This window comes from Helianthus annuus, chromosome 15 (genome assembly GCF_002127325.2).
Source record: "Helianthus annuus cultivar XRQ/B chromosome 15, HanXRQr2.0-SUNRISE, whole genome shotgun sequence".
NCBI lineage: Eukaryota > Viridiplantae > Streptophyta > Magnoliopsida > Asterales > Asteraceae > Helianthus > Helianthus annuus.
In genome coordinates this window covers 4,741,027-4,885,205 of record NC_035447.2, presented here as the reverse complement: position 1 = coordinate 4,885,205, position 144,179 = coordinate 4,741,027, and the positions used below count along the sequence as shown (strand labels likewise).

Below are 144,179 nucleotides of genomic sequence, written 5' to 3'. Positions count from 1 at the left end.
TGCCATATGTTATGTTGGTCAAATAGGAGGTGTAAAATTCCTCCCTCCCTGACCCACCTTATCTCAACTCAAATTGAAAAATAGATCATGTTTCAATAAAATTGCATCCACATCTCCAATTTTCTTCTCTTGATACATGCGATCCTTGTAGCACACCAAAAAAATTTAAGGGTTCTACTCTTTTCACATCCTTAAAATCTTATTTTCATACTACTACGTATATACGACTTGTATAGAGTTATACGAGACGTATAACTGTTTGTTGCGCAAAAAATGTTGGAGAATGTTTTTTTCTTCATGTATACGAGCCGTATAACATTATACTATCTGTATAGAATGTTATACGACCCAAACCTCCTATAATGTTATATGACCAAAACCTCATATAATGTTATACGACATAATACTCTCCATCTATACAAGTTGTATAACATTATACGAGTCGTATAACATTATATTATGTAATCCACTATTTGTCATGTCAGATTATCCTATACCGTCGTATAACGTTATACGACCCGTATACATTGTGTGAAATTGAAATTTTGGGATATACCTTTATTAGGACTCAATTATAATACCAAACAATCACATCACATAATATGCTAATGAGTTATTTGTTTATTGATATCAGGTGTTTACCTTTGTCAAAGCGGTGTGAGTTTGAGTCTACAAAATAAACAATAAATAAATTTTAGGTCTAAATTTTAGGAAGGGTGTGTGGTTAAAAAAATCATTTTAAATAGAACTAGTGTTAAAGACCCGCGTGTTACAGCGGGCCTGTAGTTATATACGTAATTTTGATAAGCACACTGACCAAAGTAATGAAATAATACCCACTTTATAGCATTGTAAGCCCGCTCATTGTGGCGCTAGAAACAACTCAATTTAAAATAAAATTTATGTTGGAACGCAGAAAACTTTTGAATCAACATAAAAATAATATGTATCAAATGTTATTAAAGAACAATAAAACTTAATTTAAAAAATAGAAAGAAAAAAATGTGTATTACACGAGTTATCAGTTGCACAAATTTAATAGAAACAAATTTAAAAAGTAAATAATCAAAATTTCACCTTTTTTACCATTGAAAAAATCACTTACATTTAAAGTAGACCAATTTTAAGACCCATGTGCAAGATGATTATTTTTAGTGTAATTTTGTTAGTGCTTGAACCAGTAATTTTACATGAACTTAATCACTTTAATGAATAACAAAAGAAATAGGAAATTGAATTGTGCTTTATTTAGTTGTACATAAGGCTATGCTAACTTGTAAAAAATTGAACAGTAAAATACACTCGCTACACCTTTTTATAAAATAATATAGGGAAAATACATTTTAGGTCTAAACCAACCTTAAAAATATAATAGCGACTTGCAAAGTGTATTTAAGACTCGTTTACTTAAAAAATTACTAGAGACTTCTGAAGTGCAATTACGACTCGTTGCATCCACTCTCTCAAAACACACATGCAAGCTCAATTTAATAGACCTCATGTGAATATTTAAACATCATCATGTAATTATTCTTATTCTTAATAAATAGTAATAAATTTAAATAATACTAAAATAAATTTAATAAATAATCATAATATATAAACCCACATAATATTATAGGCTCCTAACATCTTAGGATAAAATAAGGCTTATGGACCATTAGATTTTGAGTTTGATTCTCACAAAATAGTTTTCTTAGATCTATAGGGTTTTTTTTTTTTTTTCTGAATTAGTGTACATGCATTTTAGCCTAGATGGATGTGATCGGATGGTCACATGTGATACGATGGTACTACAGGTGTTCGTCAATAATCTAAATTTTCCGTTCAAATAAAATAATAATAAATATAAATAATACTAAAATAAATCAAAGAAAATAATAATCACACATGACGTGGCGCAACTATAATTCATGTGTCTTCCAACGTCTAATCCTTTTTTTTTTAATTTTTAGCCACCAATGTATAGCCTGCTTCAACTATAGTCCATACAAAAAGTCAAAGCCACCCTCGTCACCGGAATCTTTCTAGTTTCTAGTTTCTACTCCAGATACCCCATGCTTCACCACTAGTACATCCCGCATCACCACTTGTACATTCCACTTCTCCGATGACCACCGTCCTCCACCACCTTATCCTCATCCTCTATCTCCTCACACTTTCTATCTCCACCAGCCACCACCACCGGTCTCTCCTCCAAAACGACACCGTTTCATGTCCTCTAGACTTTAACTTACTCCGCCGTCTCGTCGGCTCCGACCGCCCGTCCATCACCCCCGAAACCGCCTGCCGGTACGCTCAACAAGCTCTCCGGCTAGTCGAATCCGATTACCTCCTCCGTACATCCTCCTTCGTGCCGCCGTCGAACACCGCCGAGTCGTGCTGGCAGTCATACCAAACCGTCTCCGACTACTTTTACCCTAATTTCGACCTCCGGCGGAACTGCGGCTTCGAATCGAGCTGGCTCGTGGCTCCTGGATGTATGAACATCACTAACCGTCAACAGTTCGAAAGCAAAATATCTATATCGACGTTAAACGCCGTCGTTTCAGCGTGTAATCAGTCACTCGCCGGTTCTGCGTGTCCGTCGTGCACGGTGGCGCTTTCTAACCTACAGGCGTCGTATTTGAACGGAGAATCCATCGGAAACCTAACTAACTGCCGCGATTATCCGTTCATCTACGCCGCCGCGTTCATCAACCGATTCGGGCCTACCGATAGAGATACGGCGGTTTGCTTATTCTCTCTAGATATCGAAATCACAAAATCAAAAAGCAAAAACAAAACTGTAATCATCGTAATCGTTGTGATAACCGTTACGATCGGTTTATTTGGATCTGTAACCGGATTTTGGTGTTATCGGAGGAAAAAACTACGGAAATTGAATCGGAAACGTACCGGAAAACGTGAGATGAATGCGGTTTCTGCTCTGGATTCGATTACTGGAAGCACGACGTTGATCAGATACTCCATTGATGATGTGAAAGAAGCTACTAGAAATTTCTCGCGAGATAATATGATAGGTAAAGGCGGTTATGGAAATGTATATAAAGGAGTGTTGCCTGATGGATCTGATGTGGCGTTGAAGCGGTTTAAAAACTGTTCTGCGGCTGGGGACGCGAGTTTCACGCACGAAGTTGAGGTGATCGCGAGTGTTCGCCACGTGAATTTGGTGGCGTTGCGAGGGTATTGTACCGCCACGACAGTGTACGAAGGTTACCAACGAATTATTGTGACGGATTTGGTTAAAAATGGGAGCCTTCATGACCATTTGTTTGAGAATTGTTCAGCACGGGCTAACCTGAGTTGGCCCTTGCGGAGGAATATCGCGTTAGGTATGGCTCGCGGGCTGGCTTATTTGCACTATGGTGCCCAACCCGCGATTATTCATAGAGATATTAAGGCTAGTAATATTCTTTTGGATGAGAATTTTGAGGCTAAAGTGGCGGATTTTGGGCTGGCTAAGTTTGCGCCCGAGGGTGCGACGCATGTTAGCACTCGGGTGGCGGGTACAATGGGTTATGTTGCCCCAGAGTACGCGTTATACGGCCAGTTAACAGAAAGGAGTGATGTTTATAGCTTTGGCGTTGTGCTTTTAGAGCTTTTAAGTGGGAGAAAGGCTCTTTTATCGGTTGATGATGGTCAACCGGTTCTTTTAGCCGATTGGGCTTGGTCAATGGTGAGGAACAATACGCCTTTAGAAGTTATCGATGATGGTATGGCGGATTGTGGCCCACCCGAGATCATGGAGAAGTATGTGTTAGTTGCGGTTCTTTGTTCTCACCCGCAATTATATGCTCGGCCTACAATGGATCAAGTTTTGAAAATGTTAGATATGGATTTACCGGTCCCTTCGATACCCGAAAGGCCGATACCACTTATAGCCGGAATTGAGGATATCGAGAGGTCCGTTAGTAGTACCGGATCAGGTCAATTGTCAACTCCTAGAGGATATCAATCGTATACAATTGAGATGGATGCACGGTCCGCCTCCAAGGAGGCGATCGAGGTGGAGGAAGAGAAGGAAGAAGATGACGATGAAAAAGCTTGTTTATCCAGCGAAAGATAACATTAGACACGACTCGAGTTCTTCACTTGTATAACTTAAAATTTTGATTTCGATCTTACACACATATTATTAGGTAAATTAGGATTTCCAGGATGTCGTTCTCTTATAGTAAATTTCCACTTTGATTTGTTAATTGATTGTAAAGTTAAAAGAGAGTGAAATGGGTTTTTCATGTAGCAAAAGTAAAGTGTATGGAATGTTTTGCTTTGGCACATTGTTAATGGAGAAAATTTAGTGAATGATTCTCGAGTAAATTGCAAGTTTTGTCCTTTATGTTTACACTAAATTGCAGGCGCTGTCCTTTAGCGCAAAAGTTGACAAGTTTTGTACTTAATGTTCTAAAATCTTGCACGTTATGTCCTTTAGGCTAAACTCAGTTAATTTTTTTGGTTAAATATGGTCATGTGTCTTGCACATGAGGACACTCTTGTCATTTCAACTTCCAAGGGGCAATTGTGTAAAGAAATTTTATTTAGGGACTAATTTGTGCAAAATTAAAAATAAAAAGGTTATACTTATATAAACCCCTGTCTCTCTTCTCTCTCTCTCTCTAACACATTCAAACCCTAGCTTATTTATCCAAGAATTATAAGCGAATCTGATTCTGATATAACAAATTCATATAGGGCTTTTGATCTATAAAACAAGGCGAAAGATTGCATATGAAAACGGTTGTGGATGGTGATGGTGAAGACGGTGGGTGGCGGTTGCAGGTGGGTGACGGGTGTAGGTGGTGGGTGGGTTGTGTGGGTGGTTTTGGTGTAGTTGCAACGGTGGTGGCTGGATGGTGATGGTGGGATTGCACAGATGCAGCGGTGGAGGTGTGTTATGCGGGGTGATGGTGGTGGTCATTGGATATATGGATGCTATTCTCTGTTTTATGATTTTGTGAGGTTTATTATCACTTTTGGTGTAAAATTTTCCAAATCATGATGCATTGGATATATGGATGTGTTCGTGTACACACGAATGAATGAAGTTAAGTAAAAGGATTGTGTTCCAGCAATCTGTTGTATAGATGTTCCGTTCTATAAGCTAATTAGTTGCTGTACTCCTCATACATCATGGGGTAATTATGCATAAACATTGAGGTTGGTGAAAGGCAGCTTTGAGTGTGGTTTTATTCTGATTAGAGCTGGTCGGTGGTTTTATTGTTGCCATATCACTGTAGCACCGATGGTGGTGGTGTGTTGATTGAGGTGGTGGGTGAAGAGAGTGACAGAATCGATGGTGGTGGTGGGTTAATGGTGGTGGTGTTAATTTTTTAAAATATTTTGTTTTAGTTTTTTAAATTATATTATATAAATGGGTAAAAAGACTAAAATACCCCTGTGTAACTTGATTTAACTAAAAAAATGTAACTGGGTTTAGCCTAAAGGACATAACGTGTAAGATTTTAGAACATTAAGTACAAAACTTGTTAACTTTTGTGTTAAAGAACAGCGCCTGCAATTTGGTGTAAACATAAAGGACAAAACTTGTAATTTACTCATGATTCTTTATTTGTATTTATAATAATTTAATAATGTATACACCTAATTAAACTTTACGAAATATTTTTAAATACATGAGTTAAATGCTTGGTTGGTCCCTGTGGTTTGTAAAAATTTCAGACTTGGTCCTAGTGGTTTACTAATTACACGCGTGGTCCCAAAACTTGTCAAAAATGAACTCGGTTGGTCCCCAACCCTAACATTAGTTAAATATCTCTGTTAACTATCTGTGAAATGACTAAATTGTCCCTGAATAATTAAAAAAAAAAAACAAAACAAGATGGGCCATCTTCTCCCCATCTCTTTCTCTATAACCCACCATCGCCACCACCACCACCACCACCTCCACCTTCAACCCACCATCACTACCACCTCCTCCACCTCCACCTCCACTGTCAATAGGCGTGCAATTGAAGAACAATGTCTGTGTATTTAAGCGAATCCTACTCAAAGAAAATTGAAGAAAATAAAATATTACTGTATCTTTTCAATATCCCTCAATTCACCAGAATCTAATTCAGAAATCATAAGGTTGATGATCACATTTGCAAATAACAGAGTAACAGAGCATTAAAATCATCAATCACCTAAATTCATTATTATATAGATTTCCACTAATTACAATCAAAATCACCAATCACCTAAAGATAAAGGTGTAACAAGATGGAACGGTCCCCTTACAGGCAATTTATAGATGGAACGGTCTTCCAGATCCAACCGATCGGTGCAGTTGAAGCCTTGTTACGAAAGGTCCCCTGCTAACCTTCTTCAACCTCTTTCTCTCTAAAATATAATTACAAAACAAAACTATCAATTAAACATTTGAACAAACCTCAGCCATGCTTTCACACACCATCAAAAAATTCCCCAAATTCTTCAACTTTTCCTCGGCAAAACCAAGTTCACACACAAAACTCACAAAACCGTCACAAGATCCATCCGAATCATCAACCAAACCACTCTAAACCACTGAATCACAACTCGATCCAACAAAAAACCGCTCAAATAGCCTCTCAATTTCCAAATTTCTGACTTTAACGAAAAAACATAGCTCCGAACGAAATTTATCCGGCGTCAAAACGGTTTCCGGTGACCTAAACACTACCGGCGTACAACACCGGTGAACAATCGGCAAACAACTGGAGGGGGTGGTGGAGTTTTTTTAGAGAGAGAGGGGTTGAAGAACATCATCAGTAGCAGGTTTTATATAGGGGTTGAAGAACATCATCAGTAGCAGCAGGTTTTATATATTCTTTTTTATTTCAAGGACAATTTAGTCATTTCATAGATAGTTAACAGAGATATTTGACTGATGTTAGGGTTGGGGACCAACCGAGTTCATTTTTGACAAGTTTTGGGACCACGCGTGTGATTAATAAACCACTGTGACTAAATCTGAAATTTTTGCAAACCACAGGGACCAACCAAGCATTTAACTCTAAATACATCAACAAACTTGATTTCGTCTGAGTCTATTATAAAATTAATTAATACTTCCAAATGTCAATATCATAAGTTAATAATTCCTAGTTCAAAGTTAAAACTTCTCAAAGTCTGAGATTATAAAATTAGGGTAAAGTTCTTGTACAAATAATCTTAACATACTAAACATACAAATTGAAGGAAAACTCAAAAAGACAAGGTGACATTTTTGTAATTATCAATAACTATCAAAGTTACTCTACAAATACCTCTAAAAAAACCTAACCACTCCCTCCACCCCAAAAAAAACCTAAACACCCCCCCCCCAAAAAAAAAAACCTAAAAAAAACCTAACCCCCCCCCCCCAACCCAAGCTAAAATGCTAAAAACTAAACCCCCAAAAAAACCTAAAAAAAATCTAACCCCCCCCCCACCCCCAAAAACCTAAAAAAACCTAACCCCCCCCCCCACCCCCAAAAACCTAAAAAAAATCTAACCCCCCCCCCCACCCAAGCTAAAATGCTAAAAACTAAACCCTCAAAAAACCTAAAAAATCTAAAAAAATAAAAAAAAACACACAAATTATTTTATTTTATTTTTTAACATTTTTTATTAAAAAATCGCTACTTTTAGTAGCAGCAAAAAAATTTTTTTTTTTTTTTTTTTTTTTTGCTAACGAAATGTAGCGATTTTTTAATAAAAAATGTTAAAAAAAATTGTGTTTTTTTAGGTATTTTTGGTTGTAACTTTGATAGTTGGTGGTAATTACAAAAATGTCACCTTGTCTTTTTGGGTTTTCCTTCAATTTGTATGTTTAGTATGTTAAAATTATTTGTATTTGATCTTTTGCCTATAAAATTAATACTTCCAGATGCTAGATCATAAAGAATATTCAAATTAATAATCAAAATCATGACTTATGAAATAGTTTATATGATTCACAAATCACCCGTATTTATGATAACCTACTAAGGTGTTAGGAGTGATTAAACACTTAAAAGTGGGAAACTAAAAAATCAACCAATCAGAGTGCGCCACGTCAATCAGTGAAAATGTTTAAACTTTGGTGAAAAGTGTTAGTAATTGTTTAGACATTTGGTGAAGTGGTAAATTATTTTTTTTTTAAAAAAGGAAAAAGATGTGATTGGTTGAGATTGGAATGGACCCCACCCCACACCCCACACCCCACACCCTCTCCCTCTCTCCTTCCTCCCTTCCCCGCGTCGACATGCACCCACCGAATCTCCTCCCATTTCGTCAAACACCCACACGGCAAAGGTGTTGGCATTGGTTTGCCGTGGGTCTGCCGATCGGTGAATTGGGTTTGCCGACTCCCACTCCTAACACCCTAAGGCTAAAGGGTGTGAGGGCATGATTGGGCCATCAATAGCCATGTAAGACCATTAATGAATTGTTACACCATCTCATTGACTCATCCACCATGGTTGGCATCAGGGGCGGAGACAGCTAAAACCCAGCCATAGCACGGGCTACGGCTCAAAGTCGTGTTCGTAGTGTTAATTTTTTGTTTTTTTTTCGATTTTATATAAAGGATACCCCTAAAACATCGTCCCGATTCGTCCCTAAAGCCTTGAACTCGAACCTGCGTTTCGTTGATTAGATTTGTCCCTACGTTTCGTTGTGAGTTTTTTTTTTGTTGGGTTCAGGCCCCTCTCAAATGCCCTCACAACACACACTCACGGATATATGTAAAATTTGCAGACTGCAGAGAATGGAAAAGCTTGTTGTATATTTTGAATGAATGGTTTAATATCTCATGAACAAACCAGGCTTTATATAGTCTTTACATGCATACGTAAATAGTAAAAAGAAAACAATAAAATCCTACATTCTAGTTTCTATCCTAAAGAACCGTTACAACACACTGTACATCTCAACTTAATGTCTTCCACTCCAACAGTAACACTCTTGCAGCCCGTGCATTCAACCCGTGTGAACCATTCATGTGAAACCTGGTAACCGGCTTGACCCGTACTCGGTCCGAACATGACTCGTAAATAACCCGCATCCTTTGCAAACCCGTATCCGTGGACCGGCGACCCGGTAACGTGCCGACCCGTGACCCGTATACGAACCGATAACCCAACATTTTTTTGGGATACCCCTGGTTTTAAGGTCTAGCTCCGCCACTGGTTGGCATGGATTAAACCATGACAATCATGAGCCTCCTTTCATTTTTTCACAAAAATAAATTAAGATAATAGAATAGTGGTTTGGGTCATGACCACACCCCTAGGATACTGGTTTTGATTGATTGATTAAAAGTGAATGACATGGCGCTAATGTGGAGGGTCATGGAGACCATAAATATTATGACCACACCCTATAGCCTAACATTTTTTATATTTATCACATAATCTTGCTTCCCAATCATGTAATGTAGACCTAGTTCACACAATCTTGCTTCCATATTGTCTTCACTGTTTGTGTAGGAGGTGAACTATATTTTGGTTGGATTTTGTTTCTAAATCTTGCCGACGTGCTTGTTGGAGATAGAGTGGCGATGTGGAAGCAAACAACACACACAATATGACAATAGCATAAAAATAAAATAAAAAAAAACACGAGAGTTTATGTGATTCGGTCAAGGTGACCTACGTCCACGGGTTACAACTAGGATTTATTTTTTGTTATGTGCTCAAAGAATATAATTATAGCATTATATATACCGTGGCAGAGCAACGAAAAATCGGTGGGTGGGGGTCGGGTCTCTTAAAAATCCATTGTTTTACTCTACAAAAAAAATCAGAAAATTTCGATAAAATTACACTATGAAGCGAAAAAACAGAGAGGGGGGTGGGTCGCCAATGGATGATATATAAGACCAAAAATTAGGGTTTGTAACTTGTTCACAAAGAACCTAAACAAAACCACATTAACAGAAAACATTAAATTAGCCCGGCTCAATAGTCTTTTAAGTGGTGGTGCACAAAAAACCCGAAACCGGACCCGGACCCGGAAAAAAAAACCCAGAACCGGGTATTATAAAACCCGGGTTTTTTATACCCGAACCCGACCCTACCCGTAGGGTAGTGACCGGGTATGCTTAGCGAATCTAAAACCCAGACCCAGAACCAAGTTTTTTTATACCTGGTTTATGCTCGGTTTTTCGAAGGACCCGGTTTAATAAATACCCGGAACCAATTTTTATAAATGCCTGGTTTTATAAAGGTCCGGTTTTATACAAATAGCAGCGAGTAGGGACAAAAGGGCCTGCACAGGCGTTGCAAAAAGGCAGATTCTTTGTTGATTCTGTTTAATTTTCATATGCTCATTGGACCCCTCTTGGGCTTTGAAAGGATAGCAAGTCCAATTGTCAATTGTCAAAAGTTTAAAGTAAAACCAAAAATTTGGAATGCTTAAAAAAATTTAATTATATGTGAGAAAAACAATTCTTTCGAACAATTACATGGGACCTCCACGTATCTTTATATTATAGTTTTGAATCTAAGTTTAACAAATTTACCATGATTATGTTGAATACTCGGTGCGGATTTTTTTCCAACCTGATGCATACTCGAACCTGAAAATAGGGTATTATACCCGGGTTTTAGAAAATCTGACCTGGACCCTACCCGAACCCGGGTATATAGGGTATACATTTTTGGTTTAAAACCCGACCCCGGACCCGACCCGGTTTTCGAAAAACCCGATCCTACCCGAACCCGGTTCCATACCCGAAACCATTTTTTCAAAAAAAAACCCGATTTATGCACACTACTTTTAAGTCGCCATCCGTGAGCCCAAACACTTGAGCCTAAAGTGTAACACTCCTCTTTTTTCGTAACTTTCCATAATTAGAAAACACGTCTTGTATTTATTTATTTATTATTTCTTTTTGAAACTTGTAATTCTCGTTATCGTATTTCGTTCCGTATCATTGTAATCCAAGACTTTCATCATAATAAAATTAATTATCTCATATGAATTATACTTCGTTTATCTTTTACATGCTTAAACATTTTATATATTTGACACATACTCATGCCTTATAGTCAATACGTGATTCTAGATATCCTATACATGCAAGCACTTAATTTTACATTCATGGTACATAACCTATACTTTATTTCATAACAAACTTATTTAATTTCATGTTTTATGTATAAACTTAAACACTAATATATATATTATTAATTAATAAATAAATTTTAGTGATACATAAAATACTCTAAAAAAAGGGCAACATAACAAATGGCTTTGTGGCCATTCGAATATCACAGCCCAAAGTCACGGGCATTTGTTTTTGGTGGTTTCATATTGATCCACTAATTATTATTATTATTACTATAATAAATTAACTAGGTTACAACCCCGTGTAATACACGGGTTGAATAAACGTAATTTTGTATATCAAATAATAAAAAAAAATATTTTTGAAACCTCATTTATTACACAGGTTGAATAAATGTAATTTTACATACCAAATAATAAAAAATATATATTTAAAAATCTCATTTATTACATGGGTTGAATAAATGTAATTTTATATATTAAATAATAAAAAGTTATATCTTTAAGAACTATGTGTATTGTACGGGTTGAGTAAATTTTATTTTATATATTAATAATGAAAAAAGTTACATTTTTAAGAACCTCATGTATTGTATGGGTTGAGTACATGTAATTTTATATATCAATCAATAAAAGGTTGTATCTTATTATATATTTATAAACCCTATGTATTATAAAACTTTTGGACTAAACTGACAAAATGACCCAAACCACAGGGACTAAAATGACATTTAACTCTTTACATTATATTAACTAGGTTAAAACCCCGTGTATTACACGGGTTTATTAAATGTAATTTTATATATTAAATAATTAAAAAAATATATTTTTAAAATTGTGTGGGCTGAATAAATATAATTTTATACACAAAAAAATAAAAAAAATTATATGTATAAAAACCATTTATTGCACGAGTTTAATAAATATAATTTTGTATTATAAATAATGTAAAAGTTATATATGTTTAAATCGCACATTAATTTCTTTTATTATATGATATAGATAGATATAGATATGCTAATAAAGTAGTGGTGTAGTGATTGGGGAAAGAATTGGTGTTCCTTGTGACCCATGTTCGATTCTCACTCTCCTCATTATTTTCTACGGCATCTAGGTGAAGAGCGAATACGGGTGGCACCGGTTCGACTTGGATGGGAGGTTTTACCGATTATTCCACTATCGTGCATTCAGGCGGATGGAGGTCGGGTTTCCGCACATCTAGGAAGAGCCAAGGGGATGGCGGTGGTCGAGTAGTCGACCTTGGCCACAGCACCCGATATCACGGTGATTGACACGTCATTCCATGCCGTTCAAAAAAAAAGATAGATAGATATTACACATTAAGTTAAGTGAATTATATAAACGAAAAATAATAGGTAACCATATAATTGATAGAGAATACATCATTTTTATATAGATTAATAATTTGAATAGATATAATAATTGTATTGTTATATTTATTAAATAAAATTAAGTTTTACGACTTTGTATTTTTTTCTAATGAAGGAAATAATCATTTCAATATCAAATAAAGGGGACTGCATAGACGATATATTAGCTTTATATTAATTATTATTATTATTATTATTATTATTATTATTATTATTATTATTATTATTATTAATTTTAATCAATTAAATGAGAGAATGACAAGTGTCTCAAAAATGGTTTCTTTTATTATATAGTATAGATTTATATTTAGTGTACGTCTTTTGTTAATGTCAAGATAAACAATTTTGAAATCTAATAAATATTTTGAAAGATTATATTGTTTAAATTTAATTTTATAATATCTTTTAATTAATATTAATTATCTATAATTAAGTATGAGATAAAGATGAGAAAACTAAAAAATAGATGGCTCTTTTAATTTTAATTAATATTAATTATCAATAATTAAGTAGGAGATAAAGATGAGAAAACTAAAAAATAGATGACTCCAATGAATGACATGTGTCACAAAGTTGGTTTCTTTTATTATATAGTATAGATTACCGACCCATTTTTTCTAATGTGTAAATAAAAATCTTAGTGACTTATGACTAATAAAAGAAAAGGGTGATAGCTGAAAATGGTCAACAAATGGCGCCAATAAACTCAACAGCCGAGAAGGCTGATCAGCTTGGCTTATTGTCTTTTTTCTGTTGCTTGTTTTTAATATGTATCTTCCAACTAATCATATTTATTGCCAACCACCTTAACCCTAATTCATCTCCTATATAACACAAGCCTCCTCCAAAAAATTTTCACTTTCTAAACACTCTCTAATCACTCCCAAATACTCTAAAAACGTAGCTGATTACCAGAACAAGACAGATTCATCGAGCTTTACGAAAATGGGCATAACTTCTTCATTTCTCATCCGTTTTAGCTCATTCTTTTTCCAGAACGCTTGGCTTGACCTTATCTTCGATTCCAAGGGTGTTTCTCAATGAATAAACCCCTGGAACTTTGACAAATAGGTTTCAAAGTCCACTGTTCAAATTTGTTTTCATTAATCATTATCAATACTTACTTAAACTTGAGTTTAACTCACTCAAACATATGTCTTAATGCTTACAACCTATCTTATGGTTGGTTAGGCTTAAAAACAAGGTTGAGACATGTGAAATCAGAGGTGTAAACCTCACATACTTTCTGTTTTGTTTGGGTTTTAACCCACAAGTAATGAACAAGCCTAATGCTTGATGTTTGTGTGATTATAGGACTAGCTTGGGCTATCCTACTTGTAAATCCACACATTACTTGATGTTTTCCTTAGAATAGTTGTATTTATTCATTCTTTATTGTACGTTCATGACCCTCCTTGGTTGTTTTTACATTAAGTGTAGTGGTGAACACTTAGAGGTACCTAAGTGGAAGCTTGTTCTTCCTACCTCCTACATGATTTCCATGATATTTAGAGGTACCTAAATGAAGATTTTCTCTTCTACCTCATGCATGACTAATGGACTAAATATTACCTATAATACTTATACTTATACATATATATACTATTCGAACCCTTGATGATGGACTTGTGTTCATTCGTCAAGATATTAGAATAACATCATCTAAGACATAAGACTTGTTACGATTCTAATGAGTATATTACTCATGAAAACATTAACCCTTGAGGTATCATAGTGTCAAGAACAAGTACTTGGTGTTAAAGGATGATTACTTTCGAATACCTATATTCTTGTGTTTTAACTTCCTAAATCCCTACGCGAACATATTCAACTTTCTAACCTCATCAACTTCGTCACATTGGATAATCGGAAAGCATATGCAAATTTTGTGAGTATACTCGCAACCCCCTTTTTATGTTTACCACTTTTTGGGGTGTAACATGTTTTACTATTAAACTACACTTAAACTTATTCTTTATGAAATGCACAAAACAATCCTTATACATGAATACTATGTTATGATACTTGATGCTTACGTGGACCATACTTATGTGATATGTTTTAGTCATTAGCTCTCACGAGCGTCTCTTTGACATGTATAGCGCTAAAGGAGTAACGCACCGCCCCCCTTAAACTTGGGTCATGTTGAATTACTTAAACTTTCTTGCGTAAACAGAGGTTGGCTAGAAATATTGCATGCCACGTTAGGTTGATCTCGTATAAACTAAGTTGCCATGTGGATTCGTTTTAAACTTTTGTACTTATACTTATACTTATGCTTATGCTTAAACTTGTATACTCATCTTTGCTGTTGCATTGAACTTTATTTTAAACATGTTACAGGTTGAGGATGATGATGCTATGAAATGAAGTAGCGTTGATACCTAGATACACATATAGACGTTTAGGTTTAATCGTTGTATCAATTTTGATTATGTTGTATTGTATTTCCTTTGAACTTGACGTTATTTGATTTCTTTGTAATGTTGACGAATGAATTATGAAATGAAATCGGTTTATTAAATATTGTCACAAATAGCGTTATGATTTCTCTAGCAATCTTCACACTACGTCTCATCCCGATGTTTCCGCCATTGGTTGGGGTGTGACATAAAGCCTTCACAAATGAACCCAACAATGCTAGCCTCGTAGGCTCGTATTATTGTGATTATTCTTTTATTTACATTAATTAACATAATGTCTCCTATACATAATTATTGTGATTATTCTTTTATCTACATTAATATAATGTCTACTATACATATCTGAGACACTAGACTAATTTAATGTCATGCACCCACATAATAAAATACCGGATCACAAACAATGTCCGAAATAACATATTTACAAGGCAAATTAAGAGTCGATTTGTATAGCATTAAAATCACTTTATACACCATCAAACTCATATTTATTTTAGTCTATTTATAAAATAACTTTGATGATAATGTTCAAATCACCCAACTAATTTGGAATAAGGATAACCAACATAAATTAGGTGGTACACTACTGATAGTGCAAAAAAAAAATACTAAAACCAACTTGATAGCGAAACTGAAAACCCTAAAAACGAATACATGAGCTATTTGTTTGGTTTAATTCCATGTAGGAGGCAAATCCCTTCATTTGGAAATGGAATAGTTGAATTATGTAGACAGTAAACATGTTCATGTGGAAAGCGGGGAAAGACCAAATCCCTACGACGGTGGCATTGAAGAGAAGGAATGTTAGTGTGAACTCGGTTTTATGCCAGCTTTGCAGGGATGCATACGAGAATATCGACCATTTATTTACATCGTGCCAAGTGGTTACGGTGATTTGGCAGTTTTTAAGTGGGTATTGTGTGATCCCGAACATTTATGCCTTCTCGGTTAGAGATTTAATCAATGTTCATCACTGCTCTAATCTGTATAAAAGAAAGAAAAAGGTTGTGCAAGACATCATCTTTATCGCGACATGGTGCATTTGAAGAACAAAAAATGATGTGGTTTTCTCAAAGAAATCAACTTGCATCAATAAGCTTGGGGGGGGGGTCAAATCGCTATGATTTCTTTGGATCAAGAATATATCTACATATAGGAGGATAGTTTGGGAATTTTAGTGTAAATTGTTGTTGTAAATTGTAAAATTATGTTTGTTTGTTGTTGTTGGAATGTTGGGCTCTAGCCTCTTACTAGTAGTTGTTTTTAGAGTAAAGTTCATTTTCAGTGAAGTTTAGTCATTTTAACTACTCTAGTTTAAAACTCAAACCTGGATTGATATGAGTCTCGGTGGTTTCTAATCTTAGCTTCTTGAGTTTAAGGGTGTGTTCCCGAGTTAAAAATCCCTCCCCATCCCTCCCCTCCCCTCCATGTCTTTCCAAATTGGAAAGACTATTATCAGGCAATAAAAACCCCATTTCCCCTCCCCTCCCCCTGTTAAGTGGATCTCTGGAACACAGCATAAAAGACAAACTCTGTTAGATTTTCTCAGTTAAGTTTATAAAATTACCAACTACCCTTAACAATAACTTGACCCGCCTATACACTCACCTTCACACCGACTACTGGTAGGAAAAGAGAAAGTAGAGAGAAACAGTCAGAGAGACATGGTAAGTAAGAGAAGCGGGCAACCGGACGGCTGATTCCGCCAACGAAGAAATGAAGCAGAGATGCCAGTAATGGAGGTTGGGTGTGATATAGATGACAACGATATACGATGGTGTTGTTGGGGTTGTAAACGACTATGGTGGGTATTCGGGAAAGAAGAAGATGACGGCGACGGTGGTTGGGGTAACAACAGTGATGGTGGTGACAGTTGAAGGCGTTAACTGGGGTACCTAAGGTGAACGATGATGGGGATGATATCGATGGTGTTGAAGGTGGTGGTTGACGCTGTGTGCTGCGGGTTGTGCTATACAATATCAGGGGTGGGTTTGGTTATAAGGTAGCGATGGTAACAGTCAGGACCAAAAACAAAGGTTGTTCCGGTGGTGATGGTGGTGAGAAACTCGGGTGATCAAAAGCATAAATGGATGATGATGATTGTGATGTTTCTTGTGGGTGTACGATGGATATGGTGGTTCTGGCAGTGAAGGTCGAAGTAACAGAGTGGTTACCAATATTGGTGTTGTTAAGTAGGTTAAACCAAGATGAAGATAGATGTGGCTATGAATGGTGACTCTTAGGCCACATGGGGTGGAATCGTTAATTACCGTGATACAATTGTATCACTCGTGGAACACCGCCGCCTCCCCTAATATAACGAGTGATGAAGTATTAGTCGTTATATATATAACGCGTTGAACATGCAAGTGAATCAATGTGTATCTTGTACATTGTGCATTAATACTTGTACATTAGAATCCCATCACTAGTGATACCACCCCTACATTTCTATCACTAGTGATATAAATTTGGTTGATGACATGACATGATTTTATTGGACAATGAGAGTGATAGAATCTATTATTAGTGAACCACCCCTCCTCCCCTTATGAGTTTGGCCGTGATTGTAGATGATAGTTCATGGTGACGTTGATGGTGGGGTTATATGGTAGGTGGTAAGGGTATATGCATATTTATATATTTTGTTTTTATTTTCGGTGATTAGTGTATTTTGGTAATTTATAAAAATCTAACTTAAAAAATCTAAAGGAACTAGCCCTATTTATTTAACGACTAATTGACGGGATTGCAAGTCACGAGATGGTGCATGGTTTCGGACACGTCCCTTTTGATTTAACGGATTAAAATGGGGCTGATGTTAATTATTTGAAAGTGTAATAAAAATACTTAAAAGAATTCACTACTGAATAGGGCTGTAAACGAGCCGAGTCGAACCGAGCTCGACCTGGCTCGAGCTCGGCTCGAACTCAATTCGAGCTGGCTCGGCTCGGGCTCGAATTTCAAATCGAGCTGAGATTTGAGGCTCGAGCTCGACTCGATTAAAATTCGAGCTAGCTCGGCTCGGCTCGATGTAGCTCGAATTAACAAAAAACCGCAAAATTTACTACTTAAAAAACCCTAAAAATGAATATTTTCATAGACTAAGGGCCATAATTGCAATTATATTTAACCAAATGGCTAAATATGCAAGTATAAATACTTAAATCTATTTGTACATTTTCCTTACCTTCTTTTATAGGGGAAATACTCCCTTAATTTTTGTCTTCTGAGCGATGTGGGACAAAAATATGAAGGATGTAAACCTTATCGAGCTGGCTCACGAGCTCACGAGCCGAGCCAGGCCAAGCTCGAGCTCGACTCGCTTACAAATCGAGCCGAGCCGAGCTGGCTCGTTTACAACCGAGCCAATTTCGAGCCGAGCTCTTTTCGAACTTTTTTCGAGCGAGTTTCGAGCGAGCTGCGAGCCACGAGTTTTTTGAACACCCCTACTACTGAATGAAACTTTTATCGAAATGTTGATAAAAATAAAGGTGTCGTACAATATACTCGGAATTTATAAACCAAACATTATATTATTAAAATAAAAAAAAGATCAAATGACATCTATATGTAACGCAAACGATTAAATAATATGTGCTTTGTTAAGATGTAATACAAATATGGTTTTTAAAAACTTACTTAAATGCCCTAAAGTACTATTTATAAAGTTTGTAAATTAATAAAGGCATTACTTAAATGCCCTAAAGTGCTATTCATAAAGTTTGTAAATTAATAATAGGATAATAATAGGATAATGTGTCTTTTGGACTAAAAAAGTTAACATTAGAATCCATTGAGACTCAAATCAAGACAAGCTTGATGTTTGGAGTAAGTAGTTAAAATGACAAATCCATGCGGATTCAAAAAAGGACTTTACTATTGTGTTTTTAATAAAGAGGAAGTGGCATGTAATAATAAGTAGACGTCATTGGACATTGCCAGTCTCACCTTTGAACATTCCTCATGTCAGTCCCACATTTCACCTATTTTTCCTCCACCGTTCCTCAGTTAAAAACTTAACGGAGTTAAGTTTTTCCGAATTACAAACTGACGTATTAGGGCTTTCGATCAGAACGAGAATACGAGTCTATTGATGTAAAACTTACCTCGAACGGTGCTCCAAACGACTTGAATTTTGTTCGAGAATACGAGTCTATTGATGTAAAACTTACCTCGAACGGTGCTCCAAACGACTTGATTTTTGTTAATTGGAAGTTTAAACACCCGAATTGAAACACCTTTTTCATCGTTTCGAGCACAATTTCAAGGTAAGTTTACATCATTCGACTCGTATCCTCGTTCTGATCAAAAGTCCTAAAACATCAACTTGTAATTCAGAAAAAACTTAACTCCGTTAAGTTTTTTTAACTGAGTACCGGTGAAGGAAAAATAAGTGAAAGACGGAACTGACATGAGCAACATTCAAAATTCAAAAGTGAGACTAGCCAATGACGTCTGGTTGGGATTATTAGAAAGTTATTTCCCCTCTCTAATAAAAGTAGCCTTATCAACAAAAAGAGTTAATTACTGTTTTCGTCCCTTTGGTTTGTCAAAAATCACTATTTCAGTCCATTAGTTTAAAAATTGCGATTTTAGTCCCTGTGGTTTCACTTTCGTAACCATTTCAGTCCACCTCGTAACCATTTCAGTCCCTGTACTAACAGAATAAAAGGATTGAAATGGTTACGAAAGTGAAACCACAGGGACTGAAATGGTTACGAAAGTGAAACCATAGGGACTGAAATCGTAATTTTTAAACTAATGGACTAAAGTAGTGATTTTTGACAAACCACAGGGACGAAAACAGTAATTAACTCCAACAAAAATAAATTTTTTTTTGGTACCAATGGTCTAATTCTAAGACTATCTCCAATGCATATTTAACACCCTTGTTTTTAGAAGTCCTTACATGTCCTTACCATTGGAGCAATGGTGCCATTTGAATCCTTTAACAATGAAGTCCTTAATTATGGATACATGTTTGTATTGGTTTTGGTGATAAGGTGGACCCATACTAAAAAAAATAAAAACTTTTATTTAAGGATTGTGTGTAGTGAGTAGGTGATGAGGTGGAAATTTAGAAGAGTAAGGATATTTGTTGGGTTGGAGATGAAATGAAGGTTTTTAAGGATTTGTAAGGATATGATGTGGCAGATGATGTGGCAGCTAAGGATGCTTAAGGACACCCGTGGCGTTGGAGATAGTCTAATAAAAGCAACATCCGGACGACCCGATGTGGAAAACGAGTACGACTCCTGTACGGCTTGAGCAAGAGAGCGTGATCGGCGAAAATGGAGAAAGGATCTGCAGCAACCAAGTCGCCGGCAACGACGAAGAAGACTCCGAACGCAACCTCTCCTTCGGTAACTTAAGCCTCCATCATTTCACTACCTTCCTTACTATATCCTATTTTCCTTCAGCTGATAACATAAAACACCACTGAAATGCATGCTCAACAGTGTTCAAGAAATTTTAACCTAATGTTGTGCTTTTAACGAGCTGAATGCGTAACTGAACGTTGAGATGATGATATATTGTTAGTTTTCTATAAAGTTGAACCTGTAATGCTGTAATCATGGGCGTGTAAGTGATTAGGGCTTTAAACGAGCTGAATGTGTAGTTGATCGTTGAGATAATGATATGTTGCTAGCTGTTTCGTAAATTTGAAGTAATAATACTGTAATCGAAGTGATTAGGGCTTTAAACGAGTTGAATGCTGTTGCTGACCGTTGAGATAATGATATGTTGCTAGTTGTTTTGTATATTTGAAGTAATAATACTGTAATCGAAGTGATTAGGGCTTTAAACGAGTTGAATGCCGTTGCTGATCGTTGAGATAATGATATGTTGCTAGTTGTTTCGTAAATTTGAAGTAATAATACTGTAATCGAAGTGATTAGGGCTTGAAGGGGTATGGTCCCAAAAAGTCGCGCAAACCTCATAACAGGTTGCACGTGAGACCATACTCCTTAGCATAACAACTTGATAATAACAGCCTCGCGCAACTTACGTCACATTATGACTTAGCCCCGCGCGAGGAAGAGCACATAATGAAGACAGATAGCAACACTTAGCATGAAAACAATGGTATAAGTGAACACACTAGCCCCGCGCGGGTTAGTCGCCACCAAGCAAAGTCATCTTCATAAGAAGACGCGTTGTTACCTACAGAGGTACACAGGGTACGAGTGGCAGGAAAAAGAGCCAATGAACGTCCAGCAGGCTCTGTTCAATCGTGCGCCACGATCTTCTGACGATAAGTACACAAGGACGCCTACACGGCACCAATCAAGAGACGGGGACAACTGTCCCACGATCTCCACTTGTCTGCTGATGACAGAAGGGACAACAAGGCCGACAACAATGACACGTGGCTCCAATCAAGGTGCGCCAACACCGACGAGCATCTAGAAGCCACTAAGCAGTCGAGGCCAGCGAGGCAAAGAGCATATTCGTTGTCCGTTTCTGGCCCAAGGCCCATCAGCCCACAACCTCTTACACCACTCTGGCTATAAATAGAGAACTCCATCCCTCAGGTTATTCATTCTATTCTCTCGGCTCTCACTCTTTACTACTTAATTACTCTCAAAGCAATCGCTTATTCTCACGCCGGAGCCCGGTTAAGAGGGAAACCCCCACATTCCCCTCTTAACGAGAAACGGTGTTCTGTTTTGCAGGTTGAGTAACCAGTCGGAGCTCAAATACCTAAAAGAAGATTAACCTCCATGAAAGGAACATAAACCCATCTAATTAATACCTTAATTAGATCTCTGTTTCTTCATTGGCGCCCACCGATTTTCTCTATAACCACCCTCATCTTCTTTATTTGAGCCTTTGACATCTTTTCATCCTTCGACTATGACTGGTCAAGGAATCTTTCCAGAGTTCGGCTTCGGAGCCAACTCCAACACGGCCTTGGGTGAAGGAGTCCAAAACCTCCAAGCCCAAATCGAAGAGATAGGTGAAGTTGAGATCACCAACACGGGGGGTCAGCGTGGGAGCGTTACCCGTATCACACAAATGGCTACCCCAGGTAACAACGGCGAAGGACCGTCCAACCCGGTACCACCTCAAAATGTATCTGCATTACTTGGCTTACCAGAGGGCGAAACCCCAGCCTCGTGGTATGCCAAGAACATCGCCACTATCAATGCAGCATACCAATCGCTCATCGCGCAGCAAGCAGTGTTGACGGCAGAACCGTCCTTGGTCACTCCTCCTAGTCAGGGGGTGCGCCAAATGCCACCACCAGCCAATCTTCAAGGCAGAACCAACAGGCCTCCCCCTACAAGACGTGTAAGCGTACAAGATACGCGCGATACAAGAGGGGAAACGGATAGTCACTATGAATATCCGTCGAACCTTCAACGAGGCCCTGTTCACAGCCGGCTCACGCCGCGCAACATGAACAATGAATGGGAAGAAACCGACCCATATGATCCTACATGGGAAGGTGATGAAGAGTCGTCAGTCTTCAATCGTTTACCAAAAAACCACAAGTACTATAAGCCAAGACAACACATTGGCTATACAGAAGAGGCTGAAAGAGATTTCCGCCTGGCTTACAGGCCAGCGGAAGCTGCGGAACACTCCAAGTTTATCCCGAAAATCGCACTCGCACCACTCTCACGAGAGAAGCTACCCCCAACCGTTGGGAAATTCAATGGGTTGACTGACCCAGACGACCACGTCAGAACATTCACGAGTGTGGGCTGCATGGGAGGTTGGAACATGCCCATGTGGTGCCACCTGTTCATTCAAACGCTGACCGGAGCGGCTCGCGCCTGGTTTGACAGCCTTCCGCCCGGAAAAATTAAGTCATGGACAGACTTCAAGACACAATTCTTAAGCTATTTTAGCCAACAACGTCGCTATCAGCGTGATACGGCAGAAGTAGAAGACATATGGCGAAGGGATGGTGAAGGTCTGGAGGACTTCATCACGCGTTTCAACAAAGAATGTTTAGAGATTGGCGGCGTCAGTGAGCAACTCATGCGCTGCCACTTCAAGAAGGCTATACGCTGTGATAGCCTCATTAGAACCATCACAGGCAAAGATGGGATGCCAAAAGAGTGGGATAAACTGATGGAAGCAGCAAAGATCGTCGCGCAAACCGAGGAGTCCCTTGCTGGTGGAAAGGGTTATTACTCCGAAGATCGATTTTCAAGAGCAAACGAGAGGCCGCGCGACAACAACAACAACAAGCGCAACAAGTACAAGAGTCATGACTGGAAGTCTGAGAGACCCAGAGGCCGCGACGACAGGCCACGTTACAGAGAAGATGCGCGAGATACGATTGACCGAATCGGTTACAAGAAAGCAGTCAGAGACGACAACCGCGACAAACACTGGACTCCGCTCACAAAAACTCCAAAAGAGGTGTTGATGACGGAGAATGTCGATTTCAAGGCGCCAAGGCCGATGACAAACAAGAAAGGGCAAGACCCTAACTTATACTGCGATTTTCACAAAGATTCGGGGCATTTGACCGATGACTGCTACAGTTTGCGCCAGGAAATCGAAAGAGCGCTCAAAAGCGGCAAGCTAAGCCATTTAGTGAAGAATGCGCGCAAGGACACCCGTCAACTCCAGCGTCATGATGAAGGCAGCCACAAAAAGGTGAGACGGCTAGAGACTCACATGGTCAACGGACCAAGATACACCGCGAGAGAAAAAGGCAAACGGCCCTACGAGCCTTCTTGGCAAGAACAGCAAGTCATATTCCCAGTAGTGCGCGGCGGTCCTCGCGCTACACGACCCGTCGTCATTACTGGTATAATTGGTCACTATGAAACAGAGTACATCTTCATCGACCCAGGAAGCACAGCCGACATCATCTACGAACAATGTTTCAATCAATTCGATGAAGAAGACAAAGCGAGACTCGAGCCAGTCGATTATCCTTTGTCCGGCTTTTGCAACGAAATGGTCTTCCCTCTCGGCCAAATCAGTTTCCCCGTCACGCTCTCTGACGGGAAACACTCAAGAACAACAACCGTAAACTTCATGGTAATGCCAGTGAAGTCAAGACACGACGTACTCATCGGAAGGGAAACACAAGGCGAACTAAACATGGTGACTTCAACACCTCATTCTGCAATAGGTTTCCCTACCAAGACAGGCGTAGCAATCATATACGCCAAGAAAGAAGTGATGTCAACTGAAGAGCTGCGCCCAACAAAAGCGGCGAAGGTCTCTACGACCGAGCCAGAAAAATGGGTCTTAAACCGCAAGTACCCAGAACAGACAGTGACAATTGGCCACGCCATTTCGTCAGACATCAGAAAACGTTTAAAGCAACTGCTGTTCCGCAACATGGATATATTTGCCTGGACCCCGTCAGACATGACCGGCGTCCCGCGCAACATAACTGAGCATTGCCTAAACACGTACCCTTCTGTAGAACCAAAAGTCCAGCGAAGGCGCAGCCTAGGCGCGGATAAGACAAAAGCGATGAATGAGCAAGTATGCGAGTTGCTCAAGGCGGGAATCCTGAGAGAGGTAAGATACCAAAGCTGGGTCGCGAACCCAGTAATGGTGGAAAAGTCAAATGGCGGATGGCGCATGTGTGTAGATTACACCGATCTCAACAAAGCATGCCCAAAGGATTGCTATTCCTTGCCAGAAATCGATAAAAAGATTGACTCCCTCGCGCCTTACCGATGGAAGTGTTTCTTGGATTGCTATAAAGGATACCATCAAGTGCAGATGAAGCTAGAAGATGAAGACAAGACAGCCTTCAGGACTGATCTTGGAATATTCTGCTACACCAAAACGCCTTTTGGTTTAAAGAATGCAGGCGCGACTTATCAACGCTTGATGGACAAAACCTTCGCAGGTGACATCGGAAAACACATTGAGGTTTATATCGATGATCTAGTGGTGAAAAGTCCCGAGGAGGACCAAATGATAAAAGACATCGAAAAAACGTTCAACTCATTGCGCAGCGTAAATATGAAGCTAAACCCAGCCAAGTGTTCCTTTGGCATGGAAGAAGGGAAGTTTCTGGGCTTCATTGTCACAAACGGCGGTTTCAAGGTGAATCCAGAGAAGGTACAAGCTATAGAACGAATGCCGTCACCAAGAAACATCAAGGAAATGCAACGACTAGCCGGCCGGCTGGCCGCGCTAAATCGTTTTCTCTCCAATCACGCCGCAAAGTCGTATCCCTTCATTAGCACGTTGCGCAATTGCGTAAAGAAGCAAGAGTTCAAATGGACCCCGGAAGCCGAAACAGCTTTTCAACAAATGAAAGCGTGTCTGATCGAACTCCCTACGCTGACGGCACCGTTTGAAAAAGAGCCCCTTGTGCTGTACTTGTCCTCCTCGGATAAGGCAGTAGGGTCAGTATTGTTGGTAGACAGGAACGGCGTGCAAACCCCGATCTATTACGTCAGCAGGGTACTCACAGACCCAGAAACAAGATATTCCACAATGGAAAAGCTGGTTCTTGCGCTACTACACGCCTCCCGAAGATTGCGCCGATACTTCACAGGCCATGTGATAACTGTGCTTACCAACTTCCACATTGGCACTATACTTCAGAAGCCTGAGACATCAGGCAGGTTGGCAAAGTGGGCCATTGAACTGGGCGGCCATAACATCTTGTATAGGCCGCGCCCAGCCATTAAGGGGCAGGTCCTCGCCGACTTCATCACAGAAGTGCCGGCCGATAAAATCAAGGAGTGCGAGATGATAGAGACTCCCAAGGAAAACACAACAGAGGAGATCTGGATGCTTTACACTGACGGGGCATCAAATGAAGATGGCGCGGGAGCAGGTTTACGTCTAGTGAGCCCAGAAAAGCACGAGTTTACTTACGCCATTAAGCTCGACTTCAAAAACACCAACAATGAAGCTGAGTATGAGGCTTTTCTGGCAGGCTTACGCCTCGCCATCAAGATGGGAGCAAAAAACTTGCGCGCACATGTGGATTCACTCCTGATAGCCAGTCAAGTAAATGGCATATACGACGCGAAGGGTGAAGTCATGGCTTTATATCTGGAACAAGCGAAAGAATTGCTCCAACAATTCAAAACCCACGAAGTCATACATATCAATCGCTCAGAAAACAAGCCCGCAGATGCCCTGAGCAAGCTCGCCTCGACCTCCTTTCAACATCTAGCCAAGGATGTAAGGATAGAGGTACTCAAGAACCCATCGGTTTTACTGCGCCAAGTTAACGTAATCGAAACAGGGCAGACATCATGGATGACCCCTATCATCCAATACTTGCGAGAGGGGGTGCTTCCTGAGAACAAAGCGGAAGCAAGAAAGCTCCAAAACAAAGCCCTACAGTACGAAATGAACAACGGTATCTTGTACCGAAAATCCTTCTTGGGACCACTACTGCGCTGTGTGGACCCCCAGGACGCGAATTATTTGATAAGGGAAATCCACGAAGGGATTTGCGGCATCCACTCCGGACCAAGGATGGTCGTCGCGAAGATCATGAGCGCCGGTTACTACTGGCCGGGTATGCATGTTGACGCAATGAAGGAGATCCGCAAGTGTGACTCTTGCCAGAGGCACGCTCCAAAAACGTTGCGGCCTAAAAATGATCTTATCCCCGTGTCCACCGCATGGCCCTTTCAGCAATGGGGAATTGACATGGTAGGACCCTTCCCGGATGCCCCCGGCGCCGTAAAGTTCATCATAGTAGCTGTCGACTACTTCACGAAGTGGGTAGAAGCCAAAGCCCTTGCATCCACCACAGCCATGATTGTGCGCAAGTTCATATGGGAGCACATCATATGCAGATTCGGCCTCCCGCTCAAGATCGTGACAGACAACGGCACCAACTTCGCGTCAGACGATCTTAAGAACTGGATGAAGGAGATGAACATTGAACACACTTTCACCTCCGTTGCGCACCCACAAGGCAACGGACAAGTGGAAAGTGTGAACAAATGCATCGTCGAAGGGATAAAGGCCAGATTAGGAACAAGGCGGCGCGGATGGGTCGATGAGCTCCCAAGCATTTTATGGGCTCATCGGACCATGCCAAAGACAAGTACCGGCGAGACCCCTTTCAGCCTAGTCTATGGCTCAGAGGCGGTAATCCCGGCAGAGATTGGCTTGCCCTCGCCGCGAATGACCACGGTCAACACGGTTGACAATGAAGCAGAAAGGCGTCTAGACTTAGACTTGTTAGAAGAACGGCGCGAAATCGCAAGAATCAGAGAGGCCAAATACAAAACCCAGCTGGAAAGGTACTACAACACAAGGGTTCGCATTTGTACCTTCAATCCAGGGGAGTACGTCTTTCGCGACAACGAAGCGTCAAATGCGGAACGCCCAGGGAAATTGGCACCTAAATGGGAAGGCCCATATCTGATTCATGAGGTCCTAGGCAAAGGGGCCTACAAATTGCGCACCTTAGATGGCCACATCTTACCAAGAACTTGGAATGCGCAACAATTGCGCAAATGCTATATGTAACCTTTTCGGCCTTGCGCCATTTTTCAGTTTCGCCACGCCGGCTACGAGCCATTGGCAAATATGTATGAAGGCCTAAGGGCCAACTTCTGATTTGAATGAAAACATACGACATGTTCTATTACATTGTTTTTTCGTTACAAATGCATGTTAAACTTCTGATTAGCGCGAAAACACTCCAGCATTTTGAGATGGTTCAAAACCACCTCCAAGGTCCTCCGCAAACAAAGCGCGAGACCGGGTGGCCACCTTATACTTAGATAACGCTTCCATTTATTCGAGCTAATTTAACCTAAGTTTTTACAGCAATGCAATAATTGCAACAGAAAAAACGAAGACATTTCATTGTCATTAAAACTGCGCAAAAGCGCATCACTTACAATCAAGTCAGAAACAAAGGCACAAACGCCTATCAACAAACTAACAACCTACTCTATTTGTCTTCTTTCTTCTCACCATCATCATCTTCGTTCCCTTCACCATCGTCGCCATCGTCATCACCTCCGCCATCATCACCAGCTGCTTCCTCATCAGATGATTCAACAGTAATCGGTGGATCAAGGATCGCCTTGAGGCGCTGACACCAATCATCCTTTTTTAAGGCACTAACAACCAAGTCCATGATGGGCAAGGAGAGGTTGTCATATGAGTTCTCAGCACTGGCCAGCGCAGCATCAGCTTGTTCCGTCACTGAGCAATGACTTGTATCGAATTCTTGTCCCAGCATTCGCTCAACGTGATCAGCACACTCCAGGTAACCTCCTCGATGACCAACTGCACGCGCCGCATCCGTAAGAGCAGCAACAGCGCGATCTAGCTCGCCGGCGTTCAGGATGGAGTTGGCAACCTTCATCAAAAGAGGAGCATTAAGAATAAACTCTTCAACATGTTAAAAGAAAAAGGTAAGGCAAAAGGGACTTACCAGCACTATTCCCCGAGTGCGCATCCATTCTGCTTCAGAAACAAGCGTGTCCACAATGCCTTGGGCCTCAGAATAATTTGTCTGAGCCACGTTAAGCGCCGCAGTGCTGACAGCACGCGCCTCCTCGGCATCGGTGGCCTTGACCTTCTCAGCCTCAAGGTCAATCTCCAAAGACTCGCATCTGTCGATTTGCTCATTCAAGCGACGCTTGAGTTCCGCTATCTCAACGTCCTTGGCATGGAGATCCTTGTCCTTGTTAGACAATTGCACCTTGGCTTCAGTCAGCTCAACCTAAAAATTGACAAACACCTTGAGAATTGACTTAGAGAAATCTCGTAAACAAAAAGGAAGAGCGGGAATCAGTAGAACTAACCTCCATCTGCTGCTTGGCAGTTTTTTCACCCTGCGCTTCCTCCACCTTTGAGGTCAAGTCCGCAACTGTAGCCTCAAGACCAACGATCTTCTGGCGAAGAGCATAAGTACGCTCGTTGTCTTGAGCGCATATACGCTTGAACTCGGCCTTCTCCTTGGCCAGTTGCTCTTCCACATTATGAAGTTTCTTTTGCAGGCCCTCGCGACCCCACTCTTCAGCTTTCCTATCAGCCTCAAACTTGGCTCTCTCCTCATCAAATGTGGCCTTAGCCTTCTCAAATTCACCAACACGTTTTAGCACACGTTCTCGGTAAGCCTCCCAGTCGGCGCGCTCTCTGACCATTGTTCGCCATTCACGAACTATCTGATGGTTAGCAGATCGAGCGTTAGCCTCGGCAAGAATGTAAGTGCGATACAACATTTCATGCGGCTTCGCCTTTTGACGGTTAACTTCGCCAGGAGTGAATTGGTTCAAGTACCAATCGCGAGAAGGACCAAATTCAACAAATGTATCCTTCTGCCTTAAGCTCCAAGGGGCTTGATGAGGAGCATCACCACGTTCCTCTTCAGTATAAGTTTTATAATATATGTCCCCGACGGTATCCTTCGCACCTATCACATTGGGGTTATAGCCCCCAGCTCCTCCAGAGCTTGCACCACTAGACACATAGCGCCCTAACCCCTTAGAGGTAACAATCGGCGCAGCAGGGGGAGGTTTTGGGACACCAGACTGCCCTTGAACAGAAGACTGATCGGCAGCTCTTTCTTTCCTCGCCTCTTCCGCCTTCCTCTGCCTATCCGCCTCCTCCCTCAGCTTTCTCTCCTCTTCCGCTTTCCTCTTCCTCTCCGCCTCCAGCTTTCTCTCCTCCTCCTCCTTCCTCTTTTTCTCTTCCTCTTCTTTGCGCTTTCGCTCTTCAGCGTTCTTCTGCGCAGCAATCCTACTCTCTTCTTTCCTCCGATCCTCTTCTGCCTTTCGCTGCGCTTCAGCAGTTTTCGCAGCATCACGCGCAGCAGAATCGGAAGGTTCAGTGGCAACCTTAGGTCTTTTCGTGCTGGGTTCAACAAACTTAACCCCCTTTTCAGGGGTCTTCTTCTTGATCTCTACAAAAATAAAGCAAACGCACTTGAGCAAAAGGAGGTTAAATTATAAAGAAGGGAGATAAGAGCATACCAGGAGAAAACTGGTATAACGAGCGCAACTTGCTTTTCTTCCCAACAACGGGAATAACAACTGAAACAGGCGCAGAGGCCATACCAGTTGTCGCCTCGCTTCTACCCCTCTTTCTTCCAATCAACGGGGCAGTCTCTTCTTCCTCTTCTTCTTCATCCTCAGGTTGAGATGGAGTTGCGTCAGCATCCGGGTTACGAGAACCCGCGCTCCCAGAGCCCTTTGACCCACCAGCGCCAGTCTTTCCCATAGCTGCATATGATAAACCTTCATAAGAGTCACTGATTATCACGTAATCGTCTAAGTCACGTTGCCGGAGGCGAAGCGTACCTTTGACAGCAGCAGTAGTTGCGCGACTGGCGCCAGGACCCTTGCTGGTCACTTCAACATCCGCCTTCTTTTTCTTCTTCGAAGGTTTCTTCTTCTTCTCCTCTGGGTCAACCCCCAGATCGCGCAACACACCTGCAAAGATTTTAGGCAACGAACTTAACTCGCCATTCGAAGACCCTACTGACTCCTCGCTGGAAAGATAGAAAGTCTCTTTCCCAGCAGAAGTCACAGAGCGCAACGGACGAGGTTTAGGATATTGCGCACCTTCAGTTGCATCCGGCGGCGAGGCGAAGGCGTCAGCAGGAGGAAACATGAAGTTCCCTTTTATCTGGTCATACCAGCCTTCCTCATCATCGCGCAGAGGGCGAACGCCCATGGAGCCACCAAAGGCTGGGAAGGCAGCCTGATAGAGTTGCGTCTCTACACAACAAAAACAAAGTATAAGAAACCAGTTAAGTGAATGTACTCGGAAGCAAAACAAAAAGGGGGAAAGTATCTAACCTTGATCCCCGATCTTCAAGACCGGGAGTTCCCTGCTACTAGGTGACCACTGGTCACTCATCTTGGCAGCAACCAGAACATTCTCCCCAAATACCCGGTTAGGGGTTGCGGTAAGCTGCTGATACCACTGAGCAGACTTCGGTATAGGAAGGTCCTCCTTTGGTATAACCTCGGTCCATTCCCTAAACGGCATAGCTATTGGCAAGACTTCCTCCCGGATGAAGAAGAACTTGGGTTTCCAGTCGTGGAAACTCTTGGGAGGATTCAACAAAATCTTCTTAGCCGTACCACGGCTAGCAAAAGAAAAGAACCCCATTGTTCTTTGCAGTTGATAGAAGACACGAAACTTATTCACCGTCGGCTCAATGCCGTGAGATTGACACAAGAACTCAAAGTGCCTCACCCTCACCATCCCAGGTGGGCTTAACTGTGAGATATGAAACTTGTAGTAGGACAATATGCTACCAAAGAAGTTAGTCGCCGGCAGCCGGAAGTTTCCTTGAAGGAAGAAGTCTTCGAACAAAGTAATGTAACCGGGTGGGGCATCAGCCGCGGTCTGACCCTGAGCAGGGTACCGGGCATCCCACTCCGGTGGAAACCTAAAACTTCGAACGATCTGTTCGAATAAACCTAAGTCCCATCTCAGGACTGGGACTGGCCCCTCCTCACTAACAGGAGCTTCTTGATGTTCTTCACTCATATTTCAAGAAAAAGCTGGAAAAAACTTGAAGAAAGTTTGAAGATTTGAAGAAAGTTTGAAGAAGATGAAGAACAATATGAAGACTCAAAGAGAAAAAGGGAGAAGAAACGAAGAGAAAGTGAATCTCTCACCTTTCTCTTCGGATATATATACCCATCGCATTTAATGCGATGGGTAACCGTGCCGCACTCGCCGCAGGGGCAACCAACGAGAGGTTGCCACGTCAAGCGGAAAAGCAGGGACGACGGTTACCACGCGCGCGTGGCATCCACTCTCCTGACATGAAGTGCAACCGCCGCAGGCGGCATGATGACATCCGTGCCAGGGGTCAACTCAAGCGTCGCTCTCAGCGACTTATCTCACCAACCTGTCAGAGGTTCAAATTTCGAAGTTTCCCGCCATAAAACGTGCAAGTAACTTCATGCAGAAGTCACAAGAATCGCGCCAGATATACGTAAACTACTAACACCTCGCGCGATTAAAAGGACAAACAAGATATCACTCGACACCTGCCTAGTACCTGCGCATCGAAAACCACAGTTTCCTACATGCGCCTTACAAGTCAAGACCAAAAGGACAACTTCCCCTTCTCTTATTTTTATCAAGTCCAGAGCTCCAACCACTTGCGTTGCGCATGGTGCAGCACTGGACTGGGGGGACTTGAAGGGGTATGGTCCCAAAAAGTCGCGCAAACCTCATAACAGGTTGCACGTGAGACCATACTCCTTAGCATAACAACTTGATAATAACAGCCTCGCGCAACTTACGTCACATTATGACTTAGCCCCGCGCGAGGAAGAGCACATAATGAAGACAGATAGCAACACTTAGCATGAAAACAATGGTATAAGTGAACACACTAGCCCCGCGCGGGTTAGTCGCCACCAAGCAAAGTCATCTTCATAAGAAGACGCGCTGTTACCTACAGAGGTACACAGGGTACGAGTGGCAGGAAAAAGAGCCAATGAACGTCCAGCAGGCTCTGTTCAATCGTGCGCCACGATCTTCTGACGATAAGTACACAAGGACGCCTACACGGCACCAATCAAGAGACGGGGACAACTGTCCCACGATCTCCACTTGTCTGCTGATGACAGAAGGGACAACAAGGCCGACAACAATGACACGTGGCTCCAATCAAGGTGCGCCAGCACCGACGAGCATCTAGAAGCCACTAAGCAGTCGAGGCCAGCGAGGCAAAGAGCATATTCGTTGTCCGTTTCTGGCCCAAGGCCTATCAGCCCACAACCTCTTACACCACTCTGGCTATAAATAGAGAACTCCATCCCTCAGGTTATTCATTCTATTCTCTCGGCTCTCACTCTTTACTACTTAATTACTCTCAAAGCAATCGCTTATTCTCACGCCGGAGCCCGGTTAAGAGGGAAACCCCCACATTCCCCTCTTAACGAGTAACGGTGTTCTGTTTTGCAGGTTGAGTAACCAGTCGGAGCTCAAATACCTAAAAGAAGATTAACCTCCATGAAAGGAACATAAACCCATCTAATTAATACCTTAATTAGATCTCTGTTTCTTCAGGGCTTTAAACTAGTTGAATGCCGTTGTTGATTGTTGAGATGATGAGATATTTGCTAGTTTTCCATGAATTTGAAGTAATATTACTGTAATCAAAGTGATTAGGGCTTTAAACTTGTTGAATGCCGTTGCTGATCGTTGAGATAATGATATGTTGCTAGCTGTTTTGTAAATTTGAAGTAATAATACTGTAATCGAAGTGATTAGGGCTTTAAACTAGTTGAATGCGGTTGTTGATTGTTGAGATGATAAGATATTTGCTTGTTTTCCATGAATTTGAAGTAATAATACTGTAATCGAAGTGATTAGGGCTTTAAACTAGTTGAATGCCGTTGCTGATCGTTGAGATAATGATATGTTGCTAGCTGTTTTGTGAAATTTAAAATAATAATACTGTAATCGAAGTGATTAGGGCTTTAAACTAGTTGAATGCGGTTGTTGATTGTTGAGATGATAGATATTTGCTTGTTTTCCGTGAATTTGAAGTAATAATACTGTAATCGAAGTGATTAGGGCTTTAAACTAGTTGAATGCCGTTGTTGATTGTTGAGATGATGAGATATTTGCTTGTTTTCCGTGAATTTGAAGTAATAATACTGTAATCGAAGTGATTAGGGTTTTAAATGAGTTGAATGCGTAGTTGATCGTCGAGATAATGGTATATATTGCTAGTTTTGTGTAAAGGTGAACCTGTAAAACTGTAATCAAGGGCAAGCAAGTGATTAGGGTTTTAAACAAGCTGAATGCGTAGTTGATCTTTGAGATTATGATGTTTTGCTACTAGTTTTATCTAAATTTGAAGTACTTTTGACGCTCGTTGAATTTATAATGTGAATATGCTTGTGTGTTCTAGAATGTCTATGCTCATAGTAATGATTCTGAATTTGAACATGTGGATTGTTGTTTCAGCTATTGATATTTGTCCTTTGGTTGAAAGCCAAAAGAAAATTATAGGTTATAAGAGCAAGTGACTTGGAGAAAATTGTTTGAATCTGAGTTTTTGCATTATGCATAATACTTTGCTTTCCTATTGCAGCTATATACCATACGTGGCTCGTACCCATAAAACATTTTTAATTAATCTCATACCTGGTCACATACCTGTATACGTATCTCATCACCCTAGATGAATGGTAGCTACTAGGTAGTTGCATATAATCAACTTCTTTCCATTATTTGCATAATAAGCTGCTTTTCTGTTGCTGCTGACGCTGTTTCATATGATGGATACTAGAAGAATCTTATTGGATGTGTATAAGCATATTATTGTTTGAATCTGAGTTTCTGGATTATGGTTCTTTGTTAGAGGTGTCAAGATGCGAGTAGATTAGTCTGTTTAGGTAACAAGTCATAATTGAATTTTCTAATATAGAGTAAATTGCCATTTTAGTCCCTGAGGTTTGGTCCAAATTGCCATTTTAGTCCCTGAGGATTACGGTGGTAATCATGTATTGCGAACTGTCTCGGACAGTCAACCCGCAGTCACTGGTATCGATAGATCCATGTCGATAATTAAAATGCTTCGTTTTCCTCTGTGTACGTGCTGGTTATGCGTAAACTATTTCGAACTCTATATGCTATATCAAACTTGTATGCTCACCTTTACATTATATGTATTGACTTTATTTTAACGTATGTGACAGGTGTTTAAGATGCATTCTTGCTAAGGAAGCCAGGCTAGAATAAAGCTATAGAGCCCAACAAATAGTTGTCTGTAGTGGTCAATCTAGAGGTCTCTAGAAGCAGATAAACAATTGCTGTATTTTATTTGAATCTGAGTTGTTGGAACAGAATACTTGACTAGTTGCTTTTCTGTAATAACTTGTTTATTTATTTGGGATACGGTATGAGACGTATCATTTAAACTAAATAGTAATGATAGTTGTTGTGGAAACTTCTGGACAATCTGTTTCGCTCAGTGCCATGCCTCGATGATTCCACCATCGGTTGGGGTGTGACAAATGATGGTCACCAGATGGTGGTGGTGAGAGAATTAGGAGAGAGATTGTTGCTTTTGGTTGCTTATCTCTGAGGTTTCACTACATTATTTTTAATGGTTAGGAAAATGATGTTAATTTTGTAAACGCATATTTGAAATTTCATATTCTAATCTACTTACATTACTATTTTCTTTTTTTTTTTCTAATTTTGTGGCGAAACGTAACAATGAAGACGGGAGGTCGAAAACGTACATACTAAAAAAATTTTATAGAACCGGGGTGTCGAAAACGTATATACCCAGAAATTGCTATACAAAAACTACGTATATAATATTACTAAGCGAAAAGTTCAGAAGGTCGGGCGTACCCCCGATCCCTCTTAAGTTGCGCTCCTGGTTTTTTTGTTAGAACAAGAATCCATATTTTATTTTGTATTAGCATTAAAGATTATATTATTAATGTATAGGCCAAACGTCTCTATTCTTTTTCATTAAAGTTCACACAATTTTTTTCCAAACATGAACTTTAAAAAAATTGTACACCAAATATTTACAATAAATTTAATGTTATGGTATCATTTGATTTCTAGCATGTATCAGTATCATACAAATACTGAACCAATTCAATTCCGACCGAGTTATATCGAATTTTCGCCGCAACGCGACGGGAGACTACTACTAGTTTATACTAGAAACTAAAAACCTTAGAGATAGACATGAATAAACAAAATAAATAAAAGATACGATAACTAAGACTAAAGGGTATGGGGGTAATGGTTGAGACATGATTAACCACGTAGGAATATGAATAGAAGGCTATACCACCCCTTCTCTAATCCACCATGGTTTGCATGGATTAAACCATGGCAACCATGGTCCTCATTTTTATTTTTCAAGTAATCATTTTTTTTTCTTTAAACAATGATAAATTAAAATAAATAAAAGGATAGTGGTTCGAGTCATGACCACACCCTTAGGGTAGTGGTTTTGAATTATGGATTAGAGGTGGGTGACATGATACTGACATGGATGGTCATGGTGATCATAAGGGCCATGACCATAAAAGACCCGATAATTAAGGAATTAAATATTATTTAAATCTTTGTGTAATCTTCAACCGGGATCCCATGTCAGAACGGGTTCACCCTAGGGATGAGCTCGGTACCGGTACCGAAAGAACCGGTACCGAAAATCCTCAAAAGTGGGTACCGGTACCGAATATACCCGGTTCGGTACGGTACCGGTATTTGAGGGTAAAAACAGGTAAATACCGGTACCAAACCGGTACCGTACCGGTACCGAAAATGTTAAAAGTCGGTACCGAATCGGTATCTAAAAGGTACCCGGTTCGGTAAATTCGGTACCGGTACCGGTTCTATACCGGTATCAGGTCCATTTTGCTCATCCCTGGTTCACCCGCATTAGCTCAAATCAAGACAAAATTGATGTTTGGAAAATGACAAATCCACGTGGATTCAAAAAGGAATTTACTATTGTGTTTTTCATAAAAGTAGCGTTATCAACAAAAAATAAATAAATAAATGAAAAAATAAAATAAAATGGTACCGTGGTCTAATAAAAGCAACATCCCGACGACCCGGAGTGGAAGACGAGTACGACTCCTGTACGGCTTGAGCCAGAGAGCGTGATCGGCGACAATGGAGAAAGGATCTGCAGCAAGCAAGTCGCCGGCGACGACGAAGAAGACTCCGAACGCAACCTCTCCTTCGGTAACTTAAGCCTCCATCATTTCACTACCTTCCTTACTATATCCTATTTTCCTTCAGCTGATAACATAAAACACCACTGAAATGCATGCTGAACAGTGTTCAAGAAATTTTAACGTAATATTGTGATTTAAACGAGCTGAATGCGTAACTGAACGTTGAGATGATGATATATTGTTAGTTTTCTGTAAAGTTGAACCTGTAATGCTGTAATCATGGGCGTGTAAGTGATTAGGGCTTTAAACGAGCTGAATGTGTAGTTGATCGTTGAGATAATGATATGCTGCTAGTTGTTTCGTAAATTTGAAGTAATAATACTGTAATCAAAGTGATTAGGGCTTTAAACTAGTTGAATACGGTTGTTGATCGTTGAGATGATGAGATATTTGCTTGTTTTCCATGAATTTGAAGTAATAATACTGTAATCCAAGTGATTAGGGCTTTATACTAGTTGAATGCCAGTTTTCCGTGAATTTGAAGTAATAATACTGTAATCAAAGTGATTAGGGCTTTAAACTAGTTGAATGCCGTTGCTGATCGTTGAGATAATGATATGTTGCTAGCTGTTTTGTAAATTTGAAGTAATAATACTGTAATCAAAGTGACTAGGGCTTTAAACGAGTTGAATGCTGTTGCTGATCGTTGAGATAATGATATGTTGCTAGTTGTTTCGTAAATTTGAAGTAATAATACTGTAATCGAAGTGATTAGGGCTTTAAACTAGTTGAATGCCGTTGTTGATTGTTGAGATGATGAGATATTTGCTAGTTTTCCGTGAATTTGAAGTAATAATTGTCAAAATGGTATAAAAGATTAACAATACAACATGATCAAACAACACATAACAGAAAAGAAGCGACAAAACGGTGAAAAAACTTTATTAGTTACCCAAACCGAAAAAACACCCAACCTCCCAAGACCTTACAAACTGTAAGATCCAAAATACAAAAAAATACAAGAAATAATAAATAATCAACTGATGATTATCAGTTGATTAACAAGAACAATACAACCAAAACAGAGATCCACAGGATCTATAGTAACCACAGATCCACACGAAGGATCAACAACTGAAATAAGATCCACATTGGATCATCAACATCATCAGCGACTTGTAACGGCTGCTTGAACAACTTGTAACAGACTAAAGAAGGATAGGTAGGTGAGATTAGAGAAACAGGCGTGTAAGAATCATCCAGATACACTTAACTTTTCCTTTTTTATAACAGCAACAGCCCATGTTTCACTTTGCCCCCTAATCTTCCAAAACTGCACACTTAACACACAAATAAGCCCAAGGCCCATACAACTTACCAGCCCATACAACTTATAGAACAGATTAACTTTTATACAAATAACCCACTGAACATGTAACGTATTATATTTGATGTATGAATTAGGATAACATAATGTTACATTTTAACATCCCCCCATAATTCATACAGCAAACACGTTAACCATTCCCAACTTTTCACATAAATCCTGATGTTGAAACCCATTCAACCCTTTCGTGAATAGGTATGCCAACTGATCAACAACTGATCATCAGAAGCAACTTTCTCAGAAAGAACAATACCATTTGCAATCTTTTCTCTCAGAAAATGCAAATCAATCTCAAAATGTTTAGTCCGTTCATGAAATACCGGATTAAAACGATATAGAAATGACAGACAAACTATCACAGAATAACTTAACCTTCAGCAATTTTACAAACTGAAACAATCTTAACAGGATCAATAACACCACAGATAATTTTTTTAAAAACAGATCTAATTCACATGTTAAGACACCTCATGAAAGACAAGATTCAAAGAAACTAATTTGACACTTTTACTAGATTTTAAGCAAACTGCATTTAACACCAAGTATTTACCAAAAACTATACAATACAAATTACAACCCCAATAGAGCCATATACACAACAACACGAGAAACAAAAAAAAATAGGATTTTTTTTTTAACCAAAAACCAAGAATTTTAACCAAAATCCTAACTCTGACAAGCTACAAGACATGAGATTCCTTGAAGTAGAACAACACAAACACAAACAACAAATCAAAAAACTCTTCATAACAAACAGACAACAGACCAGATAAACTGTTAGGATTAAAAAATACCAAACAACGATAGCCAACACAGACTCTGGCAAAATACACAACCAGAAACACATCTCTTACGGAAGAGAAAAGTACAAGGCTAATACTACATACACACAAGAGACAAGCTTGAACTCATACCACATTAAACCTATTCAAATCATGAGATATGACAATCATACAATATGATATACGGATCATATGCAGAAAACAATTTTGACAGTATTGAAACCAAGAAGTGATCACATGATGCAGAACGATTCTGTAAAAAAAATCACAAGATTCGATAACCATTTATCACGCTCATAAACTGATCTAATAAAGACTCAGATAAATCAAGAAGCAACCCTGACAAACAAAGACCCATAAAGTAAACAATCAGCACAACATCGAACAATCTTCACAACTCTCAACTAGGTCTAAAACGAACAAGAATAGCATGAATCTTCAACCATACAAAAACTAAAACTGATATAACAAGAATTCACATATGACAAGATTTAGAAATTTTAATTGAACAATAGACTTTGACTATACATTCAAAAGAATCAACTACTTAAACTATACACAAAGTCGCATGTCTAAAAATTTCAGACCCATATCTGAACAACAAAAAACCAGTCAAGAAATCATAAAGACTCATTTGATTTTACCAAAAAAACCTTTACAACAACACAAGACATGAGCACAAAATTGAATCACACGATTCAAAACGAATCTGATAAAGAAAGGACAATACAACTCTAAATCAGACATACTTCTCACAAAGACACTAGCAAGAACTGTCAGACTACAATAGAATACTAGAATTCTTTCAGAAACATTTCTAATAAACTAGAGGTTCACAAAAAAACGACATAACACAGAACAAAGTCTGAAAACAATGAATCACACAATTCACCAACAATACCACATGTATATCATATAAACTAAAAAACACATGACTTTTAAGAACTTGGAACCAAGTCCAAACAATTATACTTGTGAAGAACTCAAAGTCAAATTTGACTTGATAAAAAACTTTTACAATTTTTCAAGAAATATGGAATCACAAGATTCATATCAACACAAATAAACGAGAAGTACACACTTCTATATCAGACAACAATTTCAGCCTAAACAAATAATGAAATACAAAACCACATGATTTAATATCTCATACACAAGGCTAAGAATACTGAGACATACACAAGACAACAAGACACAGCCAAAGACATCCTGATTCAACACACAATTACACAATTTGCAATCAGGAAAAATACATCTCACTTGAGATAACATACAATGCTGTCACATATAAAAATCTTGACAACACTGATGGTTAAACATGAACCACACAGTTCAACTAACCACACAAACAAGATTATAGACAAGCAGACATAGAGACTGCAAACAAAAGACAATTTAACAACACCCAAGACAAAAAAATACTCAACATATAGAGCACATAGCTAGGCTGACATAGACATCACGACCAATCTTGTCATCATAACAGAGTAGAGAACACTCAAACCACATGGTTTGATTAAAAATCACAACAAGATCACGGACAATAGACTTCCAAAACACAACTGGAAAATAGTTTAACAATATCCAAGATATTTATCAAATTTCATGTTCCAAGATATAGATTCATATAAGCCAAAACATTAAGAAGTAAATAACATGATACCCTAAAGTATATACAACCAGTGTGAGAACATTCATAATATGCATGTCACATAGAAGATGTGAGGACATGTAATCAACACAACAACACTTAATTCCTAATATCACTTTCAAGGATTAAACAATACCAACAAACAATACTCTTGAGCAATTAAAAAAACTTCTAATTTTTATCAATCAAAACCAAGCAAAAAACAAACATAAGGTTGTACTTATTTAAAGACACACTAGTTGATCACTTGATTAAGATAGATTAGAACATCTTCAACGCATAAAGACAAGATTGTGTTATATGGCATCTCAATCCTATTCAGGAAATACACAACTCTTGACATTTGAATCTACATATTGACCTCTGTTTTTATCTATATATTGTTAGACCAGACAAAGAAACATTCAAAGAACAAGCAACAACAGATTGATACAAGAACAACGAGCTCTAGACTAAAACACATCATCAAGTGAATAACGCGACCAGTATAAAAAAGTACAACAATATAGATGATAAGCAAAACTAAATCATCAATAAAAACTACACAAAACAGATCAAGGCATAGATCACAAACCTAATTATCAACGATCAAGAAATAATAATCCTTTTAATACTTGAATAAAACACAAGACCATTTCAACTTATATAAACCCTTTTTATGGACATTAAAAAAAAATCAAAGTTCCATTCAACATTTAAACAGTCATATAGGTATAGAATTTTAAATAACCCCTTTATCACAAACCACATAGCACAAAAAAACACATACAACTCATATGACAAACAGACATTTTGATAGTTCTCAACAAAAAAAACTTTAAGCAAACAAACAACTTAAGAATCTTCACATTACTAATAACAACGTCAACAAAAACAAAAAACCTAGAATACTCTAGCATAGAATTTATGAACATAAAAATTCTACTAATGCTTTTATGGATCTTTTCCAAAAAATAGCATTTTAAACCAAAGAGAAAAACGGATGAACAGGTAAATAAACATTATACAAACAGGATAACACAAGTTATCTGATCATAGAGGAATCAACTAATCAAGACACAAAACCCTAAGGCGAAGCTGTATCAGTGTCCAGATTCCAGGTTCATCACTTATAGTGCCGGGACAGGTTTTTATACAGGAGCCACTCTCTAACAAATGACAATAACAACAACAAGCAGAAGAAATAGACAAACAAGAACATAGAACAAATGAACAATCAAGAAGGTGCCGGTCCTCACTACCCCGACTTCAACTAATTCAATCAACAAAAAAATAAACCAGGACAAAAAAAGATCTTACAGAGGGTGCGTTAAACTACTAGAGAGATCAAATTTGTAGTTTTCAAGAACTACACAATCTGATCAAGACACAATGAACCACACTCGGTTAGTTTGCTCTGAACCTTCTAGGGTTTCAGAGACTAACTCAAGTCTTCAAAAAACAGGCAATCTCCTTCCAAACTTCAACAAGCCCTACTTAGGGTTTGAGCCACACCAAGATTGAACGGATCTTACCAGATATGACCTGCACGCATTTCAAGCAAAGGCTCAAAACAGAACAGACACAAATAAAGTAACAAAAACAGATTCAGATCCAAACACAAGAAAAACACAGCGGAACCAAAAAAAAAAACAGACTCAAGAGCCAAGCTCAACCTAGGGTTTCAAAATAAAAAACCCTAATTATACTAGCAAGACTGAACCACAGCGGAAGAACAACTGAATCGGAGCCTTATGGCTCTGATACCATGTCAAAATGGTATAAAAGATTAACAATACAACATGATCAAACAACACATAACAGAAAAGAAGCGACAAAACGGTGAAAAAACTTTATTAGTTACCCAAACCGAAAAAACACCCAACCTCCCAAGACCTTACAAACTGTAAGATCCAAAATACAAAAAAATACAAGAAATAATAAATAATCAACTGATGATTATCAGTTGATTAACAAGAACAATACAACCAAAACAGAGATCCACAGGATCTATAGTAACCACAGATCCACACGAAGGATCAACAACTGAAATAAGATCCACATTGGATCATCAACATCATCAGCGACTTGTAACGGCTGCTTGAACAACTTGTAACAGACTAAAGAAGGATAGGTAGGTGAGATTAGAGAAACAGGCGTGTAAGAATCATCCAGATACACTTAACTTTTCCTTTTTTATAACAGCAACAGCCCATGTTTCACTTTGCCCCCTAATCTTCCAAAACTGCACACTTAACACACAAATAAGCCCAAGGCCCATACAACTTACCAGCCCATACAACTTATAGAACAGATTAACTTTTATACAAATAACCCACTGAACATGTAACGTATTATATTTGATGTATGAATTAGGATAACATAATGTTACATTTTAACAATAATACTGTAATCGAAGTGATTAGGGCTTTAAACGAGTTGAATGTCGTTGCTGATCGTTGAGATAATGATATGTTGCTAGTTGTTTTGTAAATTTGAAGTAATAATACTGTAATCGAATTGATTAGGGATTTAAACTAGTTGAATACGGTTGTTGATCGTTGAGATGATGAGATATTTGCTTGTTTTCCATGAATTTGAAGTAATAATACTGTAATCGAAGTGATTAGGGCTTTATACTAGTTGAATGCCGTTGTTGATTGTTGAGATGATGAGATATTTGCTAGTTTTCCGTGAATTTGAAGTAATATTACTGTAATCAAAGTGATTAGGGCTTTAAACTTGTTGAATGCCGTTGCTGATCGTTGAGATAATGATATGTTGCTAGCTGTTTTGTAAATTTGAAGTAATAATACTGTAATCGAAGTGATTAGGGCTTTTTAAACTAGTTGAATGCGGTTGTTGATTGTTGAGATGAAGAGATATTTGCTAGTTTTCCGTGAATTTGAAGTAATATTACTGTAATCAAAGTGATTAGGGCTTTAAACTTGTTGAATGCCGTTGCTGATCGTTGAGATAATGATATGTTGCTAGCTGTTTTGTAAATTTGAAGTAATAATACTGTAATCGAAGTGATTAGGGCTTTAAACTAGTTGAATGCCGTTGTTGATTGTTGAGATGATGAGATATTTGCTAGTTTTCCGTGAATTTGAAGTAATAATACTGTAATCGAAGTGATTAGGGCTTTAAACGAGTTGAATGTCGTTGCTGATCGTTGAGATAATGATATGTTGCTAGTTGTTTTGTAAATTTGAAGTAATAATACTGTAATCGAATTGATTAGGGATTTAAACTAGTTGAATACGGTTGTTGATCGTTGAGATGATGAGATATTTGCTTGTTTTCCATGAATTTGAAGTAATAATACTGTAATCGAAGTGATTAGGGCTTTATACTAGTTGAATGCCGTTGTTGATTGTTGAGATGATGAGATATTTGCTAGTTTTCCGTGAATTTGAAGTAATATTACTGTAATCAAAGTGATTAGGGCTTTAAACTTGTTGAATGCCGTTGCTGATCGTTGAGATAATGATATGTTGCTAGCTGTTTTGTAAATTTGAAGTAATAATACTGTAATCGAAGTGATTAGGGCTTTTTAAACTAGTTGAATGCGGTTGTTGATTGTTGAGATGATGAGATATTTGCTAGTTTTCCGTGAATTTGAAGTAATATTACTGTAATCAAAGTGATTAGGGCTTTTTAAACTAGTTGAATGCGGTTGTTGATTGTTGAGATGATGAGATATTTGCTAGTTTTCCGTGAATTTGAAGTAATATTACTGTAATCAAAGTGATTAGGGCTTTAAACTTGTTGAATGCCGTTGCTGATCGTTGAGATAATGATATGTTGCTAGCTGTTTTGTAAATTTGAAGTAATAATACTGTAATCGAATTGATTAGGGATTTAAACTAGTTGAATACGGTTGTTGATCGTTGAGATGATGAGATATTTGCTAGTTTTCCGTGAATTTGAAGTAATATTACTGTAATCAAAGTGATTAGGGCTTTTTAAACTAGTTGAATGCGGTTGTTGATTGTTGAGATGATGAGATATTTGCTAGTTTTCCGTGAATTTGAAGTAATATTACTGTAATCAAAGTGATTAGGGCTTTAAACTTGTTGAATGCCGTTGCTGATCGTTGAGATAATGATATGTTGCTAGCTGTTTTGTAAATTTGAAGTAATAATACTGTAATCGAAGTGATTAGGGCTTTTTAAACTAGTTGAATGCGGTTGTTGATTGTTGAGATGATGAGATATTTGCTAGTTTTCCGTGAATTTGAAGTAATATTACTGTAATCAAAGTGATTAGGGCTTTAAACTTGTTGAATGCCGTTGCTGATCGTTGAGATAATGATATGTTGCTAGCTGTTTTGTAAATTTGAAGTAATAATACTGTAATCGAAGTGATTAGGGCTTCAAACTAGTTGAATGCGGTTGTTGATTGTTGAGATGATAAGATATTTGCTTGTTTTCCGTGAATTTGAAGTAATAATACTGTAATCGAAGTGATTAGGGCTTTAAACTAGTTGAATGCCGTTGCTGATCGTTGAGATAATGATATGTTGCTAGCTGTTTTGTGAAATTTAAAATAATAATACTGTAATCGAAGTGATTAGGGCTTTAAACTAGTTGAATGCGGTTGTTGATTGTTGAGATGATAGATATTTGCTTGTTTTCCGTGAATTTGAAGTAATAATACTGTAATCGAAGTGATTAGGGCTTTAAACTAGTTGAATGCCGTTGTTGATCGTTGAGATGATGAGATATTTGCTTGTTTTCCGTGAATTTGAAGTAATAATACTGTAATCGAAGTGATTAGGGCTTTAACCTAGTTGAATGTCGTTGTTGATCGTTGAGATGATGAGATATTTACTTGTTTTCCGTGAATTTGAAGTAATAATACTGTAATCGAAGTGATTAGGGCTTTAAATGAGTTGAATGCAATCGAAGTGATTAGGGCTTTAAATGAGTTGAATGCGTAGTTGATCGTCGAGATAATGGTATATATTGCTAGCTTTCTGTAAAGGTGAACCTGTAATACTGTAACCAAGGGCAAGCAAGTGATTAGGGTTTTAAACAAGCTGAATGCGTAGTTAATCTTTGAGATTATGCTGTTTTGCTACTAGTTTTATCTAAATTTGAAGTACTTTTGACGCTCGTTGAATTTACAATGTGAATATGCTTGTGCGTTCTAGAATGTCTCTGCTCATAGTAATGATTCTGAATTTGAACATGTGGATTGTTGTTTCAGCGATTGATATTTGTCCTTTGGTTGAAAGCCAAAAGAAAATTTTAGGTTATAAGAGCAAGTGACTTGGAGAAAATTGTTTGAATCTGAGTTTTTGCATTATGCATAATACTTTGCTTTCCTATTGCAGCTATATACCATACGTGTCTCGTACCCATAAAACATTTTTTAATTAATCTCATACCTGGTCACATACCTGTATACGTATCTAATCACCCTAGATGAATGGTAGCTACTAGGTAGTTGCATATAATCAAGTTCTTTCCATTATTTGCATAATAAGCTGCTTTTCTGTTGCTGCTGATGTTGTTTCATATGATGGATACTAGAAGAATCTTATTGGATGTGTATTATTGTTTGAATCTGAGTTTCTGGATTATGGTTCTTTGTTAGAGGTGATGCGAGCAGATTAGTCTGTTTAGATAACAAGTCATAATTGAATTTTCTAATATAGAGTAAATTGCCATTTTAGTCCTTGAGGTTTGGTCCAAATTGCCATTTTAGTCCAAATAGTTTTTTTTTCTCCTCTGGGTCCCTGACTTTTCCATTTTCTTGCCATTTTGATCACATTGTCTAACTCAGTCTAAAAATCTGGTTATAACCAGGGGTATTTTTGGCATAACTGTTGTGTAGTGACAACCAGGGATAGCTTACAGCATAATTTATAAACCTCATAATAATTTAATGCCAAAAATACCCCTGATTATAACCTGGTTTTTAGACTAAGTTAGGCAATGTGATCAAAATATCAAGAAAAAGGAATAGTCAGGGACCCAGAGGAGAAAAAAAACTATTTGGACTAAAATGGAAATTTGGACAAAAACTCAGGGACTAAAATGGCAATTTACTCTCTAATATATTTTAATTTCTTTTTTAGTGTCCCTTCAGTAACAGTATCAAGTTTCACTATTACATTTGTGCTCATTAGGAGACTTTGGGTACCTTCTTTTAGTCATAGGAGGTGGTAGCTACTAATTACACTTCTGACCCTGATGAAATCTGATCAATTGTTCATGCAGGTTTCACCAACAAGTGTGATTGTTGCCTTTACTGTGCAATGTGACAAGTGTTACAAATGGAGGAAACTAGCAACCGAAGAACAGTTCGAAGAGTTCAGATGCAACCTAACTGACGACCCGTTTGTTTGTAACAAACTCCCAGGGACCACATGTGAAAAGCCTGCTGACATCAGCGTTGACTCGTCTCGAGTTTGGGTCCTGGACAAACCAAACATCCCCAAAACACCAAAGGGTTTCAAGAGAATTGCTAGTCTTAGAAGTGACTACTCTAGAATGGATGTGAAGTATATGACACCTCAAGGGGACAAGATACGGACCACCCCGGGAATTGTGGATTACCTTCAAAACCACCCGGAATGCAGTCATATTTCACCATCTGACTTTTGCTACATCGCCCCAAAAATAATGCGCGAAACGCTTCCTAAACATGTGGTAAAAAATCCAGTTAGTAGCACCAAGAAGAAAATAAAGGTGAAGAGTTTGGTTGATATCCATAAAACAGGGAATCCTTCATACCCACCTAAGAAAATTACCTAAATGCCCTTCCTTTTGGGGTAATATTAGATTATTAGACCTAATCTTGATGACATGAATATAGATGTGCAGAGGGTATGAAACTATGAATATGAGTGTAGCTAATATAGGAGTTAATGATGTTAGTATATTGGTGAGGGTATGAATATATGATAAAGAGTGTAGCTAATATAGGAGTTAATTGATGTTGGAATATTGTTGAACCCGTGATACATGAATATGAGTATCAGCTAATTTCGGATTTTCGCCTTTTGTTTTGTTTTGGAGTTAATTGATGTTGGTATCATAGTTGTTAAATGTCATCACCTTTGCGCCTAGTGAGGCGAGGCAATTACGCTTTAAGTCAAGGCGATAGCGCTTTAATTTCTCTAGGTGATGGTTCTGGCGCAGACTTCGACGAGATTCCTAGATTCTGGAGAGCTTCCGACCAAATTCTCTAAATTCCGCCAAGATCCTAGCCAGATTTCTACTTTTATATAAGATATCTACTTTTCTACACTAATACACTGATATTTTAGAATTTTTGATACTAAATAGATGATATTTAATGTTATATAATAACTTTTGTTTATTTTATTTGAAGAATAGTATTAATTTTCTAAAACATAAAATATTTTATTTTTTTATCGTGTGCTTTTTTTTTTCTCGAGCGCTCACTTTTTGTGTACCTTGCGCCTAGGCCCCTAAAAACAAAACGAAATATCCAAATTTCGAGTTGACTAACCCGTTTATTAACAGGTCAACCCAAGGACGAGTCATTTAATAAATGGGTTAATATGCACACAAACTCTTAACCCGCGTTAAGTAAAAGTTTTTTTTCTTTCAATATTAACTATGTTTTTGAACCATGGTAGATGTGCGTATGGCATGAAAGTATGAATGTAATTATATGTTTCGTTTATATTTTTTCCTCTTGGGTAGACACAAAAATCGATTGAACCATGACTGAAAAAACGCATAAAACTGAATTGATGAAACCAAATTAACCAGTCATGCCGAGTCATGTTAACTTAACCGACTTGATTTAACCTTTTGTTGTAACATGGAATTATCAGTTGACAATGGATCATTCGTAGAACAATTGGCATTTGTAATGATCGGTATAGATGCTCACTAGTAGAAAATCTTGGAGTTGTAGTGCACTTTTCAACATGTCTTAACAATTTAAGGATTACTATGTGACGAGTGATGGTAGTCAAAATCATATACTTGATTGTAAAACCTTATTCTATATTTGTTTTCATACCCGTCAGGTACCCGATTACTTATTACTTGTTGCCTCTTAGTTTGTTAAAATTTAACCGTTGAGATCCTCAACCTCAAGTACATTTCTTACTATTGTATTCTCTTATATAGTTTTACTAGGTTATCATCCGTGAATACTCACGGGTTCGGATATTTAAATTTTATTAAACACAACTGTATATATATTTTAAAAAATGAATAATGCGTGAACTCCACGGGCTTAACCATATAATTTACATAAAACATAAGTGTAGAAGTTCTATTGGATATACATATCAACTTTTTTTAGAACGAGAACTAATTCCCTTGGATATGCATATCAACTTTTTGTAGAACGACAACTCATAATAATGTACTCCTATTAACCTCCATATTAAAGATGCAACTTCCCAATTACCACCAATTGATGTCATTTAAGGACTTGTATTAACTATTTAAAACAACAAATGATAATAAAAGTGTTTAAATAATCGTATAAGAAAACACCATTGTTTGTCTGAGAATGGCAAAATAAAACAAATATGTTGCTCGGTTTTCCTTATTATATTTAGGGGTCTTCCTTTTTGTTTTTTTTTAATGACAAATAATTTCACATGTAAATCTACTTTTCTCATGGCTATGTCCAAGGTAGACTCTTCGACCGTCATGAGACTGTGCCCCCTATGCACGGAACGAGTTATAAAATAAAGAGTAAACTGCTAAACTCGTCCCTGAGGTTTGACTCAAATTGCTAGATCAGTCCAAAATCAAGTTTTGTTGCTAAAACAGTCCCTGAGTCTAGGTTCTGTTGCTATTTCAGTCCAATAAATTAACACCGTTAGAACCTCTGTTAATGAATGGGTAAAACTGCTAAATTCGTCCCCGAGGTTTGATTCAAGTTGCTAGATCAGTCCAAAATCAAGTTTTTTGAATTTGTTAATTATAAACTTATTTAGGTATATAATTTTTCTAGACTTGCATTAAGTTTTTGAATTTGTTAATTATAAACTTATTTAGGTATATAATTTGCATGTCTAGAAAAATTATTTGTTAGTTATTATTATTATTATTATTATTATTATTATTATTATTAAATGTTTACTAATTATATACTTAAGTATTTAAATAAGATAATACTCAATTTAAATAAAATTAGTTTTAAAAATATAAATGTAGCTTTTTTGAAGAGCACAATTTAACCGGCCCAGCCTTAAATACTGATTTTATTTTGATGTTGTTATTGTTGTTGTTGTTGTTACGATGTAAATATTTAGTATTTATTTAAGGATTTAAATAAGACAACAATTAATTTAAACGATATTTAGTTATGAAAAATACAAACATTATATGTAAATTTAAATATTAAGAAATTAACATAATTTTTATTTAAATCATAATATTTAATGTTTAATATTTATCAATTATTTTAATTTAATATTTGTATTATAAAGTTCTTTTATTCATTTTTTCTACTTAATTAAGTGGTTTCGTATTTAATAATATTATCATTCAGGTGAGGTCAGACAACATGTCGTGTCAAACCAGTGTTTAAGACATGTCAAATAAAATTGCGCTCTCCAAAAGAGCTACATTCTGGTTATATTTTTATAACTAAACACAAATTTAAATTATATATTTAGGGTAGACTTGTAATTTATCTTAAATTTTAAGACATTTAAGAAAATATATAATGCATTTGGTACAAGTATTGATGCATTAAGAACATGTCATTTACCATTTTTTTCTCTTATGATATTAATGATTTATTCAACGAACATAAATATAACTGGACCCGCCTTAAACTGTATTTGGGTATTATTATCGTTATAACTTTGTAAATATTTAGTAGTTATATACGTAAGTATCTAAATAAGATCACACTTAATCTAAATAGTATTGAGTTACAATTAACAAATTATATACCTAAATAAGTTTATAATTAACAAATTCAAAAAAATAATGCAAGTCTAGAAAAATTATATACCTAAATAAGTTTATAATCTAAATAAGTTTATAATTAACAAATTCAAAAAATTAATGCAAGTCTAGAAAAATTATATATCTAAATAAGTTTATAATTAACAAATTCAAAAACTTGATTTTGGACTGATCTAGCAACTTGAATCAAACCTCAGGGACGAATTTAGCAGTTTTACCCATTCATTAACTGAGGTTCTAACGCTGTTAATTTATTGGGCTGAAATAGCAACAGAAACTAGGCTCAGTGACTGTTTTAGCAACAAAACTTGATTTTGGACTGATCTAGCAATTTGAGTCAAACATCAGGGACGAATTTGGCAGTTTACTCTAAAATAAAAGAAACCCTAAATCTAATCAAAGAGAAAGCTCCGTCCTGAGATGTTTGTCGATTGTCAAAAGGCCTGCCCCCTAGTGGAGACGCATGTTCGATTCTCGCTTGGGCCATTTTCGAGAGACATATGTGTGAAGAGACGAATCGGGGTTTTGATCCCAGGTTGGAACCTGACGGGGGGTGGGGGTTTACGGCTTCCATCCGGTTCCCGCGCATCAGGGGGCACAGTCTCATAGCGGCCGAGGAGTTGACCTTGGACATAGCCCGAGCAAGGTGTGTTTACACGTGAGATTTTTTACCGTTAAAAAAACAAACAAAAAGAAAGACCCTAAGTATAATTAGGAAAACTAAGCCAATGACCTTGTGATATAGTGATGGAAAATGCTTGAGTTTTCGAAAGAGGCCTAGGTTCGATCCCCACTCACTGTAAGTGAGGTGGTAAGGTTTACCCACCTTGGTGGGGTTCTGACTGGGGTCACGGGTTCGAGCCTGACAGTCGGGATTAAGTTTCCACGAGGTGCGAGGAAGGGCTCTACACTGCACTCCCCTCATTCAGTCGATAGCGGGTTTACAATCGATCTACACCTTTCAAAAAAAATTAGGAAAACTGAACAACATATGTATTTAATTTGCCATTCTCAAACAAACAACGGTGTTTTTTTTGTATAATTACAATAATCAATAATATCATTATATGTTAGAGATATAATATAAATAGAACTAAACTCAAATACAAATAACCTTTTAACGTGCCATAATTTAAGTTTCTTTCCTTAGAAATGTTTTTTTTTTAATTATTAATAATCATAATCCCATAAAAATAAAGGTAACACGAGTTATCAACTTCATATTTCAAAGATTAAAACATCGTGATGCAAATACGTTTATTTTCCTTCGTGACTAATTGCACGAAGATCTCAAGGGCTTGTTGAACGTTGATGTCAATGGAGTTCGCACATTTACGTATATCTTCCGTTCATGATCAAACAATAACCTCTTCTACATTCAATTCCGTCTCCAATTTTCAGCTCGCGAAGAGCAAATCCACTGATTAAACAATCAACTGATGACATGAACGATCTGATTTCGACCTTACGAGCGCATAATGCGGAGTTTAACCGGTGGATTTCTCTTGTCATTGCTACTATTTACAGGTGACGCTTTTGTTTCTTCGTAATTTTAACGTGATTTACAGCGTAATTGAGTATGAATGATGCCGAAAATGCATGCATATTGTGCGTTAATGGCGTTTTGTTGTTGTTATTGTGGATTAATGTAGATGCGTTATGTTTAGAGCTTAGGTTATGAGATTATTGTTAAAAAAAAGAGACCTAAAAACTTAAATACTAATTAGCAGTTGGTTTTTGAGAATTAGGTTACGTTACATTGAAATGATCTTTGTAGTTGTGTTTTCTTCGTGATTATGTAAAGTTATTGTTGATTATTACAAATTAATGTGAGTTAACTCAGTGATTCAAGTTAAAGGAGTTCATAACCGTGTGATTGTTGAATATTCAGAGAGTGTATTTGATGAATCTATTGGATTATGAGATTTATGTGATATAAGGAGACCTAATAATCGTATTAGCGATTAATTTTCGAGTATTAGGTTACAATACAATGAAATGATCTCTGTAGTCGTGATGTTTTTCGTGATTATGTAAAGTTATTGTTGATTATGACTTTTGTTCAGTGAGTCCTCTCAGTTGAAATTTGTTAATTCAGTGATTCAAGTTGAAGGAGTTCATAACCGTGTGATTGTTGAATATTCAGAGAGTGTATTTGATGAATCTATTGGATTATGAGATTTATGTGATATAAGGAGACCTAATAATCGTATTAGCAATTAATTTTCGAGTATTAGGTTACGATACAATGAAATGATCTCTGTAGTCGTGATGTTTTTCGTGATTATGTTAAGTTATTGTTGATTATGACTTTTGTTCAGTGAGTCCTCTCAGTTGAAATTTGTTGGAGAGTTTAGGTACATATGTGAGTTAACTCAGTGATTCGAGTTGAAGGAGTTCATAACCGTGTGATTGTTGAATATTCAGAGAGTGTATTTGATGAATCTCTTGGATTATGAGATTTATGTGATATAAGGAGACCTAAAAACCGTATAAGCAATTAATTTTCGAGTATTAGGTTACAATACAATGATATGATCTCGGTAGTCATGATGTTTTTCGTGATTATGTAAAGGTATTGTTGATTATGACTTTTGTTTAGTGAGTCCTCTCAGTTTAAATTTGTTGGAGAGTTTAGGTACATATGTGAGTTAACTCAGTGATTCGAGTTGAAGGAGTTCATAACCGTGTGCTTGTTGAATATGAAGAGAATGTATTTGATGAATCTCTTGGATTATGAGATTTATGTGATAGAAGGAGACCTAAAAACCGTATTAGCAATTAATTTTCGAGTATTAGGTTACAATACAATGAAGTGATCTATGTAGACGTGATGTATTTCGTGATTATGTAAAGTTATTGTTAATTATGACTTTTGTTCAGTGAGTCCTCTCAGTTGAAATTTGTTGGAGAGTTTAGGTACATATGTGAGTTAACTCAGTGGTTCGAGTTGAAGGAGTTCATAACCGTGTGATTGTTGAATATTCAGAGAGTGTATTTGATGAATCTCTTGGATTATGAGATTTATGTGATATAAGGAGACCTAACCGTATTAGCAATTAATTTTCGAGTATTAGATTACAATACAATGAAATGATCTCGGTAGTCATGATGTTTCGTGATTATGTAAAGGTATTGTTGATTATGACTTTTGTTCAGTGAGTCCTCTCAGTTGAAATTTGTTGGAGAGTTTAGGTACATATGTTGTTAACTCAGTGATTCGAGTTGAAGGAGTTCATAACCGTGTGCTTGTTGAATATGAAGAGAATGTATTTGATGAATCTCTTGGATTATGAAATTAATGTGAAAACAAGGAGACCTAAAAACTAATTAACAATTAATTTTCGAATATTAGGTTACAATACAGTGAAATTATCTTTGTAGTCTGTGATGTTTTTCGTGATTATGTAAAGTTATTGCTGATTTATATTACTGATGTTAAGTGAGTCCTCTCAATTGAAGTTATTGGAGAGTTCGGGTACAAATGTGACTATGTGAGTTAACTTAGGGATTCAAGTTGAAGGAGTTCATGGCCGTGTGATTGTTGAATCTTCAGAAAATCTATTCAATAAATCTCATGGATTAGGAGATTACTGTGAAGACAAGGAGACTTAACAAAACTTAATTAGCAGTTAATTTTCGAGTATTAGGTTACAATACAATGAAATGATATTTGTAGTCGTGATGTATTTCGTGATTATGTAAAGTTATTGTTGATTTTGACTTATGTTCAGTGAGTCGTCTCAATTGAAATTTATCGGAGAGTTTAGGTACAGATGTGAGTTAACTCGGGGATTCAAGTTGAAGGAGTTCATAACCGTGTGTATGTTGAATCTTTAGATCATGTATTGTTGATTTCATCAAGTATTTGTTTTTTGCAGCTGCTGTACTGAATTGCAGTTTGATCTCTCTTGGGAATTTGGTAGCTTCTCTACTTGTCTTGTTTGTTTATCTGGAAAGAGGTAAAGAGAATATTGCTTGTTTATCTTTATTTTCTGTATTATCAAGTATCTTGAAGTTATTTTTATGATGTTGTAGGATATAAATCCCACTTTAGCCTAGTTAACAAATTAATAACATGTTGAGACCAAAGATTGTTTAATTTAATCTTGGAAATTAGAAAACAGTTGAACTGTAAAGTATTTTTTTTGTTTATTTTGAAGTATGTGAGGATAATGGCTGATGTGCAAAAGTAAGATAGTCTTCTATGGCCCATGTTTTGCATGATTAGAATGAACCACACCTGCAATAAACCCTTTCAAGTTTTATTCAAATGAGTGTTATATCTGGATAATTGGTTACCTGACGGCTGCTTAAAAAATATTTTAGTTGTATAAAGTGGAGTTCCCGTTTCTATATAATTCAAGCATTTTCATGATCTCATATTGTGTATGTTCAGCAATTGATATCACATCAAGCTTACTTAAATCATTTTGCTCTTGTAGAATTTCACTCAAGGGGGAGAACGCTACTATGGTCTATTGTTATTTTCTCACTTGTTGTTATCCTTTCGCAAGTGACTTTTCTATTTGCCTGGGCCATTTGGTGTGGAAGACGCAGTTTAGAAGAACCTTTGTGGGCAAAGTTTATAGGATTCATGATGTGAGATTAATTTAATTTTCAATCTTATAATGTTACAGCTTCAACCACTCTTGCTATAAGTAATGGCTTACTGCATGCTAATGAATTATCTTCTTTTTGCAGAGTTCAAACATGGAAATCGCCAACAGTAATTTACGTTTTGATCTTGCAACTATTAGCGGCATTTACTGCTTTTACCGAACTCCATGAGATCAGATTAGGTCTGTTTACATGTGCAGAATCGTTTTTAGGGACTCTTGCAGCAGCCATAGTGCAAATAGGTTGGTACAGATTAATGATTTCTCTCCAACTAACCAAGCCTCAACTTTGCATTTACTTAACGCCTTTATCTCGTTTAAGTTTGACACTTAAGAACTGAATTTTGGAGTGCATACTGCATTGTTTGTATGGCATTAAGCATATCCCTTATAAATTTTAGAGTAAAGTACATGGATGGTCCCTGTGGTTGACCAAAATTGTGGATTTGGTCCCTAGATTTCTAAGAGTACACGGATGGTCCCTATGGTTTCCACTTTGTAATGCATTTAATCCCCAACTTTTTCCAAAACTACATGGATGGTCCATATGGTTTGCACTTTGTTACGCATTTAGTCCCTAACTTGGACTTGCTGAAACCTTCAGATTTGTTAGCTGGGGACTAAATGTGTTACAAAGTGCAAATCACAGGGACCATCCATGTACTTTTGAAAAGCTAGGGACCAAGTCCAAAATTTTGGTTAACCACAGGGACCATACGTGTACTCTGCTCTAAATTTTAGAACATGCTTTTCCCATTTGAGCAAACCAAATCTTTGATAACCCTTTATTATTATTGTAGTAGTATTTTTTTAAATTGTTTATTAGTTATAAAGTTATACCATATTACTATTCTAATTCCATAATTATACAATAATTTTAATTCTATACCACAGATTCTAACTACTTTGAACTCCAATTCCTTTTGACATTATTAGATTCTTCTAACAGCATTAAGTGAACCGGGAGACCCCTTAATAACATTAAATGACTGAAACTTTTCTGTTTGATCTGGTGATATGGAAGGTTCATATGTGAAGGTTGTTTTGTTCTTGCTGTTGCCGGCTGTTCAGTTGGTTGTGGGTATCAGCAACACTTCTTGGATTTCCTTACCATTTTTTGTTTCTAGCTGTGTGGGTCTTGTGGATTGGTCATTAACAAGCAACTTCCACGGCCTTTTCAGGTGACTGTACAATAATGTTGATTCTTGCTGCATAAAGTATCATTATATATTAATGAATGTTTCTTGCATTTGTTTACTTTGTCATAAAGGTGGTGGAGACCTCTTTGGCTGTACGCGGGTTTCAATATTTTCTTTCTTTATGTCTATCAGCTTCCCACAAGCTTACCTAAGTTGTTTAGTGCAATCGGTGATTTCATTGGCTTATACAGAATTTCTTCAGCATCTGGTTGGACACAAATTTGTTCTGGTCTTTCACTAATCATATTTTTCTTCGGGGTACTCCTTTTTAAGAACTCGTTCAACATTTTACTTTCGGGCACACCTTGTTCTTGAGGCGACATATTTGGGAAGGTTGGGTAACAAGTTAGAACGGTAATTCAGTAATTCACTAATTTTTTGACGGATCAAAATGGGTCAGGACTCAGGTTGACCGAAAACATTTTTTTGTCAAAACATTACAATAACAGAACATATATTATTTCAGTAATAATCAAAACTTTAAAGTAAAACTGAATTAGGAGGGTTTGATGCGTTAAAAATACACTTGGGCAACTTCTGCTTTTCGGACCGTTTGACCTGTTACCTTTTAGGCTATATCTTTATTTGACCATTTTACCCATTAGAGATAAAACATAACCCCAATGGACCCATTAATTAGCAAATGGGCTCAAATTCCCACCTCTACTTTTTCCCAGTATACAAGTCTTGATCGTATGGTGTACTTCTACATAATCACCCATGCAAATGACTGCAAGCTATGATGCTTTGTCGTAACCAACTTTGAGGCAGTTAATTATTAGTGTAGCATTTGTGCAGTTATCTTTTGTCAAGCCTGACTTGGAGGATATGGATTTGGTAATGTCCATGAGAGAAGGCATCTTGACCGAACATCTTCTGCCATCAACGAATTCTTTCTTCATTCGTGAATCAAGGTAATTGACTTGAAATATGTTGCAAATTTTGTGTATTTTAATGTTATGCTAAGTGTAACTTGTTGCCCTTGGTAGTGCATTTATAATAAGGCCCCAAGTTAAAATTTTTTTTTTTTTTATTATGGAAGTTATTATTTTAATAAAATTATATTGTTGTTTTTAATAGCTATTTAATTAGGGATATACTTGGTAAACAAAATAACACGGGAAGCAAGTTAAATCTATAAATAGTGCTTTAGGGGTGTTTGATTTAATGCTGAATGTTTACAACTGATTTGGCAATTTATTTTATGCAAATGTTTGGTTATTTGTAGAACTGGTAAAAGGGACACCAACTTTTTGTTAAGAGGTGCAGTTTTCCGAACATTCAGCATCAACTTCTTCACCTATGGTGCCCCGGTACATATCCTTAACTACGCATACTCATTATCCTTAGGTATATAACATACAAGTGTTAAAATATGTTTATATCGAATAGGTATTCAGCATATGACTACATGTTGCCACTAGTTTTTGGCATGACCATCTAAACAAAGTGCTATAATTTCAGACAATTATAGCGGGACAATGAGAAAATTTTATGTTTGCGTGTGTTAATAACTTAGATGATTTTTTTTTTATTTTTTTTTTATATATTTTGAAAATGTACCACATGTCACATGATTGTTGCTTCCTTGAGCTAGATAGCATGTTTTAGTTTCAGGTTAGATAAGCATGTCAATGATCTTTGATTAATGAGTAAAGTACACGGATGGTACCTGTGGTTAACCAAAATTTTAGATTTAGTCCCTAGCTTTTTTAAAGTACATGGATGGTCCATGCGGTTTGCACTTTGTAACGCATTTAGTCCCAACTGATGTCAAAAGTACATGAATGGTCCCTCTGACTAAATGTGTTACAAAGTGCATACCACAGGGACCATCCATGTACTTTTGGCAAAAGTTGGGGACTAAGTACGTTACAAAGTGCAAACCACATGGACCATCCGTGTACTTTTGAAAAACTAGGGACTATATCTAAAATTTTGGTTAATCACAGGGACCATCCATATACTTTGCTCTTGATTTGTTTTGAACTTTTCAGTGTTGAATTTGACAGGTGTCCTTGTTTTGCTCTTTTGGTGATGAACTTTTATATATTGTAACATGTATCTCATGATTGTGCTTTCTTGAGCTACATGTCATATTGTAGTTTCAGGTTAAGTTGAGCATGCCATTTATCCTTCGATTTATTTTGAACTTTTCAGTGATGAAATTGACAGGTGTCTTTGTTTGCTCTTTCTTTATGGAGCTTCTATTTTGCTAGTGTGTGCGCGCTTGGATTACTTACATATGTAGGCTACATTATATTTGCATTCCCATCTTTGTTTCATTTGCACCGGCTAAACGGGATTCTCCTAGTCTTTATTCTCTTGTGGGCTGTCAGTACATATGCTTTCAATATAGCCTTTTCACACCTGAACGGGATCCTTGGAAAGGTAATTTTAACTCATTCAACTTGTTTACATATAAATGGGTTAATTTGGGATGTATTTTATTTATATGAGTCTGCAGTGGTTAAATGTCCCTAAATGTGCCATAAGTCGCCTATTATAATTTTTCATATGCTTACAGTTTCCGAAATTGTTTTGTTTAAAAGTAATCAAATTATTTTAACAACGTCATTGCGGTAATCATATTGTAACGAGTAAAATGCCATTTTCGTCCCTGAGGTTTGTTCAGTTTTGCGACTTTCATCCAAAGGTTTGTTTTTCCGCATCTGGATCCAAAAGGTTTAGAATCTTTCCATTTTCATCCGGCTCGTTAACTCCATCCATTTTTCTTCGTTAAGTTAAGGGTATTTCCGTCTTTTATGTTAATTTAAAGGGCAATTCGGTCTTTTTCAGTGGTATTCGGTCTTTATACATAAAATGAAAAGGACCGAATTGCCCTTTAAGTTAGCAAAAAAGATGGAAATACCCCTAACTTAACGGAGAAAAAGGGTGGAGTTAACGGGTCAGATGAAAGTGGCAAGATTTCAAACCTTTTGGATCCAGATGCGGAAAAACAAACCTTTGGACGAAAGTCGCAAAACCGGCAAAACCTCAGGGACGAAAATGGCATCTAGTCTATAGAAGACATTAATTAGTTACATATTTTTTAAGAGTCCAACAAAGGTGTTGGCGGGCTGGCAACCTGATCCAAGCTGACCCATTTTGACCCGCACATAAAATCACACATTTTGGCTTCACATCGTTTTGACTCATTACCCAATCCACCCGCATTCACTCCCTTGCTTTGTTAACTTCATTGAGAAATCTTACTCGTTCCATTATTTATTTTATCTAATTTGCATAAGCAGGACACAGAGGTCTGGGAAATGGTGGGGTTGTGGCATTATCCTTTTCCGGGTTTCTTTATCCTTGCGCAGTTCTCTCTTGGAATTTTGGTTGCACTCGTTAATCTTGTGAACAATTCTGTTTTCCTTTACATCTCTGATGAGGTTCCCCATACATCCAATGGAGACCCGGCTCCTAAAGGTGAGTAGACGCTTACATTTCGCTTTTCAATTATTTTTGTAATCATATAGTTTTTAGTCATCTTTGCCACCTCATTATTTGTCCCTTCATACGTTAAATTTATCGAATCCATATGCACCAAACATTAACACCATTTTGGTGTTAAAAGAGCATATTATCATAGTATATTTGAACTCCAACTTATGCACCATATTTTTACATCAATATTCACTAGATAATTTAGATTAACATACTAATATGTTTAGTTACAATCAGATTATCGTATTTATAAAGCTTAAGACAAATAATTTTCTTACATCTTCTATGCACTTAATTGTTTTAAAAAAACTAACAATTTTCTCAACTAACTAGTAATTATAAATGAATAAAAATGCTTAAAAACTGTATTCATATGGTACACATTTAGAGGTCTCTGTGAGATTGTTTCAATAATATACATTTTGAAGATAATCTTTACTTTTTTTATGCTTTAGAGGTCTCTGTGAGATTGTTTCAATAATATATATTTTGAAGATAATCTTTACTTTTTTATGCTAAATAATATAATAAATATGTTGATTATGGGAATCTAGTGTGATGAATACAAAAGTGTTGATTGTAGCTGTTGGGTTCGTAGGCTTTAGGGTAGCCGGCCCTAATTAGGGTTAGCCGGCCCTAATTATTAGGCCCACTTAGTTAACTTGTTGACCAAGTAGGAAACCCTAATCTTGTTCTATAAATACCTATGATGTAATTGTAGTCTGTATCATTCTGAAAACAGTTGTGAGCATCTAATAAAAGTGAAACCCTAGTTGCAACCCGTGGACGTAGGTCACCTTGACCGAACCACGTAAATTCTCGTGTTCTTTATTTTCTGCTAGTGCTAGTGTGTGTGTGTTTGTTCCGCTTCCGCTCGAGCCTACTCTGATCCGATACCCCTAACAAGTGGTATCAGAGCCAAAGGTTCAGTAAAATACACGGTTCACGCGGTTATCGCAGGAGAAGGAGAGAGCTGGACGAGAGATCTTGATCTGCTGTTGCTGCCGTCGCCGCTGACTTGTTTACGGCCCGTACCTATTCTCTGGTTACAGCTGGTAAGGTCTAGGGTTTGCGCCGTAGGGTTTGCTGTTGCAGATCTGGTGGTTTTGGGGTGTTTGGCGATTAGGGTTTCGGTTCTTGAACCCTGGTTATTCGCTGGTTTACGCTCGGGTTTGCAGGAGAAGTCGCTGGTTCGGGTACTTCGGGTTTCTGGTTTATTGAAAGTTGCTCGGGTTTCGGCTGCTTGGTTTCTTGTGGTTTTTTCTGGTTTTTCTCGTTTGCTATGGCTGAAGACGGGAAGTTCCGAATCGAGAAGTTCAACGGTACTGATTTTGCTTGGTGGAGAATGCAAATAGAGGCGTTGCTTGGTGAATGCGATTTGGATGTGGTACTGGAAGAAAAACCTGCTGGAATGGATAAAGCTGCCGAGGCAATTTGGAACTCAAAGGACAAAAAGGCAAGAGGTAAAATTACATTGGCTTTGACGAGGAGCGTTGCATTTAATATCATGAAAGAAACAACTGCTCGTGATATGTTAGAAGCTCTGTCAAATATGTATGAGAAGCCGTCTGCCGGTAATAGGGTGTTCTTGATGAGGGAACTGTTTAATATGAGGATGAACGAGGGCAGTTCAGTTGCTGATCACATTAACGAAGTCAATTCAATTTTGTCCAGGTTAGCAACTGTGGGCATGAAGTTGGATGATGACACTCAGGTTGTGGTTTTGTTATCTTCCTTACCTGATAGCTGGTCAGGATTTGTGACAACGGTCACTGAAACCGCTGGAACTGGAAATTTGAAGTTTGATCGGGTCCGGGATAGTGTTTTGGGTGAAGATGTTCGCCGGAGGAACACTAGTGGAGGATCTACTTCTGGTATGCTCAGTGTTAGCAGGGGAAGAGGTAAAAACAGAAGCAGTGGGAGTCGTGGGAAAAGCTTTTCTAAAGCTGGGAAAAATGTGAGGTGCTGGAACTGTGGTGAAAAGGGGCATGTTAAAAACGAGTGTCCTGATCCTAAGAAAGAGGATGGTAAGCAGCATGTAAACAGCGTTGTGTCAGATGAATCTGACGGTGACGTACTAGTTTGCGTTGTGTTAGATGAATCTGACGATGACGTACTAGTTTGCTGTGAAGAGTCTATAGATTCTTGGGCTATGGATTCTGGTTCTTCGTTTCACGCCATGCACAGCGGGGAGACGATGGTGAATCTGAAAAAAGGTGACTTTGGAAAGGTACGATTAGCTAACGGTCATGTTCTTAATGTTACGGGTATGGGAGATGTCAATCTGAAGACTCCACTGGGCACTACATGGAACTTAAAGAACGTCAGGGTAATTCCAGGTTTAACGAAGGAACTTATTTCTGTTAGTCAACTGGATAAACAGGGACTAGATGTTAAGTTTGGTGGTGGGAAGTGGAAGGTGACTGATGGAAATCTTGTTGTTGCCTGTGGGAGGAGACGAGGATCGTTGTATCTAGTTGAGATACCTGCTCAGGGAGTAGCCGTCCTTGTACAACATAAAGTCTGGTTCACTGAATCTAGTAAGCGGAAGAGGGTTCAATTTGCGAACTTGAATCCTGGTGCTTTGGGGATGTCAGTTGAATGTGGTCGGGGGTCTAAGGATTTGGTGATAGTGGGAGCAGGGGTCGTGTTCCGGGTACAATCACAAAGAACCATTGGGTTTTGAAGACGAAGATTCCGACTAAAGAAAAAAGCTCTCCTGGAATAGTTTGCAAAATGTGGAGAGTGGTATTAATTCTCGGTGTATCTCTGGAGCTGGTGGATCGTGCAAGCCGGTTGAGATAGAGAATGGGTCTGATAAGACTGTTGGGTTGGAGCTTGTGGGAGCTTCAACTGGTCTCTTAGGTACTTGATGAGAGGTGTGGTTGCAACTAGGTGGCTTGGATGTGACTGAAGTCTTAGCTTGTTCTTGGAACTGGAGGCTGGGAAGACTTGAACGTAAAGATTACTGAAGTTACTGGTGATAGGTTTCTTGGATGTACTTTGTGGACTATGCAAAGCCTCCGAGTGGGAGATTGTTGGGTTCGTAGGCTTTAGGGTAGCCGGCCCTAATTAGGGTTAGCCGGCCCTAGTTATTAGGCCCACTTAGTTAACTTGTTGACCAAGTAGGAAACCCTAATCTTGTTCTATAAATACCTATGATGTAATTGTAGTCTGTATCATTCTGAAAACAGTTGTGAGCATCTAATAAAAGTGAAACCCTAGTTGCAACCCGTGGACGTAGGTCACCTTGACCGAACCACGTAAATTCTCGTGTTCTTTATTTTCTGCTAGTGTGTGTGTGTGTGTGTTTGTTCCGCTTCCGCTCGAGCCTACTCTGATTCGATATCCATATCAGTAGCCACAATTACAGCTAATAAATATGTTGATTTGGCCTTTTTTATGTTAAATAATACAATAAATATGTTGTTTCACTCTAAGCATACACTCGTCTTCTTTTTCATTTTAATTACAGCTAAAAAAGAAACAAAAGTGTTGATTGTAGCCACAATTGCTTGGGTACTGCGCAAATGTAATCGAGCTTTAATGCTGGTACAAATATTTCTCATTGCAATGAAGCCTGGTTTCATCCATGCTGTATATAGTAAGTTTTTTTTTTTTATTATCTCATTTAGTTTATAACTTTATATTTATCTAATTATGGAACTAGCTTTATAAGGTGCTAATATTCATCTGTTCTCAGTGATATTCTTTTTTCTGTATTTATTGAGCCACCGCATCAACACGAGAGTGCAAGGGGCCTTGCTTCTTCTGTGTGAGATTCATTTCGCAATCTTGTACACTCTTCAGATAAATATGGTCTGTGTAGCCTTGACGAAAAAGGAGACTATAAGTTGGGAAATTTTATCTCAGTTAGGTATTGTCTGTTTCTAATATTTAGACAATATTATTTTAATATTATTATTTTATTGTTACTATTATACTAGAGCTCCTTGATTATGTTGACTTGGAGCCCAAGAATTATCTTGTCTATAAATATGACTCTTCTAACTCTATTCAACAAAAATGTATCCTTCTGGAGATTTTTGAATGAACTTAATTATCATAGAAAGTTATTAATAACACATAACATAACAAGTTATTAATAGCACATCACTATAGACTTATGGGGTGTGTGGATTTGAGTTTAAAATGATTGTGAATTCAAGTCATAAGAATTAGTTTTGAGTGTTCTTCAGACAGTTATGGATATAGTTTTCGAATTAATTAGTGTTACAATAATCAAATTTGGAGAAGCAGGCAAGGGGTCTGCTATTAGAAAGCTGATTAATGACACAAGGGTAAATTGCTTTTACGTCCTTTAAGTTTCAGCAAAATTTCAAGCGCTGTCCTTTAACAAACAAAATTACAACAGATGTCCTTTATGTTCTAATTTCTTTACAAGCGTGTCCTTTCTCCCTAAATATATTACAAAAATAAAGGACATTTGTTGCAAAGGAATTAAAACATAAAGGACATCGCCTGTAAAAAGATTAGAACATAAAGGACATCCACAGTAATTTCGTTAGTTAAAGGACAACACCTAAAATTTTGCTGAAACTTAAAGGATGTAAAATGCAGTTTACTCATGACACAAATATACAATTAACTATCTATAACTTTAATCAACCGATAATTTTTATCATGCTAATAGAATCTTTATCCAAATTCACACAGGTCTCCTTGAACGCGATAGCTCTTGGGATTTTGTGGAAATAGCTTTGCTTGCATGTTTTTGTGCAATCCAAAAACACGGTCACAAACTTCTGTTTTCGTTCTCAGCAATTGTGCAGCACACACCTTGTGCTCCAGTTGGATTTAGCATTTTGAAAGCTGGTTTAAACAAATCAGTTTTATTATCTGTTTATGAGTGGGATAACACTACAGACAACAATGATAATCCCTCCCAAGGTACACATCGGTCCCTGATGAAATTCGAATTAATATTGCAATATATTTGCCTGATCTTATAGTTTTTTTATACTTATTTGGGTAAAATGCCATTTTCGTACCTGAGGTTTGGCCAGTTTTGCGACTTTAGTCCAAAGGTTTATTTCTCCGCTTTTGGATCCAAAAGGTTTGAAATCTTGCCATTTTCATTTGGCTCGTTAACTCCATCCATTTTTCTCTGTAAAGTCAAGGGTATTTCCGTCTTTTTTGTTAACTTAAACGGAAATTCGGTCTTTTTCACTTTATGTACAAGCTTTTAGCATAATGTACAAGTATTCACTTAATGGGCAATTCGGTCTTTTTCACTTTATGTACGAAAATACCCTTCGGTCTTTTTCACTTTATGTACAAGCATTTAGCATAATGTACAAGTATTCACTTAATGAGCAATTCGGTCTTTTTCACTTTATGTACGAAAACACCCCTGACTTAGCGAGAAAAATGGATGGAGTTAACAAGCCGGATGAAAATGGCAAGATTTCAAACCTTTTGGATCCAGATGCGGAAAAACAAACCTTCGGACGAGCGTCGTAAAACTGGCCGAACCTCAGGGTTGAAAATGGCATTATAACATATCTGATATTTTTTAACCATTTAATGCAACATATATACCATTTTTTTCTTCAAATGTATGAAATCTTTAACCAATACGGCAACCCATTTACTATTTTCTTTAGTCCAAGTTATAACATACTTTCATTGTTTGCCCATTGTATACAACTTACTTTACTTGTCCCATTGCATCTAACATACAAAAATTGTCGTTGAAATTGTATGTAAAATAGTTGTACCAAAGTCCACTATAATAACTTTCTATAAAGTTTAATGTAAATGATTGTACTTACAATTGCACAAAACTGCAGTAGTTAACTTGTATACAATAAAGTTGTCAAATTATGTCATAATTTGGTACAATTAACCTTATTTTCTATTATGAAACTTTTTTCATAATTGCTTTTTATTCTTTTTACAGAGAGAAAGGTGGCGTCATATCTCAGTGCAATAGGACAGAAATTTCTGTCGATTTACCGGTCGCTTGGCACTTACATTGCGTTTATAACCATACTTATCACGGTCTACATGACAAGACCAAATTACGTGTCATTCGGGTACCTTTTTCTTCTTCTTTTCTGGATTACAGGTAGACAACTTGCTGAAACATCCAGAAAACGTCTATGGTTCCCACTAAAAGCATACTCAATCGTGATGTTCATTCTCATCTACATTTTATGCATTTTCCGAACCTTCGAGGGATGGATATCGACAAAAGTCGATCTTTATACATACTTAGGCTACAATTCCAAATCAACAGTATTCCAAAACGTTTCAGAATCCTTAGCAATAACAATCGCAATGCAACTTTACAGCTATGAAAGGAGACAAAACAGGTACTAGGGGTGTGCAAATGGCGGTTTGGTTCAGTTCGGTTGTTGCCTTTAACCATATCTGTGACCGCTAGCTTCGGTTATGGAATTTTCTTAACCATAACCGAACTTTGGTTCGGTTAATCGGCTTCGGTTATGGTTCGGCTTCGGTTAATTAACCGATCTAAGTTTGAAGTAAAATTTAAACTGAATGAACATATCAGACAATTATTGTCTCAGTCAACATTTGTTTTTATAAATAAAAAAAGAAAAAAATTAACATACACATGCATAAAATGAGTCAATTTTTATACAATAGTTATTTTTTAAACATCTTAAAACTAATTATCTAACATAAAAAGCTTTCGTATATGTTTTTTTATGTATATAGAGTTCATGTCCTTGAACATGTATATTTTAAATATAGATATATTTTAAAAGCATGCCTTAATTCATTTCGGGCCGGCTCCGTTAATGTTCGGTTATTGTACACCTTTAACTATATCCATAACCGATTTATTATCCAGAACCGTTGGTTAGTATCAGTTATTGGTTAACTCGGTTCGGTTCGGTTATCGGTTAATTTCAGTTAACAGTTAAGGTTTGCTCACCCCTTACAGGTACCCTAATTTGGAAGACACAAATAGGATGCAATTCGGAGTGATTGGATTTATTCGACGCCTTTTAATATGGCATAGTCAAAAAATCTTGTTTTTCGCTATGTTTTATGCATCAATATCTCCAATAAGTTTTTTCGGTCTCCTTTATCTTCTGGGTACTGTTTTCTTCTCGATTTTACCTAAAGCTTCACGGGTCCCATCAAAATCGTTTATAGCTTACTCAGGATTCGTTGCCACATTAGAATATCTATTCCAATTATGCGGAAGACAACTTGAGATGTTTCCTGGACAGAAACATCATAATCTATCTAGTTATTTAGGTTTAAAGGTGTATGAACCCGGGGCTTGGGGTTTAGAAGCGGGATTACGGGCTAAAGTACTAGTGATTGCTGCGTGTACGCTGCAATATAATGTTTTTCATTGGTTAGAGAAGATGCCGAGTTGGCTTTCGGGTGTTGGTCAATGGGAAGAACCTTGCGCGTTGTTTTTCTCTCAAGAAGACGTGTTACCGGTTGTAACTCCAAATGGGGATAATATTCTTTCACCTGTTAAGAAATTTGGATTAAAAAGCAGCAACTCATGGCCAGCAAACAACCAAGAATTGGAAGGTCAACAGGGTATGAAATTTGAACACTTAAACAAATCAATCAAATCTACACGTTTTTTAATGTGTCATAGAATGATAGTTGTTAATAGTGAATAGCGGACGATAGCGACAAGCTACCTAGACGCTACGTAGCGATCGCGATGAAATAGCGGGGACTATTTTATGTTTAGCGTCACACTAGAAGAAAATTTTAGAAATATTTTATATGTATATATTATATCCAAATACGCTGCTTCATATGTATATTTGACCAAAAAACCTAAAATCCCACTATTTATATTAAAACAGAAAAAAAAACATAAAAACCTAAAATCCCGCTATTTACCTGGTATGGAGGCGCAAAAATCAGACGACACATGAACGCTTCGCTACGCTATTCGCTATAGCGCACGCTGTGAGTGCTATTAACAAATATGCATAGAATAGCCCTATATTTTGGCCACATAGGGACATGACAACTTCAATTACCTAATTAGGCCATTCCAGAACTTATAATTACTAAAAATGAACGAGAAAGGTTATAATTACCAAAATGGACTTAAATTTCTATCTATTACATTTTCCCAATTATAAAGACTATTCTTAACGTTTAATAGTATGGAGATTCGATTCTGGTTAAACTTAAAATTGTACACTTAACGAGTGTTGACAAATAGCCTAAACCTCTGTACTTTTAGGTTCAGAGAATTTGGCTTGTGTATTATCTACTCTTTTACATGTGACTTTTTTCCACAAGCCAAATGCTTTGGTTTTAAAATGCGCGCATAATGCGTGATGCGCTGATGAGAGCGCATTGCCATAGTTGACGAGCTGGGTTTTTTCTATAATTAATATCGTAGTATGCTTGATTTGGACCATTATGGTTCCTAAACACTTTTTGTGGTTCGAGAAACATTTTAGTATGCTTGATTTGAACCAAAAAACACAACTCGTATCTTCTTATTACGTCATTTGTTTTACTTTAAGTAAGTTTTTATAAGTTGTTATGCATAAATAATTTTGTAGTATTTTTTTTTATAAAGAGTGCATTGCATAGGTGATGTGCTCGCATCGCGCATCAGATTTTTCGATCAAACGCATCCGAGCGCGTCACGCAATTTAAAACCAAGCTCCATGCTATCATCGTTACACATTCATACGTGTGTGGAGTTTTCAGCATACTTACAAGCATCACGGATTCATTTATTTATTTCATTGTGTTTGCATCAACCATGAGATTTTTCATATATGTGTTGTAGTGGAAGTAGCCAAGACTAGCAATAGAAGATACATGCTTGGATATTTCTGGGGACAGGTTAACGAGAATCATAAATGGAAGAAGAAGCAAGTTCAATCATTAAGAAAAGAGAGGTTCGAAATGCAAAAGACGTCTTTGAAAATTTACTTAAAGTTTTGGATGGAGAATATGTTCATACTTTTTGGTCTTGAGATTACCATGATTGTATTGCTTCTTGCAAGCTTTGCGCTGCTCAATGCAATATCATTGCTGTATATCGCATCACTTGCTGTCTGTGTTGTTCTAAACCGGCAGCTAGTGAAAAGATCATGGTTGTTATTTGTTGTATTGTTTGCCACTGTTCTTTTACTCGAATATTTTGCCATCTGGAAGACCGAAGAGAATTTAAGTGGACTTACTCCAAGTGATGCTACCTTACATTGCCATGATTGCTGGCGCATTTCGGAATTACATTTCAACTTCTGCCGCAGCTGCTGGCTAGGTACTGCCCTCTTAATACCTTGTTTTATTCATGTAATCTTGAACAACACAAATCTCTATAGAAAAAAATAAAAACATAACTCCAGGTCTCCAGTAAATTATTTTTTGAGTAAAGTACACAGATGGTCCTTGTGGTTAACCAAAATTTTGGATTTAGTCCCTAGCTTTTCAAAAAGTACACGGATGGTCCCTATGGTTTGCACTTTATAACGCATTTAGTCCTCAACTTTTGCCAAAAGTCCACAGTTGGTCCTTATGGTTTGCACTTTGTAACGCATTTGACTAAATGCGATATAACTTACAAAGTGCAAACCATAGGGACCATCCATTTACTTTTGACAAAAGTGGAGGACTAAATGCGTTACAAAGTACAAACCAGAAGGACAAGGACCATTCGTGTACTTTTGAAAAGCTAGGGACTAAATCCAAAATTTTGGTTAACCACAAGGACCATCCGTGTACTTGACTCTTATTTTTTTTTTCCAAAAATAAATTGAAGAGTAAAATGCCAGTTTCGTCCCTGGGGTTTGGCCAGTTTTGCGACTTTCGTCCAAGGTTTGTTTTTTCGCATTTGGATCCAAAAGGTTTGAAATCTTGCCATTTTCACCCAGCTCATCAACTCTATCCATTTTTATTCATTAAGGTTGGGGTATTTTTGTATTTTTTGTTAACTTAAAGGGCAATTCGGTCTTTTTCACTTTATCTACAAGCATTTATTATAATGTACAAGTAGAGTTAATTGCCCGGATGGTCCCTGTGGTTTAACGTTTTTTCACGTTTAGTCCCCACCTTTTGAAAATAGCAGGTATGCTCCCTATGGTTTGTTATTTTGTTACTCGGATAGTCCCCTAAGTAGATGCCAGATAGTTTGGAAATAGCAGGTATGCTCTCTATGGTTTGCATTTTGTTACTCGGATAGTCCCCTGAGTAAATGTCAGGGGACTATACGAGTAACAAAATGCAAACCATAGGGAGCATACTTGCTATTTTCGAAAGGTGGGGACTAAACGTGAAAAAATGTGAAACCACAAGGACCATCCGGGCAATTAACTCGTACAAGTATTTATAAAAGATGAAAATACCCTTAAGTTAACAAAAAAGACAAAAACTATCTTATTGGATAAAAATGGATGGAGTTAACGAGCCGGATGAAAATGGCAAGATTTCAAACCTCACGGACGAAAATGGCATTTTACTACTCTAAATTGAAAGTAACTTTTTAATTACATTTTTATAAGGTTTTAATGGGTTTTAAATTTAATTATGTTTATTTTGTATTATTTGTACATAAAAAATTCAGTAGCTTTTACTATATTAGTACAGAAACGGAATAATCTATGTGGAGGCCACCCATGTATTCAAACTAATTATAGATGACCAAGTATCTATCTTGTTTCGACTTTACTAAATATGGCCAAAGACATCATTAATGATGAAAATAGCTTAAGTTTTTTGGAAAGATTAGAATTACGTTGTTACGTGCTATCAATAAGCAATAACTTAAACTAAAAAGGGTAAAGTACACGCATGGTCCCTGTAGTTAACCAAAATTTTGGATTTAGTCCCTAGTTTTCCAAAAGTACACGGGTGGTCCCTGTCGGTTGCACTTTGTAAAGTATTTAGTCCCTAACTTTTTCCAAGAGTACACTGATGGTCGTTATGGTTTGCACTTTGTAACGCATTTAGTTCCCAAAGTTTAGTGACTAAATGTGTTACAAAGTGCATACCACAGGGACCATCCATGTACTTTTGGCAAAAGTTGAAGACTAAATGCGTTACAAAGCGTAAACCACAGGGACCATCCGTTTACTTAAAAAAGCCAAGGAATAAATCCAAAATTTTGGTTAAACCATATGTGTACAGTGTACTTTACTCAAGTAAAAATAAAGTAAAATGTTTTTGACATTTTATGATATTTCCGTATGTTCTTAGGCAGATTTGGGAAACGAAATACATACTTTGGTGACTGTAACATAGTTTCATATAGGTGTCCTTGATGAAAAAAGTTGAATACTTGAGTTGATTACATATACCTCACCGTTTATATGAAAATTCATTCATTGTTACAACAACTCAACCAAACATGATAAGAGAATGTAAAGAACCTTTGTTCTGTTACTCTGTAATTCCATTCCTTTACATTTTTGTTCACTTTCCTCTTTTGTGTAGGACTTACTGTTGATGATTCAAGAGTTCTGATCAGTTATTTTGTAGTCTTCATGTGTTCATGTTTCAAGTTTCGAGCAGATCGGTTTTGCAGTTTTTCAGGATCATATACATACCGACAAATGATATCTCGACGCAAAAACTCCTTCGTTTGGCGAGATCTCTCTCTTGAAACCAAAACCATTTGGACTCTTCTTGACTACTTAAGACTATACTGTTACTGTCATCTCTTGGATCTTGTGCTTGCTCTTATTTTAATCACGGGAACTCTCGAATACGATATTTTACACCTTGGATATCTTGCTTTTGCCCTATGTCTTTTCCGATTGAGACTTACAATACTAAAGAAAAAGAACAAAATCTTTAAGTGGTTAAGGATTTACAACTTTGTGGTTATTGTTCTCTCTCTTGCGTACCAATCGCCATTCGTGGGTGCGTTTAACGATGGGAAATGTCAAACAATTGATTATGTTTACGAGGTTATTGGATTTTATAAGTATGATTATGGATTTCGGATTACCTCAAGGTCTGCTTTGGTTGAGATTATTATCTTTATTCTTGTATCGTTACAGTCATACATGTTTTCTTCCCCCGAGCTTAATTATGTATTCCAATATCTTGAAGCTGAACAAATCGGTGCTATTGTTCGTGAACAAGAGAAAATAGCAGCATGGAAAACTGAACAGTTACAACATATTCGCGAAGACGAAGAGAAAAAACGGCAACGTAATATGCAAGTCGAGAAAATGAAGTCTGAAATGCTTAATTTACAAATTCAGCTTCACACGTGTTCTGTTCATGGTCATGCTCACGCTCATGATCATGATGATGCATACGCATGCACACTCGCACAAGCACACGCCCACGCACATGCACATGCACATGCACAGGGTTGTGATGTCTCACCTCGTGGTGAAGGCTTACGAAGAAGGCGTGCTATCTCTGTAAATACCGAATCCGCCATTCACAAAGAAGACGTTTTTCAGAAACAAGAGTCGGAGATTAATATGGATTTGGTATTACCCTACGAGTTTCACGGAACCGAAAGTTTACGAGCGTTTGAGTCTCGAGAAAACTCGAATCTTCTTGAAGTAACTGAATTTGAAGGAAAAAGGCATATGAAAGAAAGTACTTTGATTTCTGCTGTACAATTAATAGGTGACGGTGTTTCTCAAGTACAATCAATCGGCAATCGAGCAGTTTCCAACATAGCAAATTACTTAAATATCCCTCAAGATTTAGACTTGGATTCGGATTCGGATTTAGACGAACCTACATCATTTACAGCAGCTGATAAACATAGTGAGACAGAAAGTCCAAACGAAAGTCAAATCCACATGGGTTCGTACCGTTCATCTTCTATTCAATCCGAAAGAAGTAGAACTAGTTCCGATTCAGCAAGTTGTGGGATAATCTTTCAACATATATGGAACCAGATGCAATCAAACAACGATGTTGTCTGCTACTTGTGTTTTATTCTCGTCTTTCTATGGAACTTTAGCCTGCTTTCTATGGTGTATCTTGCAGCTCTCTTCTTATACGCTCTTTGTGTCAACACAGGGCCTAACTATATCTTTTGGGTTTTGATGCTGATCTATACAGAGTTTTATATTTTAATCCAGTATGTGTATCAAATCATTATTCAACATTGTGGCATCACTATTGAATCGGTTTCTCTTCCCGAATGGGGATTTCCTACGCAAAGAATAACCTCTTCGTTCGTAGTTAGTTTATTACCACTTTTTCTAGTTTACCTATTTACCCTCATTCAAAGCTCCATAACCGCTAAAGACAGTGAATGGATTTTCGCAACCGAATTTACCACTCTCCGGAGTAAAGTCTTCAACACTACAGAGAATCTTATGAGTTCAAGTTGGCGCGAAACTACACAACAAATGCTTCACCTTGCTACAAAAATAACCAAACTGATAATCGGAAACTGTGTTAGATACTGGAATTCACTAACACAAGAAGCAGAATCACCCCCTTATTTTATACAGTTATCGTTAGATGTTCCTTCATGGCCCGAATATGGGATTCAACCGGTAAGAATCGAATCTGGAGTTAACGAACTGCTTAGATTCGTTCACAACTCAAGATGTAACGAATCGGATCCTGACGCATGTCCTTGTGCGAGTAGTGTTCAAGTTCGTAGCATCGAAAAGAGTAAAGATAGTCCAAATGTGGCAGTAGCTGTTGTTGAAGTGACGTATGCATCCATAAAGGAGGAATGTATTTTAACGGAACGGTACAAGTCTTTGACTCCTGCTGCCGATGTGGCGAAAGAGATAACAGAAGCCCAAGACTTGGGTTATTCTGACAAAATTGATTTCCCTTATTCTATTACTTCGGTAATAGGGGGAGGGAAACGAGAGATTGATTTATACGCGTACATATTTGGTGCTGATTTGGCGGTTTTCTTTTTGGTCGCCATCTTCTATCAATCTGTTATAAAGAACAAAAATGATTTTCTAGATGTTTATCAGCTGGAAGATCAGTTTCCAAAGGAGTTTGTGTTCATCTTAATGGCAAGTTTTGTTTCGTATTTCGTTACTAACTTTCAGAGGTCGCAATTTCAACCTTTTTCCATATAAACGGGTCAAAAGTCATATATTTAAAAGTATCTATATTAATTTTTTATGATTTTCCACTTGAAACGTACTTCCACTTTTTTCCCATTTTATACACTTGTACTCTTTTTGTATATTTGAGTAAAGCACACGGATGGTCCAGTCCCTGTGGTTAACCAAAATTTTGGAGTTGGTCCCTAGATTACTAAAAGTGCACGGATGGTCCCCGTGGTTTGCACTTTGTAACGCATTTAGTCTCCAGTTAACAAATCTAAAGGTTTTAGCATGTCCAAGTTAGGGACTAAATGCGTTACAAAGTGCAAACCACAGGGACCATCTGCGTACTTTTGGAAAGCTAGGGAAGAAATCCAAAATTTTGGTAAACCACAGGGACCATCCGTGTACTTTACTCATTTGAGTAAAAAAGGATGTTTTGTCTCGTTTGGGTCATTATAGGGTATTTAATGATGACCCAAATGTTAGACCAAGTCCACATAGAGACCCAAATGGTACAAAAGTTCCACGTAACATCCTAACGGGACAAAAGTTCATCTTTTAGTTATTCAAATGTACAAAAAGGTAGAGTGAATAAACAGGATAAATATGTAAAGTACACTGGTATGTTATGTAGAAACCTCTAATTTTGTTAACACTCAGTTTCCAATCATACCCCCGATTTTGTGACCTCTACGGCTCTACTAACTATAATCTTTTTTAAGGTGGAACCTAAAGCTCATTTAAGTTGCATTACCTTTTTTTGCAGGCTATTTTCTTCTTGATTGTGCTTGATCGTGTTATATACTTATGTTCCTTTGCCATTGGGAAAGTAATCTTTTTCATTTTTAATTTAGTAATTTTCACATACTTTGTCACTGAGTATGCTTGGAGTTTGGATCCTTCACAGCACAATGCAGCAGGTTTAGCACTCCGTGCCATATACGTTACTAAAGCAATATCTCTGGCCCTGCAAGCAATACAAATAAAATCAGGGGTCCCACATAAAAGCAGTCTGTATAGGCAATTTCTGACTAGCAGTATTACTAGAGTAAATTATTTGGGTTACCGACTCTACCGTGCACTACCGTTTCTATATGAATTAAGATGTGTTCTTGATTGGTCATGCACCACCACATCTTTGACGATGTATGACTGGCTAAAGGTCAGTATTCCCGCATATCTACACATTCTTAAAGCACCACCACATCTGTGGTTTAACAAAGTTTTGGCTTTGATCCGTAACTTTCTAAAAATACACCAATGGTCCTTGTGGTTTGCATTTTATACGCTTTTAGCCCCCAGCCAACAGATCTAAAGTTTCTAGCATGTCCAAGTTGGGGACCATCCATGTACTTTTGGTAAAAAATGGGGACTAAATGCATAAATGCATTACAAAGTGCAAATCACAAGGACCATCTGCGTACTTTTGGAAAGCTAGGGACCAAATCCAAAATTTTGATGAACCATACTTTACTCAAAACAGTAATATACTTTTGATGGGGGTCCATTGTATAACTTTTTTGTGTCAGTTTTTATAATCAAGTTTTTTGGTAGGTTCACTTTGGTAATTGTAGTTCTTTTTGTCCATATACATTCTTTTTTTGGCCCTATGGGTAATTAATTTTATGTAAGTTTTTTATGTCCATAGATGGTCATTATTAATAACCTTATAATTACCTGTGTGGGCTTTTACTAAAAAACTTGAAATTACCAAAGAAATTGAAACAAAGTTATAAATGCTAAAACGGATGACGACTAAAAGCATATTGCTATTTTATGTTTGGTGCATTGCGGTTGTGTTGGCTCTTTTTATATTTTAAGAAATTGGCCCTTTTGTGCCTAAGGGGTGTCAAAATTGGTTTATTAATGCATAAATCCTCCTGAATTGTCTTATGTAAAAAGTTATACTATTATTGCAGTAATATAGTTTTTGTAATCATATGGACACATTAACTATTTATTAGTAAGTTAATATAAAAATTGGACAAAAAGTGTTTTGGGTGGACCCGACTTGACCCGTATAAAAATAACACATTTTCAATTGAACCTATATTCTGATTATTTGACATGCCTAACCTATCCATTTTCCACCTCTAGTTAAGATAATAAATATACAGAAAACCCAAGCATGGTAAATGTGTAAAACCTTAACTGAATTTCAAAAAAAAAAAAAAAATGCATCTTTCGAGGCCAATAAAATGGAAACGTAGTTTTCCAAAGAACCTTTAACCATTTCAAAAGATTTCATTTTCGTCATTACATATTGAATGATTTTCATCTGTTGCATGCTATATTGGAAGTGTATGTATCCTTGTAATATGGAGCTTACATGGATGAGTGTTGTGTACAGAAACTGATATCTGTAACTTTGTGCTTATAGTTGGAAGACATAAATGCAAGTCTATACCTTGTCAAATCTGATGCACTCCTAAACAGGGCTGGTCATAGACAAGGGCAGAAGCAGAGGAAAGTTATCAAATTTTGCAATGGCTTATGCTTATTCTTTATATTAATCTGCGTCATCTGGGCTCCCATGCTTGTAAGATATTTCTCTATTACTCCCTCCTTGACTCTCATCTCAGTCAAATTAAAAGTTAGCTAAAAGAAGAACGATACGAATGAGTTGAAAGTCACACTAAGTTATTTATAACTAGTATTTTGACACGCCGCGCGTTGCGGCGGCATCGAAACTTTAAGTAACTTGAACTTATACCGTCAAATATTTGACCCGACTTGTTTTCAAACAAAATTTACGTCAAGACATAGACCAACTGAAAACGCACATGAAAATAAGCATGAAAACATATTCTATTTGACCTGACTCATTACCGAGAAAATTTACGTCAAACGTAAACCAACTTAGATTTATGACAAAACGTACTTAAAAATCACGTAAAAAATATATATTTTTTTTACATTAAAGAACGGTACCATTCCTAAGACACCCTCTTTTGTTATATATATATACAACCTCCCATATTGTTTTATAGAAATATTTGGATTATTGATGTGTACTGTTTTTGTAATCATAATTAGCACATAATATAACATTAAAACAGACAAACTGTTTAGTTCAACTGAATCAGTCCACTTTGACCCATCACTCAGCTGACTGACCCGCCCATCTCGACATCTCTACCTACGGAGCCACTCTAGTAGTATAAAACAACATATAAGCTAATTCATACTTCATATGTTTTTGTACCCTTAAAACCATCTAAAAGGTCTATAATATCAACTGCTTGCTTTATACTATAAATTCTGTAAAAGGTAAGAGGCCCACTAGCTTATGAAGAATTTGATTTGCTTAAGACCAATGTTTTCCATAAAAGGTTTTCTAATTGATGCAAACTTGTGGTTTTCCCGTGCAGATGTATAGTAGTGGTAACCCAACTAACATAGCAAACCCTATTAACGATGCCAGTGTTCAGTTTCACATAAAGACAAACGGCGGACGGTTATTGTTATATGAGACAACACTTTGTGCAATTACACCATGGAATGTGTTGAAGTCGTATACAAATCTAGATCCCAATGATTATCTCGATTCTTATAATGTCGATGATATTCAAATGATATGCTGCCACGCTGATGCTGTGAGTCGGTGGATTATTCCGGATGCCATTCAGACTACATTTATTCAGTCTCTTGATGTGGAAATGGATATGAAATTTTCGTGGGTACTCACAAGAGACAGGCCTAAGAACAAAGAAGTTGTAAAATATGAACAAAATATTCAACGGTCAGATCTTCCTGATCCGTCTGAACTTAAGCAGGTTCTTAATGGTTCCAGTGATAGCTTTAGGACAAATAACACTTATCCTAGGTATTTTCGGGTCACTGGTTCTGGGGATGTCAGACTCTTTGACCAAAAGGTATATGCCCTCTACTGTAGATACTCTCTCTCTCTTTCTCTCTCACACACACACGAGCGCGGGGGCGCATAGTGGCGGATCCAGGAATTTTTTCCAGTGGGTTCGTTGTTTTTAGATGCTGTAATTTTATATAACCGGGCATCTAAATTTTCGGGTCGGTTTTTGGTTCCGTTTGATTCGAGTCGGGTCGGGTAAGGTTCATCAAATATATGCATAATCATTCAATTAAACATTAGCAGGGTTCATATAATCATATTCATGATTTCTAAGCTAACAGGAAACTAATAAATTGAAAGTTTACTTAATTAATGATTCCATTAAATAAGAAAAAGGAAACTAATACACAATCTTAAATTGATTCATAAACTGATAACAGAAAGAAAGAAAAGAAATAAAGAGGACAAAAAGAACATAAAGAAAGAAAAAAAGTAATTCAAGATTCCATTAGCATTGCAAAAAAATGACACGGTGGGACTAGAACTCGGGATCCTCTGTATGGTTAAGAAGGAACTTATACACTGAACTGTGAATTATTTTTGCTTATGGGTTCATCTACAATAATATTTATGGCTTCATTCATGTTATTTATGTATAATCTCTATTAAAATTTCGAAACGCCGTGGGTTCATGTGACCCGTACCAATCAATGTAGATCTGCCCCTGCGCATGCACACACGTGTTCACAGCCATTGTTGGATGGGCCATGGGTGCATTTCCATCAAAAGCATTTTTGGTTTGCCCAAATGAGTAAGATTTGTGATAGAGTAAAATGCCATTTTTGTCCCTGAGGTTTCGCCAGTTTTGTGACTTTCGTCCAAATGCTTGTTTTTCCGTATCTGGATCCAAAAGGTTTGAAATCTTGCCATTTTCATCTGGCTCGTTAACTCCATCCATTTTTCTCCGTTAAGTCAGGGGTATTTGCGTAGATAAAGTGATGAAGACTGAATTGTCCTTTAAGCGAATACTTGTAAATTATGCTAAATGCTTGTACATAAAGTGAAAAAGACGAATTGCCCTTTAAGTTAATAAAAAAGACGGAAATACCCCTGACTTAACGGAGAAAATGGATGGAGTTAACGAGCCGGATGAAAATGGCAAGATTTGAACCTTTTGGATCCAGATGCGAAAAAACAAACCTTTGGACGAAAGTCGCAAAAGTAGCCAAACCTCATGGACGAAAATGGAATTTTACTCTTTATTTTAACATAACCTGAATCGAGCCTTTTATAATTAAAGGGTTGAAATTTCCCGTCTAATTATCAGAATCACCTAAAATTGTTGAGCAATGTCATATGCTTGAAATGGAAATGACCCACATCCAACTGTACATAAATACATTAATATCCTGTCTTAGGTATTTGTGTTGTTATAACATTTCTATATGGTTAGGTTAGAAACACATCAACAGCGTAGCTAAGAAGTTTTGTGAATACCTAATGTTACTATTTTATAGGAAGGTGGCGTGGATGCGAAGCTTCTCCTAAACCGTGAGAATAATTCAGAATGGTGGTCCTTTTATGATATTAGCTGGCTGGATTCAAAAGTATGTGGAGATTTGATGGGGCCCAGGGCCATCGTTGTTTCGGAGGAAACGCCCCGTAAGTCTACAAAACAAGTGTCATTTTTATATGCATCTTCTTGAAGTTCAAAATTTCATATAGATCCTTTTAAATTGTATAGGATCATATTTCAAAATACATTACATTTACGCGTTCTATAGTATATAAATTAAAAAGTAAAACCGTGACTTCTAAAAAGACTGAACAAATGAAGAGGACATTATACATTAAGGTGATAACAGTACTAGGGTCTGTTTGGTATGGGGTAATGGAATGGACGAAAGAATGGAATGGACGAGGTAATGGAATGGACGAGGGAATGCAATGGATCATTACCATTCCATGTCTTGTTTGGTTACCATGTGTGAATGGAATGAGTTATTATTGTGTATTGTTCGGTAGGCAAGAAAAACGGAGTAATAAAATCAGCGGTGAGTGGTGGTGGTGGTCGGTGGTAGTGATTGTGGGTGGTTATAGGTGGCGGTGGTGGGTGTCGGCAGCGGCGATGGGTGGTGGTGGTGGCGGCGAGTGGCAGTGCGGCGGCAACGACGAGTGGTGGTGGTGGCAAGGTGGTCGTTGGTGGTGGATGGCAGCAGAGGTGGCGGCGGCGGCGGTTGGTGGTGGCGTCGACGATGGTGGTGGGCGGCGGCGGCAAGTGTCGTTAGCTGTTGGTGGCAGCTGTGGGTGATAACGGTTGCGAGTGGGTGGCGGCGGTGGCTGTCGGGGTGAGGTGGTGGCGGGTGGCGGCGATGGCGTCGGTGGTGGGTGGTGGTGGTGGTGGGTTGTGGCGAAGGTGGTGGGTTGTGGTGTTGTTGATGAATGGTGCAAGAGGTGATGGAATGGAAAAAAAACATGGGGGATGGAAGGAATGATTTTGAGGGAATGGAATGCATTTTGGAATGGGTGATTCCATTCCATTGACCAACCAAACACCCTTTCCTTCATTCCCTCGTAATCATCCATTCCATTCCACCTCTCATTCCTGCATACCAAACACTACCCTAGTGTTATTTCCTATTTATTTATTCAATAAATCACTCTTATAATAAGTAACTGATTTTATTTAGAGTGAAGTACCTGTGGTTTAGCAAAATTTTGGATTTGGTCCCTAACTTTTTAAAAGTAAACAAATGGTCCCTATGGTTTGCACTTTGTGATGCATTTAGTCCCCCAGCTGTTTCAAAAAGTACATGAATGGTCCATGTGGTTTGCACTTTGTAACACATTTACTTGGACATGCTAAAACCTTTGGATTTGTTAGCTGGGGACTAAATATGTTACAAAATGCAAACCTCATGGACCATCTGTATACTTTTGAAAAGCTATGGACCAAATCCAAAACTTTGGTTAACTACAGGGACCATCCGTGTACTTTACTGTTTTATTTAATATTCCTAAGAGTGAATAAATATGATACTTCTTGTGTTTTGAAAGGGCAAATGATACTATGAAGTTTAGAAGGATATATGTGTACTTTTGAACCTTTAGAAGGATGTATATGGAATTTATCCATAAAACAAAAATAATTGATGATGTTTTTATATCTTTTAATATATGGAATTTATCCATAAAACAACAATAATTGATGATGTTTTTATTTCTTTTAATCTAAGAGGGTCTTCTTGGAGAGACGCTTAGCAAATCAAGTATATGGGGTCTCTACATTACATTTGTGTTAGCAGTCGGCCGGTTCATAAGGCTTCAATGCTCTGACTTGAGGATGAGAATTCCATTCGAAAACCTTCCGTCTTGTGACAGGTACAGCTTAGTAGTAAACGAATTCATACTAGTCGTAAAAAAGGTGGAAATGTGTGGGTCAGTAGTTTGAGTAGTTTGGATAACAAATCAAAATGGGTGTTCCAATACGGTTCTGAATAGGATGGGTCAAATTGGGTTGACTAGCCAACAATTTCTTCTCCTTTTAAATAAAAATTATTAATGTATTATATGTGATTACAACAAAACTACTTTAGAGTTTAGACGAATTTCAGTCCTCTTGATCTGTTTGCCTGGATTGAGATAAAACACAACCTAAATCAAACTGTATAAACTAAATTTAGGTAAATGGGCCAAAAGTAAGCTCCAACATTAATTTGAAACAATCATTGGAATTTATAATCTTATTGATATTGCAAGTTGCAACAATGAACAGTATAACGATCTATGTGGAATACTTTCTATTTTTTTTCTTCTTATTTATGTGCTCTTAAAACTTGTGTTTTGTTCATAGGTTAATTGCCATTTGTGAGGATATATATGCTGCTAGAGCCGAAGGGGAACTCGTAGTTGAGGAGGTTTTATACTGGACATTGGTGAAAATATACAGGTCACCACACATGCTGCTCGAGTACACGAATGCCGACTAGCCATCTAATAAATCATAAGGCAAGTTTCTTTAGTTTGGGTGCAAGAGTCGAGCCAAGCCAAGCCCAAGCTAGCCAAAGCTCAAGCTCGGCTCGGCTCGTTCATTATTTAGTTATTTTAGTTATACATATAGATATATAATTGTTTCTATATGTACTAGAGGGGTGCCCGCGCAATGCGGCGGGGAACACAAACACTTATGCAACACGTTATTTTTTTAGTAAAAAACTTCTTTAGCAATACCATACTCAATTTAAAGAGAACACAATGCTTGTTTTCATGGTGTAGTTTTTTTAAATATTAACGCATGAAAAAAGTTATGCCCGTTTAAAAATCATGGGGGAAAGTTGGTTTAAAAGTCAACAATAGGTTTTAAAGTATTTTACCATATGTTTTAAAACTTGTAATTACTTAAAGTCTTAAAAGAATATGTAAAATTACCTTCTTGTCCTCCTTATATGTATTATAATATTATTGTTTAGTAATTTTTTTATCATAATTATATATATATATATATAATATCTTTTATGTAACTATATATTTGTTATATTAATCATATATTATATTTATGTAAATCATATGTTTGTTTAGGCTCACAAGCCTACACAAGCTCGGTCTCGAGCTCTAAATGGCTCCAACTTAGGGTTTTGGGTTTAAGCTCGAATCGTTTCGAGCTTTTAGCGTAGCCGGTTTCCGGGGGCTCAAAAGCAGCTCAGCTCGTTTACACCACCAGTGTTTAGTTTCATTTTATGTTTTCTTATTCGTTATTTGAAATGGCTTATCTACCCTTTCTTAATAGCTTTTGCAACTTGAGAAACGGTAAGAGAGACCGGAATGCCAATGGACAAAGTGGGCTAGCATTTCAAGGAGTACAAGGCGCTCTTATAAACCTTAAAAACGACTTGGGCTATGATGAAACACGAGTGATGCTTACTTTCTTGTCTGTAAACTAGCATTTTGATCATTGTGTGCAATCTCAAAGATCAATAGGGATACAAACAAGTCAAGTTGTTAACGAGTAATTCATGATCAAGTTAGATCGCGTCAAAATGTATCAATTTTGAGTACCAATATATGAATTTGGAACCTATAAAGAGTCGGTTTGAGTTGTTAACTCGTCTCGAATTTGTCAAGCCTTTTGGGTTCTTTGTATAAGTTAATATGTATGCATTTAAGGCCTAGTTTTGGTATTATTTCCAACTGTTTGAGCGTATTTGCAGCCCTATGATCAACTAAGAAGTTTCTTTTATGTATGTACTAGGCTAATACCCGCGTTAAATGCGGCTTCAACTAAAAACCAATTATTTATGTTCAAATTTAATACTATTTAAAAATCGGAATAGAAGAATGCCCGGCGTTCGGTTTCACATAAGGTAGAAGCCAACTGTTTGTTACATTCCGCTTAGTACGATCAAGGTTGAATGATTTCGTCCTACGTGTGACTAAACTCTCGGGTCTTGGTTTTAAGGGCACGCTTGAGGAGCTAGCAACCACACAGAAAAATGACGCCATCACCAAACATCATTCAATTCAATCTGAAAAACCAACAACTCGGGACCTGACCGTTTGTGCATAAACTAATATAGATAACCAATCAACTACATAGAGAATCTAAAAAGAAGTATAGATGAAAATGATGAACAAACCCTTAAGCATTATAATGTAACACTATATTCCATTCACTAAGATGCAAATGATATAACTTGGTTATATTGGGAAAAGACAAAGTGACATAAATACTAACATGTCCATCTTTTGTTGGACTTTGTGTTTTTTCTTCTTTCTTCAATCCTATTAGCGCTCTAATCCAATTTCCAGAAACACCCATGTTTGTAGTCAACTCAACTTTACCAGTTTCAAGCCTGTAGCAATTTTCTCAAAACAAATTAGATATAAATAGTACCACCAATACGGATTATAAAATGTTAATATACCAAAACAGGTAGAGGATCCTGTAAAAAGTGCTCAAAGTGTGAAAAGTGTAAGAAGTGTATTATAACACTATATATAATACTATATAACACCATATAAACACCGTATAACAATATGTAACAACATATAATACCATATAACACTATGTTACACTATATATCATTATATAACAAATATAACACTATACATCTATCATAGACATGCTATCAGACAACCTATAGTGTTATATTTGTTATATAATGATATATAGTGTTACATAGTGTTATATGGTATTATATGGTGTTACATATTGTTACACGGTGTTTATATGGTTTTATATAGTATTATATATAGTGTTATAATACACTTCTTACACTTCTCACACTTTAGGCCCTTTTTACACTATCCTTACCCTACCAAAACAAAATACAATTATTTCATTAGAAATTTAAAAATAGTAAAAGTAAACCGCTTTTCCATAAAACGTATAATAACCAACTGTTTGAGCGTATTTGTAGCCTTATGATCAACTAACAAGTTTCTTTTATGTATGTATTCGTCGCCAACTCCTAATTTATTTATTTATACTAATAAAAGAAAACATCAAGTTTCTTTTATATATGTATCATCATCAATCCGTAATTTATCTATACTAATAAAAAAACATTTACGAAAAAAATTGTATCTTTCTTTAGTGCAGTTTCCTCTTTACCTTCATATTTGTCATCGTTCTAGCTTTTGATAAATTACGATTTAACCTCCAGTCAAAATTATGATTTTGCCCCCAGTTTAAAATTGCAGGCTTGTCATCGTTGTAGCTTTTGACAAACTACGATTTTAACCCCAATCAAAATTACAATTTTCCCCCAATTCAAAATGACATTGTTGCCATTGTTTTAGTTTTTTTTAGTAAGCCTATGGTAGTATTTCATTTTAGTTGGTTGACTCGATGTTATTTTTATTCGCTAGCACTCGCTCATTGGTCATTGTAAATTACATTTTTCTCCCAACTCAAAATTACAGTCTCGTCATCACTTTAGTTTTCTTTCTAGCTAAACTATTGTAGTGTTTTGTTTTAATTGGTTGAGAAATTTTTGCCCTAGTGCCCCACAAAATAGATGGGACATAAAACTAGTTCAGTTCAGTTCAATTCAATTCAATTATTTAAAAACCAACTGGTAACAATATAGTTTTAGTTTTTCTCAATTAAACCACTAAACTTTTTTATATTATAAAAAAAATAATTTGTTCCGAAGACAACTTTCATCAACCTTCCAAAACTACAAGGGCTGTATCATAAAATTAGCCTGCGACGTCGTTTCACAATCAGAGCTTTCAAATTATCAAAAATCTTCCTCCATCCCTTCCTTATCTCCCCCACTGAAAACCTCATGAACAACGACGTCGACTGGTGCAACCTCAAATGCGACGTCGTTTAATCGACACACCTTTCAAACTATAACAACCTCTCCTCCATACCTTCTTCATCGAAGAACATGAACACTTTACTTCCAACTTCCGTCTACAAACCGCCGATTTCAAGTTTCTTCTCGATCAATCCTTCGATTCTGAGATTGAATTATCGATTTCGTACGAAAAACTTCAGTGTTCGTGCATCTGCGAATGAATTAGATACGAAAACGGTTGAAGAAGAGGACGGTAAAGAGGAATCAGTTGATGTGACGAACACGAGCTCGATCGGAGCATCGGTGAGTGGTGCGGCGATCGAGAAAGACCTAAAAAAGGTAAACACGAAAGCTTGATTTTACAGTACAGTTTGTTTTAGATGCTGAACGAACGAGATGTTAATTGTTAACAACGGTACGGAATAAGTTAGTGATTAAAGCGGTTGAGATTGACAGTTAGGATAATAATCACGCCAGATTTGGATAATAATAATAATATCATGTCTGATTACTGAATGAAATACAATGATTAGTGATTCAGTAGTAATGATTGATACAAGTACTATATGAGTAGGGCTGTAAACGAACCGAAACCGTTCACGAACACTTATCGAACGAGATTTTATGTTCATGTTCGTTTGTTAAGGAAATGAACTTGTTTGTGATCGTTTGTGTTTGTTTGTTAATTTTAGGCAACGAACACAAATGAGCACAACAAATGGAAATAAGCGAACACAAACAATCGTTCATGAACAGAATATATAATACACCGACACTTATTAGATATTTAATTTGTCGGAATTTTGAAGTATTTAAATAAATATAAAAACTAAAAACACTAATGAAGTATCGAACACAAACGAACATGTTACTGAACGTTCACGAACATAAACGAACGAACACAACCTTTGTTCATGTTTGTTCATTTAACTAAACGAACGAATTTTCTTGTTTGTGTTTGTTTATTTAAAAAACGAACGAACACAAATGAACTTCCCGCCGAACGGTTCACGAACTGTTCGTTGAACGTTTGATTCGTTTGCAGCCCTATATATGAGTCTATGAACACTGTTACAACAATGTTTGAATGTAGTGTTGAAATCCTGAATGAACTGGATGTTCTGAAAGCAAAGAACGTTAGTTTACCTAGTGGTTAGGTGCAGGGGTTTGAACGAGCTAAGCCGATTGTGAGTTAATTGATATCGACCAACTTAAAACTTTAACTGAGCCGAGCTTGAGCCCAATCTGTGGAGCTCGAGTCCAAGTTTCACTTATCAGGTTCGAATAGGCTCGTAAACCTATAAAAGAATCTATTATTTGTTTAATTGCGTTTAAATATAAATATGTATTTACAGAATAGAACAGTATCATAGTATGGGTAAAACCGTAAAAGATTGATGAATCTGAACGCAACGCATGCACTTATATTGTCAAAGACATTAACGTTAACCCGTACACACTGAAAACATGTAATCTTAACACGAATCCTGTAACCTGCTTAAATTAAGTTATAAGGAGGTTTAAAGAGGTATATTGATGGGTTAAACTTACATAACATATATTATGTCACTTTTTATCCTAGTTTTTAACTTTTAAATGGGTTGACATGCGTAGTTTAGTTTTAATACAATAAACACGACAAGTTTATTAAACGGGTTAGTCAAGTCAACCTATGACGTTTAATTTTTACCCCTAATTTACGTCTTTATAAAATGGTTATCAACAAAATAGTGTATAAATTCCATGTGGTGTAACAGGTTGTGCAGAAAACGGCTGCTACATTTGCACCGAGGGCTTCGACAGCTTCAAAGAATCCAGCTGTACCTGGATCAACATTATACACTGTTTTTGAGGTTCAAGCATACGCTTCAATGTTGTTGGGTGGAGCTCTGTCTTATAACCTTATATTCCCATCAAATGAACCTGATATCTGGAGACTAATGGGGATGTGGTCAATCTGGATGTTTAGTAAGTATCACTCTAGGCTCTGCTTTCATTGTCTATCGTGTCTTTTTTTATCCCTTACGTTAACGTAGCTTTAAAGGAAACATGACGAACAAGTCATGAGTCCGGATTCTTTAAATAAGTTACCCATTCAATTCTAATGTTTGGTAATTGACAACTTTAACCCTCCAAACTTTTCTACTTAATAACTTGACACCTCATTTTCTTTGAATTACTTTTACGACAATACAGCGCAATGTGCGTCACATTATTATACTTTTTTTTATCTATCCCTAACCACTTTAATGCCTACTTTTACGACTAAGCATCGTTGTTTGAATTACTTTTACGACTTTACACTGCAACGACCGAGACATACTCTTTTTTTATCTATGCCTAATGGCGTTAATGTCACAAACTTAACGTGTGTAACAAAGTCAAAGACGCGTAACGTCACGTGTGGGCACCAAACGTTAATGTCATCATCGTACACTGTAAGCGCAATGCTTATGTAGGTTACATTGAGTTAGATCGGATACGTCGAAAAATGCATTTTAATATGGTTAACACATCACATAACGTCCCCCCTGCTATAAACAACTAATGCGTCGCCGCCGCAACGCGCAGCCAATGGCAACAATCTAGTTTACTTACTAATCGGTCAATTACCTGATTTTGGTTATGTTTAATCTGAAACGGGTCAAATGGGTAAAAAAAAAAGAAAAAGAGAGAGAACCAGTTAAATGGGTTAAAATTCCTCTAAACCATAATATCTTAATTCAGTTGGATCTTGATATTAAAAGTTAAATTGTTTGCAGCTATACCTTCCCTTCGTGCAAGAGACTGCTCGAAAAATGAAAAGGAAGCTCTCAACTATCTGTTTCTTGTCGTCCCGTTGCTGAATGTTATAATCCCGTTTTTCTTGAAATCTTTTGCCGTTGTCTGGTCTGCAGATACTGTAGCTTTTTTCGCCATGTATGCATGGAAGGTAAATTTTTTTACTATTATTTATTGCACTTTATGGACAAAAAATTTTGACTCGTTTACTTTTGAATGGGTTGATTTGGGTTATGGTTTCTCTTAAGCGGGTCAAATCATGAATTTAACTATAAGAGGAACATCTCAATTGGATTGAAATTTGTTCGGTCTCTTTTTATCAATGCAAATAATCTCCAAAATGTGAGTAAAATGCCATTTTCGTTCCTGAGGTTTGACCAGTTTTGCGAATTTCGTCCAAAGGTTTGTTTTTCCGCTCTGGATCCAAAAGGTTTAAAATCTTACCATTTTCATTCAGCTCGTTAACTCCATCCATTTTTCTCTGTTAAGTGAGGGGTATTTTTCGTCGTTTTTGTGAACTTAAAGGGCAATGTACAAATTACCCTTTATTTAAATGACGAAAAGACCCCTGACCTAACGGAGAAAAATGTATGGAGTTAACGAGCCGGATGAAAATGGCAAGATTTCCAACCTTTTGTATCCAGTTGCGGAAAAACAAATCTTTGGACAAAAGTCGCAAAACTGACCAAACCTCAAAGACGAAAATTGCATTTTACTCTAAATGTTTTTATTCGAAGATTTAGGAGGCCATCTTTCGATGGGTTTGAAATGATGTTAGGGGATTCAACCCGACCCGAACCATACCAAAACATGAATTGTTTCAACCCAAAATCTTATGACGCCTTCTTTATCTCTCGAGTAATTTTGAATGTTTGTTTAATGTTTTTTTTTCAGCTAGGGTGGCCGCAGAAAAGAGAATAGTTCTTGCGAAACGGTGTTTGGAACTTAATAGTTTATTTAAGAACACACAGGATTTGTTTAAAGTAGTGTAGGAAGATGTATATTGATATTCATAGCCTTTGTGTATTGATGATGTATACTTTTTATGATTCATAAAGAAAATGATTTATAACCAAAAGGCTCAAACATTGCCGAGATCAGCAGAGGCATGAGGCGTTGCATAAAGCGTTTGTGTTTCTAAAACTAATAAATTATTTCTAAATAATATTAAAACTTGTTACTTTTTAAACCAATGTTTTAAAACCCGGCGGTAGTACCGGTTAAACCATTGTTTAGCCCAATCCGGTACGATATAAAAACTGGATTTTAAAACATTGTTTTAAACACTAAAAAGCAAGATATTTAATAATATTGAAAAGGAATATTGGATTTTAATAATCCTAACCATTCGTCATTGACCGCCAATAGTCCTAACTTCAAAAATAACCACCGGTAGTCCCAACTATTAACATATAGACCACCAATAGACCCTGACTAACAAAACCCTAACTCCGTTAGTCTTCGGTCGCCGGAAAAACGTTTTTGACCAGAAAACTCCACATTTTTTTCTCAAACCTCTTTGTAACCTTATTACGAACCTTTATGAACATTCTTCTAGTAAAAGCCCCAATTATGGAAGTCATCGGAAAACACCTTTTTCGCTGGAAAACTTCTTTGTGCCCAGAAAAATCAACTTTTTGGCCGGAAAACTCAACATTTTCGTCCCAAACCTCTTTTTAAACTTAGATCAGACCTTAATTTAGAAACCTTTTCCTGGCCAAAAACGGTTTTGCGACGACTAGAGACTAACGGCCTTAGGGTTCTGTTAGTCAGGGTCCATTGATGACCAATATGTCAATAGTTGGGACTGCCAGTGGTTATTTTTGAAGTTAGGACTGTTGGTGGCCAAAGGCGAACAGTTGAGATTATTAAAATCCAATATTCTTATTTAAGAAAAAGTTCTATGTACAATCAAAAGAATCTGAAAGTACAACCCATATGTACAAGTTACTCGAACTCACTTTAAATGTGTTTTTATTGCATGTATCAATGTATAGTCTGCAAACATCCAAGTACCTATTGATGAGATTAACGCTATATACAATTAAATGTCACTATCAAATTTCTATCGTTCTATACGAAGCGCTTGAAGCGAAGCCTCCAGCCCACTTCATGGATTGCTAGGCCTCAGACTCACCATAGTTGAGGCGTTTTCCACCCGCCTTGACCACACTCGCATTTTAAAACCAAGCTATGAGCCCAGCAGTCTGAGTAGACCGGGTCCCAGGTAGAGGCGGGGGAAAAACACGAACGAACAACTCCAGAAACTAGTTTGAAACCAAAAAAACTGACGGTTTGAGAACCCCTTGAAGAAATTGGTTGAAACTGAACCGATCCTTTTTCCCCTTATAAAGCGGTTTAAAACCGAACTTTTTTTGGAGAAAAACCACAACAATATCATTCCACACGAAAAAGGGCAATTACAAAGCAATGGCAGGTAGTCGGGCACATCAGCTGCCACATCATCAATATTTGCCACGTGTCAAGCCACGTCAGCATTTTTTTTAACCTAGTTAGTGTTTTTTTAACTGGGAGTATTTTACAAACAAAAGTAAATAGTTCGGATTATTATTGGTGATTAAATGAGTTGGGATTATTTAAATCCAATTTGCCTATAAAATTTATACCGCAACTAGTTCAATGCAACATCATCTGGTCCTACATCGCCTCGCCATGCAGGACCGGATGATGTTGCTGGTTTCACAAGTAGTCGTTGGATGCAACATCATGTGGTTCTTAAACAACTCCTAGGTACTCACTCATTCTGTGCTGTCACTGATTATGAATAACCAATTCATGACAAACACAGGTTAACAAATTTAATGTAAAACTAACACATATTACATGCTGCCAAATATATTTTGCTCGTTGAGACCGCTTCGCTAAAGTTCCCTATAGATATTCTTCATCGCTATCTTCATCTTCATCGTAATCAGAATCCGATTCGTTGTTTCTAGGCCGCGTTAAACTATTCATGTCAAACGACGACTCATCTTCCATCTCATCGATATCTATCGTGTCGTATTTCATCCTTTGCTCAAATTTAGCATCCGAACAGTTAAGAAGCCACGCAAGAGAACATTTAAGTCCCTTTTTAGCAACCATCCGATGCCTCGGTCTTATAGTCGACTCCAAACCGTACGTAAAGAAAGCCGGAAAATCAACTAGCTCGTCCAACTCGCGCCCCATCTTATCTTGAAAATAATCGAAATTTAATTTCATTATATCCATATTCAGTGCAAGCACTTGCGGACACACGATAACCATCTTCTTCACTTGGTTTTCAGCAAAACCGCAACTTTTCAAAAACTCGACATGCTTCACAACCGCCGCGCTACTCAAACTTACAATCTGCGGCATTTTCTCTATCATTTTTCCGAAATCTTCACGGCTCAAATCAACAAGGGACGTAAGGAAATCGTGTTGTTTCGGTAGCCTCACGCCAAGATCAAGCCCTATAATCTCGGGATATTGTGCGATTACGGAAGAAATCGATGCTTCCCGAACACCAAATTCAGTTAACAACTTAACGTTTGGTTTGATTTGATCGTGTAACCCGAACCCGAGTATGTGCGGTCGTTTCTCAATTAACCGGGCCACGGCTAATGTCGGGATTCCCAAACTTCCAAGATATTCGACGAACGGTTTGATCACTCTGCCGACTCTCATTCCTAAAATTTCGGGATATCTCGTTAGAATCCCGCCAATTTCTCGTCTTGAAACTCCGATTCCGACTAAATAAGCGACAGACGTGCTCATTGTACCCTCGAGTTTATACCCCAACACTTCCGGATACTTTTCAAGAACTCGAGGAATGTCGTTCGGTTTAATATCCATGCCTTCAAGATACTTAACAACGGGTGCGAGATCCACTACAACACTGGCATGAAGAACTTGAGGGTACCGTCGTAAAAACTCGGTTAAATTTGATCGTTTAACGCCTAATTTACCCAAATAATCTAGAACCGGGATCATGTTTTTCTTGACGCTACAACCGAGAACAAGAGGATAGTTGTTTATATCTTCGATTGTCAACCCTAGTGTGTGAAGAAAATCGACACGCTCCTTCATAACATCAACGGTTACAGGAAGCTCTAAACCGTCAAGCTCGTCTGGTTCTATACCGATACTTCTTAAAAACTCGTACACACGGGCTCGGTTCGCAATTCTTTCGTTTTTCATTTCTAATAAACTTGCACGACCATATAATGACGATGACGACGATGATGATTTTCCTTGTTTTTTATTCGAACGAACGGAATCTGAACTCGAGGCATATGGTCTACTAGCAACAGAACATTGCAACTTTGTGACAAAATTATTTCTCTTTTGGTAATAACTCGGAATCAATAATGTTGGCTTGCAAAACACAAGGGAAGATAACTCGTGTTGCATGATTAAAACACTTGATTTCGGTATGCAGTTACAGCCTATGATCTTCATGCTTGCTGAAATCCAAAAGAATCTGCACTCTATAATATTGCAAGATTTAGAAGCCTTATCAAGATGTGTACTAGAAGCAAACTATAGAGGCGAATCGCAATACAGTCATACAGATGAATTCTAGGTCCATTGTTTACAAGCATAGTTATTAAAGGCGCTAGGCGCACTCAAGGCGCATAGGTCTTGCCTGCGGCCTAGGCTCAAAGCGCAAAAAAGCGAGGGCCTGAGAAAAATAAAGCGCTTAATGAAAAAAAAAAATTAATATATTATGTTTTAGAAAAAGAATACTATTTTTTAAATAAAATAACCAAAATCTATTATATAAGACTTTATATCATCTATTTAGTACAAAAAGTTTTCAATTATTAGTGTAGAAAAGTAGTTTTCCTTAGATAAAAGAAGAAATCTGGCTAGAGTCTTGTCGGAATTTAGAGAATTTGGCCGGAAACTCTCCGGAATCTAGGAATCCCGCCGGAATGTGCGCCTAAACCATCACCTGGAGAAGTAAAGCGCAACTGACTCGCTTCGCCTGAAAAATGGGCCTAGGCGCAAGAGGCGATGACTTTTAACAACTATGTTTACAAGAAACATAGAAATGTGCCAATTGAAATAACACTCATGGTCAAACCTGTAATTATGTTATTGTTCTATACCAAATTGTTTATAAAATATGGTATTATGCTTATAGGTAGAGGATCCTGTAAAAAGTGTTCAAAGTGTATTATAACACTATATAACACCATATAAACACCGTATGGCAATATGTAACACCATATAACACTATGTAAGACTATATATCATTATATAATAAATATAACACTATAGGTTGTCTGATAGCATGTCTATAATAGATGTATAGTGTTATATTTGTTATATAATGATATATAGTGTTACATAGTGTTATACGGTGTTTATATGGTGTTAAATAGTATTATATATAGTGTTATAATACACTTTAGGCCCTTTTTACACTATCGTTACCCTATGCTCATAAACCTTTAAAACCAACCGAACCGCCCAAACAAAAGCAAGTTGACCGGTTTGGCCAGCTTGAAATCCAAACGGGTCGGTTCATTATTCGCTTGATTTAAAAAGCGTGAGGCGCTTTATCTACAGCCAGAAACTGCATATCTCTCATATGTAATAGAGAAGAAATGGTGGCTAATCGAAGCTTACCTGCTTGCTTGCTTGCTGGCTGATTGAACCTTACCTTCCCTCCCTTCGTAGAATGAAAGAAAGAAGATCTGTCAGTCAGTCGGCTGTTTGTTTTTCAGGTTTAGAAGATGGAGAAGATAGACAAGAGCAGGACTGGACGGCTGCTTTAGTTTAGTTTAGGGTTATTTTATTTTTAATTTTAATTTTAATTTTATTTCTATTTTTATTTTAACCAACGAATGGTGAAAAGGAATTTAATCTATTTTTACCAAACACACTTAAATTATTTTGAGTTTTTTTTTTTTTTTTTAATTTACTATATCTTTGTCGTTAACATGATTTTTATTTTTTACCCAATATAGTTAAATTATTTTAACTTTTTTACATACTCTCTTTTTTGCTGTTAACATGGTTTTCATGCCACGTGTCTTCTTCTTTTTCTAGATCAAACATATTTCTCTATCATCTTTCTCATTAGTTCCAGAATGTTATTTTATCATAAAAAATCCACCACCTGCCCAACTCCTTCTGTATTTTGCAAAACATGGCTTCCGTAAGCCACTTCCTTCTTCAGAGGAAGTTCTTATTTCCGTAAAGCGTTGTATTTTCTTTGTATTACTGGAGCGTAACCTACTCATAATTTATCTGCAAAAGTTTTAAATTTTTTGAAGTATGGGCCCTTAGAGAAGCTAAAGACAAGCTGGAGAAACGTGGTGAAGAGCTAACATGGAGATTAGACTTTTAAAAAACATTTGATGGTACATCTTTTATATGTTCAATAGAGATGAATATGTTAATAATAATAAAAAAAAGTTATTTTTTAAACGTTTTATGTTACTTACATGTCGATCTTGAAGAAAGAAAGGGACAAGAAATCATAAAGGTGTGGAATGCTATCCGAGAAATGCAAGAAAAATTGGAAAAGACACACAATCATATTATTCATGAGAAAGAAGCAGCAAAGTCGCTACTGAACAAGCTCTGCGTAATCAAAGAAGTGCCAGTTATTGATAAAATGAAAGTGGAGTAGTTAGAAAATCGTAATCATGAACGGGAGGTATTGCCAAAATAATGAAGTTCCTATCAATTTTTTTCGTTAGTTTTGGTTTTGTGGCTAAATAATTAATTCCAAAATATACACATACTATATGTGTGACAACTCGGATTTCCGAGGTTCTTTTCCTATGTATCATTTGCTTTCACGTTTCGTCTACGTTGTAACTGTGTATTCGTTATGCGAATTAATAAATGTGTTTGATTTTTTGAGTAAATAGAAGTTGTTAAATGCCAAGTGGTGATGTTTCACGATATTTAACCGCACACGAATTTCGGGTCGCACACCCCCTTCACAACCGCACACTCGTGCATTTTGGTTCTCGGACCCGAGTCCTGTCAAGCCCAAAGTTGGGCCTCGCTCCTTGTTGAAGCGCATACACACACGGTTTGTGGTGTGGCCTTCATAGTAACACAAACATACAAAACACCAAAACCCTTACTCTATTCCTTCTCTTCTTGGTGATCGGCAGCAAACCCTCTTCGAAGCTCTCTCTATCTCGTCTCGAATATCTTCCCATCCTTACATCTCACGGTTAGTATGATTCATCACTAAATTGAATTGTGTTCTTTGATTGTTATCGGTTATGTGTGACTTGATGTTGATTTGTGACGATATAAATGACGTTAATGGGTAGGGATGCATGGTAGTGAGGTTTCAATGAACTTGTTGCCATAACAAACTGATTTGAATCGATTGTCAGTGTACATGATGTTAATTAAAGTTGATCGATAAACTAGTTACCATGGTATTAGTGTTTGATGATATGTGTGATTGGTTATTCATGCATTCGAAGGGTAATTGTGTAATGTTGTCCATGATTATGTTTTGGCAAAGCAATCGATGATATTGGTATGGTTATACTAGCTTTGATGAACGACGACAATTAGGGTTTGGGTTGATATGTATGTTAATTGCAAACATATGTTGTTTGATCTAATTAGGAATGCGATAAAGTGTTAACTGATTTTTCAGAATAGAAGTTAATAAGAGATTTGACCAGTTGAATGGGACGAGTTTTTGACCAAGGTTGCGAATCGCAACCACCTGCTTCCGATCTCTCGGTTTCAGCACAAAACTAAACACCATAGGACTCAAGACCAGCTGGTTGCGAGTCGAGACCACCTTGATTCTGACTCGGGACGTGACCCGAAACCTTGAGGCTTCGACTAATGAACTTGTCACTCGAGATCTTGTGTTTCGACTGATGGTTCACTCGAAAACCAACTTTAACATCCACTTGGGCCATACGCTGATCATTGGCCCATCAGAAGAACTTGGGCCATCCACTGTTTACTGATTTACACATTGGGCTTTTGTTGAAAACTCTAAGCCTGGCTCACATACTTTATGTGCTATGTGACTAGCCTAACTTGCATTTTATATGTGTTATGTGATGAATACATTAGATGTAACCTGATTGTCATACATGGTTTATTCTTGCATACAAACCTAACTGTTACTGATAACCATAATAGGACGTAGTTGACCAACCTCGAACAAGTAATAAACTTACTGAGCAAATCTAAGGTGAGTTCACTACTTTTTTCACAAGCATGCGTCTAGTGAGGACAAACAAACAAACTTACATTCCTGTAGGGGATACTTGGCACACTTTTATCCCTGTAGGGGATAAGTTATAACTATTGATGTTGGATAATACACTCAAAACTATCACCCTAAGTCCCATCTTACTACCGAACTAGTTGCTTGGAGGGCAATGGGGTTATTAGTTGATAGCGCTATTAGGTTTGGCACCCTCACAACGTACCTGGATAGGACGGGCGTGCACCAATGACCTTAACCACTCGACCAAGGTTGATAGGCATTGGGGAAGGGCAAACAACAACCTTCTTGTGGTATCGAGTTATTATCAACACGCTTTGAAACTAAACACTTGGCAACTAAACGTTTTACAAAATTGTGAACTCGACAGCTTTATGTTGATATACTTTTTCTGCATGCTTGCATGTCAATAGGTATTTGATGTGGGACTTGCAGTCTGGGGAGCTAGAGTGGTCATGGGTCGTGACTAGTGTAAAGACAAGGAGTATGATTGTTTTTACATACTTTGGTTTTGAGTTACTAAAACAACGAATTATGCTTCCGCTGAACGTAAACATGTTTTGAACAAATGTTTTGAATTTTCTAATTACATTGAATGGGAATTTGTATTTATTGTATTATTGTTAGTTCAATGTGATTAGTGGCTGGATCCTCGTACATCACACGCCTTGCGGTGAAGAAGATTGTTGAGTTGGAAGAATCACATGCTAATACCTAGGGGACTTCACGAGATCACTGAAAGATAGCTAAAGGGCCTTAATACACACACACACATAAACTAGTGGGTGGTGTACGGACAATGGTGGTGGCAGTTAGGGATCAATTTTTTTCCCAAATACCCGTACCGTATCGTACCTGTACCTGTACCAATTTTAGGTATTTGGTACATATATCGGTACTCGGTTTTATATAGACCTTTTAAAAGTTTTATATTATGTTTTATTTCGTGTTATGGTATTTATAGTATTTGTATTGATTTTACCTATACGGTACCCGTATCATATTGGTACTCGTACCAATTCTACATATTTGGCACCCGTACTATATTGGTACTCGTGTCAATTTTACCTATTTAGTACCCCGTACAAGTGCTTAAAAACTATATAAAATCAAAATGGTACCAAAGTGGGCACTGTATCGAAAATACACGTACCTGTACGATACCTATATATTTGGTACGGTTGTTGGTACCGAGTTTTGTTCAAATTCGATATAAGTATTTTCGGTACCGGTACCGGTACGATACCAATCCCATCCCTAGTGGCGGTGGTGGTGGGAGGTGGACGTGGATGACGGGTGGGGGTGGTGGACGATGGTTGATGTGTGTGTAGCGTAATATATTTTTATGTATATTTTTAGCCCTTTTTAATCACTTTAGTCAAGTTTTGAATTTATAAAACACGATATTTACTAACACCAAACACACATATGGGCAAGTGCACCCATCGTGAGCGTAGTATAGTGTCGGTAAGATACCGAGGTCGTCCAAGGACACAAGAGCTTTTAATACTGGTTTATCCTCAACGTCTAATCAAATCAAAATTTAGGAAAAGGTTTTAAACTAGAAAATAAAAATTAAAAATGCTGAAAATAAAAATAAAATAAAAACAGATAGACAAGATGAATCACTTTGATCCGACTCGCCTTTAGTGTAACCTTTGATTATTTTCGCACTTTTGCACTTTTTAAGAGATTATCTTAGTTATAGTAGTAGGCCCCTCTTTTGAAGGTGACATTACCCTCAACCCAGTAGTTTAAGTCAGCAAGGATACAATCCTAAAGGGTTGGATTATTGAAAGATAATTAATTAAGTTATTAATGCATAATATGGTTGGCCCCTATTTTGAAGGTGACGTTACCCTTGGCTAAGTAGTTTGAGTCAGCAGGGATACAATCCTAAGTAGCCAAGTTAATGTATTAATAGTAGCTTACATATGAGGGGATCAAGAAATTCGAACCCCCGCCATCCAATACCAGTGGGTATTGAAGGAGGTCCTATTAAGCTTGACCCAGGTCCTTGCAGGATCTATACACTGAACAAGGCAAGACTCTTACCAAACCATTCACTTAACCCCTGACCAGGTAGCCAACATATCTCCATATAGACCGTGGAGATATAAATGGTGTAAATCTTTTATTTTATATCGACAGTAAAATAACGCCAAGACACCACAACAAATGATAAGAAAGAATCACCTTCAACATAAGAAACTAGTTATTAAAGTCATTAATACATAACCAAATAAAAAGTGCGAAAAGATTAAAGATAAAAAGTATTACATTAAATGATTGTCTTCACCAAGTGATATAAGAGACTTAGGCAAACATGGTCTTTGATTATCAAGAACTCTTACGATCAATCTTGGATCCCGAGACTACTACAAACACTCTATGATGGATGATGGATGATGGTGGTGGATGATGGTGTTGTGGTGGTGGTGGAGTGTGGGTGAAGTGTGAGAGAGGTGGTTTGCCAAGGGATGATTTGCAAGTGAGCCAAGCACCCCTATTTATAGCCTGCACAGAAGCCCGGACACGGCCCCGTGTCCACCCATCTTCTCTTTCTTCATTAATTGCAGTTTTTCTGCATTAGTTGACCACGCCCCCGTGTCCGCTGGGCACGACCCTATGTGCAGAAGCGTATCTGTACTATCAAGATTTTCCTAGATTCTGCGAGTCTTAGAGTTGACCATGGCCCCGTGTCCGCTGGGCACGCCCCCGTGGTGGGTGATAGAAGCTTCTACAACTTTGTCTTTTCTGCAGACACTTGGGCACGCCCCCGTGTTCATTGAGCACGGGGCATGTTCAGCCTTCTGTTGTCTTGTTTTTGCTTGGGAGGCTGCTGTCGAGGGGTCGGGCATGTCACGTTTATTCCTTTTCTTGTATTTATGTTAGATTTAGCTGCCTTTTTTGCTTCTTTTGTTTATTTGAGCTCATTTAATTTTGAAAATACAAAAGGATGACAAAAACATGTTTTTCCAACATTAGTACTAAAAAAGGGTTAGTATTATGCCACATTTGATGTAATTTATATCTTGCATTTTGCACACATCAGTGGTGATGGTGATGGACGGTGGTGGTGTTTAATCCTGTACAAACCTTAGAAGATCTTAAAAGTGGTTGGTCCAAGTCTGCACCAACAAGAGCTCGCGAAAATGTTTTTTAATGAGACATATTTGAAAAAACAAACAGTCTGCAGATGGCAATGTCTGCGTGGAACAGACAGAAGAACCTATGCAGATAATTTTGTAGAAAAACAAACACCATCTTAAAATAAGATGTAGACAAAAACTAATGATTATTTAAAAACACACTAACATTGAAAAACCCGATTAGTGTACATGAAAACAAAGACTCAACCGAAAATATAACTCAAGACAAATGTTTGACTCTCTATTTTAAACTTTATGATTAAAAAAGAAATTGTATCTTTAAGATTTAAAAGTTAGCATTTAGGAGAGATACATAGTGTTTTGACGTGTATACGGTCAACACTGCGCATGGGATAACAAGAATTCGTGTGTTAATCGTAATAAATATGTTTAGAATACTTATGTATTATTGAAAAAGTATGTTTATTAGTTACAGTAACTTTCGGGTCATTGAAACGACAAGAATCAGCAAGTAGATCAACTTACGCTATTTCAACACGTAGCGCGTGTGCATGGCATTTAATGCCATATCAGCAAAATACTATTATTTTGAGCATAAAAATAATTATTTTAATTTATAAACTAAATTGTATTGAAATTTACGCGAGAAAACGAGAATTTTGACGCAAGAACAAACTGGAACGGAGTTGTGTGCAGACAATGGTGGGCTGAAGAAGGATGAGCTTGGTTGATGGGCTTCAAAGTTCAAACCCACTCTACCAAAACTTAGGTATATAAACCCCTATATACCTCCACATCCTTCATTATTCACAAATATTTTATCTCTCTTCCTCATTTCTCTCTAACCTCTCTTTACATTCTCTCTCTAGAACACAAGATCTGTCGACCAGAATCCAGCCACCACACGGCGGAGCCGTGGCGATGGCGGCACATGCCGACGTCGGTTTTCCGGCGAACCTTTCGGCGACCGTTTTCCAGCCAAAGGTACACTTTTCTACTAATTTCGACGTTCCGAACACCATGGTGAGGTCCATTTTCTCTAATTCTGAGCGGTTTGTGCCGTAGAGAATTTGAAGAGAATCCAGCCAAATTCTGTCAAGTTTGTTTTTAAGTTTTCTCTTCATGTATGTCAAGATCTTGCTTTGAAGGATGTTGGTATTACTTATCCAAACTATGTCAAGATCTTGCTTTCAAGAACCTCCAACTTATTTATAGTTAACTTCAACATATACATCATACCATATTATATGGTAAATCGTACCGAAGCGATCCGAAATGAGCTTACCCCCGCTCGTACCGAATTTTAGAGACCTAGTGAATTGCGACCGCGTTTCACGTTCCCGTACCGGAGCATACCAAGAACCATGTGACTATGGGCGCGCCTTCATTCCTCTGCGCCTTGCGCATTAGGCATCCTTTTTAAACCAAGATGGTTTGGTTTAGGTGGTTTCCAGTTTAATGGTGCGATCCACTTTCGAACTTGGAACCAGCGGTGTAAACCGAACCGGCTTTTTAACTGTTATTATTTATTAACCTTTCTTACTTTGAAAAACCAGCAGTGTAAACCGAACTGGCTTTTTTAACTGTTATTATTTATAAACCATTTTTACTTTGAAATGAATACGGCAATGCCAAACAAGTAAAACCAGCCGGTCATGCTGACGGCTGACCCAACCCTGCTGGTAAACACCCCTAATTTTACACACATAAACAGAAATCTAAGATTGTTTTACACGGCACCGAAAACAGATGAAGTCAATTTTCTATATCAACATCGAAATGTAACAATTACAAATCTTACAGTAAGGGTTATAATAAAACCTACAACTACACTATAATCATAACTTCCATTTTTTAACAGATTCTCTTCCAAATTACAAATAAGTGCAGATATTAGGTCTATATTCGATTTCGATACAAATAGAAAAACAAAACCCTAAGTATAATAACTAACAAAATGATTAGAAATTCGAACTATACGCATTGGACATACAGCTAAACTTATGAATTGAACCGTATAAGGACAAAAGAGTTACCGGTTGAACAGCCGGAAACCGCCGGTGAGCGGAGGAGCTGTGGCGGAGCTGCCGGATGGATTTAGGATACTGAAAATGTGTTTGGATATTATTGTGTATTTTCACTTTATTATTATTTCCAAACTTTATTGTAAATAAATTTAGCCCCTTCTCTATGGCTATATTCCATTTCTAACGCCCATATCGGGTCGGGTTGTGTTAACAAAAGTTAAAATCGGGTTTGATTGAGTTGAAACCAGGTTTTGACTGATTCAGGTCGGGTTTAGCTGGGTTGAAAGTTGAACCGGGTTTTTTTTGACCGGTCGGGGGTTGGTCTGGCCGAGTTGGAACCGGTTTTAAAGTATAGGGCTACGCTACAACCAGATGTCAACCCTACGGGTTGGATAGTTTCTAACTTGCTTTTTCTTTTTTCTGAACCAGTTTTAATACTAGTTTCGGTTCCCGGACTACTTTTTTGGGCATCTCTAATGAGATCCTATAGTTTTTTGTTTGAAATTTAAAAGTTTTAACGTCATATGTTTTTAGGGCAAACGAAAGTTAACATGAATGGTAAATGAAGCAAAGACCGGGTTTTTTTTAATATATATTTTTAACCCTTATCGAATGTGATAATCTGTAAACTTGTTCGATTTTTACTCATCCATTTCTAAAAATATATAGGGTACACTATACAATCTGACCTAAACTATATTTAGTAAATATACACTTTCTCACGGACGAACTGAATATCAATCTCGATGTGTTTCGTTCATTGATGTTGTACAGATTAGTGGATAGGTCAACAGCACGTATGTCGCAATAAACTAGTGTGGCCTGATTGGGAGGAGGATGATGAAGTTCACATAATAAATTCCGTACCCAAGAAGTTTCAAAAACAACATTTGCAACTCCCAGATATTCTGCTTTAGCATTGGATCTAGTAATAGTAGATCATTGTTCCAATGAACATGAAACCAAGCTGTTACCCGTACAAATACAATAGACAGAAGTTAAGCGGCGAGTATCAGGGAAGCTCACCCAATTTGTGCCTATAAAGGACAAAAGTGATAAGATAGTCAACTTATGAATGATCAACCCATAGTCTAGTTGTCACACCCCCGCCAAAGGAGGAAACGCGTGGATGCGACGACTATATATCATAACACATCAATACAAGAGAAAAATGATTTTATTCCATATGTATCATGACATACGTTTTACACAAGTGTCTACATGTAAACAAACAAACAAGTCTCAATGGACAATTTCAAGGCGCAAGTCCTCAATGCAAAGCTACAATTCCACGCTATCTTGTTTGTTATCACCTTAAAAACATGCTAACAGGGTCAACCAAAAATAGTGGGTGGGTTGCAGGTTTATAGTTTCGCACGCTAAAATAGTACAAAGATAAGTTGATAAACATTAGTTGTTGCTTGTATGTAACTAGTAAGATTGCCCGCGCTACGTTGCGGGGTTTCGGTCGATATCTATTTTGGTTCAATAATAGTGGTGACCGAACAAATATCACCGTGTTTGAAATCAAATGAGGGCTAAACGAAGTAAACCTGAATGCTTGTTTCAAAGAATGTTTTAAAAACCGGTAAATATCGGCCGGTTATACCGGTATTACCGTTTACAGATGTAAATCCGGTACGAAACACTCCGGTAAATAAGTGAAACGGCATAAGGTTTGTACCGGCGGTCAAATCCGATATACCGGAACCAGCACGGGGTTATTTTAGTTTTTGTTGTTACTTTTTTATTATATGTGTTACTATCTTACGTAATTTTACATATTATGATTATTCGTAACTAAAAGTTCTTATTTAATATTGTATAAAATGAAAATAGTTATCCTCTAGTTGATGAGGATGACGATAATGGTGAATTTCATCTTTTATGCGATCGTGAACTTGATGTATTCAACATCCAAATAGCTTAAACATATCGTACACTTTCATTTACAAGAGCTTGTTGGAAATTGAATGTTTTTCGATTATCTTTTGGATTATTTATTATTATGGATTTACTTTTGAATCATCTTTTAACATGTAATCATGCATTTTTGGATTAACTTTTGAATTGATGTTGTAATTTTTGAAATTATAGAGTTAGCTAGTCAACCCGGTTGAACCGCTCGGTACAACCTGGTTCAACCGGTTGAACCATTTTTTAGCCTAATCCGGTTTGATTTTAAAAACCGGTTTTTAAAACATTGGTTTCAAACAAATCTCATAGGATTTTCAATTGAAAATGAAACAAATAAATAATGATTTCCGATCGAAGATGAAAAAGACATGAATATCACAAAATATTCAATCAATGCTGAAAGAACCGTTAAGAGGTACACCGAAATATGACATGAATTTGTGTACCATTATCTTAACACACGATTGTGTTAAGATTGCTTTAATATGATAAACCAACAAAGCGGATTTAATATCAACAAACAAATAAATAAATAATTAAATCCATACATGATGTGAGCAAAGAGATTAGCGCAAGTTTCAAACTTGTGAAAAAAATACACCACCACAAGGTGATCGTGATCAAAGTAACGATTCAATGAAGTCGAAGACCAAACAAGCCTGTTATGGTTCAAAGCAAATGGAGTGGTTGTTGGGATTATTTCGAATATGATGGCCTCAATCCATCATGTGGAGTCTTGAATCGAATATATATTAAGAGCAGTTGAACTTGGTTTAAACACAATCCAACAATGAGTTCATGTATCAATAAGGAAGTTCCAACATGGTCACAATGAAAACCATGTATGCCACTCAAAAGAAAAAAAATGAGTTTTTCATGATATCCGTCCACTCGATATCAAAAAGTCAACGCCTTGCAATAATGCGGGCCATCTAGATCACAATGCAAAGATCAAGTATAGCGAAACAATATTTGGAGTTTGATAAAGCAATAATTTGGAGTGAAACCACATGCGCAACAAACAATGCATGCGTATCGGATGACTTTGTCAAGAAATGAAACAATTGAGTGATCGCTATCATGAAATCAAATCTTCGTGATGCAATGACCATTAGGGGGAGTAGAAATACGAAAATCTACTCACTATATGCAAAAGTCAGAATTTCAACAAAAGAAATTTAAGGACTTTACCTGGAATTTCACGTGATAACTGTTTGTTAGTTGACATTACCATGGAATGTCGAACATTGCATAATCGCCATAAATGAAACAGGGGGAATGCGAAGACGTGTGACTTCTTTTGCAGCGCCAACAATTGTGAGTCTCTTTAGACTAAGTATCGACTGTTGTGAAATCTTGTGAAATCTTCTCCCGCTGACGAGATTAGCATCGTTGTTGTCGTGTCCATTTGTGTTTTCCCCGAGGCCTTGCATAGTCAAATAGTCGTTCCTAGGCATTCCAAAAGCCTAATTAAGTTAGTACTTGTCTTAAACACTACTTATTATCGCCTTAACCGTTTCTTAATCGCGTAATTAGAAGCTGTTACTTACCGGTTGTCACAAAGTTCACATAATAAATTTCGTACCCAAGAAGTTTCAGAAACAACATTTGCAACTCCCCGATATTCTGCTTTAGCATTTGATCTAGAAATAGTAGATCAGTGTTCCAATGAACATGAAACCAAGTTGTTACCCGTACAAATACAATAGACAGAAGTTGAGCGGCGAGTATCAGGGAAGCTCACCCAATCTGTGTCTGTAAAGGACAAAAGTGATAAGATAGTCAACTTATGAATGATCAACCCATAGTCTAGTTGTCACACCCCCGCCAAAGGAGGAAAGGTGTGGATGCGATGACTATATATCATAATACATCAATACAAGAGAAAAATGATTTTATTCCATGTGTCATGACATACGTTTTACACAAGTGTCTATATGTAAACAAACAAACAAGTCTCAATGGACAATGTCAAGGCGCAAGTCCTCAATGCAAAGCTACAATTCCACGCTATCTTGTTTGTTATCACTTGAAAAACATGCTAACATGGTCAACCAAAAATAGTGGGTGGGTTGCAAGTTTATAGTTTCGCACGCTAAAATAGTACAAAGATAAGTTGATAAACATTAGTTGTTGCTTGTATGTAACTAGTAAGGTTGTCCGCGCTACGTTGCGGGGTTTCGGTCGATATCTATTTTGGTTCAAAAGAATAGACATATGTTTTACATCGACCGAAAACCATAAAAATAAATTTAATTGGACAACGGGACGAGCTAATTATAAATTCATTGTAAATGGAAACGTAAAGGTTATCTTAAATATAACTTTAATGAAAAAGGAATCTAATACTAAAACACTAAACATAGAGTCAAGTAAAAATATAAAAATAATAAAGTCCAGAAATTAAAAATCAAGAAAGAAACAAGAAAAGCCAATAGGATGAAAGCACTATTCACACACTAATTGTAATTTACGTAAAAACGTAGACAAATGAAAACGTACATAAAAATAAGCACGAAAACGGATTATATTTGACCCAACATATTTCCGAAGAAAATCTACGTCGAATCGTAAACCAACTTAAATTTATACCGACACGTGCATAGAAAAAAGCACGTAAGAAAAGAGTTAACGGCATGTTACGACGGTGTCGAAACGTGTAGTAACGAACATGTATTATTTGATCAGCCTCGTTTCCAAACAAAATTTATGTTAAAACGTAGACCAATTGAAATTATACATAACAACCTATAACCATCATAAGAACCCAATAATTACCTTTTTCTAACATCATGATATGTTTTAAGGTAATTTGCTAACAACATAGATATGGAATAACTAATGGTTGTAATAATATAATGAAATGAAAACAATCAAAACCACTAAAGCAAAGCATGAAAACAGTCAAAATCCAAACTAGTTATAACTTAACAATCCCATCATATGTAATCCATATCACTTTCTATCAAAGACTACAATCTATTTTCACTTCTCTCTCAAAATACAATTCAACAAATAACCAAATAATACCAAAATTCGAATTTACCGTTTCTTTCGGGTCGACAAGCTTCTTCTTTCGGCTTCTTTTTCCGCAACCAAAACACAAAACTCAGCTCCAAGCATTTCATGTATATCAATACCGTTTTTGGTGCTCAAATCGAGGATTTCAAGAATCACATCAAGTGTAATACTAAATCCCAATGTCGACAAAACCCTAATAGCATTTGCAATCCTGCATATGTATTGTCGGGTTTCCAACGGAGTGTAAGTTTGTTCTTGTTCTTCAAGGCTTTGTGAGATTTGGGATTTGTTGCTTTTTGCGTCGGGTTTAGTGGGCGTGTGTTCATCTTCAACCATGTCATCTTTAACTTCAACGTGCTCGCCAACCCATATGAACCCGTTACATCCAAGTATTAAGTCGATTCCGTATTTTTCTAAGTGGTGGAAATGTTGTTTGCGCCTTTTTACGAGATATGGAGATATTGTGAGCAACTGACCCCTTTCTAGCTGTGTAACAGAAAATTATTATCTTAAATGATTATATTTTTAGAATATATGTGCGGGTCAAAACAAGTCAAACCTTTCCATATTTCTGGCTCCTTGCTTGCAGTTGTAGACTCCCGTCGCGCATGAAATCACGGACTTCAGCCTAGAAAAAAAAACGCGGAACAAATCATTTAAAATTACAACCATTTAAATACACTTCAGGACATTATAGACCCGATCGAAACATTTTAAATGAGATAAAATATAACACAGAGCAAATGGATTAAGATGTTATAACTTATAAGCAAATTAATACCGGATCACTATTGGTCCAGCGACCTATTTAACCCATTTAAAGTAAAAGGTTACAAAGCTGCCCCTAAAGTTGTAAATGCTATCATCAATCAAGGACCTTTTCTACAAATCAAACGTCAAAACAAATAGGAAACCTGATGCTTTTACGGGCGGCAATTCTTGACACGACCCGAACCTGACACGAAAAAAATAGGTTCTGGGTCAACTTATACAACCCGTTTAAAAAACGGGTCAGGTTTGGGTTGGCCCGTTAACCCGTTTAACTATTAAAAAAATAAACTTTTTAGTTATACTAATGTTAGTTTTGTCACACCATATTATCTATTTGTCCCACTTGTATTCCTTATTAAACATGTTACTGATAACTTGCTTACAACCAAACGGCCCTCTTATAACTTGGCAACATGACTCATTTAAAAATTTTGGTTAAACGGGTCGTGTTCAGATTGACCCGAATTCATGTGTGTGTGAGTTAGGGTTAGAATCTTTGACACAAATAATAATATGGGCCATGTTCGGGTTGCACATTCCAACCCGTCAACCCGACACGATTAACAACCCTAGAGTTTATCAACTTTAACATTCATACCAAAACTTCCCATAAATGATTCAAGGAACAATAAACTAGTTTCAGAAAACCGGATTACGAACTTACACTGACAACATCGTTTTCTTCAAAAATGCTACGCATATTGAGCTCATCAACTGCAGTTCGCCGTCTCTAGCAATTAATAAAATAAAATAATGTCACATTATATATAAAAATCACATAGGTTATAACATTATTCAATACATACTTAGATCAAAATCATAGTATTCGTTCTGGTCCAAAAAGAAAACTATGTATAAATCATCTTGGTTAAACAGAAATACAGAATTACACCCCCGAAAAGTTTAGAAAATTGAAAATTCATACAAGAAAGCATCAATACAGAGTGACAGATGTACCTGAATGCCATCTGGCAAATTCATTGATGAAAGCATCAATACTGCATCTTGGCTAAAATTAATCTCCAACCTCCACCGCTTTGGAGCCACCTTCAAATATATAACAAAAAAAGAACCCATAACCGTTATAAATCTCAACTATATATGAGCGGATAAAGTACTTTGGTACAGTTATATTATTAAAATCAACAAATTGTAAAAAAAAAAAAAAAAAACAGTTGTGACTTACCTCAAGAACACGACCGACTATGATATCACCAACCTCAGGCTTATACCTACACCAATTTGATATCCAGATAAGCATTCAAGAAGCACAGATTCAGATAAATAGATTGCTGAATACCTGGCTCTCAAAGTGCGAACATAAACCAACTTATTTACGCGCTCAATTACTCCACATACAGTTGCCACAACCTCACCATCAAGATCTGTAGTCCCATGACCCCTAAAAATTAAAACAATATTAGAATTGGCAATAAGTAGATGACAAATAGCATTAAGTTATGTATGGAATCTCCAACTTAGAGCTTCTGTAGCTATAATAAACCAAAATCAGTTCAAAATCCAAACTTTAAACTTAGAAGAAACTAGAATTAGGACGGTGCACTGGTGCAGGATTCAGGTTGGACCGAATCAGAGGTGTAAACAAGCCAAGCCGCCCGTAAGATACTCTAGATCAGCTCACTAATATAATCTTAAACGAGCCCGATCAGCTCACTAATATAATCTTAAACGAGCTTGGGCTAGTAATATAATCTGTTTGTGAACTTAGACTAAGTGCAAGAACGAGGGAGAGAAAGAGAGAGTCGACGTCGCATATTGTGGCAACATCGAGCGATAGAACAAGTACACATATAAGAGTTTTCGTCGAGAATCGTACTATTAACAACATCATTCTGCGCCTGGTTGGTGTTGGTGTCGAAGACTCCTATAGTATTAGTCTAAGTTCACACACAGATTATATTACTAGCCCGTAAGATACTCTAGATCAGCTCACAAAGCTCGAATCGTAACGATCTTAAACGAGCCCGAGCTGAAAATAAGCTTGTTTAATAAACAAGCCCGAGCTTCACTTATTGAGCTCAAGTCAGCTCACACAGAAAGAGAAAAAAACTGAAAATATATACTGCATTAAAATCTAATACTATACCACAAATATAACAAGAAAGTATTATATTTATTATTTAGAATAATCTAGTTAGGACCAGAAGTACTAAAGAATTAAACACAATACCAAAGTTGAATACCAAAATTTTCAAAAGTAATACCAAATGTTCAAAGTAAATATCAAAAGTTCAAACCTTTGCCACAAGAAATCGTGAGTAAAAGTAGAAACTTGAATGTTGCTGCTATGATTTTGAAAAAAAAGAAACCGTGAATAGAAAACACAAAAAATTATTGTGCGACTGAGAGAAAACAAAAAACTAAAATTGAATCGCCTGCCTCTTGAGTCTCGTAGTATGAAGAAGAAATGAATCGTGTATCATTATATAGAGATCGTGAAGTTAGTGAGTCAGTGCCGATTATTTTTAGGGTAAAAGCAATCCAACGGTTATTGGTAAGATAAAAAATTAAACAAAAATAAAAAATAAGATTGCGCCTCATAAGATAATGCCCATCTATTTGAATTGCTTGCGCCTGAAACAAAGTGATCATCGGCTTTTGTACAAACCACAGTCATGATCGCCTCGAACACCACTAGACGTTATATTGGGGCTGCACCTTAAACTAGAGCCTAGGCGTGCGCCCAAAGGACTTTTGACAACAGTGTATAATGGTTGTTATTAGTATATAAAATTATGATAAATATAACTAAATAATATATACAGTCTTATATATAAAAATTGTAAATATATATACACACACACAACTATACATGTATATAAATTAATCTAATTCGAGCCGGGGGTCTCACTGGAAGCAGCTTCTCTATTCCTACGGGGTAGGGATAAGGTTGTCTACATCTTACCCTCCTCGGACCCTACCTTACCTTTGCTATTGGTGAGATTTACTGAGTATGATGATGATAAATTAATCTGATTAGTATATAATAAACAAGCAGAGCTCAACCTTGAAAAACTACTCACGAACAAAGCTCGGGCTCGTTTACACCCCTAGGACCTAGTAACCCAAATAACCGACCCAAAACCAAACCAATTCATGGTTTTAAAAAACGTTTGAGGTGTGCGCCGCCAGGCGAAACGGCTAAAAAACGAGTGAGGCGCGCCTCATGGTGTTTTTAATGTATATGCGCCTCAGAGGGGCTGAGGCCAAGGTTTAAAAGAACGGAAACGAGTTTCGAGGCGTTTTCCCTTCGCCTCACGAGGCGTACGGCCGAGTCGGTATTAATAAATAAATATAAAAATTATATATATTATGAAAATAATAAACCTAACTAAGTTCATCATCAGATTCATCAAAATCATCAAAAACACACATAAAAAAGACATGAAATGCTTGAAATTGACACAAAAAGTCAAAAACATGAAAAACAACTATCAAAATCCCCTAAGGCGCACCTGAGGCGCAGCTTTCTTAGCGCCTCAGCCCCTCTGAGGCGCATATACATTAAAAACACCATGAGGCGCGCCTCAGACTCGTTTTTTGGCCGTTTCGCCTCGAGGCGCGCCTTGAGGCGCACGCCTCAAGCGTTTTTTAAAACCATGGCTGAGGCGCTAAGAAAGCTGCACCTCAGGTGCGCCTCAGGGGATTTTGATAGTTTTTTTTTGATGTTTTTGGCTTTTTGTGTCAATTTCAAGCATTTCATGTCTTTTTTAAGTGTGTTTTTGATGATTTTGATGAATCTGATGATGAAATTAGTTAGTATTATTATTTTTATAATATATATATAATTTTTGTATTTATTTATTAATACCGCCTCGGCATTACGCCTCGTTTCGCCTCGAGGCTTACGCCTCGTGAGGTGAAGGGAAAACGCCACTCGTTTCCGTTCTTTTAAACCTTGAACCGATTAACCAATTCAAATTCCAAATCATTCCGCGAACCAAACGCCCTCTTAATATTGGAGGTGGATTCACATTCATTCCAGTCCCCTCCAGTCCATGTAATAACCGAAACATAAAACATCTTTCGCATAGCAAAATCCACATTCCCTCCTAAAACTGAATAAAAAAATAGCTCAAAATTTAAACCTAATGACCCTAAATTCCTAATCATAAACTCTACAATACCTAACACTACATTACAAATTTCATCATTACTCAAAATTCAAAAATCTAAACCAATACACGCAAAAAAACATATAAAACACATAAACAATTATACGAATAAGCAAAAGTTAATATCAATTAGGGTTTTAGGGTTACTTTAGAACGCCGTCTTCTTGGTTAACCGGAATGGAGTCTGCGACGGTGACGGAGGCGTTAGAATTGGTTCCTGAAGAGAGAGATTCGAGTGACTCGAGTGCTCTTTGTAGCCGTAACTTCTGCGTGTGATTCAATGAAAGCTCCATGCCTCTCATCTTTGTGTTAGGATCTGTGTGAAGAAGAACAAAGACGTCAAAACCCTAAAACCCCTCTGGTTTTTCACTTTATAAAGGGGCTGTTTGATAGCCTACCATTCAGATACTACCCCCTCAATGGTTTAAAACCTTTGAATGAATAAGAGGTAACCCAAATCTGAATGGTTAAAAGGTAACCTCTGAATGGTAAATCATCAAATGTCACATTCTTCTGCCTTCTCATTGGTAAAATTCTTTATAGTTCCATTAAAAAGTAGCCTTTTAATGACCATTCAGAGGCTACCAAACAGCCCCATAGATTTATATAATTGTATTCTATGTTTAGGACTTTAAGCCCATTGTTAATCCGGATACGGGTCCGGTACGATAAAGGTTGATAAAACTTGAATACAACATATTTTACGTGTACATGTGGTATGTAACACCTCGAAAATTCCTGTCCATTAAAATAAAGACACGTGTCATGTGAGATAGACGTGTCAGAAAAACCAGATTAAATAAAAAGATGTTTGGTAGGATTTTTAATAAAAAGGGCGTCATGTTATTTAAAATACCTCTGAACGACCCAAGGGCGACATGTTATTAAAACACCTCTGAGCGACCCGAATTTTTATAAATCCCAAGATCCTTAAATCTTTTGAAAATCATCCTATATGATAACCGGTTGTTTCCAAATAAACAAAGTTCCATCTTTTATGTGAACTCGGGATTTGGCAGGATTGTTTCTACTAATAATACTGAATAAAATTCTTATAAGAAAGAATCAAGAGTAATTATGAAGTTTGTTAACTATAATGGGGATCCAAGACTTTGCTATTGGAAATTCCGTCACTTTGCAAGTTCCATAAGAGGCCAAATGATGGTGGGAACATGTAAGACCTATCCATGCATGCAATGGCTGAGCAAATGGCCCCACTACTGAAAAAGATGGACTGATTCGAAAATGGTTTGAGTGCATGGTCAAGACTTAAAAGTTTACAAATTTTTGTCCTCTGACCATCGGTTACGGACCGCAAAGCCTTAGGCATACGGTCCGTAAGGAGGGTACCTGGGCATGTTTCAGCAAGGTCGGTTACGGACCGTAGCCATTCTAGCTTACGGTCCGCAAGAGGTGCTTACGGACCGTAAGCTTGAGGCCTTGCGGTCCGTAAGACCGTCGCTGGCAGCAGACTTTGGACAGCTGCCTGTTCAGCCTGTTGCACCGACTTAAATGAATGGTTTTCGAAACCAGGGACTTGCTAGGCAGTATTTAGCCACATGGGGACATCTGGGATGATCTTGTAACTATCCTAGACTATCTTGGCATGATCTTGAGCCTCTTAGTTCACTATAGAAGGGACTTGAGTGGTGAACATTTTGATCTTGCTCATTCACATTACACTCAAGGCACTCTTGGAGTTTCTCTGGACATCAACCAAGATTCCCTTAAGTCTCTAATCCTTCTTAGGACTCTTGTAAGTAACCTTAACCTCCCTTAATCCATTTTAGCTTAGTTAATTAAGTAAAAGTCAAACCGTCGTAATTAAGGTTTGACTTCGTGATTAATTAAAATGTGCTCTGTCAAATCACGAATCAAAAATACCTTTAAGTAGTTAATTAAGTGGGTAACAAACCCTTAAAAGGGTATTTCCAGATTCCCACTCTAAGCATGTCAATTGTCGAGTCAAAGCTAACTATAAAAAGTCAACAGAACGCTTAAATTTAAATTAACTTATAATTAGCAATGTAGGATGCATGCAACCTGTTTTATCATTAATATAACTTGGTAAATAATGTAAGAACATGTTCCAACATGTTCAACTCGACAATTTTCTGTTTAGACCCGGTTTGGAACCGAAAGTCGCATAGTTTGACTTTCGCTTTGACTTTCAGTTCTGACCCGTTTTAGTCAAGATTAAGATTTCCTTAGAGCTTCTTTTGGACCTAATAACATGTTAGTATATCCTCCTGTGATTATACAACGTGGTTCATTAGATATCTTGTTCATATGCATGTTTCCGTTAAATGCCCATATGTTGACCATTATGCCCAAATGTCTAAAAATCATGATTTTTGAAAATGTAAAAGGGTAGACATCTTAGTTACTGAATTATAGACTTGTCCCCAAAATTTGACATCAGTTTGAGGTCTAGATTAAGAGTTATGCTCATTAGTGTAATTAGAGAGCTTCTTAGTAAATAATTAGCGTAATTAGCGCATAGCCTAATTAAACTTAAATTTTATACCAAAACTTTATACCCACTGTTATATAATAATATTTTGGGAATTTTAAAGATTTTTATTTATTTTTAGGCTGAGCATAACTTAAGGTTTTAAGCTTAATTCGGCTTATGCCGGTTTTGCCCTTTTCGGCTATAAAATGAGTTTTACAAAACCTTTTGACCCCAAACCTTTTCCTACTGATCTATTAAGTTAAATATAATGTTTTGAGCCTTCTGGAATTATAAAAATACCAGCTTTTCTTTAAAACCCGGAAATGGCTCCAAATCGCCTTTTTAGGCCTTTTTACGACATAGTATATGTCAAAACTAGTTTTTATACATAAGGTCTAATACCTACTGATATATTTAGTAAAATTTCATGTTATAACAATAGACAAAGGTTGAGAACTCAGGTTTCCCGTTTTGACCTTTAAGCTTATGTAAAATTACCAAAATGCCCTTATGAGGCGTTATTGGAGTTCAAAATCATTTGGGGCATAATAGGACATATCTTACTGATATTACAACATATTTGGTGCATATAATCTCTGGAAACTTGTATATGATTTATATGGTTACCCGTTACGCACTTTCGTGTTCGGATCGGCTTATATGACTGGTTTACGCACATTAGCCGAAACGGGTCAAACCGTATCATCTTAGTCTCTAAATCCAGAATGTGTTTAGTTTACCCATGTTATACAAGTATCCAAGCTTGTAGGGTCTAAGTCACATTCCTTTTCGGTTTTCGCCTTCCTCGCGATTAAACCATATTTATCCTTAGAAACTAACCGGTCTAAGCTTAGGCTATGTTAAAAGACCCGTTAGGATTCTAATAGGTTATTATAAACCTTCGTTCCAGAATAGGAGCCCAGTAAAAGACACTTGCATTTTTGCTTTTGTGGTTTATACTTGCTCAGGTAAATACTTTTAACTTATTTTCCCTTATACGGGCTTGGGGGTACGGTATATAAAATACCGCTTGGTCGGGCAATTGACCCCAACTCATTAGTAGTTGGGTATTATCAATGTGACCCGTTTGAAAACTAGTTTTGTTTGTTTTACGCCTTTGGGAGCTTAATGACCATGTCCCGGATATCCTTGGCATCATTTTAAGAAATGGCCACGACCTTGACACCCGGGTGTAGGCGTACACCCGGTTATATGTCCTTATTTATTAAGGTATAAACGTTGGCTTCCCGCCGCGGACTTATACTGAGTGGTGTGTCAATTAACCTTAAACCCGGCACGACCCGGGCGACTGAACGTGTCACACCCTCAAATTCCACCTGCGGAGTACCATCCGCTAGGGGTGTAAACAAGCCCAGAGGCTCGAGAGCTACTCGTGATCGGCTCGGTTAAAAGCTCGAACGAGCCGAGCCTTAACGAGCCCGAGCCCGAGCTCGAGCCTGAAATAGAGCTCGTTTTGTTATCGAGCCCGAGCTCGAGCCTGAAATACAAAGCTTGTTTAGGCTCGCGAGCCTAAACGAGCCCAAACAAAATTTTAATTTTTTTATATATAATATATTAATAATGATTATAACATTGATGAGCCGAGCTCGAGCCGAGCTTTGGCTTGTTTAAGCGATGTTGAAGTGAGCTCGAGCCGAGCTTTTAGCTCGTTTAAGGTTGTTCTCAAAATAGTTCGAGCCGAGTCGAGTCGAGCTCGAGCTCTGGGTTTTACTCGCGAGCAGAGCTCGAGCTTAAAGAAGTAGGCTCGAACCGAGCCGAGCTCGAGCTCGAGCTTCATAAAAACCTAACGAGCCGAGCTCGAGCCTGGTCGAGCTCGGACTCGGCTCGGCTCGTTTACACCCCTACCATCCGCTTGAGGGCGTGACTGACCAGGATCCAGCCACCAATTATACTGAATAATTGAGTTAATAACCAAAGTAATATTTACTAACCAAACGATTAGCAAATATCAAGTTCAGAGTTTAAAGTTTTAAGTTCGAATAATAGTAAGTAGCGGAAGCATAAGTAAAACAGTTTTAAACAAGGTTCGTAGTTCATGATTATTTAACACCCAACACAGGGGTAGACGAACACTACACATCCCCAAGCAGCAAGCTCCTTAGTCACTGGTTACCTGCAAAGCATGCAGTAAGGGGTCAACAATAATGCTGAGTGAATTCACTAGTTGTCCAGTTTTAATTACCAAAAACTTGTTTCACCAGTTAATTTATCCGTTTATACATGCCATGGGGAGCTACCCCAAAAGTTAGCGACTAAACTGTTTTTTTCCAATACCGAACACTAGGTAACCGTTGCGTTTTCGCAGGACGCCCCGATGTCAATGTTCTATCATCATTGACGGATGCCTGAGTACATTAGTTCACGACCGATCCCATACCATGGCACGGTGTGAGGTTGGTAAGACCTAAATAGCGCTATCAACTAATAACCCGTTCGCCTGGCCCCGGCGACTAGTCGGTATTATGTAGTAGGGACTTGAGTGATAGAGTTTCGTTTAGTGCCGTTTGTTGCAATCCGTATAAACAGTAATTAACTAAAGGTTCCCAATAACAAGGGAAGAAAAGTAAGTTGTATCCCTCATAAGGGGATAGCATTGTTTTTAGTTCTGTTTCCCAAACCACCGGGAACGCATGCTTTAGGTTGTGAACTCACCTTGGGTTGCTCGGTAGATTAATTACCCGGTCAATCACGTTGGTCACCACGTCCTAGCATGGTTACCAAATATAGGTCAAGTTGGGGTACAAGTAATCACGTATATCAAACACGTATAAACATACTCAGCATGCATACATTCAAACAGTTGGGTTATTGGGCCTGCCCTAACATTTTCACAAACAAACAGTAACGGATACACATGCAGCCCAGTCAACAGATAGCCCAGCAAGTCGTGGCCCAATAACACGTAGGCAGCCCAGTCGAGACAAGGGTGGTCTCGACTCGAGAATACACGGTCTCGAGTCGCAACCGGGAGATCTCGAAGAATCACGTTTTGGTCTCGAGTGTGCTGCTTGTGAGTCGCAATCTCAGAGGTCTCGAGTCCAGTCTCGAGTCGAGATCATGAAGTCTCTAGTCGAGACCTTGCCGGTCTCGAGTCCCTGAAGTCCGTCTCGAGTTGTCATGCCTTGGTCTCGAGTCGCAACCAAGGGTTCCGACTCGCAACCACAGTTACGTGCACCAGAATCCTTCTAGAACCTGTCCACTGTACTAGCCAATGAAATTCTGTTTTTGTGTGATTTTGTACTACCCAATAAGATGCCATAAACATGTTTTGTTGTCTGAATCCTAATCACAACAGATCAAAAAAGCAAATTTCAAATATTCAAAACACATTCATCTAGTTCATCATTAATCATTCAAATTGTTCATCACGTTTAAAACCCTCATAACCGACCCGAAACATGTATTACCAGCCCTTCCCTCGCAACTTTGGAAGCATTTTTTCAGCAGTTACACATCATCAATCCACAATTCATGTTTGTATCATTCAAATCATGTATCATTCTACATTAACAATTTTTAACACATATGATCAACTACTAGCCGTAATCTATTTTCATGAAAGGAACTTTTCATCGCTTAAATAAATCGAAACATGATACTCTAATCATCAAGCAAGCATCATTATCATGGCTAGACAACAATTTTTCCATGTAACTAGACAATAGGAACCAACAGAGGCACTAACCGGTTCAAGAGTGACACAAAGGTGTTCAAGTAGGTGATAGAATGAAGCCTTCGAGTGATGATTCCGAGCCAATCCGAGGGTGTTCTTAGTGAGAGAAAGATGAGAGGAGAGTGGGAAGGAGAGTGTGAGAATGATTGTGGGTTTGAGTGTCCAAAGAATAGGAAGGTGTGACTTATGTGAGGGTTTTATAACCCGGTTCATGGGCTTAAGGAGATGCGGCCAAAACCGGCTCGACTGTTACTGTTTACTCGAGACCAGGTGGTCTCGAGTCGGGTTTCGGCCCACAACAATACATACATTAATATATATATATATATACTACATATACAAGGATCACACATAGGGCATCAAGGTAACACGTAACTTTTATTAAATAACGTATATACACACAATAATATTACAAGATAATCGCTCGGGAAAACCTAGAGTGTCACATTATCCCCAAGTTTTAAGAACTTTCGTCCCGAAAGTTAAGGCAGTCACTGTCAAGCTAGTGTAAGTGAGAACGTTTCAACCGGGTGTCACATCATCCCCCCGTTAGTTTGGAATTTCGTCCCGAAATTCGGTTGTAGCTTCAGTGCTGGGGTTTTCGTTTGGGAACAACTGGGGATACTTGCGCTTCATCTGGTCTTCCTGCTCCCAGGTAAACTCTGGGCCACGTCGCGAGTTCAAACGGACTCGTACAAGGGGTATCTGGCTACGTTTGAGGGTTTTGATCTCTCGATCTGTGATCTCAATCGGTTCCTCAGTAAAGTGTAGTTGTTCGTCAATAGTTAGTTCCTTGAAAGGAATTACGAGTGTTTCATCCGACAGGCACTTCTTCAGATTAGATATGTGAAATACGTTGTGTACCGCACTCAGTTCTTCAGGCAGGTTCAATCTATAAGCAACCTTACCGATTCTCTCGGTAATTTCGAATGGTCCGATATATCGCGGATTAAGCTTGCCCCGTTTACCAAAGCGAACCACACCCTTCCAGGGTGAGACTTTAAGTAGAACCCGGTCACCGACCTGGAATTCTAGTGGTTTCCTACGCTTATCCGCGTAGTCTTTCTGACTGTCACGAGCTGCCGCCATGCGTTGTCTGATCTGGGCAATCTTTTCCGTTGTATCTACTACCATCTCTGGGCCCGTGATTTGACTATCACCGACTTCCGCCCAACAAAGAGGTGATCGGCATTTACGACCGTACAATGCCTCAAAAGGTGCTGCCTGAATGCTAGTGTGGTAACTGTTATTGTAGGAGAATTCCACTAGCGGTAGGTGCTTCTCCCAATTTTTGCCAAAATCGATCACACATGCCCTAAGCATGTCTTCTAGGGTTTGGATGGTGCGTTCGGACTGTCCATCCGTTTGCGGGTGATAAGCGGTGCTCATATCTAGACGTGAGCCAAAGGATTTGTGCATAGCTTGCCACAACTCTGAAGTAAAACGAGCGTCTCGGTCGGAAATAATGGATGTTGGCACTCCGTGCCTTGAAACTACTTCCTTTAAGTACACGTCTGCCAAGGTGGAAAACTTATCTGTTTCCTTAATAGCCAAAAAGTGTGCGGGTTTGGTCAATCGATCTACTATCACCCAAATAGTGTCATTTCCGCGTTGAGACCTAGGTAACCCTGTTACAAAATCCATGGAAATTTGCTCCCATTTCCATTTCGGGATTTCTGGTTGTTGGAGTAGGCCTGCTGGCTTCTGGTATTCTGTCTTAACCCTTGCGCAAGTTAAACATTTGCTGACGTATGTTGCTATGTGGGCCTTCATGCCAGGCCACCAGTATGTAGTCCTCAAGTCGTGGTACATCTTATCCGAGCCAGGATGTACTGAGTAACGGGACTTGTGGGCTTCGTCCATCACGAGTTCACGTAAATCTCCATAGAGTGGAACCCAAATGCGCCCTGTTACATAGTAAGCGTCATCTTCTTTTTGTTCTAGTCGTTGTCTCGATCCTCGCAGAGACTCAGCCCTGATGTTTTCCGGTTTCAATGCTTCGACTTGAGCATTACGAATCTGAGTAGGGAGGTTAGACTGAATGGTAAGTTGCAATGCTCGCACGCGCTTTGGTGTAGTGTCCTTTCGGCTGAGGGCGTCTGCCACGACATTGGCTTCGCCCGGATGATACTTAATGGCGCATTCATAATCATTCAAGAGTTCGACCCATCGACGTTGTCGCATGTTTAATTCCTTTTGCCTAAAGATATGCTTGAGACTCCTGTGATCGGTGTAAATAGTGCACTTGGTACCGTACAGGTAATGTCTCCATATCTTAAGAGCAAAGATCACTGCTCCCAATTCCAAGTCGTGCGTAGTGTAGTTTCTTTCGTGCGTTTTAAGCTGTCGAGAAGCGTAGGCAATAACTTTCTCGCGTTGCATCAACACGCAACCGAGCCCATGGATAGACGCATCGCAGTAAACCACAAAGTCGTCAGTACCTTCAGGTAGCGAGAGTATAGGAGCACTACAAAGGTTATCCTTTAGTCTTTGAAAGGCCGACTCCTGAGCTTCATTCCACTTGTAAGCAATACCTTTCTGAGTGAGAGTTGTGAGGGGTTGAGCAATCTTCGAGAATCCCTTGATGAATCTGCGATAGTATCCTGCTAATCCCAAGAATTGGCGAACTTCGGTTGGAGTCTTGGGCGTAGGCCAATTCTTTATTGAGTCGATCTTAGCGGGGTCGACGTGAATTCCGTCCTTATTGACCACGTGCCCAAGGAAATGGACCTCTCGAAGCCAGAAGTCACACTTCGAGAATTTGGCATACAATTGCTCATTGCGTAAGAGTTCGAGGATAAGGCGTAGGTGTCGTTCATGCTCTTCTTGACTTTTCGAGTAGATCAGGATGTCGTCGATAAACACAATCACGAATTTGTCGAGGTAAGGCTTGCACACTCGGTTCATGAGATCCATAAAAACTGCAGGCGCGTTAGTCATTCCAAAAGGCATGACGAGGAACTCGTAATGACCATAACGAGTCCTGAACGCAGTCTTGGAGATGTCTTCATTACGAACTCTCAGCTGATAATAGCCTGATCGCAGGTCAATCTTAGAATAGTAGCTCGATCCTTGTAACTGATCGAACAGGTCGTCGATGCGTGGGAGAGGGTAACGATTCTTGATGGTAACCTTGTTCAGCTCACGATAGTCGATACACATTCGGAATGTGCCATCCTTCTTCTTAACAAAGAGTACTGGTGCTCCCCAGGGTGACGAACTTGGACGTATAAATCCTTTATCCAATAGTTCTTGTAATTGCGTAGAGAGTTCCTTCAGTTCTGCAGGGGCTAGTCGATAAGGCGCACGAGCTATGGGCGCTGCTCCGGGAGCTAGCTCGATTTGAAATTCGACCTGACGGTGGGGAGGGAGTCCAGGTAGTTCCTCAGGAAATACCTCGGGGTAGTCACGTACTACTGGAAATTCTTCAATCCTCCTTTCCTTTTCGTGCGTGTCGGTGACAAGTGCTAAAATAGCGGTGTGCCCTTTTTGTAAACACTTCTGGGCTTTTAGGAGCGAGATAATGCCTGTAACTTCTCCGCCTTTGTTACCTTGAACGATGAGGGGTTTGCCAGAGCGGTGAGGAATACGAACTGCTTTTTCTTGGCAGAGGATCTCAGCGCGATGTTTGGATAACCAATCCATACCGATGACGACGTCGAAGCTTCCAAGTTTGACAGGGAAAAGATCGATACTAAACGTCTGACCAGACAATTCTAGTTTGCAGTCGTGGATTACGTGCGAAGCCTCGATGTTTCTACCATTAGCTATCTCGACGATGTGCTTAGAACTTAATAATGCAGGTGGGTGCTTAAGCTTCTTACTAATACGTAGGGATACATAACTAGCATCGGCTCCGGAATCAAATAATACAGAAACATAACGACCATCAAGTAGGAACTTACCCGCCACGACGTTGGGGTCATTCCTTGCTTCTCCAGCTCCAATCACGAAAGCTCTTCCTCTAGCACCATTCCCCGCATTGTTGTTTTGATCGATGTTCCCAGCTCCCTGGTTGTTGTTGCGGTTCTGGTTCAGTTCAGGGCAATCCTTTCGCATGTGCCCTATTGCCCCGCATTTAAAACATCCGCGGTTGTTTCCCTGCTGCTGTTGCTGTTGGGGTTGCTGATTCTGCCTTGCTGGGAACTGACTTCTACAATCCTTGGCTTCATGCCCCATCTTGTTGCATCGCTGGCACTGACCTTTGTTACATGCCCCATGGTGATGCCTGTTACACTTGTTGCACTTAGGGTAGCTTCCTCGGTAGCCACCCTGTTGCTGAGGGCCTTTGTTGTTTTCGGTTTTCCTTTGCTGAGCTGGGGCCTGAGTAGAGTTAGCATCCTTGCCCTGATTTCCATCCCACTTTCGTTTACCATCACTAGAAGTTCCTTCCGCAACACTGATCCGTTTGGGCAACTTGCCCTTTTCCACAGCCTGGTTGGTGAGTTTGTGAGCAAGACGAACCACAGGCTGTATGGTAGTGAGGTTGGCCGAGGTTACATGGCTCCTGATTTCTGGGACTAAGCCTTTGATGTACAATTCGATCCTTCGGTACATGGGGCGGGACATGTTTGGGCAAAGTGCAGCATAGTCGTTGGACAGCTTGGTGTAGGTCTCAATCTCTGACCCAACCATCTTGAGACCATAATACTCGTCCTCGAGTTTGTGGATGTCATCCCTGTGACATTACTCTTCCCTGATCATATCCTTGAAATCTTCCCATGCAGTAGCATTAGCAGTCTCCAAACCAAGCATTTGAATTTGCGCCTTCCACCACGAAAGCGCAATACCCTCAAGAGTACCAGTAGCGAACTTCACCCAATTAGCAGGGGGACATTCGCAGACAGCGAAGACAGCTTCCACCTTTTCGATCCAGTGCAGAAGACCTATGGCACCCTCAGTGCCATTGAAAGGAAGAGGCTTACAATCCATGAAAGTCTTGAAAGTACAAACACGTGGTTGCACGGGCGCATGCTGACCTGTTGTGAGGAGTGAAGCGAAATGGGTTTAGAGGTGAAAAGACGATGCGGCGGTAGGATCTAAACATCCTAAAACAACGAGCTTACCTCCAGGGTGAGCTGCGAAAGCTGCAGCCACCGTGTTGATCAGGTTAGTGAACTGAGCCTGAGTCATGTTGACGTTTCCTCGTCCGCGTCCACTCATCGTCTTCATAGCCAGAAAACATAGTATGAGTGTTATGTCGTAATATAGCGAGAATGAGATAGAAGAATGGAGGCATATCTATCTACTTAGGCAAACTAGTACGTATAGCAGAGCAGAAAGCATAAGACAAAACAAGCAAGTAAACATGGGTCCGAGCTATGAGGTCAGATAAGTCGAGCCTTGCACTTGGAGTGTAGTGTCGTCACGAGTCACGGGTTATAGTCTGGTTTTTCTCAAAAAGATTTTTCCCCTTTTTAAAACCAAGTTCACTATAACCAATGGCTCTGATACCAATCTGTCACACCCCCAAATTCCACGTGCGGAGTACCATCCGCTTGAGGGCGTGACTGACCAGGATCCAGCCACCAATTATACTGAATAATTGAGTTAATAACCAAAGTAATATTTACTAACCAAACGATTAGCAAATATCAAGTTCAGAGTTTAAAGTTTTAAGTTCGAATAATAGTAAGTAGCGGAAGCATAAGTAAAACAGTTTTAAACAAGGTTCGTAGTTCATGATTATTTAACACCCAACACAGGGGTAGACGAACACTACACATCCCCAAGCAGCAAGCTCCTTAGTCACTGGTTACCTGCAAAGCATGCAGTAAGGGGTCAACAATAATGCTGAGTGAGTTCACTAGTTGTCCAGTTTTAATTACCAAAAACTTGTTTCACCAGTTAATTTATCATTTTATACATGCCATGGGGAGCTACCCCAAAAGTTAGCGACTAAACTGTTTTTTTCCAATACCGAACACTAGGTAACCGTTGCGTTTCCGCAGGACGCCCCGATGTCAATGTTCTATCATCATTGACGGATGCCTGAGTACATTAGTTCACGACCGATCCCATACCATGGCACGGTGTGAGGTTGGTAAGACCTAAATAGCGCTATCAACTAATAACCCGTTCGCCTGGCCCCTGCGACTAATCGGTATTATGTAGTAGGGACTTGAGTGATAGAGTTTCGTTTAGTGCCGTTTGTTGCAATCCGTATAAACAGTAATTAACTAAAGGTTCCCAATAACAAGGGAAGAAAAGTAAGTTGTATCCCTCATAAGGGGATAGCATTGTTTTTAGTTCCGTTTCCCAAACCACCGGGAACGCATGCTTTAGGTTGTGAACTCACCTTGGGTTGCTCGGTAGATTAATTACCCGGTCAATCACGTTGGTCACCACGTCCTAGCATGGTTACCAAATATAGGTCAAGTTGGGGTACAAGTAATCACGTATATCAAACACGTATAAACACACTTAGCATGCATACATTCAAACAGTTGGGTTATTGGGCCTGCCCTAACATTTTCACAAACAAACAGTAACGGATACACATGCAGCCCAGTCAACAGATAGCCCAGCAAGTCGTGGCCCAATAACACGTAGGCAGCCCAGTCGAGACAAGGGTGGTCTCGACTCGAGAATACACGGTCTCGAGTCGCAACCGGGAGATCTCGAAGAATCACGTTTTGGTCTCGAGTGTGCTGCTTGTAAGTCGCAATCTCAGAGGTCTCGAGTCCAGTCTCGAGTCGAGATCATGAAGTCTCTAGTCGAGACCTTGCCGGTCTCGAGTCCCTGAAGTCCGTCTCGAGTTGTCATGCCTTGGTCTCGAGTCGCAACCAAGGGTTCCGACTCGCAACCACAGTTACGTGCACCAGAATCCTTCTAGAACCTGTCCACTGTACTAGCCAATGAAATTCTGTTTTTGTGTGATTTTGTACTACCCAATAAGATGCCATAAACATGTTTTGTTGTCTGAATCCTAATCACAACAGATCAAACAAGCAAATTTCAAATATTCAAAACACATTCATCTAGTTCATCATTAATCATTCAAATTGTTCATCACGTTTAAAACCCTCATAACCGACCCGAAACATGTATTACCAGCCCTTCCCTCGCAACTTTGGAAGCATTTTTTCAGCAGTTACACTTCATCAATCCACAATTCATGTTTGTATCATTCAAATCATGTATCATTCTACATTAACAATTTTTAACACATATGATCAACTACTAGCCGTAATCTATTTTCATGAAAGGAACTTTTCATCGCTTAAATAAATCGAAACATGATACTCTAATCATCAAGCAAGCATCATTATCATGGCTAGACAACAATTTTTCCATGTAACTAGACAATAGGAACCAACAGAGGCACTAACCGGTTCAAGAGTGACACAAAGGTGTTCAAGTAGGTGATAGAATGAAGCCTTCGAGTGATGATTCCGAGCCAATCCGAGGGTGTTTTTGTTGCCGGTTGAATCCGAGAAGGAGGGGAGGAGGTTGTGGTGTTGTGCTAGGGTTTTAGTGAGAGAAAGATGAGAGGAGAGTGGGAAGGAGAGTGTGAGAATGATTGTGGGTTTGAGTGTCCAAAGAATAGGAAGGTGTGACTTATGTGAGGGTTTTATAACCCGGTTCATGGGCTTAAGGAGATGCAGCCCAAACCGGCCCGACTGTTACTGTTTACTCGAGACCAGGTGGTCTCGAGTCGGGTTTCGGCCCACAACAATACATACATTAATATATATATATATACTACATATACAAGGATCACACATAGGGCATCAAGGTAACACGTAACTTTCATTAAATAACGTATATACACACAATGATATTACAAGATAATCGCTCGGGAAAACCTAGAGTGTCAGAGAACGCATAACGAACATGTAATTCTTTTACAAGTTTAACTTTGATTAATTATTCCCAAGTTACAAAAAGTTTTGTGCCATGTGCATTTAAATAAATTTTCAAAACGTTTTCAAAATGAGTCAGTTAAATTGTATTTACCAGTGTAACTGATGTATTTTCCTCAAAAAGATTAAGTGCAGGTGCTACACGAAATAGGCTGGCTTCTCCTTAGCATCGTAGAGTCTCGCAAACTTTGGGATGCATTTATCTGTTGAACAATTTTCTCCTTTTTATTTCGATCCGCCTGTGGATCTATTTCGACTATTTGTGATACTTTGATATTACATTTAATGGTTGAAGTAAATCTATTTTCATTGCTTCCGCTGTGCATTATAATTTGTGTTGTTTGACAATGATGATATCAACTACGTCACGATACTCCCCCACCAGGCCCACCAGTGACACGTGGAAATTTGGGGTGTGACATGGTAAATCTGGTTTTATCGGTTAAAACTGATGAACTGGTTTGTATTATCTTAAAATTTGTTTTTTTAACTTTAAAAAAAATGATATTAAGGTAATATTGACCGACCTTCCATGTTTCCGGTAATTAACATAATGTCTTCCATTCCAATATTCCATCACCATCATTGAAATTGTTATCTACCTCGTCCAATGTAACATTGTTTATAGTTAATAAAAAAAGTAAACTGCCAAAATGGTCCCGGATGTTTAGTCATTTTTGACACTTTAGTTCAAAACTCAAACCTTTTGAATCTGGGTCTCTATGGTTTCAATTATGTTGTCATTTTCATTCAAAATCAAAATGTGGTCAGATTTTCAGTTAACATCCAGCTTTTTTTTTTAATCTTTTTCCTCCCTTTTAATGAAGGGCAAAATGCTCTTTTAACGTTTTATTATAACAAATTTTAAAAAAAATCTGACCATTTTGCCCTTCATTTTAAGAGAGGAAAAAGACAAAAAAGTTGGATGTTAACTGAAAAATATGACAAGATTTTGCTTTTAGATGAAAATGACAACAAAATTGAAACCATATGGACCCAGATTCAAGATGTTTGAGTTTTGGACTAAAGTGGCAAAAGTGAACAAACCCCAGGGACCATTTTGGCAGTTTACTCTTAATAAAAATGCTCTTAAAATACTTAGTATTTTACAAAAAGATAGTTGGTTTTTAGATAAAACCATGATCTACACAAATCTTAATTGAGATTAGATTATTTTTCAAGATAAATTTGTATGTTAATGGAACTATGAGGTTAACTAGTAACCTGGTTGAACCGGTCGGAACACCCCGGTTCAACTGGTTGAACCATTTTAAAGCCCAACCCGGTATGATTTAAAAACCGCTTTTTAAAACATTGTGTTTGACAATCTATCCTGGATGGTTTTTTTTTAGAATAGAGAGGTTGCTTCCAGAGAGGTTTCTTGTGTCGGAATGGGTTTCGTCAATGTAGGATTGTTGGCCACTGGATGATGATGCCCCTCCCCAATTCTAATTCCAGCTAATTGTAGTTGACTAAAGATTTAGAGCATTCTCATCCAAACCATCAAAATCTGTGTGGAGGGTTTTTAAAATATAAGAAGTATAAAAAGTGGTTGTGAGTGGAGGAGAGAGAAAATGTTACTGTTCATCTGTATATTTGGGGGGACACTGTTCACCCCCTATACTTTTTTAATATATATTTAAAGTGGTTGTGAGTGGAAGAGAGAGAAAATGTAATATATATTGAAAAAGAGAGAGAAAAAGTGTTTGTTTTTAGTGGAAATATATTGATATAGGAGTTGTTTTTTAGTAGAATGTATGTATATTTTTAGTGGATTGGATGTGAATGCTCTTAATCATATACCCAGTTCAACTCGTCCACGGTCGAATCATTGGGATGTTGTAGACAACAGACTTCAAAAGCTAGAGGGTTTGAAGGCTGAGGGTTTGCACGGCAACAAGATGATCGTCGAAAGTATGAAGGTGGGGGGTTTGCACGGCGACGGTACGAAGGTCCCACGAGTTTAATCGGAAACGAATAACCATCCGCATGAAAATCAAATGTGGTGAAATTGATTGAAAACAGTGATGGTGAAATGGTTGTAAAAAAGTTGTGGTGAAATGGGTTAAGTAGAGATATATGGCACACTTCTTTTTTTTTCCAAAGTAGCAACATAGTTGACCACCTAGTTGCACTTAGAACAAACATGATCTTATTTTATAAAATAAAAAATAAAAATAAAAACTGCATAAATAGACTTGCAGCACACAAATCAAACATAACACACCATAAGATAGAATAAGAACCATTGACTGACTCATAGACCCTCCTTATAAGTGATGATTCATCTTTAGAAACACGCAAAGATCGTCGCATTTGCTTTCCGGACTCCAAACGGTGAAATAAGTTTGAACACCAGCAAGAAAAAGAGCAATCAATGCTCCAAGAAGTGCGAAAATTGCCCACGGGCTCTTGAAACATTCATTCTTTAGTTGGGAGAAAAGTGTGTTACTCAAACTTTCATAATGTGTTTGTATCTTGTTCATAGCTTCATAATATGCTAAACTGTTTGGAAATAAGTCTATGGCTATTTCCTCGAATAATGTCGCGACTTCCTTATCGCTAGATAAATGGTTATGAATCACCCAAGCTTTTCTAAGAACCTTAACGTCCTCAACGTCATCAATCAAAGAATCAAGAAGACATACGTACGATGTAACCCATGCGTCATAAATCGAGCAGCAGTACGTTTCATAGGCTATCATGTTTTCCAACAACAACAAATCTTCATAAACAGTGGCTAGTTGTTTGCGACTTAACTCTGGATGATCTTCAAGACTCCCACCAAAAAATATCCGAAAGTAATACAAAATAAAACAAGAATCCAGCAACATCGTCTTACTGAACTCCATATCGCAGAAATTGGCTGTCGAGTTTTCTTCATAGAAGCATCTTAAATGCTGCACTGTTTCTGGTTCACTAAGATTGTCGAACAAACGCCTTAGGGTCTCCTTGTTGTCTTTAAGGAGCCTCATTGTCAAACGAGGCTTGAGTGTCTCGGCATATTGAAGATTCAAATTCCCAAAATGGTAAGGACCGATGGAGACAACTTTTGGAACATAGTATTTCGTGTAGTCGTCTTTCTCTCTCGCTATTCTTGGAAGTCTAGGGATTCTTGAGGTTAATGACTGTAGCGGAATGGCAGCGGGATTAGAAATCGAGTCGATGATCGAGTCTTTAGTGACCTCGATGGGCTTTGGGTTTGCTCTTGCATATTTGGATTTGTTGGTTTAGTGTTATATTGGTGATTATGGGATCATAAGCAAGTTCTCACTCAAGGATGATATAAATACATGTGTTGGTATGGAGAATCTTGAAACCTTACAATGAAGTTAATTATTACTAGTACCATTGTCTACAAATTAAGTTAAGAATCATTCCTAACTTGTTGGAGATATAAAGTTTCATATCACTTAACAAAAGTGGATTACCTTATGATATATTCTGACCAGGGATGAGTATATGATACCGGGTATGGGTTCAGAACCGATATTGAGTGTTTTCGGTACCGGTTTGGTACGATACCGGTATTTACCGGTTTTTACCCTCAAATATCGGTTTGTACAAGTATCGAACTGTACCATACCAGGTATTTTCGATACAAGTACCCATTTTTTGGAATTTTCGGTACCGGTTGGTACCGAATTCATCCCTAATTATGATATAGTTATTTCTTATTTACAAAACATCTCACCTAAGCTTGTACTTTGTTAAAGTTTTAAAATCATTATTCATATATTTTTAAAACAAATAAAACTGTATTTATATCAATTTATGGGATAAAAAAAATTATTAGCAAGTTGCTAATACCAACAAATCAACATTAAACAGATCAAAAAAGGATTAATAAAGTAAATCAAAATTAAATTAACTTGATTTCGAGGTGACTAGATCATATACTAAGAGGAAGTCAATTAAACCTTGTAGTTGCATTTAACATAATTAGTTTTTACGTAGGTTAAAAACTTAAAAACGGGGGACGGTTAATAATGCATCATGTGGTGGCGTTGATGGCCAAAAAAAAAAAAAAAAACACGGAGGTATATGCACCAATCGATCTGTCCTGATTGTTAGTGATATGTGTCTTAGGTCCAATGGCGAAGTATAGTGGGTGCCCGGGGGTGCACCCGCCCACCCCAATGTTTTGGTTAGAAGTGTAAGTTCTGATTTTTCATCCGAAAATTTTAAAATTATATAGGATTGCCTCCCCGATTATTTTTCCTAAATTGTATATCCTAAATATTTATAAACTTTGTATATAAATGATGGGTAGTTTGGTAAATATACACTTTGTTTTATTTGGAACTATTATTATTTGACCCAACTTGAATCGAATAGCCAACTCGACCTGACCCGAAACATAACGATAGGGAAAAAAATTTTGGGCCCCATCACTTTACGCCCACTCGAAACTTTTGGTCAAGCTCCGCCACTGCTTAGGTCCAAGACTTGATGTAAAACTACTATGGAGTCGGGGGTCTCACCGGAAGCAGTCTCTCTATTCTTATGGGATAGAGGTAACATTGTCTATATGTTACACTTCTCAAACTCTACCTTAATTTTATTAGTTGTGACATTTGCAGAGTATGATGATGATCCACAAAATATAATCAATCAATTAATTAATTAAATAGTAAGTATATTTAGGGCATGTTTGGCTAAGCTTATTTAAGTTAAAGGACTTTTAGGAAAAGGACTTATTGACTTATAACTTTTTGAAAAGAAGTTATTAAAATAAGTGTTTGGATTATAGCTTATGGAGTGGGAAAAGCCAATAAGTCAATAAGTTGTTTTTTAAAAAATGTTTGGTTTAGCTTATTGATGTAAAATGACTAAAAGGGACATTCTTTCATATAAGGGTGTTAAAATAAGGGGTAATTTGGTAATTTGATATTTGAAAAGTTAGAAGTTGATCAAGAAGTCACAACATATTAACTTTTTAAAAACTTCTTTTTCTTTTTTTTAAAAAGTCATTTTAAAAAGGACTATATTAGCCAAACACTAAAATTTCTTATTAGCTTTTTTATTAAGTAAATAAATCAATAAGTTTTTAAAAAACTTAGCTAAACATGCGCTTACATATGGGCTTGACTTTTGAAGCAAACTTAAAATACTTTTAATGGGCAATAAAATGAAGTTTGGGCCATTTGGATTTGGTATTACTGAAGGCCAATAATGACGTCAGAAGCAATTCCACGTGTCTCCAGGCTCAACAGTCTGGTAGTTATCTCGTCACTTTCTCTCTCTCACACTCTCTAAACCCTAGAGGATCTTCATTCTTAACGTGATTCAACAAGCAAATCACACGCATTCTTTACAAAATTTGAATCACAAGTCATCCAATCGATCGAGTTCAAGATGAATTTCTTCAAATCTATCTTATCAGACGATCTAGAGCCTGAAAATACGGACAATAACCGCAATTTCAACTCCGATTCTCCTCTAAATCATCAACAAACCGAAAAATCTGAATCTAAACACACGGATATGGATTCCGCTTCTTCCGGCGAGGTTTCCGGCAGCACCGGCGGCAGTTTATGGAGCTTCGGAGACCTAGTGAAGACTATAACCACCAGATCTGAATCCGTACTCGAAACCTACCGTAGAGATCTGAAGGAATTCGGATCTGGTTTGAGGAAAGAATCCGATTTGTTCCGTGAAGTTGCGAATCGCGCAGTGAAGGATCTACCGAATTCAATCGAGGTCGGAGCGTCGGCGATCGACGGAGTGTTGAAATCGACGGTGGAGATTATCTCGCAAGGTACGGATGTTGTTCTAGAACCTTCTGATGCTGATGATTCTGTTAATTCCGTTAATTCGGAATCTGTACGGAGTTCTAGAGTGTATAACCGTTTTGAGTCTCAATTGAATGCGATTCAACCTGATGTTAGAACTTATTGTGATGATCCTGAGGATTTAGATGAGTATAATAAGTGGAAATTAGGTTTTGTGTTGAGTGATATGGAAGGTGAAATTGAGAAATTGATTGGAGGTGGTGGATCTGTTGAAGAAATTTATAAAAAAGTTGTTCCGAATCCGGTTGATGATGTAAGTTTTTGGTGTAGGTATTTCTATAGGGTGAATAAGCTTAAACAGCAGGAAGAGATGAGAGCTCATTTCGTTAGGCGAGCGTTGAGTGTTGACCATGAAGAAGAGTTGAGTTGGGATGTTGATGATGAAGAAGACGAAACTCGTTTGCCAGAAACCGAAAGGAAACATAATTCTAGTGATAATTCTAAAACTGTAACCTCGAATGTTGTTGATGATGATCATGTGAACAAGAATAGTGATGTGGCGGTTGTTAACATGAACGATGTGCCAAAAGTTGATCAAAATCGTGAGTACAGTAAAAATGGTGGTGAAGATCGTCTTGATGACAAGAACGGTGTGGAGGCGGTGAAGTTGAGTGGTGGAGGCGCGTTTGATCATCAGAAAGTAGAATCGGTGGTAAAAACTGATGAAAGTCTTTCTGATAATCAGAAAGCCGAATCGGTGGCAAAAACTGATGAAACTCTTGTTTGTAAAGAAAAATCTGGTAAAGATTTGCAGGCGGATGAAGATCTGGAGTGGGATGAAATTGGGGATATTGGGGAGGATGACGAAAAACATGTCGTTCAAGGTGAAACCGCGAAGAAAGGTGAGTTCTTAAAGCGTGTAAATATTGCTGAAGATGATGAAGATTTGAGTTGGGATATAGAAGATGACGACGAGCCTGTGAAAACCACCAATGCAATGTAATTAAGTTTTTACGAATATATGCAATATACTTGTTTTAATCCATCAATGCACATTATCGCGAGGTGTTTGGGATTGCTTATTAAACTGTATTTACACGCAACTTCAAACTACTAATTTCACTCACAAATAATAATACGTTTCGATAAGCACAACCCAAACACACTACGCCTTGCTTATTTGCTTTATCAAAACGCAACAAGCAGTGAAAAAATTCAAACAAGAGATCCAAACACCCGGTTACCCTTCTCGCTAAAGTATATCTTACACTAGGGATGTCAACGAGGTTTGAGTTTGACTTGTTTAACTGACTTAACTTGAACTCTGTGTCTAAAGCTTGAGTTCAACTTTTGAGTAAATTTTCGACCTTGAGTTCAGTTTAAGGTGATATATATTGTTATTTATCTGTAAATGGGTTTTACAAGTAAACTAGGTTTGTGCTAAAGGATTTAGGGTGTTAGGAGTTTTACAAATAAAGGATTGTAATTGTAATTATTGAAGTTAAAGGGTATTGTTATCCGATACAAACATAAAGGATGAAAATTGTAATTTACCCTTCTTATTATGTGCATGATATTTACTATGTAATAATTATTTATTATATTGTATAACTAGTATCATATTTGTACAAGTAATAGGTTCGTTTGTCCCGTTGAGGTTAATCAAGACGGTGTATGAATTTTGGGTTCGAGCTCGTTTGAAAAAAATAATACTTGTGTGACATTGTTTTAGAACTACCGAACTCAAAACTTTTGTGATAGTGATTTAAACATGGTTCCTCATCTATACGACATCATTTTATTAAAACAAAAGAAATATTGTCCGCTTTGGGGGGGGGGGGGGGGGGGCAAAACCAAACCAGAACCCAACCAGAGCGAATTAAGAACCGACTTTATTCATACCAAATATTGTCCGCTTTGGGGGGGGGGGGGGGGGGGCAAAACCAAACCAGAACCCAACCAGAGCGAATTAAGAACCGACTTTATTCATACCAAATATTGTCCGCTTTGGGGGGGGGGGGGGGCAAAACCAAACCAGAACCCAACCAGAGCGAATTAAGAACCGACTTTATTCATACCATGGACAAAGAACGGAAGCGGTCCAGGTATAGCGCAGTTTGTGTACGATTCATCAGTTGCATGATATTCTTCTATGAAAACACGTGTTGTAACAAAAGCATATAACTGGCAACATAAATGACACATGATTGATAATTGCCAACCATAAAACACACACATCCTACGTTTTGAATAAGCCTACTGAAAGGAGGTAAAGGTCACCCACCACCTTGCCGCCGCATTCCACCATGGTGTCGCCTATTCTTATTTCCACAATTATGGCATGTTGATATACAGGCTTATTTAGAGGTACTGAGTACTGACACTAGATGGAGTTCTCGATCTCAGCTTTATTCGGCTAACATAACTTGAAAACTTGTCGGTGAAGCTTTAGCGCCTAGGATTGGTACTTCCATCCGAAATCAACGGAACTCTCGTTTTAATTTTTGTACGACCAATATGACTATCACTATCATACTTCCCTTCACTAAAAGTCTTACTTTTAGTCAACTCCTTCCGATCACCATCTTCACTTCTCCTGATGACGCTAGACGAAAAACGCACAAATTTTTTGAATGGTTTGACTTTAGGAGTAGAAAAAGTCTCGGTTTTTGGAGCCTCGATGACTTCAATAACAATGGGTTGGTTCAAGGCGAATGGTGGTGACGAGTTGGAGGTTGATAGTGACTGATTTGGAATGTTGTTTTCGCGATTGTGTGAAAGTCTACAACAAAAACCAAATATGAGTTTCGTCATCTTCTTGTATGAACCCCTAGCAAAACTTTTGTTTGAATGATCTTTAGCCATCAAGCTCAAGAAAGTAGTGATTTAATTTGGTATCAATTTGTGGGTATTTATTATAGGGAAGTAAAGTGGCATTTGCCAAAGAAATAAAGAATAAATTGAAATTAAAGCTCCAATTATTGAACGATGGTTATTAAGCACGTGGGTCTACTTAGATTCACGTATGTAAAGGAAGTGATATATTATTGTTAAGTTAACAAGTTTCGGCAATGATCTGCAGTCCAATTGGTTTTGGGAGAGGTGGGAAGGTTTACTCACTAATGTGGGGTTTCTGTTCGAGAGGTCTTAGGATCGAATCTTGGGGGGAGCGAACTGTGGCACCAGTTCAAACTGGCAATAATATGCCAACCTCGGGATTCCTACTTGTGACATGGGTGATCAAAGGCCAAAGGCCTAACCGGGTGATCTAGCCGTCCAAAAAAAAGTAAACAAGTTTCACTTTGGCGATTTCATATTAATCTTCATTTGTCCGGTTTGAATAGGGGTATAAACGTGTTGAGCAGAGTTTGTGCTCACCTCAGCTTGAGTTCAGCTCATTTAACTTAGGAAAATATAAGTGCATCTTGACTTGTTTACTACTTATTTTCTTTTTCTGGGCCTGCAACTAAAACAAAATATAATAATTTATGGACTGAGTGACGTGACGCAAGAGGATTGACGAGACTTAAGGTATGTGGGTTGCGCACGACACAACTAGAAAACTAAATGTGAAATAAACATCAATTATCTCTTCACATAATTTATTTGGACTCTAATTATTTCCTTTACAGAATTTCTCGTTACTTGTTCTCCATAAAAATCATAAGGCTCCCAATGCTATCGGAATAATTATAAATTATGTAATTACTAGGTTATTGCCCCGTGTAATACACGGGGTGAATCATAATTATAATGTGAAATAAAAAAAAATATATTCATAATATGATCTAAGTATATATATAATATAGAATAATATGAAGACCAAATACGAAATAAATATTGAAGTTTGTATAGCCATTCATAATAATATGATCTGTTATTTGTTTTAGGATTTGTCATAGGAACTTAAAATTTTGTACCACTACTAATATTTATTGTGACATTTTCTTGTTCAAAGTAACGTGTCTGATTTTATCTGATAATAGATTATTCTGACGGGTTAATGTTGACATAATATTATATTTTCTACCATCCAAATATAGTTTCCTCACTTTCGCTATCATTAACATTAATATAAGGTATGCTTGTATTCAAAGCTATAAACCAATATGAATTGTACGCAATAATTACTTTTATCACAATAGTAAGGAAACCAATAAAAACTATTGATAATGTAATATGTCCCATACCATTTGAAAGGTCTGAAAAAAGGGATTTCTAGACAGATAAAAGTAATGTAAATGAATAGAGAAAAGTTGAATCAATAAAACCAATTAACTATAGTTGAGAAAATACTATGTATAGTGTAATACTTTACATGTACAATTGAACCAATAAAACATATATATAAGTGAAAAAATAAAAATAAAGACATGAGACACCATACGACAACTAAGTAAATCTAAATTAAAAAAAAAAAGTTATGACATTCCGAATGTGAAGATACCTTTCACAGACCTCTACATCTTAGTTACAATAGAAAAAAATATGTATGTTAAAAGTTTACCTTGTTTTAAAACACATATATCTAACTTATCTAAAAATACATTAAGTCGATTTAGGACCCTGGGCGTTGTAATGAACCTGTAAAACGGGGAAACGATAGACGACATAAAAACGTTGAACCACACACACACGTTGAGCTGTGTTAACTCGAAAAATCTAGTACGAAGCGTAAAATGAAATGTTAAACCGTTGAACCACACACAAGTAACGCCGTGTTAACTCGCAAAATTTAAAACGAAAAATCTACGAAATATGAAAAGTGTGGTGACCAAAGTTGAAAGTACAAAATTTGTGAGGTTAAATTTCACTATATGAGAACTTTGGTGTTAAAAGTAGAAAAATAAATAGTTTTGGGTTAGAAGTGAAACATTTTTTTTTTTTTTTTTTTTTTGAAAACCTCTCAAAGCATGAGTTACATACCTCTATGCACACAAATATTGCTAATTTATACTTTATTAATTACAAAACAATAAAAAAAATTCAACAATAAGTTTTAATATTGTTTTACACCACTTATTGAATAAATTTAATAAGTTACAAAACAACGGTGTAATATTATTTATTTAATAAGTTGAATATAATATTTAAATCTTTTTAATTTAAAATTTAAAATTTATCTATACATTATTAATGCCCTCATTAAGTGACATGTGTCTCAAATCAGGTTTCTTTTATTATATAGTATAGATTTGTTTCTATATAATTATGTAATTATTTTATTTCTATATATTTATTGTTTTTATGTCTGTAATTTTTGTAAAATATAAATAACATAATATATTTTATTTAATATTTTTTTCATGAATAATTATAACAATAATAATATTCAATAAGATATACAATATATATATTAAATATATACAAGGTATATAAATAAAAGGTTCGTTTTAAACAAACTTACTTTGACTTGCTATCCAAGTATCCAACTCGCTTGACACGTCTTGCCACCACTAGTTCGAACTAAAGCTCAATCTATTCTTTAATACATTAAGAAATAGTTAGATTCATGTTTTAAGGGTATATAATATAATTGAAACAAAAATTACTATGTAATATTGGGTATTAGGATCATATTCTTTTGTGTATGTGCTACAACCAGATAATCAATCATCAGGCGAGTAGAAATGTAGAATAAGATTCTGCAAAACCTTTCAAACTCCAAAAGCGAACCTCAAAAATTGGAGAATATATATATCTAAGATCTAATGTTCAAAAATCGGAAAGTTGCACTGGCATGTGAACACTTTTTAGGCTTATTTATAGAAATAAGACTGGCTCCATGCACATGTTGGGGGTGCATTTGATGAGTTGGCATGGTGCACTTGGGAGTAAAGAATAAAGTGAGGGACATGTATGTGGGGAAGTATAGCCAAGTGCAGAGAGAGAGAGGGTGGGCTCATTCATTAAAAAATCAATGTTAAGCTAAAAACAAAAAGCCAAACGACTATTTTTTTAAAGAGAGAGGATGCATGTGGGAAAGATGGGTTGGAGTCAAAAAGATGAGAGTGTATGTGGAAAGGATTGGTAAAAAGCTGATTTGACAGTGATGACTAGGATGCATATAGTAAAAACTAGCCTAAGATCTCGCGAGTTTCGCGGGTAGCTTAACATAAACATATAATATTTACTGGCATTGAAGCCCATGTATATCATCAATTTTGTTCTAGGCCTTTCCAAACTTAGGCTTCACGTCTAAGGGTCGCCAATAAATACCCATCTTGACCCATACCTTACCTTTTTAATTTTGAAGTATGCCCATTTAAACCCCCTTGTAAATAATCTATTACCCAAAATAACCTAAGATGTAATATTTAAAAGTCCAAATAAACCCATTTTATGTTGTTTGGGTTGGAATTACCAGGTCTAGTTAAAATGTATTAAATAATACATGCCAGAGAGAGAGAGGATCATCAGGGAGAGGGTTAGCCATCTTACTGGATACAACGTTTGAGGAATGATCTTTCTAATACACGAAGAAAAACTATTTTATTCTCGATAGCTGATTTTACATATTACATATATGAGATAGCCAAAATTTTCAATTATTGATTTGAAGGAGAGCTTTTCTTAGCCGAGTTTTGAATCAATGCATGAAGAGAATTCTTCAACCTGAAAATGCATTACTTTTACGTTATGAGGTAAAATAATTTTAAAACATTGCCAATTTCTCAACACATTCATTTTCTCACTTGTGTTTGGTTGAAACTATTTTTTGTTAGATAAATTTTAACTTTGACCTGTTTAACTTTCAACCAATTAAAATAGTCTTTTTTACTCATTTAGACCAATTACCCGACCCCTCAATTTTGTCATTTGTATAGGGATTGAAACATGTAATTGTTAAAACTGTATTTAACCCATTACCTGACCTAACTTGCCCACCCTCTTTGCCGACACCCTTTTGGGAAGTCGAGCTCTCTTGCTTGCATATTGCTTGACTATGGAATGAGAGAGTTCATTTGTTTCACTCACGCACCTTAATCTTCTCAACTTCTCTTTTTAGTGGTTTATCCAACAAAGCATCACGATTCCCACCTAATTTCAAGACACCACAAAAATCTTAAAAATAAAAACAAAAAAAAGGAAAAGAAAACACTCCAATAACAACAAAATATTAAGACAAATCATAGAAAAAGTTAGATTAATTGTTCACGAAAGAAAAATATCATTAGAAGGTAATATATTTTTGATGATGCTTCATTTTGTTAAGGTAGTATATTTTTAGTGCAGCCATGAAAATTTACCATTTCAGAAACAAAAATTATAGAATTTTATAAAATAATGCTCACCCCAACATGTCTAGATGGGCAACAACAGCATGTAGTTTGTGCTTGTCATTCCCATCTGTAGATTCACTCATATAAGGCTATGGAAATGTCACCCTCTTATTAAAATTCCCAAATCTCCCACCCTGCAATCATAAAGTATTATATGGTGATTAAAATATAATAATAATCAGATGTAAGACATCTAATATCATTTCATAAGCGCATGATGTTTTCAAATTAGTAATGCGGAAAAAGAAGTTGAAACCTATTAATCCAATGGTAAGAATATTAGGAGCCACTGAATGTTTAGTCACTTCCATGTATAGACATGGTCATTATTATTATATTTGCATAACAAATTCAGCACTGCACTAAGCTGGCAATATCATAATATATACGTATACCAAAGAAATCGCAATTGAAACTCGTATATAGATATTGAGTAACGGAAACTAAGAAAAGAAAGATTACTTGCTCACATTTGTAAGAATTATCCCCATCAGATCATTCATTCTTTGGCTGTAAACTGGTCTAAGCATTCCTCAAGAGACGCAACAATACATCTCCTTGTATTTCAATAAAAAACCTACAGTGATAAGCCTATGGTTTTTTAAGACTTTAATAAGTGAAATGCCTACTAAGTCAATTTGCTAGTATACCTTATGTACCAAAGATTGTTCGGGATTGATTGAAATAGCGTATATAAAAGACTCAACGCCAAATATAAAAAAATATGTATCAAATATAGAGTAAGACATTAGTCCCATTTGACTAAAATAGACAGCAGAGGTGAAGAAAGTTTAATTTGCAACATAAAGTCCAATCTCCTTAAAGCTCATCCTGAACACCACCGCACATGTAATGAGCAGTAGGAACCATAGGAATCGGGTCACGGGTTATTATTATGTGAGGACCAAAGCTCGGGCAAAGTGGGCAGAAATGACGTGGCTAGCGTTTTTAATTTTTGTATTGTAGATGCTTTGACTGAACCATAAAAAACAGTTATAAGAAAATCATAGCTAAACTATGGATCTAATCTTCATTCATCTATCTCGATTCTTTTGTTTACTGATCACGCCGTGTGTTAAAATACCTTACTTTTGTAAAAAGGTGAAAAATCAATACCTAAAATGGTATATCAACCTTTACTCGCAAATACTTTTTGTCCATTTTTTAGTCATAACCAAATACCATTACCTCAAATGATTTATATAGTTTTTATAGTTTTTCTAAAACAAAGGACCCATCATATAGTTTGGCAAACCCCCACTCCCCCAACGTTCACCTTCAATGCCACTACTCCCACCCCTCATTTGACCAAAACTTTACCACCTCAAACTTAGATTTTAAAGTCATGAATAAGGTCAAACCATATAAGGTATTCGTGTAATTTACTATAACAGGAAATTAAAATATTTAGTTATAGATTACCTAGTCCAGCAAAGATGCCTGTAGAATTGACCTGCACCAAAAGCAGCACAAACATTCTCATCTCTTTTAGAGAAAACCAGATAACCCTGATGTTTCTTTCATATTCTAAGATCACGCGAGTTTCGTGGGTGGCTTAACACAAACATATAATATCTACTGGCATTCAAGCCCATGTCATACAACCATGAAACAAAACCTAAAGAAGATGAAAGCCAAGAGTTGACCTAAAAAGTCAACTTCCAAACCAGTTCCATTTTCAAATACCTGCAAAGTTTGATCTAATTATATTCAAGACTACTCTTATTTTAAAAAGAAAATCATTTTTAAATTTACGTTTGACCGAAAAAAGCAATGTTAACTTTTCTAAGCGAGTAAATTACAAAAATCGTCCTTTATGTATGTCGCTTATTACAAACTGTGTCCTTTATCTCTAATATTTACAAGAAACATACTCAATGTTTACAAACTCTTACAAGTTACGTCCTTTAGTCCTAACACAGTTAGTTTTCATGGTTAAATTTGATCAGGTAGATCCCACAGTGGGTATTTTGGTCATTTTCCCCAATACTATAATAAATACTCACTTTCTACCTTAACTAGTCAACTCTCTCTCTCTCTCTCTCTCTCTCTCTCTCTCTCAATAATTTGCCTCAACACTCTCTCTTTCTAAATCTGGTGCATCACCTCCAATGCATCAACATCACGATGCAACCACCACCGCCATAGCAGCAACACCACCATCGTCGTCTGTCTCCGCCGTCTGCCACCGATAACCTCTCCACACCCCAACCCATTCCCCCATATTAATTCCACCAAAAAACCCCAATTCCCAACATATTCCCACCATATTCGTATGCTAGTGTTTCAAAATGAACAATTTTAACAACACAGCCTACTTGGGCTCCAAATCAATCAACGAATGAGTAAAATGAACTTTGCTTGATTAGAGTGGGAAAGGGAAGCATTAACAGAGAGAGTTTGAGGCAGATTGTTTTGGTGGTAAGAGTTTGTAGAGAGAGAGAGAGTTGAGACAATCTTGATTCAAGCATCCAAACCCCCAAGAAAGAATGCAGGTGTAGTTTCGCTTATAATGAAGTTCGTCCCTCTTTTCCTTTTGCCGATTAAAACCTTTTCGATGTCCCCAAGCAGGTCGGGGGCTGAGAGTTTGTTGCTATGGCAGGAGTTATATCGGTGGGGTTAATAGGTGCAGGAACTAATAACGCTAGAATCATCGACATGTTTAGAAATCTTTGAAGTTATTATTACAAAGAAGCCAATCTTCTCTTATGTGTAAATCTCTCTTTGATAGTAATCAACAAATTGAAAATTAATGACAGCATTATTTAGTATTTATATTTACTATTACTACAGGTGCGCATTGCTCAAGGTTTTTTACATATGGGAAAGGGTATGTTTACTCTTTCATTTTAATTTGGGGTTTGGATGCTTGAATCAAAATTGGGGGTTAGTAACTGAATCTGGATTCGCAGTGGTGGTGGTGGTCGTGCGGTGGGAGAGGTGAGTGGTGGAAGGTGGTGGTGGCGGCGGCAGGAGGGTGGTGGCAGGTGGTTGTGGTGGTGGCTGGTTAGGTGAGAAAGAGTGTAGAGACAGAGAGAGAATGTGTGTGTCAGTTTGCATATGCATAATATTATAAACAAAATTCTTTTATTTATTATTTTTATAATTGTTTATTTTTCTAATTAAGGTAAAATGACCAAAATACCCTTATGTGGGGTCTATTAGTTCAGATTTAACCATAAAAACTAACTGTGTTAGGGCTAAAGGACATAACTTGTAAGGGTTTGCAAACATCGAGTACGTTTCTTGTAAATATTAAAGATAAAGGACACAGTTTGAAATAAGTGACATACATAAAGGACGAGTTTTGTAATTTACTCTTTCTAAGCATGTAGAATTTTAGAAAACATTAGTTAAAATAAACTAAATTACCTGTATCAAAATCAACTAATGTGAACATTTAATTGAAAGTCAACAATTCTGTGCAGTTCAAAAAACCGGCCGGAGGGTCAGCTGACCCCCCTGTAGTTCCGTCTCTGCACATAATACCAAATATCATAAATAAACCAAGGATAAAAAACTGAGATTAAAAAAAACCTTCAACTCACTTAAAATAACCGACTATACGCAAGTACGGACGACAAATTAATGAGAATAACCTTAAAGCTCAGAAGCATCACCCATCGCTCTTTAATCGAACCAAGTATAAAACTATTGCACACATCCACATTGCAATGAAATTGTTCCTTCGAAATCTGAATCATGGAGTACAGAATTACAAAAACACAACAGAAATCAGCTGATAAATGAATATTTATGCACCTAGACCCAAAAAGCCAGGCCCTTATATAGAACCAACTTACTTGTGCAAAGTAAACTAAAATGTCGTAAATAAGAAGAAAACATTTAACGCCAACTCTGCTAGAATTGTTTGGTTTTTTTAAACAGTTAAATTTTATCAAAATAGATGAAAGTTGTTTTGTTATTACCTTTGTGGCATTAAGACAGCCCCAGTCACTTCAATGCTTGTTACTGCAACAATAGCGTCTAGATATCAATCGACATGCCTTCTTTATCCAAAATATTGTTCTATGTGCAGCTCTAAAAAGGTTGAATAGCTTTCTTCATCTTAGTGCCAGTTAGATCATATATCCAAATCGAATTTGAGCGTCTTCTTCTACCAATTTCTTGAGTCAAAGATGATTCAATCACCATTTTTAGGCCGCCAAACAAACATAGAAAGTTAATCAAAGCCACAAACAATCTGTATGGTATTTATACATTAGAATTCTAAATCTATAATAATCAAAAGAAGTTAAAAACAAAGTTAAAAAGAACCTTGAAATGGGACATGTGTCTAATTTTCCCTTTCACCATCAGAACCTCATCCAAATTCGCTGACTGAAGCTCTCGCCTGCTAATTTCCATACAATGGAGCTCCCCTTCTTTCAGGCAATAATAAGATGCTTCAAACAATAGATAATCATATAAATCCTAAAAAATAGTGCTTTAAGAAAATGTGTCCAGGCGAACTTATTCATGTGTTTCAATCTGATCTTTATACTTAGGGCACAGTCCTATGATATTCAAGAACGGCCTAAACCTTGCTTCCCTGTGCAACATCAAGGTGTAAAACTATAAGAAAGGCATAATTTAGAAAAAAAGGTACCGCAACTATTACCTCAAGTTCAATAGAAATCCAAAAACCTTCATTTACTCTCTTACAGAACCGTCCTTCGAGAGACAATTGGCAAAAGCCAAAAAGTGAACCGTCATCCTAAATCTGGAAATCACCACCCATGAAAGTCGTAGTGTTCAAGTTCTTTGTCATCTTATCAACTCAAATAACATAATCTGAACAAAAAATAAACCCTAATCTTAAAATCGAATTCGTCAGAGAACTAAAAAAAAGAAAATAATTGTAAGATAAACTCACCTTGTAGTGGAAGAACGTTCTTAGAATCCTACAGCCACTCGTTCTTAGATTATCATAATTGTTAGACAATATAATTGTTAGACAATATAAACTCACCTTGAGATCCCAAATGCCGACTACATCAACACCCAAACAATCTTTTCCACCAATGAGTTTCAGATCTTCTTACCTCTCGATCTCGGCACTCGTAAATCGTTGGCAAATCTGATTAGTTTGTATAACAGTCATATCTCACTAACTACCAATTTCGAATCCAAAGTTTTGCAATCAAAGCTCATTTTGTTCTCTAAGTACAATGTAAAAAAACAAAAATCTGAATAAAAATATCCCCATTCTTTCTTTTTCATCCTAGTTAGTCTCGTTCATCTTTTCTGTTCAACTTAGTTAGACCCATTCAACATTTTTACCTATTTTCATCTACCAGTGAAAAGCCACATGTTCCATTGTCGATTAAAAATCAAAATACAATCCATCAAAATACAAACAACAAACTGAAAATAACATGTATAGAATCAAATTAAAGTTATAAAAGTACTAACCCATGACTGGATTGAATTGTTGCTAACCATTTCCGAAGCTTTCAAATTACTCTCTGAAAATCAAATAAGAATAAATTCACAAAAATTAGAATAGACACTCACAAATGGTTGTTTCAGATTTCAATTATAATTTATATGTATATGAATAGACGAGAAAGGTTAACATACTTCACGGCTTATCATACTTCACGTAGGAGACAATGGTAACCGTTGGATCAGGGGTATAATCACGCATGGAACATATAATCACACATGGGACCACATAATCACGCATGGGATCCAAAATCACGCACGTTATTTTGGTCAAAAAAATAATTACGCATGTTATATATTTCGTGAAGTACGTTAATGTACATTAAGGCGTGAAGTACATTACACTTTCTCATGAATAGACACTCACAAAACATATCACTTTCATCAAATCAAAACACAAAACTATCATAACAAAATCAAAATTAGGGCACGATACATAAACATGACGTTGTTCATTAACATCCACTCAGCCGCCGATGATGATGAAGACTCCATAGTTGTTGTAGGACTCAGCTCTCGTTTTCCGTTTGTGTGGAACTCGGGTAAAAAAAACCCTAGTAAATTAGACACGCAACCCATTTGAAAATCGAATCACTTTTACGTGGTTGGATTGAACGACAAAATCAGAAACGATTCGACAATTCTACACCTAGATCAATGATTAACATACCTGGATGAGAGTTCAAATGCTTGAGATATAGGGATTTTTGAAGTGGGTATGGGCCAGGTACAATCGATTTCCAGAACTCCATATCAGTATTAGGTGCTTCAGCAACTTTTGTAGCCCAAGAAATCAACATAATAAGGGATCCAGCAGCAAGAGACGTTTAGAGAGAGAACCAGAGATAAATCATTGCTCCCATGAATCCTGCAAATTTATACACACAACCAAATTAGGGTTCTAGGAACGATCAATGGAGAGGAACCGCTAATTAGGGTTCTATTAGAGATGGATTTGAAAAGTTGTGAGATTTAGATAGAGAACCAGATTGAAAAGGAGCGTAGATGAAGGAATGAAATTAACGAAATTAGGGTTTAATGTTTAGAATTATAGTACGCGTGAAGGAAAAGGATTGGCGCTCATTGTGAATTATCAGCCAAAAGAGAGTGTCCACATCAACAAAATGATTGGCTAAGAATAACCCATGTGGCCTAAGAGAATTCATTTAGTATAATAGATAGACAAGTGTACATTATTAAAGTTGTAAAAT

General features: G+C 37.4%; 8 protein-coding genes across 12 annotated transcripts; 5 read left to right on the top strand and 3 right to left on the bottom strand.

Annotated features, from left to right (window-relative positions):
* Nucleotides 1-1,848: 1,848 nt before the first annotated feature.
* On the top strand, nt 1,849-4,308 carry LOC110910258 (probable LRR receptor-like serine/threonine-protein kinase RKF3). Its single transcript, XM_022154951.2, has one exon. The coding sequence runs from the start codon at nt 2,111-2,113 to the stop codon at nt 4,067-4,069; it is 1,959 nt and encodes a 652-aa protein (XP_022010643.1). The 5' UTR covers nt 1,849-2,110; the 3' UTR covers nt 4,070-4,308.
* Nucleotides 4,309-27,403: 23,095 nt separating this feature from the next.
* Nucleotides 27,404-32,800, bottom strand: LOC110910262 (calponin homology domain-containing protein DDB_G0272472-like). Of its 4 annotated transcripts, XM_035984104.1 has the most exons (7): nt 30,568-32,800; nt 30,331-30,486; nt 30,067-30,198; nt 29,740-29,988; nt 28,570-29,669; nt 28,197-28,487; nt 27,404-28,121 (listed from the first exon to the last, which is right to left on the bottom strand). In XM_035984104.1, exons 1-7 carry the CDS (start codon nt 31,265-31,267, stop codon nt 27,708-27,710), a joined length of 3,042 nt encoding a protein of 1,013 aa, XP_035839997.1. In that variant the 5' UTR covers nt 31,268-32,800; the 3' UTR covers nt 27,404-27,707. The 4 variants fall into 4 exon arrangements, with proteins under 4 accessions (XP_035839997.1, XP_022010650.1, XP_022010651.1 ...); XM_022154958.2 differs by having other exon boundaries at nt 30,067-30,486; XM_022154959.2 differs by having other exon boundaries at nt 29,740-30,198.
* A 3,510-nt stretch (nt 32,801-36,310) lies between these two features.
* Nucleotides 36,311-47,216, top strand: LOC110910263 (methyl-CpG-binding domain-containing protein 4). Its single transcript, XM_022154960.2, has 2 exons — nt 36,311-36,472; nt 46,435-47,216. Exons 1-2 carry the CDS (start codon nt 36,401-36,403, stop codon nt 46,969-46,971), a joined length of 609 nt encoding a protein of 202 aa, XP_022010652.1. The 5' UTR covers nt 36,311-36,400; the 3' UTR covers nt 46,972-47,216.
* A 4,171-nt stretch (nt 47,217-51,387) lies between these two features.
* On the top strand, nt 51,388-82,389 carry LOC110910264 (piezo-type mechanosensitive ion channel homolog). Its single transcript, XM_022154961.2, has 24 exons — nt 51,388-51,657; nt 54,012-54,092; nt 54,576-54,732; nt 54,835-54,992; nt 55,774-55,930; nt 56,020-56,206; nt 56,747-56,862; nt 57,177-57,261; nt 58,124-58,339; nt 59,203-59,380; nt 62,874-63,002; nt 63,102-63,275; nt 64,076-64,309; nt 65,322-65,736; nt 66,333-66,949; nt 68,178-68,657; nt 70,826-73,350; nt 74,156-74,551; nt 75,770-75,928; nt 76,761-77,264; nt 78,718-78,862; nt 80,437-80,581; nt 81,054-81,208; nt 81,987-82,389. Exons 1-23 carry the CDS (start codon nt 51,609-51,611, stop codon nt 81,187-81,189), a joined length of 7,443 nt encoding a protein of 2,480 aa, XP_022010653.1. The 5' UTR covers nt 51,388-51,608; the 3' UTR covers nt 81,190-81,208; nt 81,987-82,389.
* Nucleotides 82,390-84,417: 2,028 nt separating this feature from the next.
* On the top strand, nt 84,418-88,363 carry LOC110910265 (protein RESISTANCE TO PHYTOPHTHORA 1, chloroplastic). Of its 2 annotated transcripts, none has more exons than XM_035984103.1 (4): nt 84,418-84,843; nt 86,262-86,472; nt 87,267-87,436; nt 88,184-88,363. In XM_035984103.1, exons 1-4 carry the CDS (start codon nt 84,595-84,597, stop codon nt 88,232-88,234), a joined length of 681 nt encoding a protein of 226 aa, XP_035839996.1. In that variant the 5' UTR covers nt 84,418-84,594; the 3' UTR covers nt 88,235-88,363. The 2 variants fall into 2 exon arrangements, with proteins under 2 accessions (XP_035839996.1, XP_022010654.1); XM_022154962.2 differs by having other exon boundaries at nt 88,180-88,363.
* Nucleotides 88,364-89,881: 1,518 nt separating this feature from the next.
* LOC110910266 (transcription termination factor MTERF4, chloroplastic) lies at nt 89,882-92,996 on the bottom strand. Its single transcript, XM_022154963.2, has 2 exons — nt 92,905-92,996; nt 89,882-91,757 (listed from the first exon to the last, which is right to left on the bottom strand). The coding sequence occupies exon 2, from the start codon at nt 91,726-91,728 to the stop codon at nt 90,178-90,180; it is 1,551 nt and encodes a 516-aa protein (XP_022010655.1). The 5' UTR covers nt 91,729-91,757; nt 92,905-92,996; the 3' UTR covers nt 89,882-90,177.
* A 12,428-nt stretch (nt 92,997-105,424) lies between these two features.
* On the bottom strand, nt 105,425-110,880 carry LOC110910268 (exosome complex component RRP4 homolog). The gene is made up of 7 exons (XM_022154966.2): nt 110,636-110,880; nt 107,653-107,754; nt 107,539-107,584; nt 107,310-107,399; nt 107,017-107,082; nt 106,141-106,209; nt 105,425-106,067 (listed from the first exon to the last, which is right to left on the bottom strand). The coding sequence occupies exons 1-7, from the start codon at nt 110,788-110,790 to the stop codon at nt 105,603-105,605; spliced, it is 993 nt and encodes a 330-aa protein (XP_022010658.1). The 5' UTR covers nt 110,791-110,880; the 3' UTR covers nt 105,425-105,602.
* Nucleotides 110,881-129,646: 18,766 nt separating this feature from the next.
* Nucleotides 129,647-131,317, top strand: LOC110910270 (BSD domain-containing protein 1). Its single transcript, XM_022154968.2, has one exon. It carries the CDS (start codon nt 129,861-129,863, stop codon nt 131,238-131,240), a length of 1,380 nt encoding a protein of 459 aa, XP_022010660.1. The 5' UTR covers nt 129,647-129,860; the 3' UTR covers nt 131,241-131,317.
* The last annotated feature ends 12,862 nt before the right edge of the window (nt 131,318-144,179 follow it).

Coding starts and splice junctions, on each gene's coding strand:
- LOC110910258 (XM_022154951.2), top strand. CDS start 2,111: ATGACCACCGTCCTCCACCACCTTATCCTCATCCTCTATCTCCTCACA.
- LOC110910262 (XM_022154956.2), bottom strand. CDS start 31,267: ATGAGTGAAGAACATCAAGAAGCTCCTGTTAGTGAGGAGGGGCCAGTC. Junction 28,488..28,569: donor CTGCCAAGCAGCAGATGGAG/GTTAGTTCTACT, acceptor GTCAATTTTTAG/GTTGAGCTGACTGAAGCCAA. Junction 28,122..28,196: donor GCACTCGGGGAATAGTGCTG/GTAAGTCCCTTT, acceptor CTTTTGATGAAG/GTTGCCAACTCCATCCTGAA.
- LOC110910263 (XM_022154960.2), top strand. CDS start 36,401: ATGGAGAAAGGATCTGCAGCAAGCAAGTCGCCGGCGACGACGAAGAAG. Junction 36,473..46,434: donor CGAACGCAACCTCTCCTTCG/GTAACTTAAGCC, acceptor TTGTTCATGCAG/GTTTCACCAACAAGTGTGAT.
- LOC110910264 (XM_022154961.2), top strand. CDS start 51,609: ATGCGGAGTTTAACCGGTGGATTTCTCTTGTCATTGCTACTATTTACA. Junction 58,340..59,202: donor TGAACGGGATCCTTGGAAAG/GTAATTTTAACT, acceptor TTGCATAAGCAG/GACACAGAGGTCTGGGAAAT. Junction 63,276..64,075: donor GGAAATTTTATCTCAGTTAG/GTATTGTCTGTT, acceptor AAATTCACACAG/GTCTCCTTGAACGCGATAGC.
- LOC110910265 (XM_035984103.1), top strand. CDS start 84,595: ATGAACACTTTACTTCCAACTTCCGTCTACAAACCGCCGATTTCAAGT. Junction 84,844..86,261: donor TCGAGAAAGACCTAAAAAAG/GTAAACACGAAA, acceptor GTGGTGTAACAG/GTTGTGCAGAAAACGGCTGC. Junction 87,437..88,183: donor TCGCCATGTATGCATGGAAG/GTAAATTTTTTT, acceptor TTTTTCAGCTAG/GGTGGCCGCAGAAAAGAGAA.
- LOC110910266 (XM_022154963.2), bottom strand. CDS start 91,728: ATGAAGATCATAGGCTGTAACTGCATACCGAAATCAAGTGTTTTAATC.
- LOC110910268 (XM_022154966.2), bottom strand. CDS start 110,790: ATGAGAGGCATGGAGCTTTCATTGAATCACACGCAGAAGTTACGGCTA. Junction 107,585..107,652: donor GTTCGCACTTTGAGAGCCAG/GTATTCAGCAAT, acceptor AAATTGGTGTAG/GTATAAGCCTGAGGTTGGTG. Junction 106,068..106,140: donor GGAGCCAGAAATATGGAAAG/GTTTGACTTGTT, acceptor TCTGTTACACAG/CTAGAAAGGGGTCAGTTGCT.
- LOC110910270 (XM_022154968.2), top strand. CDS start 129,861: ATGAATTTCTTCAAATCTATCTTATCAGACGATCTAGAGCCTGAAAAT.